This window comes from Protomyctophum bolini, assembly GCF_963924005.1.
Source record: "Protomyctophum bolini genome assembly, chromosome: 12".
In the NCBI taxonomy this organism is placed as follows: Eukaryota; Metazoa; Chordata; class Actinopteri; order Myctophiformes; family Myctophidae; genus Protomyctophum; species Protomyctophum bolini.
Genome location: NC_137873.1, coordinates 19,869,539 through 20,013,717, shown reverse-complemented (window position 1 = coordinate 20,013,717; position 144,179 = coordinate 19,869,539). Strand labels below are relative to the sequence as shown.

At 42.2% G+C, this 144,179-nt stretch overlaps 6 protein-coding genes across 10 annotated transcripts; 1 reads left to right on the top strand and 5 right to left on the bottom strand.

The window, feature by feature from the left end:
• Positions 1 to 25,167: 25,167 nt before the first annotated feature.
• LOC308325494 (uncharacterized protein) lies at positions 25,168 to 43,351 on the bottom strand. 2 transcript variants are annotated; one of them, XM_080778006.1, is made up of 14 exons: positions 43,114 to 43,351; positions 42,132 to 42,187; positions 41,714 to 41,895; positions 40,585 to 40,757; positions 35,929 to 36,051; positions 35,522 to 35,612; positions 33,967 to 34,037; positions 32,825 to 32,966; positions 29,781 to 30,458; positions 28,139 to 28,331; positions 27,678 to 27,988; positions 27,308 to 27,381; positions 27,135 to 27,176; positions 25,168 to 27,045 (listed from the first exon to the last, which is right to left on the bottom strand). In XM_080778006.1, the coding sequence occupies exons 1-13, from the start codon at positions 43,216 to 43,218 to the stop codon at positions 27,141 to 27,143; spliced, it is 2,235 nt and encodes a 744-aa protein (XP_080634132.1). In that variant the 5' UTR covers positions 43,219 to 43,351; the 3' UTR covers positions 25,168 to 27,045; positions 27,135 to 27,140. The 2 variants fall into 2 exon arrangements, with proteins under 2 accessions (XP_080634132.1, XP_080634131.1); XM_080778005.1 differs by having other exon boundaries at positions 25,168 to 26,449.
• A 2,585-nt stretch (positions 43,352 to 45,936) lies between these two features.
• On the top strand, positions 45,937 to 65,171 carry LOC308325598 (arylsulfatase I-like). Of its 3 annotated transcripts, none has more exons than XM_080778137.1 (11): positions 45,937 to 46,563; positions 48,724 to 48,924; positions 49,279 to 49,418; positions 49,995 to 50,144; positions 50,517 to 50,591; positions 57,480 to 57,654; positions 59,128 to 59,364; positions 60,171 to 60,317; positions 60,514 to 60,679; positions 62,595 to 62,731; positions 62,977 to 65,171. In XM_080778137.1, the coding sequence occupies exons 2-11, from the start codon at positions 48,733 to 48,735 to the stop codon at positions 63,406 to 63,408; spliced, it is 1,851 nt and encodes a 616-aa protein (XP_080634263.1). In that variant the 5' UTR covers positions 45,937 to 46,563; positions 48,724 to 48,732; the 3' UTR covers positions 63,409 to 65,171. The 3 variants fall into 3 exon arrangements, with proteins under 3 accessions (XP_080634263.1, XP_080634262.1, XP_080634261.1); XM_080778136.1 differs by having other exon boundaries at positions 62,538 to 62,731; XM_080778135.1 differs by having other exon boundaries at positions 61,971 to 62,731.
• Positions 52,110 to 54,364, bottom strand: LOC308325340 (protein kinase C and casein kinase substrate in neurons protein 2-like; the record flags this gene model as incomplete). Its single annotated transcript, XM_080777826.1, has 1 exon — positions 52,110 to 54,364. The coding sequence occupies exon 1, from the start codon at positions 53,883 to 53,885 to the stop codon at positions 52,110 to 52,112; it is 1,776 nt and encodes a 591-aa protein (XP_080633952.1). The 5' UTR covers positions 53,886 to 54,364.
• Positions 54,345 to 55,286, bottom strand: LOC308325339 (protein kinase C and casein kinase substrate in neurons protein 2-like; the record flags this gene model as incomplete). The annotated part of the gene is made up of 1 exon (XM_080777825.1): positions 54,345 to 55,286. The coding sequence occupies one exon, from the start codon at positions 55,284 to 55,286 to the stop codon at positions 54,345 to 54,347; it is 942 nt and encodes a 313-aa protein (XP_080633951.1).
• An 11,302-nt stretch (positions 65,172 to 76,473) lies between the features above and the next one.
• On the bottom strand, positions 76,474 to 114,697 carry epc1b (enhancer of polycomb homolog 1 b). Of its 2 annotated transcripts, XM_080777323.1 has the most exons (15): positions 114,409 to 114,697; positions 112,974 to 113,081; positions 92,813 to 92,972; positions 88,635 to 88,780; positions 87,249 to 87,461; positions 86,258 to 86,406; positions 85,998 to 86,133; positions 85,059 to 85,217; positions 84,420 to 84,509; positions 83,783 to 83,931; positions 82,962 to 83,407; positions 80,474 to 80,592; positions 79,677 to 79,818; positions 78,693 to 79,050; positions 76,474 to 78,427 (listed from the first exon to the last, which is right to left on the bottom strand). In XM_080777323.1, exons 3-15 carry the CDS (start codon positions 92,910 to 92,912, stop codon positions 78,355 to 78,357), a joined length of 2,280 nt encoding a protein of 759 aa, XP_080633449.1. In that variant the 5' UTR covers positions 92,913 to 92,972; positions 112,974 to 113,081; positions 114,409 to 114,697; the 3' UTR covers positions 76,474 to 78,354. The 2 variants fall into 2 exon arrangements, with proteins under 2 accessions (XP_080633449.1, XP_080633448.1); XM_080777322.1 differs by lacking the exons at positions 112,974 to 113,081; positions 114,409 to 114,697 and adding an exon at positions 111,483 to 111,913.
• A 2,648-nt stretch (positions 114,698 to 117,345) lies between these two features.
• On the bottom strand, positions 117,346 to 142,158 carry LOC308325731 (integrin beta-1-like). The gene is made up of 16 exons (XM_080778392.1): positions 141,825 to 142,158; positions 127,808 to 127,874; positions 126,793 to 126,878; positions 125,223 to 125,445; positions 124,593 to 124,763; positions 124,071 to 124,309; positions 123,603 to 123,758; positions 123,328 to 123,423; positions 123,135 to 123,224; positions 122,605 to 122,748; positions 122,288 to 122,490; positions 121,222 to 121,460; positions 120,904 to 121,126; positions 120,184 to 120,419; positions 119,623 to 119,789; positions 117,346 to 117,476 (listed from the first exon to the last, which is right to left on the bottom strand). Exons 2-16 carry the CDS (start codon positions 127,872 to 127,874, stop codon positions 117,411 to 117,413), a joined length of 2,406 nt encoding a protein of 801 aa, XP_080634518.1. The 5' UTR covers positions 141,825 to 142,158; the 3' UTR covers positions 117,346 to 117,410.
• Positions 142,159 to 144,179: the final 2,021 nt, after the last annotated feature.

Below are 144,179 nucleotides of genomic sequence, written 5' to 3'. Positions count from 1 at the left end.
GGGCTATAGCCCATGGTCCAAAATGATGAGAAACGAGGCTAACTTTTTTTTTCAAAATTTCAAAAAACATGGGCTATAACCCATCGTTTTTTTTTTTTTTCGTTTTTTTTCAAATCCTCCAAAATGATGAAAAACGGCATGCTATAGTATGCCGTACGATATGGGCTATAGCCCATGGTCCAAAATGATGAGAAACGAGGCTAACTTTTTTTTCCAAAATTTCAAAAAACATGGGCTATAACCCATCGTTTTTTTATCTTTTCATTTTTTTCAAATCCTCCAAAATGATGAAAAACGGCGTACTATAGTATGCCGTACGATATGGGCTATAGCCCATGGTCCAAAATGATGAGAAACGAGGCTAACTTTTTTTTTCAAAATTTCAAAAAACATGAACTATAACCCATCGTTTTTTTATTTTTTCATTTTTTTCAAATCCTCCAAAATGATGAAAAACGGCGTGCTATAGTATGCCGTACGATATGGGCTATAGCCCATGGTCCAAAATGATGAGAAACGAGGCTAACTTTTTTTTTCAAAATTTCAAAAAACATGGGCTATAACCCATAGTTTTTTCATTTTTTCATTTTTTTCAAATCCTCCAAAATGATGAAAAACGGCGTGCTATAGTATGCCGTACGATATGGGCTATAGCCCATGGTCCAAAATGATGAGAAACGAGGCTAACTTTTTTTTTCAAAATTTCAAAAAACATGGGCTATAACCCATCGTTTTTTTATTTTTTCATTTTTTTCAAATCCTCCAAAATGATGAAAAATGGCGTGCTATAGTATGCCGTACGATATGGGCTATAGCCCATGGTCCAAAATGATGAGAAACGAGGCTAACTTTCTTTTTCAAAATTTCAAAAAACATGGGCTATAACCCATCGTTTTTTTATTTTTTCATTTTTTTCAAATCCTCCAAAATGATGAAAAACGGCGTGCTATAGTATGCCGTACGATATGGGCTATAGCCCATGGTCCAAAATGATGAGAAACGAGGCTAACTTTTTTTTTCAAAATTTCAAAAAACATGGGCTATAACCCATCGTTTTTTTATTTTTTCATTTTTTTCAAATCCTCCAAAATGATGAAAAACGGCGTGCTATAGTATGCCGTACGATATGGGCTATAGCCCATGGTCCAAAATGATGAGAAACGAGGCTAACTTTTTTTTTCTAAATTTCAAAAAACATGGGCTATAACCCATCGTTTTTTTATTTTTTCATTTTTTTCAAATCCTCCAAAATGATGAAAAACGGCGTGCTATAGTATGCCGTACGATATGGGCTATAGCCCATGGTCCAAAATGATGAGAAACGAGGCTAACTTTTTTTTTTCCAAAATTTTAAAAAACATGGGCTATAACCCATCATTTTTTTATTTTTTCATTTTTTTCAAATCCTCCAAAATGATGAAAAACGGCGTGCTATAGTATGCCGTACGATATGGGCTATAGCCCATGGTCTAAAATGATGAGAAACGAGGCTAACTTTTCTTTTTCAAAATTTCAAAAAACATGGGCTATAACCCATCGTTTTTTTATTTTTTCATTTTTTTCAAATCCTCCAAAATGAGGAAAAACGGCGTGCTATAGTATGCCGTACGATATGGGCTATAGCCCATGGTCCAAAATGATGAGAAACGAGGCTAACTTTTTTTTTCAAAATTTCAAAAAACATGGGCTATAACCCATCGTTTTTTTATTTTTTCATTTTTTTCAAATCCTCCAAAATGATGAAAAACGGCGTGCTATAGTATGCCGTACGATATGGGCTATAGCCCATGGTCATGTTAGAAAGTAGTGGAAGTAGCAGATCTAGGAGCTCAAAACTGTTTTGATATCGTAGATCTGATACTTTCACTATTCATGTATTTTTTTATTGTAATTTAAATAATTTATGAATACTTGTGACGGGCCTAATGTACCTCAATGTACCAGCTTGAGCGGTACATTTGCATGGGGATTCCAGACAACATAGCGCGCCCACTATCGTTGACCGGGCGGGGAGACCCCCCAGGCATCTCGACCCTATCCCCGGCGTTCGGAGGTCACTCCCCTGGCGTTCCCAAGGAGCATTCCAGACATCAAGGGCAGCCGGCATAATTTTCCTTAATAAATAATGCCTATAAATAAATAAACAAAAAAACAACAAAAAACAAGTGTTAGAAATGACTACACCTGTACATGCCCACCGGCCTACTTGAGAACGATGCAACTAGGGAACCTAAGACAATCTTGTCTTTCCTCTGATTGTAAAACTGTCTGCTCAACAGGCTTCTCTCTCCTGTTCTCTCCAGAACATTCTGTGCTCTGCAGCATTTAATTAGCAGAGTCACCGGGGCTGGTGATTCTCCAAAGAGCAGTCTATTAATTGAGAGACCTCATTGGTCAATTGGTTCATTGGCTTGTTCAGAGCATTGCACAGCTCTCTCAAAGACATACAAGTAGATGAATGTGAATACAGAATAAATATAAACCCCTACATTGTACCCTGTATAGTAAAATAGTTTTAGACAAATCATATTTAGTTCATTATTTAAAGCTCTTCAGTAGAAGTTTGGTTACTTTGTTAACCTGGTTTATATCCTAAATCCATTTGCAATCCTTATTTTATTGACTTGGCTATTTTCACCTGGGTTACATACAAATCAGGCACACGTGAAAACAAGAGGGCATAGCACTGCCAGACATTTTGTTGTTCCACAAATAAAAACCCATTACATTTTCCAATAGAGATTTACAAAAATATTCATATTATTTTAAGCCAGGAACCAAGCAAACATGGTAAATCATGACAATAAAACACTTGAGTGTCAAAATCTATTCAAAAACTGGGTATTTATAAATGGCTGAAATATAATATATTTCTCGTTTCTTAGATGAAATAATACCAATTCCAACTTGTACCACACGAAAAGAAAGACATGAATATATTTAAAATATTTATTTTAACTCTTTAACAAACAAATGGAACAAACACCAAAAACAAAAAAGGCCATTAAATTAGTTACGGTAGATTAATGTGGCATCATTAGAACGTAGGCATCATAGATGCTGTGGTTGTTGGGGTCGTAGATGGTGTGGGTGTAGGGGTCGTAGGAGTTGTAGATGGTGTGGTTGTAGGGGTCGTAGGGGTCGTAGATGGTGTGGTTGTAGGCGTCGTAGATGGTGTGGTTGTAGGCGTCGTAGGAGTCGTAGATGGTGTGGTTGTAGGCGTCGTAGATGGTGTGGTTGTAGGAGTTGTAGATGGTGTGGTTGTAGGCGTCGTAGATGGTGTGGTTGTAGGGGTCGTAGATGGTGTGGTTTTAGGAGTTGTAGATGGTGTGGTTGTAGGCGTCGTAGATGGTGTGGTTATAGGCGTCGTAGATGGTGTGGTTGTAGGCGTCGTAGATGGTGTGGTTGTAGGCGTCGTAGATGGTGTGGTTGTAGGCGTCGTAGATGGTGTGGTTGTAGGCGTCGTAGATGGTGTGGTTGTAGGCGTCGTAGGAGTCGTAGATGGTGTGGTTGTAGGCGTCGTAGATGGTGTGGTTGTAGGCGTCGTAGATGGTGTAGTTGTAGGGGTCGTAGATGGTGTGGTTGTAGGCGTCGTAGATGGTGTGGTTGTAGGCGTCGTAGGAGTTGTGGATGGTGTGGTTGTAGGAGTTGTAGATGGTGTGGTTGTAGGCGTCGTAGATGGTGTGGTTGTAGGAGTTGTAGATGGTGTGGTTGTAGGCGTCGTAGATGGTGTGGTTGTAGGCGTCGTAGATGGTGTGGTTGTAGGGGTCGTAGATGGTGTGGTTGTAGGCGTCGTAGATGGTGTGGTTGTAGGCATCGTAGATGGTGTGGTTGTAGGCGTCGTAGATGGTGTGGTTGTAGGCGTCGTAGATGGTGTGGTTGTAGGCGTCGTAGATGGTGTGGTTGTAGGCGTCGTAGATTGTGGGGTTGTAGGCGTCGTAGATGGTGTGGTTGTAGGCGTCGTAGATGGTGTGGTTGTAGGGGTCGTAGATGGTGTGGTTGTAGGCGTCGTAGATGGTGTGGTTGTAGGCGTCGTAGATGGTGTGGTTGTAGGCGTCGTAGATGGTGTGGTTGTAGGCGTCGTAGATGGTGTGGTTGTAGGCGTCGTAGATGGTGTGGTTGTAGGAGTCGTAGATGGTGTGGTTGTAGGGGTCGTAGATGGTGTGGTTGTAGGCGTCGTAGATGGTGTGGTTGTAGGAGTTGTAGATGGTGTGGTTGTAGGCATCGTAGATGGTGTGGTTGTAGGCGTCGTAGATGGTGTGGTTGTAGGCGTCGTAGATGGTGTGGTTGTAGGCGTCGTAGATGGTGTGGTTGTAGGCGTCGTAGATGGTGTGGTTGTAGGAGTTGTAGATGGTGTGGTTGTAGGAGTTGTAGATGGTGTGGTTGTAGGCATCGTAGATGGTGTGGTTGTAGGCGTCGTAGATGGTGTGGTTGTAGGCGTCGTAGATGGTGTGGTTGTAGGAGTTGTAGATGGTGTGGTTGTAGGCGTCGTAGATGGTGTGGTTGTAGGAGTTGTAGATGATGTGGTTGTAGGCGTCATAGGAGTTGTAGATGGTGTGGTTGTAGGGGTCGTAGATGGTGTGGTTGTAGGAGTTGTAGATGGTGTGGTTGTAGGCGTTGTAGATGGTGTGGTTGTAGGCGTCGTAGATGGTGTGGTTGTAGGCGTTGTAGATGGTGTGGTTGTAGGCGTCGTAGGAGTTGTAGATGGTGTGGTTGTAGGAGTTGTAGATGGTGTGGTTGTAGGCGTCGTGGATGGTGTGGTTGTAGGCGTCGTAGATGGTGTGGTTGTAGGCGTCGTAGATGGTGTGGTTGTAGGAGTTGTAGATGGTGTGGTTGTAGGCATCGTAGATGGTGTGGTTGTAGGCGTCGTAGATGGTGTGGTTGTAGGCGTCGTAGATGGTGTAGTTGTAGGGGTCGTAGATGGTGTGGTTGTAGGCGTCGTAGATGGTGTGGTTGTAGGCGTCGTAGGAGTTGTAGATGGTGTGGTTGTAGGAGTTGTAGATGGTGTGGTTGTAGGCGTCGTAGATGGTGTGGTTGTAGGAGTTGTAGATGGTGTGGTTGTAGGCGTCGTAGATGGTGTGGTTGTAGGCGTCGTAGATGGTGTGGTTGTAGGGGTCGTAGATGGTGTGGTTGTAGGCGTCGTAGATGGTGTGGTTGTAGGCGTCGTAGATGGTGTGGTTGTAGGCGTCGTAGATGGTGTGGTTGTAGGCGTCGTAGATGGTGTGGTTGTAGGCGTCGTAGATGGTGTGGTTGTAGGCGTCGTAGATGGTGTGGTTGTAGGCGTCGTAGATTGTGGGGTTGTAGGCGTCGTAGATGGTGTGGTTGTAGGCGTCGTAGATGGTGTGGTTGTAGGGGTCGTAGATGGTGTGGTTGTAGGCGTCGTAGATGGTGTGGTTGTAGGAGTTGTAGATGGTGTGGTTGTAGGAGTCGTAGATGGTGTGGTTGTAGGCGTCGTAGATGGTGTGGTTGTAGGCGTCGTAGATGGTGTGGTTGTAGGAGTTGTAGATGGTGTGGTTGTAGGAGTTGTAGATGGTGTGGTTGTAGGCATCGTAGATGGTGTGGTTGTAGGCGTCGTAGATGGTGTGGTTGTAGGCGTCGTAGATGGTGTGGTTGTAGGAGTTGTAGATGGTGTGGTTGTAGGCGTCGTAGATGGTGTGGTTGTAGGAGTTGTAGATGATGTGGTTGTAGGCGTCATAGGAGTTGTAGATGGTGTGGTTGTAGGGGTCGTAGATGGTGTGGTTGTAGGAGTTGTAGATGGTGTGGTTGTAGGCGTTGTAGATGGTGTGGTTGTAGGCGTCGTAGATGGTGTGGTTGTAGGCGTTGTAGATGGTGTGGTTGTAGGCGTCGTAGGAGTTGTAGATGGTGTGGTTGTAGGAGTTGTAGATGGTGTGGTTGTAGGCGTCGTAGATGGTGTGGTTGTAGGCGTCGTAGATGGTGTGGTTGTAGGCGTCGTAGATGGTGTGGTTGTAGGAGTTGTAGATGGTGTGGTTGTAGGCATCGTAGATGGTGTGGTTGTAGGCGTCGTAGATGGTGTGGTTGTAGGCGTCGTAGATGGTGTGGTTGTAGGCGTCGTAGATGGTGTGGTTGTAGGCGTCGTAGATGGTGTGGTTGTAGGAGTTGTAGATGATGTGGTTGTAGGCGTCATAGGAGTTGTAGATGGTGTGGTTGTAGGGGTCGTAGATGGTGTGGTTGTAGGAGTTGTAGATGGTGTGGTTGTAGGCGTTGTAGATGGTGTGGTTGTAGGCGTCGTAGATGGTGTGGTTGTAGGCGTTGTAGATGGTGTGGTTGTAGGCGTCGTAGGAGTTGTAGATGGTGTGGTTGTAGGAGTTGTAGATGGTGTGGTTGTAGGCGTCGTAGATGGTGTGGTTGTAGGCGTCGTAGATGGTGTGGTTGTAGGCGTCGTAGATGGTGTGGTTGTAGGCGTCGTAGATGGTGTGGTTGTAGGAGTTGTAGATGGTGTGGTTGTAGGGGTCGTAGATGGTGTGGTTGTAGGAGTTGTAGATGGTGTGGTTGTAGGGGTCGTAGATGGTGTGGTTGTAGGCGTTGTAGATGGTGTGGTTGTAGGCGTCGTAGATGGTGTGGTTGTAGGAGTTGTAGATGGTGTGGTTGTAGGAGTTGTAGATGGTGTGGTTGTAGGCGTCGTAGGAGTTGTAGATGGTGTGGTTGTAGGAGTTGTAGATGGTGTGGTTGTAGGCGTCGTAGATGGTGTGGTTGTAGGCGTCGTAGATGGTGTGGTTGTAGGGGTCGTAGATGGTGTGGTTGTAGGCGTCGTAGATGGTGTGGTTGTAGGCGTCGTAGATGGTGTGGTTGTAGGCGTCGTAGATGGTGTGGTTGTAGGCGTCGTAGATGGTGTGGTTGTAGGCGTCGTAGATGGTGTGGTTGTAGGCGTCGTAGATGGTGTGGTTGTAGGCGTCGTAGATTGTGGGGTTGTAGGCGTCGTAGATGGTGTGGTTGTAGGCGTCGTAGATGGTGTGGTTGTAGGGGTCGTAGATGGTGTGGTTGTAGGCGTCGTAGATGGTGTGGTTGTAGGAGTTGTAGATGGTGTGGTTGTAGGAGTTGTAGATGGTGTGGTTGTAGGCATCGTAGATGGTGTGGTTGTAGGCGTCGTAGATGGTGTGGTTGTAGGCGTCGTAGATGGTGTGGTTGTAGGAGTTGTAGATGGTGTGGTTGTAGGAGTTGTAGATGGTGTGGTTGTAGGCATCGTAGATGGTGTGGTTGTAGGCGTCGTAGATGGTGTGGTTGTAGGCGTCGTAGATGGTGTGGTTGTAGGAGTTGTAGATGGTGTGGTTGTAGGAGTCGTAGATGGTGTGGTTGTAGGCATCGTAGATGGTGTGGTTGTAGGCGTCGTAGATGGTGTGGTTGTAGGCGTCGTAGATGGTGTGGTTGTAGGAGTTGTAGATGGTGTGGTTGTAGGCGTCGTAGATGGTGTGGTTGTAGGAGTTGTAGATGATGTGGTTGTAGGCGTCATAGGAGTTGTAGATGGTGTGGTTGTAGGGGTCGTAGATGGTGTGGTTGTAGGAGTTGTAGATGGTGTGGTTGTAGGCGTCGTAGATGGTGTGGTTGTAGGCGTCGTAGATGGTGTGGTTGTAGGCGTTGTAGATGGTGTGGTTGTAGGCGTCGTAGGAGTTGTAGATGGTGTGGTTGTAGGAGTTGTAGATGGTGTGGTTGTAGGCGTCGTAGATGGTGTGGTTGTAGGCGTCGTAGATGGTGTGGTTGTAGGCGTCGTAGATGGTGTGGTTGTAGGAGTTGTAGATGGTGTGGTTGTAGGCATCGTAGATGGTGTGGTTGTAGGCGTCGTAGATGGTGTGGTTGTAGGCGTCGTAGATGGTGTGGTTGTAGGCGTCGTAGATGGTGTGGTTGTAGGCGTCGTAGATGGTGTGGTTGTAGGAGTTGTAGATGATGTGGTTGTAGGCGTCATAGGAGTTGTAGATGGTGTGGTTGTAGGGGTCGTAGATGGTGTGGTTGTAGGAGTTGTAGATGGTGTGGTTGTAGGCGTTGTAGATGGTGTGGTTGTAGGCGTCGTAGATGGTGTGGTTGTAGGCGTTGTAGATGGTGTGGTTGTAGGCGTCGTAGGAGTTGTAGATGGTGTGGTTGTAGGAGTTGTAGATGGTGTGGTTGTAGGCGTCGTAGATGGTGTGGTTGTAGGCGTCGTAGATGGTGTGGTTGTAGGCGTCGTAGATGGTGTGGTTGTAGGCGTCGTAGATGGTGTGGTTGTAGGAGTTGTAGATGGTGTGGTTGTAGGGGTCGTAGATGGTGTGGTTGTAGGAGTTGTAGATGGTGTGGTTGTAGGGGTCGTAGATGGTGTGGTTGTAGGCGTTGTAGATGGTGTGGTTGTAGGCGTCGTAGATGGTGTGGTTGTAGGAGTTGTAGATGGTGTGGTAGTTGAACTTGCAGTCGTTGGCGTCGTGGAGACGGTAGTTGAACTTGCAGTCGTTGGCGTCGTGGAGACGGTAGTTGAACTTGCAGTCGTTGGCGTCGTGGAGACTGTAGTTGAACTTGTAGTCGTGCCCCAAAAGTTCCACGTGTTTACTTGTCTGGCAACACGATGCAACCTTGAATTGCCTTGCAAGGACTCAAAGTAGCAAGATTCCACTATATTTGAGAATTCTCCTTTAGTTCCAAGAAAGCCCAGTTTAAAGTTGAGACTGCCATACTGTGAGAGAAAAAACAAGAATGAGATCAATATAGTAGCCTAATAAATGAATAGCCTACCACAAAATAATTGAAAGATATGCCAGCTGGAAAACCTAGAAAAAGAAAGACGTTCTATTCAGGTACTTTTCTCCTTTATATAAAGGAGGTGTAAAGAAGATGACACAATCCTCACATTCCTGGTCCAGCAATTCCAGCTTGGAGTTTGTCAGGCACTGGGAGGCAAATTGGAGTAAAAAATAAAGCGTAATGATGGTTTCAGGTAGGCACGGAAACAATCAGGTGTACATTGCTACCTTACACTTCCTGGATAAATTTTATCAGACATGCCCCCTTCCGAATAGAACCCCAAATGTAACGTCAAACTCCATTTTAACCATATTACTATTAGATCCATTGAAATGCATGAGGGGGCCCGTGTTTTTTATTATTATTTATTCACTTTTTTCTCTCCAAGAAATGTATACAATAAATGGACAAAGACTGGAAAAAAAACACAGCCATCACACATTAGAATGACATTATCATTCACGAGAACCAAGCACACGTTTTCAATTTCTTTAAATGTTTCAACATTTTAGGTTACAATGGGTGTATTGTCCGATAGAATGAATATACTGAAACTTTATAAACTCCCTGCCCACATGTGCTAGGACAAGGGTCAAATTGATCTGAATTATTCATTCCGTTTATATTCCTTTTTGCATGTATGTATTATTAATTATTCTACAATGTTGCATTGCATGTTATTTTTACCCTTATGCACTAGAGGTGCACGATTCTAAAATTATGACCAATCTCATTATTATTTTCAGGGTCATATCTGCCGATACTGATTCTGACCGATTCCGATATCATACAGAGGACCACAATGGAAACAAGCCCAGGCCCATAGGGCTTGGCTCAAAGCCTGTTAATAAAGTATTCAATCAATCAATAAATAGCCCATACACCATTTCCAAGTGACTGTTTTCAGAATGAGTACAAAGCCATTGACGGTTACATTATTATTGCGTCATCAATATCGGTGAAAATAATCTGGATTGAGACCGGTACGATACCGATATGGCATTTTTATGGCCCGATGACCGATTATATCCAGCATCTCTATTATGCAGTGCACCAGTACACAGTATTTAAGAATAAAGAAGAGTTTTCTCTTTACCTTCTTCGGGATGGAAATCTTTACAATCCAAGCATCAGCAGTCTTCCGGTGTGTTACAAAATATCCTTGGTCAGCATGCAACATAGCCTCAGGTGCTGCAAACACATGGTGGATTGAAGAACGTATAAGTTGCAATACCCAGAGTAAACACACCGAAATGTACTACGATTTGTTAACATGCTAATCACTAGCACACTGGAAACAATTTGGATTGGGGGTGTTAAACTTCAACATTTGCATTCTATTCTCAGAGTTACCCTGAATTTGTCTTAATACCTCTGGGGTTCTGTGGTACTACATACAAGCATCTGCAGTGTATAGGCCCTTTTAAAATCTGTACAACAAGGTCTGTGAACATTTGATGGGAACCAACTTAAATATTCCAGAGGATCCATAGCCTCTTTACTGCCCAAAAAAAACATTCCATCACATACAGTGCATCTTATGGAGAAGAAAGGTGAATAGTGACTGCTTTAGAAATATAAATTGTTTGTCTATCCTAAAATTACAACGAAACATAACTAGTTTTTGCCACCCTTACCAAGCACTTGAACCTTCTTCAGTACACTTCCAACAGGTAATTTCACAGTGATTTCTCTTCTCCCACAGGTAACCTGAGGCAGCACACGTAGTCCAGAGTCTGGAGAGCTGATGGGACTCTTACAAATGGCTGTTCTCGTCACATTCTTCTTCAGCAGGCGATCAAAGAACTGTAGATCCACTGCATTATATTTTACTCCATCTAGAGTCTATGAAGAGATGCAATACCACCCTTTTGTTATGACTCTTGTTGGATGAAGTTTCATTAATTCAATTCATAGCAGGAACATTTTTAGCAGAGATTGGTTGGAGAATTGGTTTCACATGTTTACCCATTGTGTGAAGTTGCAGCCAGTGTAGGGAAACTTCAACAGCAACCAAGGCCCATTAGTCAATGAGTCAGTGTGATTGTGACAGCGGGCAGGCAGACAGGTCAGTCGCTTTAGCTGCTTCCCAACTGTGGAGATATTTAATTTGCTTAACCCTATAGAACACCAATGTTGTGAAGATTGTCACACCATCAATAACGTTGGGTATATTTTACCCAATATAATACATTTATTTATTTTAGTAGGCACACTTTATCTACAATGAATTGAGAAAATATGAAAGTTTCACTTTTTGAATTATATTACGGAAGAAAATTAATAGAATATTCTAATTCATTGAGATGGACCTGTATTGTTGAAATAACAAACTTAATTAATGTTGGTGATGTCACTAAAGGGCCAGTTCATTATTGTTATAGAGGGGTGGGTTTGATTGCGACTGGGGGACAGAGCTATTTTAATAATTAATCATCCATTTATTCACAAACTAAACATGGCCAGCAATAAAGCACAGGATATTCACTAAAACTATCTTGTGAAACTATAAAAAAAGTACAGACTTGTGAAAGTTGACAGCAGTATTTCAGAAATGACAAAACTGCCATTTCTACTGCCATTCTACTGCCATCTAGTGTTCACTCCCCTCTTGCACTCTCTCTGACTCTCCCTGTCACACACACACACACACACACACACACACACACACACACACACACACACACACACCTCTCCAGACTTTCAGGGTGACATGTCAGATGCATGTCCGCACTTTTCACGGTGACTCTGAAAAGGGGTGACCTCTCCAGTTACCCCTGAAGGTACCCAAGGACGAAAATTACATAATTACATTTATTTGGGTGAAATTCACCCAATGTTAAGTGTTAAAAACAGTCATCTCTAAAACTGGACACCACCATGAAAACAAATGAAGGCATCCCAGTGGAGGGGGAGCATAAAAAATAAAATAAATAGTGAAAATTCATCTACGTACAAGCTTACAAACGAAACGCATGAGCTTGTAGATCTGCTCTTTTCTCTTTTTTAAGGGGTCTCTGGAGATGTAATACAGAGTCAAAAGTAAAATATTTGTCTTTGAAACATAGGCTAGTGGAATTCAAGAAGAAGAAAAGCATGGTACACAGATACAAAAAATATATATTGAGTAAATGTCTATATCCACTGTTAACCATAGTATGTGCCCCTGAGAACACAAATAGTTTACAGCCAATTTTAGTATAAACCTACATTAAATCAATATCAGTATGTCTGCTTTCCAATTGCTACAAACTCTGACAAACAAGAAGCTGAAGGGTAAAACTCACATAAAGTATCCAGAATTCTTTAACTCACCTTTCCAGCCCATTGCTGAATATCTGGTCTTTGAAAATGTAAAAGTGACTGATTCGTCACCACAGTAATAGTACAATGGCTGGTTCACATGAGATGGTTCACGGTCACCAGTTCTGGAATTGTTTTGATCTGAAATAACAAATTCGACAAGATTAGGCTAAACTCTGACACTGGCAAATGTTACATTAGATTACGGTAATATGCAAACTAATCACTATATTATTTGTAATGGGAAGGAAAAAAATAGGTTGCGTTTGGAGATTCATATTCTTAATCTGCCTGTAGGATATTTTTGCCGCAATTCAGCTTCATTGATTGAAGTATTTATTTACAGTTTGTAGAATTACAGTAGATTTCAAGCACAACTCAATACAAGTGGACGACCCAATAAAGCATTACACTTGTTTAACACTTGTGTTAAATTCATAATACACATTTCTATAGCAGAACAGGAATTCATCATAAATGAGGTAAAAAGGGAAAAGAAACATACAGTGAGGGGAAAAGGTGGGTAGGTGGGGGGATTCATATTTTACAGGGGCCCGTTTCAAATTGCAGCCGTCCGTAGGCCCACTTTGAGAGCGGTTTTGAAGGAGTCAAGGGATTCGCATGTCTTAATGACTGTTGGTAGGGCATTCCACATTTTGGTGGCATAGGAGCGAAAATAATTTTTTGTTTGTGCCAATTGACATTAAGGAAGTATTTAGACAGGTACATGGGTATCTTGGTGGTGTATCGAATCTTGTGGACCAGACCCATTGCAAGATGCTGTACTCTGTCTTGTATTAAACAACATTGAACTCACCAACATTGCAGCTGTTGAATGATCCCCTTTCAATCTGCATCAACTATAGGCCTACTTTGTCAAGAAATTCTGCGCAGGTGAAGTGTTCGAGTTTGGAAGGTCTCGTTTTCAGTAACGACTGTAACACGTCGTCCCCTTCTGCCTGTGCAAATTCAAAAAAGGTGGTACGCAGGACCGTTCAGTGACTTCGATGAGCCCTTCCAAACTCCAACGGGGCCGGTGTACACACACACACACACACACACACACACACACACACACACACACACACACACACACACACACACACACACACACACACACACACACACACACACACACACACACACACACACACACACACACACACACACACACACACACACACACACACACACACACACACACACACACACACACACACACACACACACACACACACACACACACACACACACACACACACACACACACACACACACACACACACACACACACACACACACACACACACACACACACACACACACACACACACACACACACACACACACACACACACACACACACACACACACACACACACACACACACACACACACAAATTTGCCCAAAATAGTGTCTATACACATACATTCATGAATCCACTTGCTGACCGGCTGTCTGTATTGAGAAAGTTTTATAGGGAGATATGTGACTATACAACCTATAAGGCAAGATTAAGTTTCATTATGCTCTATGTAGCATGTGGCTTGTCAAGCTAGGGGCTTTTCATGATTCTGAATCCATTCAAGCATTAGTTTTGCACACAAAAAAAACACTCATTGGGCTAAAAACAGCCATAGCCACCCAAATGTGCCCAAAATGTGTTTTTTCCTAAACTAATGCTTGGAATGGATTCAGAATTATGAAACCCTCTTGTTGGACATGTCAGTCTACTTAAGGCATAATAAAAATGCAAAATCTTTGCATTATAATAGATTGTTAATGGTATGGTCCCACATAAACCCTTGTAAAATGGCTTACAGACAGGAGGTCAGCAAGTGCATTCATGAATATATAGGCTACTATTGTAGCTATAGACAATATTTTAGGCAAATAAATAAAAGATTATAAACCAAATATCCCACTTACCACGCCCGGCTGCCGGACTATAGGCTATAGCTCATAACATGTTAACAAACTGCCCTCTCACTCTGGGCTCTTTGGTGTAGAGCACATTAAAACCTTCTACAGAAACCTAGGTGTTTGTAAGGACGATTTTAAACTAGTTATGGTAAAAACTGATGAGGTACTTAAGAAACTGAGTGCCCTCCAACCCCACAAGGCCACTGGCCATGACAATATTCCCTCCAAATTTCTCAGAGACTCAGCCATCTCTATAGCTCCAATCATCACCCACATAGTAAACCTCTCCATCAAACAGGGACAGGTCCCCCAAGATTTCAAACTGGCCAAAGTAACCCCCTTGCACAAGAAAGGGAGTAAATTAGACCCCGACAACTACCGCCCTATTGCTATTCTAAGCTCCATCTCGAAAGTGATGGAAAAACATTGTCTACAAACAGGTTGAAAAGTATCTTGCCACAAATAAATTAATTTACGAGTTCCAATCTGGCCTTCTCTATTTGAGCGACCACATCATGGATGCTGGCAAATACTGCGGCATGGTCACGCTGGACCTCCAAAAGGCTTTTGACACCGTGAACCACTCCATACTGGTCAACAAGCTAAAAGCAATTGGTTTCGATAGCACATCAGTGAGCTGTATGCAATCCTACCTGGAGGGGAGAGAACAGATGGTGGAGGTGGATGGAACACTGTCCCCTCCCTTCCCAGTGAGCTGTGGCGTTCCACAAGGAAGCATACTAGGGCCTTTACTGTTCCTAATATATGTAAACGACATGACTTCAGCTTGTGACTGCAACTTGTTCCTGTTCGCAGATGACTCGGCACTGCTAGTCTCGGACAGGAACAAACTGCAGGTTGAAAAGGCCCTCAGCTCTGAACTCGGTAAAATCTGCACCTGGCTCACTGATAAACTATCTTTACACCTGGGGAAAACTGAATCCATTCTCTTTGGATCTAATAGTAATCTCAGCAAGGCAAATGGCTTCTTGGTTAGAGTGGGTGACAATGTTATCACACGTGAAGATGAAATTATCTACCTAGGTTCCATCCTGGAGGCTAATCTTTCCGGTGATAAAATGGCCACCAACGTAATCAAAAAAGTGAACCAAAGAACAAGATTCCTTTACAGGATCTCGTCACTGGTCAACAAAAACCCCTTGAAGACCTTAACAGGAGCCCTCATACAAGATTTCTTTGATTATGCATGCACCTCCTGGTACCACAGCACCTCAAAAGGCACTTAAAACTAGGGTCCAGACTTCCCAAAACAAACTGGTCAGGCTCCTTGGCCTCACCCCCCGAACCCACTTCACCCCTGCGCACTTTGACAGGCTTGAATGGCTTAGGGTCGACGACAGAGTACAGCATCTTGCAATGGGTCTGGTCCACAAGATTCGATATTGATTGATTGATTGAAATATTTATTAACAGTTTGCAGAATTACAGTACATTTCAAGCACAAACTCAATACAAAGACTGTTTACTGTGAGTGGACGACCCAATTAAGCATTACACTTGTTTACAACAGGGTCCACCATGTTCAATTCATCAAAACATTTAGAGACGTACAAATAGACACTTCTATATAGTTAAAGAACAGAACAGGAATTCATCATATACACCACCAAGATACCTAGCCGCAATTTGCAACTCTAGATTTTTTTATAATTGGATGACTCTAGAGTTGCAATACCCTCCATTGACTCCCCACTCATCTTTTTTGGTTTGCGATCTGCTTGCACTCGTTTTTGTTAACGCTGCTGCCTCCTCATTATGTGCAAATTCGAAACAGGTGGAACGCAGGGCCGTTCAGTGACATACTGTACGACGACGAGTGCTTCCAAACCCCAGCACTTAAAAAAAGAATCACTTGCAGAGGCTGTCTTGACAGAAAGTAGCTCATAACATCAATCAATCAATGTCTACAGTGGGGTGTTTTTTTTTTAAACAAATTCAAGCTATGTTGGTGAGTTCGTCGTTTAATACAAGCAAGCAGATCGGAAATGTCTACTGGATCAATGCATGGAGGTTATTGCAACTAGATTAATCACATTATAAAATAAATCTAGTATTGCAAATTGCGGCTATGCCTAAAACTAAAAGCCAAGCCTTAGTTGTTTTAAAGAGCTCCATCTCACCTTTGAGATGCTTCCAAGGGGGCACAAACAATGTTTTACTGGTGGGGGTATCGACAGAGTCAGAAGCTTTAAATCCATAACCATCAAACTCTCGATGCCGACCAGCAACACCTCCGTTGGAGCCGTCAGCGTCTTTAGGTGTGCTGAACCGGGCTAGTGTCAAACTAACACAAACCCAAGCCATCAATACAGACGCACTGAACGGAGTGATTGCTCTCCTGCCCATGTTCCTAGCACACAGGACACTGAGGACAGACTAGCAGCGCTGGATGAGACGCTCTCACAAGCACCTAAAATATGGTAAACAATCCTCAGAGTCCACACTAATCACTCTGTCACATTCGCACGTGTGGTCGTCGACTCTGCGCGTCATCTCATTAGCTCCCCCTAGAGGCTCATTTCCAAGACTTTTCAGGCGTCCCAGCACAAATTGAGACTTTATCCCACATTTTCCCACCCGTTTTGTTTAGAGTAGCATTTCCAAGCTGACTTGATTTTAAATTGTAATGCATCTAATATAGAATGACCTGCATGACCACATTGGTAGGCTACCCTTGAGTCGTTTTAAAACCTTGGTGAGCATACAGACCCGAGCAGAGCCCTACAATGTCACTAGTTTTAGGTAGTTTTGAAATTTGTCTTAGATTTTACCTTTGTATAATTCACATGTAGGCCTACCTTTTGTTTTTCTTTGATCTTCTGATGTATTGTGATGTTTTTCTATATATTGTATTACTCGACGACACTAAAAATGAGTTTGATTTAATACTCACTACTCAGTGTAATTTTGAGAATAAATAAAACTTGAATTAATGTAGGCCTACATAGGCCTACATGATGTAAGCCTACATTAATTTAAAATGTAGCTTATGCCAATTATGAAAATTGCTCTCAACATATGCAAGTTAGCATCCAGCAGTTTCTACATGTTGGGCAGTTTTCAACATTTCTAACATAAAACCTTGGTGTACTCCATTTGGTTCCTAACTATCATTTAGCTGGGGACCCCCTGGAACTCCCTCAAGGACCCCTAGGGGTCCCCGGACCCCACTTTGGGAACCATTGAGGCTACTATAATAAATACCCTTATTTTAGCCGTTTTCATTTTTTCACAGAATCAAAGGTTTTCTGGTCTTGATTCACCAGGATCATGGATGGCTTGATTCTATGCTTAAAATCATTTATATAAATATTTTTGTAAATCTCAATGGAAAATATATCTGCAAGCAGCGATAAGACGGGACCAAGCAAGAAAATCCTATATAGTTGTTATTAATCCACCCTGAAAAATGTAATTAAAGGTAGAGTAAAGTAAGGTTAAAACAAAGTTATTTTTTGTTAAAAAGTTAAATCACTATATTCTGATAGTAATCATTGCTATAGAGCAGGGATGCCAACACTTTCTTGACTTGAAAATGAACAAGATCTACCCACCAAAATAAATATTATACAATTGCTGAAATTAGTTAAACACTTCCTGTATCGCTAACTTTACAAGCAATCATTTGAAGATGAGCAAGAGACAACTGGAAAAACACCTTCAGTGGAGCTCAACTGTGGTTGTGCCATCTTCAATATAAAATATACATTACAGGAATCTGTCTTTACTGACGGATGAATGTCATAGACTACATTGACAAAATGATACTGCACTCGTGCATATATATTCAAATACCACTAATCACTATCAAATAGACAGTTCAGCTGATGTTTATAGTCACAGTCCCGCCCCCGACAACAGGCCTGGAAGACAATTGCCCATACATTTTTCCCATAGACAGACGTTTCAAAAAGCAATTATTTAATTAAGTTTTATTTAAGGTACAACACTTTGTTTTTCTTCTATGTAATTATTTGATCGGCCCATAACATTGTGTTTATTGTCATGATTTGTCACAAAAAGAGTTGGCTTTGTCCGAGGGTTAAATGTCTTTAATTACTTTTTGAAACATCTATGGGAAAAATGAATTGGGAATTCTCTTCCAGGCCTGTCGTCATCATACAAGGGGGTAACCTGCGGCGCTCTATACAGTACTGGTTATGGTTGTAGTCGTTTGTGATGGCCGTTGACGTCTGTGGTGACGGCCATCACACCAACGACGTTTGGCTTTGGTCACTGACGTCATCGCCATGGGGGCAGCCATTGTTGATGGCACCGTGGGGACGGCGGTTGTGGTTGTAGTCGTTTGGGCGGCAGCTGTGGTTGTAGGCGTAGGTAATGCTACCGTCACAGGGGCGGCCATCGTGGTCTTAGTCGTGGGGATGGGTGTTGTGGTCGGAGCGTCAGTGGTTATCGGGGTGACTGTAGTGGTTGGAGTTGTTGTGGGAGTAGTCGTTTGTTGTCGTCGGGGCACAGCAGTTGTGGTTGTAGTCGTTGGTACTGCCGTTGTCTCAGAGACAGGTTTGGTGGTTTGAGTTGTAGATGGTGTGGTTGTAGGCATCGTAGGAGTTGTAGATGGTGTAGTTGTAGGCGTTGTAGATGGTGTGGTTATAAGAGTTGTAGGAGTTGTACATGGTGTGGTTATAGGAGTTGTAGGAGTTGTAGATGGTGTGGTTATAGGAGTAGTAGTAGTTGTAGATGGTGTGGTTGTAGGCGTCGTAGGAGTCGTAGATGGTGTGGTTATAGGCGTCGTAGGAGTTGTAGATGGTGTGGTTGTAGGCGTAGTAGGAGTCGTAGATGGTGTGGTTATAGACGTCTTAGGAGTTGTAGATGGTGTGGTTGTAGGCGTCGTAGGAGTTGTAGATGGTGTGGTTGTAGGAGTCGTAGATGGTGTGGTTATAGGCGTCGTAGGAGTCGTAGATGGTGTGGTTGTAGGAGTCGTAGGAGTTGTAGATGGTGTGGTTATAGGCGTCGTAGGAGTTGTAGATGGTGTGGTTATAGGCGTTGTAGGAGTTGTAGATGGTGTGGTTATATGCGTCGTAGATGGTGTGGTTATAGGCGTCGTAGGAGTTGTAGATGGTGTGGTTGTAGGCGTCGTAGGAGTTGTAGATGGTGTGGTTATAGGCGTCGTAGGAGTTGTAGATGGTGTGGTTGTAGGTGTCGTAGATGGTGTGGTTGTAGGCGTCGTAGGGGTCGTAGATGGTGTGGTTATAGGCGTCGTAGGAGTTGTAGATGGTGTGGTTATAGGCGTCGTAGGGGTCGTAGATGGTGTGGTTATAGGCGTCGTAGGGGTCGTAGATGGTGTGGTTATAGGCGTCGTAGGAGTTGTAGATGGTGTGGTTATAGGTGTCGTAGGAGTTATAGATGGCGTGGTCGTTGGCGTCGTGGAGACGGTAGTTGAACTTGCAGTCGTTGGCGTCGTGGATACGGTAGTTGAACTTGCAGTCGTTGGTGTTGTGGAGACGGTAGTTGAACTTGTAGTCGTAATTGTGGTCCTAGTCGTGGGGATGGGTGTTGTGGTCGGAGCATCAGTGGTTGTCAGGGCGACTGTAGTGGTTGAAGTTGTTGTGGGAGTAGTCGTTTGAGTAGTTGTAGTTGTGGGGATGGGTGTTGTGGTCGTCGGAACGTCAGTGGTTGTAGGCCTAGGTGTGGCTGTTGCGGTTGTTTGTTTACAAGTAGGAATGTTTGGAAATCCCCACAGTTCCATGATTCCTGCAGGTGTTGTGGCCGTAGGAGTAGTACTAGTATGTGTATTACTATCTTTAGTAGGAACAAAAGCATGTGGAATTTCATCAAATCCCCAAAGGTCAAATAAAGAACTTGTCATTGGCATAGTTCGATCAAAAGACTCAGAAGGAATTTCTTCGAAGCCCCAAAAGTTCCATGAGTCGCTTTCTACATTTCTGGCAATACGATGTGACCTTGCATTCTTTTGCCAGGACTCAACGGAACAACATTCCACTATCTTTGAGAGTTCTTCAGTAGTTCCACAATAACCCAGTTGAAAGTCGGGACTGCCATACTGTGAACAAAACAGAGGTCACAGGTACATACATACATCAGAGGTAGAAGAAGTACTCATGTCATGTCAAACACAGTCCAGATAGTTGCTTATTTTTAACCTATAATGTTTTCAGATACATATGTCTACAATTCCATGCTGTATTGATGTTGGTACCTGGAGAGATAACAGGCATACGATCAAAATAACAATTCCTCTACATTCGATAATTGTGTTTTGACTACACTTTCCCTGCGATTCACGAGTTGCCAGTTATGTTTTCATCGTTTAATCCACGTTTTTAAATCAGTTTTAACTTTAAGTCATACAGGCAATCCACCAGACAGAATGGGATATGAGGCTCATTTTGATGACATCATCACAAAAAGGTTGCGTGCAAAGGGTTATGGGAAATTGAGTCCCTATTGTTTACAATGGCGAATCTGCCGGAGGAAGAAGCCGTGCGCTGCCTGGTTGTTGTGATCGCCGATATGGAATACTTTTAAAAGTGGATTTTCATGACAAGCAACTCAGCGGTCAGTGCACTGGCTGTTCAAAGCTAACTTTAAACATAGGCAGTCTAAATTGTCGGCATTTAACCTGTTAATGTAGATGTTTAACAATTTATAGTCATGGGATATTAATAAAATATGGGAATACATTTCTTACCAAGAATTTTCTTCACCAATGCGTTTGTAAAGGTGTCTATTAACATATCACACATTGGTTTCTATTCAACCACCCTAGGGGAATTTTTGACAGCTGCTGAAAGTTGGGGTACCATACAACCATTAAGGCAAAATGTTCTAAATTTCATTATGCTTTAAGTAGCATGTGACATGTCAAACTAGGGTGTATACATGATTAGAATCCATTCCAAGCATTAGTTTTGCACAAAAAACACTCCTTGGGCTTAAAAAGGCCATAGCCATCATCACAAATGTGATGAGGTCAGCACATTTTGGCCAGATCAGGGCACATTTGAGCAAGTGTCTATGGCCGAATTTAGCCTGAGTGTTTTTCGTGCGAAACGAATGCTTGGAATGGGTTCAGAATCATGAAAACCCCCTAGTTTGACCCATAGTTTGGCCATAGCCACTTGCCCAAATATTCCCAAATGTGCTGACCTCATTTGTGATGATGCCTATGGCCGTTATGTGTGAAAAATCTACTTTTCATTTCACCATGTCTTTAAAATTGATTAGATTAGACTAGTTTTGTCTACCTACATGCCAATGCATTATTTTGAACAGTTTTTAGGGTCAAGATTGCAAACACTTTAACCTTCCAACAGGTATAATGTCACAGTGATGTCTCTTCTCACCTGAGGCAGAACTTCTGATTCTGAGTCTGGAGAACTGATGGGACTCTTACAAATGGCTGTACTCGTCACATTCTTCTTCAGCAGGCGGTCAAAGAACTGCAGATCCACTGCATTATATTTTACTCCATCTAGAGTCTATGAAGAGATGCAATACACTTTTTACGTTTCATTCAATTCATAGCAGGAACATTTATAATTTAGATTTGATCGCAAGTTGTTTACCCTTTGTGTGAAGCTGCAGCCAGTGTAGACAAACTTCAACAACAACCAAGACCTGTTGTTCAATGAGTCAGTGTGCTTGCGACAGTGTGCAGGCAGACAGGTCAGTCGCATTAGCTGCTTCCCAACTGTAGAGATATTGACATTCAAGTTCCATATAAAATAGATTAGGGTTAGGTCAGACAACGTGCATGGCCGTGTCAAAACAGTAGCCGTTATCAGTGCATAATGCAGCCTACTGAATTTCTCCAAAACGTCACAATATAACATTTCGCACTGGAGACTGCATGTTGCGGTGGTCAGTAGACACGAGCATTGAATGCTCTGATTAAACGTGATTTTGTCCCTTTCAATGCATTAATGGCATTCAAATCTGCTAATAGAGCACTCAAATGCTCCCACTTGGGTTCTGACAGGACAGTTCTGCACTGACCTCCTGACCTCCCACACACACACACACCGAGTGGATGTGCCTGTTATACTCATCCACCACCCCTGTAAAGTAAACATTTAGGTTCTGCCAGCTTTGCACCGACCTCCACACGCTGCAGGGCCATGAGGGGAAATGTCTCTCCACCGAGGAGCCCATCTTCCCAATACACATGGCCCAGCACAAGGTCAAAATCTGGAGCTTTCTGAAGCAAAGTCATTTACATACGGTAATTATCGTTGTTTGGGAATAACTAAAATCACCAAGAAATGACAAATTTCTAATATATTTTAAGCACTTTCCTCACATTTGATCTAAAATCTGAATATGGCATTGGATCCCCCAAACCTTTAGCCAAAAGGATATGTTTTTAATATTTTTCAGCACAGTGGTGACTGCCATCTTTAAATTATCAATTTTGAGGCATTGTTATTAACATTTTTGATCTGACAGATTTGGATTCAGCATCCCTATTACCCCTAAAACCATGAATGCCATAAATGAACACTATTTTACTTCAAGTATAACATTTAGCAAAATATGACCTATACATTGTAGGCCTACTCTAAATTTGGTTGTTGCCATTTTGGAAAATTGTCAAAAGAAATTTCAAGCTGGTGTCTTGACGCTAATAATACTAAACACTACATATCTGTTAATCCCAGTGGTTCTCGAAGTGGTGTCCAGGGACCCCTATAGGTGCTGAGAGGGTCCCCAGCTAAATTATTGATAGTTATGAACCAAAAGGACCCAAAAATAAGTCTAACTTCAAGAAATGGTCACTTGGCTCATGTGTACACTGAGTTATGGGGTGGCGGCTGGCCTAGCCCTACTAAGGCATCCAAACTGGGGGCCCTTGAAACTTAAAAGTTTGAGACTTCAATCACTCGATTAGAACATGAAGGCATAGGTGAATGCGATTCAGTCTTGGTAGGAAACCTAACTCACCTTTCCAATGTATTGCTGAATGCCTGATCTTTGAAAACCTTAAAATGACCGTCCCATTTCCACAGTAATACAATGGCTGGTTGACATCAAGAGATGGTTCACCAGTTCTGAAATTGTTCTGGTGATCTGAAAATACATGCAACAGTATAGAGTGCGTCAAGATTAACAAATGTGATAGGCCTGAGTGCATGAGACATGGATTTTGGGGTTGGTGCATGGCGAGGAAACATAACGTAGTGGGCCATGTTGTGGACATGCTTTCCTGCATTGCTGGGGGTTCCATAGCCCCGCAAGCAGAACCCAAATGTAGTAAAGTTTCTCAAAAGCTCAAAAGCTTTTCATAAAAGCTTTATGTAGGGTTCCGAGAGGGGCTAGGGGTTCCAGTGAGTGAGGTACAATAGCTTGACTCCGCCAGATTTTACTGACTAAAGTTGAATCACAATGCAGTGCATGTGAAACAAAAGTGAAGCAAGCGTCTCTTCCATCTGGCGGAGTCATGAGGTTAGTGAGGTAATTCCATCAGTCTCCTCGCATAGGGGACATTAAATCACATCAGAAATGTTCTGAATGGGTACTGATTAGCCGAAGTAGGCCTAGTCCTTCTGTGGCTCTCCGTCTCACCTTTTGGATTCTTCCAAGATGGCACAAGAAATGTTTTACTGGTCGTGGTAGCGATAGAGTCAAAAGCTTTAAATCCATAACCATTAAACTCTCGATGCCGACCAGCAACACCTCCGTTGGTTCCGTCAGCTTTTAACTTGTCTCTAGGTGTGCTGAACCGGGCTAGTGTCAAACTAACACAAGCCATCAATACAGACGTGAGCTGAGTGATTGCTCTCCAGCCCATGTTCTTACAGAATAGTAGAGGTCGGATACCACAAACGATTCGCCCACGCGAGAACGCCGAGAAGTGAAGAACGGTCGCCCTGGAATTTCAGAAAGTGCAGATACCTCGCCCCAAACCGGCGTAGAACTCGCCCCAAACCGTAGATAACTCTCCCCAAAAGTGTGGATATCTCGCTCAGAAGGGTGGATAGCTCGCCCCATATTTATCATATTTTAGGCCCGGAGTGGAACTCCAAATCAGGCCGAGAGTTATACGCCCTGGCAGGCCACACCGTGCGCGGAATTTTGGGGGCCTTTACAGTAATTTCACATGATAAATGTACCATCTGATGTTATTTATATTATTAACTTCTTCCCTCCATTAACACAAGACACACAACGTAGTTGTGCTGCAGCAACACTGCCTGAATTGAATTGAAATTGACTGTGGCTGGCCTGGCCTGAGCTTAGGAGAGATTTCTTTTTTGCTGGCCTGACCTGATTAAAAAAAAAAAAAATTATATATATATTTTTTTTTGGACAGCCAGGCCACTAGGAGGCAGGCCACCGGGAATCGTCCCGGTGCTCCCGATGGCCAAACCGGGCACATATATAGTTTTAGTTTACTATTTAGTATACCATTTCCATAGATAGCTGTGTTCTGGAAATTCCCCCATCACCTGATGAATGGGTGTAAGGCCTACTCTAAGGTGATGGCTCATCCCCGGCCCATAAAGATGCTTGGGTTCAAGTGGTTAATGTTTTAAAAAAAGAAGAAACTAACCATCACACAAGATTGGCAGTTCCCAGACGCCTAGTTGAAGACACATGCCTGTGTCTGGAGTATGAGATCACGCCGTATATTTATGACACAGGTTACTAACCTTTTGACAAATCACACCTGTGTGAAGTGAGCGGTGCAACTATACATTTGTATTGTAGACAGTGCACAGGGCTTAAAGCAAAAAAAAGCCCAAGACTGAAAGATATTTTTTGCAAATCAGCACTGATCTCATCAAATGACCCCTATGGAAATTTCAGGACTGAGAAGTTTAAGCCCTGAGATCTCTACTGTAGTCAGTGTAGTGTACGCTTCAGAAAAATAGTCTGTATTCCACCACGTCTCATATTTAGAATAGAATTGACAAAAGTTTGACACTCAATAGGCGTTCCTGCATAACTTCCGGGTTGTCACGCGCATACCCTCTATACCTATAAATGTGATGATATAACTGAAACAAATAAAAATCACATCCGTGTGAAGTGAGGGGCATCTTATCATCTTACATCGTGGACGTATAGTATACATATTTTATGACGTAATTATCAGACAAAACAAACATGGACAAAACTAACATTAAACCCTGTCCATTTCAATGGCATTTTTTATGTTTGTCTTAGGTAAAACAAACATTAAACATGTGGCTAGTGCCCCTCAAAAATATAAACAGTTTCATTGAATGAAAACAAATATAAACTGTTTATTGGGGGGAACAACAGTTGAGGTAATTATAAAACAGCAGTGTGATATCACATTGAGAAAATTAAAACATTCAAAGGCCTAACAAGTGTAACATTGTTCCCATGATGTGGATAGTAATTTGTTACCATGGAGTACTGTACTCAAACCACAGTGAGTTAAGTATCTATCTAGACATGTATTGTGAACAGTGTTTAATGAGTGGAATTTTCTCCAAACGGGAGAGAAACACTACCGCTGTGACTAGTGGGTGGGTGTGGGAAATGCTTTTCAAGTAAGTCTTAAAGAGAAGCCCTTTTAGTAACAATGCAATGCATCAGATTTTGTCTCTTCAGGTATGTTGATTTTTACAGATGGTTCATGAGCAAAATATAATAAATGGGGAGCAACAATTTGTTTTAGAATATAAACAATGATTTCAATCACGTTTTTGGTACATTAATCAATCTCAGCTGATAAAAAGAAAGAAAAGAAAAGAAAAAACTACACAATGGTTATATTCCTTATCTTTTCTGTCCAGACGTTTCTACTGAGACTCAATGACAAAATCGGGAGGCTTGTTCTTTGTTCACAAAACTTCCCACTAAAAGGTTTAAAGCTTCAACTGTCCCCAGAAGACAGGAAAACGTTTGAATACCTAAACTCGGTGTGATTCCCCTTTGTCATCAGCGAAAGCATGGTGATCTGTGAACAGTATGCATGACCAGGCAAAAATAAAACAAATATAAAAATGTAAAACAAACAAGACATTTGTAAACAATGTGTCCCATGAAAGCCATTTGGAAGTTCACATTTTTAAGGCTCTTTGACAGAAAAGGCAACAACACGTTCAAGAATTAATACTCACTAGACTCCCCTTATTTTTCACAGCATAAAGCTAAATTATATGCCAAATCCTGAAGCTAAACTACAAAAAAAAAACCTGACTTGACTTAAGGCTTCATTGGAACAAAGCGGCCCTCCTCTCATTACTGTAGCCGTCTCATGAGAATTCACATATCAGATCAAGCTGTGACAAACTGTATCAACAAAATGGCAAAAGGTACCAGAGGACAGTATAAAAACAAACAACGGTCTTAAAAGGCAACTTATGATATTTGACATGAATCCTATCATTCTATTATGATTAGGAGGACATCTGACAGAACACTTCAACACCTCATCAAAACATGTCATTTTACATAGGGTGGCAGAAATGTTCCAGTGGCGTGAGACCTTGACACGGAAAGCAGTGTTATATCAGACATGTCCACCTGTCAAACAAACATAATAGGTTTCATGTTAAATATAGGTAAATTTGCACTTGACATCACTAGAGTGAATCCACACCAAATCACACTGGCCTTTGAAGCATTGTTGCACTCACAGGTGACCACATTCAATCAGTGACATCACAATAGGTGTCAATGACAAAATACCCTGTTGTGTATCTCTGATTGGATGTAGTCACAAGTGCAATACGCTTGAAAGTTTCAACCCATAGAGGGCACTACAGCATTACTTTTCTGACCGATTGGGTGTGTGGATTCATTCAGAACATTATTTGGACAGAAAAAACATGAATTAAAAACAGGGTTAAGGTGTGTGTAGTGTGTGTATGTCGGGTTGGGGGTTGGACTACAGCCTGATTTATACTTGGTCGTATTATCTCGCATGATGTCCCACGCCAAATACTGTCGATCTACAAGCTCAATGTGATGCGTTGTGGGCTTGTAGATTGTAGCCAATATAATAGCTATTCTTGTCACAGGACACTAGTAAGACAGTATAAATTAGACATAACACTACTGAGATGGTCCAGTTAAAAGTAATGGCTTTCAGTTCCCAAAGAAGTCATGCCGCAAATTTCCTGTCAAAAGAAAAATACATTTATATAATACACATTATAAAATGACTTTTAAACTTTATTCCTGATGTTTGGACTAAGTAGCTACTTACTTAAATTCATGAGATGACCTTTTTTTTAGATGATTTCTTCTTCTGCAAATATAAAAACAATAACATTCATGTAAACAATCCAATTAAATTAAGTGTACTGAAAGTAATTTCAGTATTTCAATACAAGTAGGATTCAGTCAGGAATGTATAAATGACTACTGTGTGTTTGTTACCTTAGCAGCAGATGGAGTGTGCGTGTCTGGAACAGATTGTAACTGTGTCACCTCCTCAGTTGGTTTGTTCTTCTCTGTAACAGTAATGTAGTACATGTTTGAGAAAAATGAAACAAACTAAAGTAAAATCACAACATTTAGGATGGCACAGAGTTCCTTGATTTGGAGAGGACTGCCCAGAAATGGGAGTCGGAGAGAAGTTGTCGATGGCCCCATGTTAGATGGATGTTTATCGTTGATGAGTATTTCTATGTATTTGATGTATTAGCATGTGTTGTTCTTGCTTACTGTAAATCGCTCTGGATTAAGAGCATCTGCTAAATTGTAAGTTCCCTCATGAGCAATGGGACGAAGGAAATTAATGTCTTACTCTTTTTCTTGGCAGAGGCCTCAACAATGGATGGAGTGGAGGTCTCCGTCTCCGTCTTGACTTTACCGCTTTTCCCCCGCTTCTTCTTCTTCCCCTCTTTGGGAGATGGAGCAGGGGAGAGTTCAGGAACCTTTTCCGAATTCTTCTTTTTCTTCTTCAGCGGCGGCTGGTTTTCTTTTGCGGACACGTTTTCCTGCTCAGCGGCCATTTTCTTCTTCTTCTTTGGTGTGACATCTTCCTGCTGTGTGGTAGCAGGAGCCTGTCTTTTGGCTCGAGTCGTCACCTCCGTGGTCCCCTGGTTCTGGGTTTTCCTGATTTTGAATTGGTTCAGATTTGTATGGTTCACTTTACTTGTTTTACTAAACTTTTTTTCGGTACAGCAAAACTATGACAACAAGCAACAGATAGATTTGGTAAGTGTATTTAAAACATTAAGAAATAAAGAAGATGATTAAACTGACTTTTTCTTTGCTTTGGGTGTTGGGGTCTCTGTCGGGTCTGGAAGGCTGTTCTTTGTCGGGGTCTGTGTCTGGTCTGGAAGGCTACTGCTACTCAATTTCCTCCTCGACAGCCTTTTCTTCTTACTCACTTTTGTCCTGTGATTAGTCTGTCTTGTTCTAGTTGAGATGGCGACGGCAGATTCATCAGGGGTTTCTGTAGGAGGGAGAGGTGGATACAGAAAGAGGGAGAGATGCACAGGGAAACAGAGATGGGAAATAGAAAGAGTTAAAACCATTATCAAACCATTTGTACAAGCAACCAATGGTAAATGTAGGGTGTATTTTAAGTCACTTTAAAAGGAGCATTCAGTGATTTGGAGAAAAAAATACCCAGTCCGCCCCGGTAACAAGATGTGCACATGCACACGCTCTACAGTGGGGGAGACACACAAAAGACTGGCTAACCCTAGCCAAAAACTAAACCTTTTTACCCCAGGGGTTAACTGGGGACAGGGAGGAACTCCTTATATTGGCAGCACACTCTATAGTAGGGAGGATTATGCAAAACATTTTTATTTATTTATTTTAATTAGAGAATGTATTTTCTTATTTTTTTCCAGCCATGCCCTGCTTCACATTTACGCAGTCACGCACATAAAACCTGGGAGGAGCTGCCCTACTATAACTGAGCAGCTCCACTGGAGCAGCTGGGGGGTTCACATCCCCACCCAGATATTTTTCTGCTATTCCACGGGATCGAACCGGGAACCTTTTACTTACAAATGCCTTTGTTTGTGCCTTTATTTAGGCCACTGCTGCCCAAAACATTTACAGTTCATGTATGTAATTCGGCATCCCTAGAAGAAACACTTATGATAGTTCGGTACATACTTTTACTACATACTAGATACATACAGTAGTCAGGATCCCAGTCCTCTAAAGGGCTTTCTTTCCACTGCACCACAGAACGTTTCTGAGAACTGACAACTGTCCCAATTGTATTTTCACGTGCGCACACATCTGGCAGGTTAAAACTGTGCTAAAGTCGCACTGATTCGTTATGCTAGCCATGTTGAGCATACAGTCATGGTCAGCCAACCATGCTGGTAGGCAGGCATAATGACGTAGCTATTCAATTATTGGTTTCACTAACACGTTGCTACTTTCGGTTGTTTACATCATCGCAATGACTCAATAACTGTACTCAACGACAACATACCTGCTCTGCTCTTAAGTCCAAATTTGCATCTAGTAAGCTTACAAGATCATGATAAAAAAATATATTCTTTTGTATTTGTCCAATAAGATTTCCTTAATTTTTTTTAAAGCAACTCAAACAGGGACAGGTGACAAGTCCTGATCTCGGTGTGTGAACAGCATCATTTGTACGATGGGAATGGCCTATTCCATCACTATCAGCTATTATATATAAAGCGTTATATATAACGCTTTCTTCGAAACGAGGTTTTTTTTCTACTTTATCCACCTAAATCATTTTGAGGTGGGAACACTAAATTATATGATTATATCTGCCATAAACAGAGGGGACATCTCCTTGTTACATTAGGTTTTCTGATTATCTGCATGCCATCAGCATGTTATGTACCACTTTCATTCATGAAAAGTACATGATTCCATAAGTACGACTCCCAACCATTCCCACCTGTGCTGCTGCTTTCCTGTCCATTTCCCTCTGCTGGTGACCTCTTTTTCTTCTTTTTCTTTTTCTGACCATCCTCGGCTGGAGTGATGGGAGGCTCTGCCTTCTCCTCAGTCACCTCCTCCGCCGCCTCCTTTTTCTTCTTCTTCTTGGGTGGAGTCGCAGGGCTCTCCAACTCCGCCTGCCCTTCCTCCTCTGCCACACCTCCCCCTCTCCTCTTCCTGATTTTCTTTTCTGGGAGTGTGGAGGGAGTCGTCTCCTCTTCCTCTTCTTGTTTCCCCTCCACTTCGACAGTCTCTCCCTTTTTCTTCTTCTTTACCTTTTTCTTGTCTGGTGGACTGACCTCACATACCTCCTCCTTCTCTTCCACCTTCTCCTCTTTAGGGTCCTCCACCTGCTTCCCCTCTTCTTCCTCTACAGTCATATTCTTCCGTTTCTTCTTGTCTTTCTTTGCTGTACTCACAGGGGCGAGCGGAGGGTCAATGGGCGTCATAGCAATGGGTGTGTCCTCGACAGCATCCGCGACGACAGGAGCTTCTTCAGTAGACGTATCCAACTTCTTGTTCTTCTTCCTCTTCTTTTTCCCAGGGAGCGGAGTGCTGGTTACTAGTTCCGGATTTAGGAGGATGGTTGAGTCCTGTACGTCTGGTTCCTCTACAGCAGCAGCGGGCGTCTCTTCAACTGGAATTACAAACAACCGATTATTCTACTAATACAGATCGTTTCATTCTGTAGAGTAAACAATGACACCGCTGTCCCAACCATTCTTGTTAATAACAAGCTCTTAAGTAGCTAACTAACTAGACTACAGCAGTTATGTTACGAGCTGGCAAGATATATTGAAAAAAGACCAATATGCGCAGGGACTCTGGGAGGTGAGATCCATGTGAATGTAAATTTATTTAAAAGGACCATACCGGCATCAATACACTGTCTATTCACAGCAGTGGCCAATTTTGTGTTAATAGTTAATACAAATGTTTTTTGTGTTAATTGAGCAGTTGAGACGAATAACGAATAAGTCCATAATTTATTCTGACCCCTCCTCAAAAAGGCCTGTGTCCTGAACCCCATCTATAATTTATACATTATGGATAATTTGTTTCAGTTGATTAAAACTTAGAGTTTAACATAGAGTCCTTGTAGACTGCTGCGTTTTGTCAAAAAAATCAGTCTGCAAGGATCTTAAATCAAGAGTCATAACATAAGTGCATGGTTGTTTAAACTTATTTTTTGGTTTTAAAATGCATTAAACCCCAAGATACCTTAAAAGTAACAATAAAAATAAATAATAAATGCATTATCAGTATTAGTATATTTAACACGTTTCAAGTATATGCAAGTTGATTGTTACACCGTGACTGATCTATTGGCTTTTCCAAAAATCAAACCACAGTAAGCTAGGGTAGGTAACAGGCTAGCTTTAGCACCACATACTAAAAGGTACAGAATCATGTAAATTACAGACTTATACAAGTAATGTTTCGAACCTTAGCTTAAACAGAGCCTCATAAAGCTAAGGAAGTCAGAAAGCTAATATTAGCTAACTTTAGCATGGCTGGCTGTAGCATGGTGATTAACTTAGCAAAAAACGAACTTTTTTAACAATATATATATGCATTCTTTCACCATAAACCTTTACAAAATAAATTAATATTGTAACCTACTTCCTCAAGAACAAATTATTTTGCTCCTGTTTGTCTGTGTGCAAGCATGTGAGATGCACAGTACACTACTTCACAACTGGGGGTCCTGAACAACTGAGGGCGCCCACACAGAAGCCTGAACTAAAATATTAGCTGGGTCCTAGAGAGTTACTATAGGTTCTGTTTTCCTCCCAGAATTTTCCCCAGTGAGGGGTGGGAGAGGCTGGACAGCAGACGGCTGGATTTTGAATTTCTCTAACTATAAACTTTCATGACAGCAGACAGCCTAAGTACAAATATAATTTATGAAAAGCTACTACAGTGAAGTCTGTTCACAGAAGTTGTTGTAGGATATGTGGGGATTATCTGACGAGGTACCATTTGAGGGGGCAAAACCTTACATATACTAAATAATACTAAATTGTTTATAGGGTCAATATAAGTAATATAATATAGCCTTTCCACAGGAGTATCTTTTTACATTTTTCCAAAGCACATTACAAAGTTATCCCCCTCACTGGGGAAAATTCTGTGAGGAAAAACGGGCACGCACCGGGGTGAGTCTTCCTATAGGGAATTTTCTACAACTGTATTATTATATAGTTGGCTACAGCTGAGCATTACACCAGTGAGTGAAAGACCATCAGACACTATTTACTTGACAGACTTTTCCTTGGGTTTCAACTCCCAGAGACTAGTATTCTGTGTATTCTGTGAATAACGTGTGAGTGGAGTTGAGTGGGAGAATTGTGCTTGTCTCCCTCTCTCAAACAGTACTTAGCACACTCCATTGTATAGGCTATTTTATGTGTTGGCACGCTGCACAAACAGATGCATTGTGGACCGGGCATACTTCAAACTCATGGCATCAGCGCACCAGAGTGCAACCAGAGCGGAACTGAACGCCGGTTCTTGAAAATCCGCTCCAGGCTTCATTCCAAATCTACTCGCTCTACTCACAGTTTTATACCATGTTTCCGTAGCCACACTTCCATAAAAATGTAAATTCTTACTTTTATTGCCTTTTAACCACTTTCAAGCTGTCCTCCCTTTTTTGGCAATCTCATAATGGGCAATTTTTCAAAAGATTTTATTTTTAAAGACGACAAACATAATCAAGCTACAAGCTCACAACACTTCATAATGTGTCACATTGTGAGTTTGGCTTGCAGATCAGCAATCTTTGTCCCATGACACCATTGTAATGTATGACAAACTATAATTAAAATAGGGCTAAAAAAAAAAAAAAGTGGTTAAACAACTGCGTCTTATTTCATGCTATTTTAGAAGACTATTTCTGATAATTCGTCACTTCTTTAACAGGAATGTTTTAAAGAGATAAATAAGTCTGGGTCTCATGACAACCCATGATGTTGCTGTTGTGGTGCAGTGCAGTGTTACCCATATCAGCAGTAGAGGGGTCACAGGGGGTCACAGGGTCACAGGGGGTTGTTGAGATCACCGGTTGGTCCTCTGTTTTCTGCTGGAGAGCTAGGTCACCACCTTCATCCTCCTGAGGACTGCCAGTAGCCGACTGGAGAGTCTATAATGGAACACAGTACATCTAAACCAGTGCTTCTCAAAGGTTTACATTTTAGGGACTGCCATCATTCTGAGAGTGTGCAAATTATACCAAATGGGCCCGTGGTACCATTTTAAACACTCAAGACTAAGAGTTATAGACCCGTGAGGGTCAAAGAACCCAGAGACTTTGAGAACCACTGATGTAACCATGCATTTACCAAATATGATAAGGAAGGGTTTCCATAACCCTACATATTGGGTTGGGTGTTAACAAGGCCACGCAGATGTGTTGCAGTGCGATCCGAGTGAGAGACACACACAAAGCGGATATTTTGAACGAAGGCAGACAGCAATTTATGTCAATGTGTTAACATGAGCTCAGACTGATTAATGAGAATATCTTAAAAACCTTCATAGACATTACTTTTTTCATCGTGTGATGTTATTTATATATACCGTTTGCTTGACCACAAATGTTAAGAATGTATTTAGATAGCATGCTGTTTGGACAGATACTAAGTTTGTAGCAGTATAGTAACTAGTTTTCTTTGTACTCTATGTACATGACCATTTACACCGTTTGATCACTAGGGTTCATGCCATTCACTTGGATGAGATCTTGCACTTTGCAAGTCTCTCTGGAAAAAGCATAATTCTGAATGCCAAACATTTACATTGTAAAGCTTTATAAACAGACAAATCAATATCTCCTACTTGCAGGTATAGTCTTGTCAAACTAAATATAGCTCAATTCCAGAAAGTCAAAGGACTCTACTTTACTTAAGCTCATGGATAGAGATCCAAAAGCTTTAATGTCAATGCATGAAATTATAATGCAGGCCATGTTCATCACAATTTATGCTCAACAACAGTACAGCTTGCCTGGGCCTTGTTCTTTTCTTTTTTATTCCAACACTGGATTCTATGACTTCCAGAAAGAAACGATATCTTGTGTTGGAAAGACCGACCATACATACACACAATAAGAGCAACATGAAATTGTAAGCGGATTAAACTACCTCAGTTTCCTTGTCCTCTTCCTCTTTGGAGATTTCACACACAGAGGCTGGAGCAGCAGACTCATCAGGGCCTAGTTTACATAAACAAACAAAAGAGATTTCCAAAATGGCTGTTTGGGGCTTTTTATGTACTGCTTCAATACAAAATGGACGACATTGGCAATCTTTTTTCATCTCCGACTGCCAGACAGATAGTGCACGTCAATTGTCCATACGTCTGTCCACAGTTAATTTCGCAAACTCCTTGGCTGATCAACTCATTTCTTGTGCTCTGCTGTGTAAAACTACTAATAAACTACTTAAATGGTCAAATGATCTGTCCAATATGACTTTGCGTTAGTGTGCACTGATTGAAGCTCTCTTACTGTTCCCCACTCAAGCTGATGAAACAAGCTTTGACAAGTTCAACAAAAAACAAGATATACAACTTAAGAGGCTGCCAAATGGGAAGAGAACAGCAGCTTTGAACATCTGGTTAGGGCGTTGTGCCAAATGGAACAGTCAGCCTCACTGTGTCCTGAAATGGACTCTTCTGTGTGGTGCTACAGAGCTTAGTATATCATTGCTGTTTTCTTTTTCTTCATAAATGAATGCCCTACTACTTGATCTGATCATACGTAGCAGATCTACAAGTTCGAAATATCTGCTACTTTTGCCATTTTTGAATTTGAATCCTGAAAAAGACACAGTTTTGAACATATGAGGTGTCACTGTCCACCCAACAGAGACGATATGCTGGGGAGATAATTGTCTTATGCACTTCACTCAGGGCTACCAGTGTCCTTCCCGACACAAACATTTCTCAATGTAAAGCCCAAACCACACCAATGAGTCGCCATGCAACTCCTTGCAACCAAATGGTTGCGAGTAGACGCATGTAGTTGCAAGGAACCATTGAATTGAACCAATTGAATCACTTGCGTCGTCATACTCCACTATGCGCTGATGTGTAACAGGACGTTGCGACGATCGCCAAAACTGTTTTGTTGCGTCTTGGGCTTAAGAGTAGGGAGACCACCTCCAACCACTGCAGCTGTAATACTGTAGTTATGATGTATATAGGCCTAATGTATAATATAGAGTTTAAACTAAAGCCCAAACCACACCAAAACAGTTTTAGCGTCCGTCGCAGCGGTGTGATATTATGTCCTGTTGCATGTCGATGCAAGTGATTCAATTGGTTCAATTCAATGGTTGCTTGCAACTACATGAGTCTTCACGCAACCGTTTGGTTGCAAGGAGTCGCATGGCCACCCATTGGTGTGGTTTGGGCATAAAATTATTTCTGTATTGAGACTTTAATTGACAGAATGTTATGCTGTCTTTCATTAAGGTGAAAGCATTGACACACATTTATGCGGTACAGATTCTAGACCACACTCTCCTCACAACGTGGCCAGATTGTCACTAGAGGGCTCTGGACAGACAAGCCTCCAGTGTTTTCATCACAACGCCTTGTGAGTATCCACAGTGTGGTGTGAGCTAGTGTTTACAAGATCCCATACACAGCGTTTAAATAGCAAGCCGGGTTCAAAACGCCATTGGCTGTTCGTACCGTCAGTGGGAAGGTCGGTTGGCTCCACTGGCGGCTCAGTGGTCTCCTGAGGTGTCACTTCAGAGGAGGTGGGCAAGGCTGGGACGGCTTCCTGCGAGGGAAAAAGAAGACCCCTCAGGTCAACAGAGGTCAGCAGAGGCTAAATCACCTGGGAGGTCCCAGAATGAACGTTTTCGAAGTGTACAAAGACGCTTGAATGTTTGTTCTCCTGTTGGTGTCCTTGCAGCTCAAAGAGCAGAACTATGACTGATTGTGGCTGTTAAAAATAATCATTAATAATTATTATTTTACAGTGAATATTTCCTGATTCTCCACACTACAATGTTGAGGTGTTGAACGACTTTTGAGCATATAAAAAAGGTTTGACAAGACTACAAGTATCCAGCAAACTATTTCTAATGCTGCACCTCGACAGGAATGTCCTCCTCTTCCTCTAATGATTCACCCCCATTGGTTATGGGGGGAGTTTCCACTTGATTGACAGAGACTTCAGACTGAACCACAGGTACTTCAACGGCTGGCTCTGCGTTCTGAGGAATAATGGAGGAAGGTTTGTCAGTTGGAAAATAAAACTTTCACTGTACATTTGATCCTTGAGCTCTCATACAAAGATATTTGTGCATGCAGCACTTTTACGTTCCTACAATATTTCTGCAAGTAAAATTGTGTGAGAACAAGAGATGACAAATAGTCTCTCCATCTGTTGTATAGATTTGCATTATCTGTTATGTTATAAAAGGAGTGTTGATATATTCTGAAAACAATGTCACCAAAGCACATTCCTGCATGCATAGCTGGCTGCTACACTTCATTATTTCTAGATTCTTACAAGGGAGATCAAAGGACACGGCATCAGTCACCGGGACTTTCACTAAAGCATTACCAACCAATAAATACTACAGCTGATGAAGTAAAGACTACATACCGGGTATGTTGAAAAGTTGAATAGCAAACAATGAAGGCTAGAATTACACAAATGCAGTTCAGATTAACAGCAGATGAACTAGAAGAGATAACCCGCCCCTAAGAATTACTCCGTAGGCTCATATCAAACCTGCATTGACTCTTTTTCTGACAATGCTTTCTGGGCCAGAAGCCTTGGCTGGGTAGGGGACTGAAGTTGGGCTTTGGCCTGATCAGGGGTGGGTTGGCTGCACTGCAGCAGGGAGGCCCACTCGGTGGGCTTCTTGGCTAGAGCCTCACCTTCTGAGTTGTAACTGTCTGTAACTGCTGTAACTTTGTGTCCTATTAGATGCCTTGGCAGGGGCATCTAGAGTGGCTAACTATAAAATATGCAGAAGTAGCCTAATAATTGCGGACAGCTGGCATGACTAACAATGCTTGTATTCTTAACGACTGCTGGTAATCCACAGTGACTAATTCTTTTATATTTTGCAGTTGGTATTCCAGCCCAAATCAGTACTGACTTCAGTCGGACGATTTAAATATACAATGTTTTGTTACATGCGTGTGTGTGTGTGTGTGTGTGTGTGTGTGTGTGTGTGTGTGTGTGTGTGTGTGTGTGTGCGCGTGCAAGAGTATGGGTTGCCTTATAAACTGCAGCTGTATGGGCATTAGATGCGAACCACAGAGGGTTTCACATTAACAGAACCAGACAGAACCAGAAATAACCACCAGCACTGTAGCACAGATTTGAACACTGTCCAGGAGTCGGGATCAACAGAACGCTGCGTGCACAGGCACACACGCACACACGGTTTGTATCAGGAGATTATGAGTCTCTCTCAGGCACACAGGTCTGTTCAAACAGTATTAGAGCCAGCTATCAGCATCTACTGCATCACTGGACAAGTATAAAAGAATAAAAACCGGATTCACATACATTGCCTGAGATAACACACATCAGAGACAGACAGACAGAGATAATACAATCACAACAGAATAGAGGACATGGATAGACTATAGTATACACACACATAGTGAAGGTAGCGGTGTGTTTGTGTCTGCCTTTTTAAAGTACATAAGCCAATGCCCATCTATCTATACACAAATTATTGCAGTGACTGGCTTTAAGCTATGTGTGTAGTGTATGTCAGTGAGTCTGTCAGAGAGTACAGTATAATACTACTCCAACAACAATGGGCAAAGATGCAAAAGTAATTCTCCAAAAGAAATTGCTATCACAAGCACACCGCAAAGGATACATGAACATGTTTATTCAATTGTATTGTTTATTGCGAGAATAAAGGTTGCTCACAACGGCACTTCTAAGTCAGAACATTAACAGTCCATAGTCTACAGAACCATTTAATTAACCATCTAGCTACCAGTACCTACATACATAAAACATAATATATCGATGTACCACTACTACCCATCTACTGTATCTATCCATCTCCAGTTAAATTCCAATACTCTACTTATCTTCGCATCCTTCACTTCCTAGCGCATTGGTCCCTTCCCATCCCTGAATGAGACGAGGATTAGATGCGAAGACAGAGGAATCGATGAGGTTCGACTTGAATGTGGAGTTCCACATGGCTCCAGAATGGCCAGGCCATTCTATAAATGTGCAGAATATCTGCGTCTCCTCTGCATAACCCGAGAAGCACCCGGCCAATCAACTAGAGCAGTTGTTCTCAACCAGTGGGTTGGGATCCCCAAGGGTCAACCATCAAAAGTAATCAACTATACAATAGTCTATAGCTGGTCAAACATTGGGGTTGATTAGGTTCATGATCTACTGCGTTTTACAGAGCAGCCTTGCATGTTAACATTAGGCACGTTGACAAACTGCATTTTCTCTAGACTGTTGAGGGCATGGACAGATTGGGGAGTTGACGAGGCACACACAATGGGTGATTATACAGTGTCTATTGTTTCCTACGTACCCACAAGCAGCTGCTGGTGCAGAACACTACAGACAGCGGTAAAGAAGAATCCTTGAGCAATAAGAGTGCGGAGTAAGGAAGGAGTACTTTCTTTTTCACTTTTTAACAATTTAGCTGCCTTTGATGGAGTATTCCGTCAATTAAAATCTAACCATTGTCTGGCTTTGTCGGAATTCTCTGTCAATTAATGTACTTCATCAATATGAAACTGTTGAGAGCTGAAAATCAACTTTTAACAGTGGCCCGGTTGCTAGGCAACGCCTTGCATAAACCCAGCACCAAGAAATGTGTGCGCACATCCCATAGAGTCCCATTTAAAATAGGATGTTCCCTCTCCGTTTTCTATGAAACTACAAGCACGGTCACATCGCGATGCGGGGCTGACCTTTGATCTACAGTATCTCTATATCTATCTATCTACATACAAACCCATTTAATTATGCATCTACTTACATACTACCTACCTTGTGTGACCCGTTTGGACGCATACTGTACCTCATAATACTCTGATTTAGCAGTTGTCTAGAAACGCAAATCCACAAATCTCTGTGTGTGTATCTGTCTGTCTCTGTATCCCATTCATGCCCAATTGCCCATATATGGAGATCCGTGAAGTCATCAATATGACATCATAGTACTGACATCATAGACTGGCCTTCAAGTACTATGATAACCAGAACAGCAGCACGTATGACGGTTATTGCATAGTTGAGCGGAATGAGTTCCAGATTCAACCCCTAGTAGCGATTAGCCTTCTGTGACTGACTTGACAAAAATCCCCATCTAAGACCTGTGCTACAATTATGAAATGAACTCTTCTAAAAGAGGCAGGAACAGTTTCAGCGGAAATGTGCCAGTAATGGGTTTTGCACTGAAGCGCTTACAGATACTAAGAGCAATAACAATTCTACAGGCCTTTAAACCAACACTGCAGCCTTCATGCCCATGGGTTAAACAAATTATTATAATATAAGTGGATATTGTGATGGTTGTGGTCCCTTAGCACAGTAACGAGACCAAACACATGCTCAGTGGATATACAATCATAGGATGATGGCATTGGTAAAGGTAATGTTATTCAGACATCTATCTAGTGTAGCTATCACATGTATTGCTAATCAGGGGTACACATAACTATTTAACTATTAAGCATGCATGTTCAAAATAAATGTTTGCTGCAGATCAAACGCTCTTGCATACTGCCGCCAGTACCAACATTTACTAGCTCTGGCGTCATGACGTACTTCAAATGTCTATCTACTTCCTGTAAGTAGAATTAATCCAGCTCCACACTGCCCCAACGGTCGGTTGTCGCCAGTCACGAGACTGTCTGCAGGAGACTCCCGACGAAAAGCTCCCGTCGCTTGCAGTCCATATCGCCTTATCGACGCGTCGGAACCCGTTGATGAAGAACCGAACATGTCCGGTAAGTTGCCGATGTCGGGAGCGACGCTATCCATGTTGTAGTGATGAGGGGGGTAAATTACTCCACTGTAGAGTGGACTAGCTTCTAGTCATGTTCAGGGCTGACTACTTACTGGATTAGTGTGAACTAGATACCATATTCTCAATATCAATCTAATAAATAAGTCTCATTTAGTCCCGCACCATCCCGCAATTTTATCGTTTAGTCCCGCTAAACCAGCAATATTTGCATTGAGATCACAAAAAAAAGACATCTCAGCTGCTGAGATGTCTTTTGACTGGACATATATTATAGGTAGGCATATTATGCTATATATATATAATATTATATTATATTGTGTCACGGACACTTCACCGAGAGAGAGAGAGGTGCTGCGTGCTGGTAGTTACTGACCTCTGTGTTGCCAGATTCTGTGAGTGAAACAAGCGAACAGGTCTATGAAAACAATTCCAAAAGAAGCAACCAGTTTCACTACTAGAGCCCTATTACATCAGCTATTTTCTTTAAGGAATCATGAAAGCAAGCCAAAATAAGCAACTACACTGAAGAAATAAGCCCCAAACTATAAAGCAACGGGCAACAGTGAATTAAGCTATGTTACAGGACAACTAGCCCAAAGTCGCTTATAATAAGCAGACCTGGACTGTCTGGACAAGTTTGCTCGGTCTGGAGTAACCTTTAAGGCCTATTCATAGTCCAGTTTTTCGGGGAAGAGGTGACCACCGAAAACGACAACATGACGCCACACCATGTTGGTCAACGCTCACACTTCTCTCTCTGTTTACCTCTTCTTGTTCTGTTGCGTCCTCTTCTTTATCAGAGCTCTCGCTGCCCGGGGATTCTGTCTTAGTTTTGCTCTCAGAATCGTTAGCCTGATCAGGGAGGACCTCAGGATCCTTCCCCATGGATGGAGAGCCTCCATTGGATGACTCAGCAGCAGCACCATTCGTCTGGGACTCTGGAGTTGGGGAAGAAATGCTTGTGTTTTGAGAGTAGCAAGTCATATTAAATGTGTGGTGGCCTGACAGTATCATGTTATGGTTAAAAAGGTGATAAGCCCCTTATATAATAGCAAACATTGTTTCAAAAAAGCATACATTAAAAGGAACAATTACACAACTTGGTTGAATATTTTTGAATACTGACCGCTGTATAATCAAAAACACCTGTTTGATTTGTGCCATATCCAACATTGCAGCCATGTAGACAAACACATGATGTCATTTACAGATAAACAGTACTCTCAATAATGTTGAACAACATTTTGCGTCGAACATTTTTTGTCAACGAAAACAACACTGACAGGCCTATCAGAACACTGGTACATGTCTTGTCTTATTACGAAAAATGTTTGACGAAAAATGTTCGTCGACGAACATTTTTCGTCGATGAACATTTTTCGTAATAAGACAAGACATGTACCAGTGTTCTGATAGGCCTGTCAATAAGACAAGACATCTGATAGGCCCGTCAATAAGACAAGACATCTGACGGTCATTATTGAGAAATAAACCCCTTCATTGCCCATAGAAAGGTAGACGCCCCTTGACGCTCAAATGAATTGCAGCAGCAAATGAGGCGTCTAATTTTCTAAGTCTATGGTCTAATCACCCTGTCGGCCGAGGTCAATTTCTTAATAATGACCTGCTCCCCATTGATTATACCTCGCATAATGGGTAAAGTGGACAAAAAAGTGCAACTCCACTGGAAATTAAACTGTATATATATACAGTTTATATAATATATGTATATATTAAATTGTATAGGTACATGGTGACAGGAAGAATTGAACACACTAAAGAAAAGCAGAACATAAAGTGAATTAACAAGACAGAGAGAGAGACACACCGGAAAACAGGCAGGCAGATAGACAGACAGACAGACAGACAGACAGCTGTGCATACAGACACATACCAACTAGAGGCGTAGTCTCCATCTCTTCTTCACTGGTGGAAGGCTTAATGTCCACCTTTTCTTCTTCTACGTTTGTGGTGTCATCTTTTTCATTGGTGGCAGGGTCTGGTTTGATGCTTTTCTTCAGCGTGATCGAGTCCATATCCATTTCCTGCTTAGTATGTTCAGCTAGAGAGACCAGTCTGTGGATAAACAAATACACACACGACAGATACATGGACAACCATGCACAAATACAAAAAACATATTTGTTATAGGCCCACTTTGTGTGAATTCAATTCAATTTAAATAATTGAAGACAGTGTCTTTGTTTTTTAAGACACCGTCTCAAAATCTTTATTTCTTACATATTGGCTTTGAATTTTTAATAAAGCAAATGCAAGCAAATCATTTTACTGTATGTGAAGGAACAACTTACTTGTTCCAGCCTGTGTATATATCGTGCAGGCTGGGGCTCTCTTCTGGTGTTTCCAACTATATGAGAGAGAGAGAGAGAGAGAGAGAGAGAGAGAGAGAGAGAGAGAGAGAGAGAGAGAGAGAGAGAGAGAAGCTCAGGTTCTAGTGTAGTAGCAGTGGTTCCACCTGTGGGTCGGAACATCCAGAGGGGTTCCCAACTTCCCACATGATATGTATTTATTTTGGGGGGTCCCCAGATGAGGACTTAATACCACAAGAAAGAAACAAAAAAAGAAAAGAAAAAAAGGGTATTACTGTGTCAAAGGTAGGCTAATCAACAACAACCTATATAAAAACTGGTCAAACCTTGGCCAAATTGTCAAATAATACAAGAAAAATAAAAAATAAATAGCCGATCTACAAGATCACAACTTGTTGAACTTGTAGATCTGCTATTTTGCCATTTGTCTGTGGAACCAACCAAGTCAAACTAAATGGAACTCAAGTTCAACCCACGTGCTTGTCAGAGTGGGTCCCCAGTTGAATAATATTATTTGTTGGGGTCCTTCAAATATGATTATTTCGGGGCGATCACGACCTGAAAATGTTGAGAGAACCACTAGACAGTATCGTAAACATAATAATATTATGAACAGAGTTTGCACTGTTGTGAGAGTCCTAAAAGCAACAGCAGGGGCCAGGGGGGCTGTGCCTTTGGTTGCTGCTGCCATGCTGCTGCAACTGTAACATCGTGTTCTTTTCGTCAAGAAAGCCCGTGCATCAACGCACAGGCCCATGAAATACACCCAGCAGTGCCGTATGTAAACATGTATGTGTTATGTAACGCGACGTGGCACACAGATGATGTCTGAGGATAAATAACGCTAATATTGAAATGTCCAATCATAGTTCCCATTCTGGTTTATTGTCAGCCAAGAGAATAGACGCAGTTAAAATGTACTAGAACAAAACAATGTTGCATAACAACGACCAGACAGTCTCACCTGTGAAACGTGTTTCTTCAACATGCTTGCAGCTTTTGAGTGTCCGTTCACCTTCAGGTGCTGATAAATCAAATACAGCAGAGCGTCGTCTGATTGAGAGGCCATCGTCACTGTGTGGGCCGATTGCCACGACCCAAAAGCGTAATATGAGCAATTTATTAACAGTTGACTTAAGTCCAGCTATTCGCTTTTGCCCATGCTGCTCTGACCACGAACGAAATGTATGTTGTCTTGTGCGCGACGACTACGCCCCCTCTCGCTAAGCATCGTGGGAAGATGAGTTGTACACGGCGTGACTACAGCTGTAGATTATTATTATTATTTGTACCAGCACATTATACATTTTTTATTCATTCATTTAGGGGGCATCATAAACTCAAACTTTATAATGTCTCCTTTGGTTCAAAGATGCAATCCCATTATGTGTTGAGCCTATTTAATAGCCACATCATAGATAAATCATAGATGCATGCATATATTTGTTTTATGCCACACCCACACACACACACACACACACACACACACCCACACACACACACACAACTACACTAGGTATACGATGAACTACAAACTACTGAACAGGATAGGATGCACAGTGCACACGTACGCCTATGCCTATAAACAAATAGAAAGATAAAGAAGCTCAGGCATGGGCCGGGGGGGGGGTCCTTTGTGCAGGGCATGTATTAAGACAAGAATCTTCTAGTCATATTAATGGCCTTAAGCCAGTGAATACAAAGCAGCCATACAGGTATAGGTCATTTAAATCACGCTGACGGGTATAGGCTAATGGCCTACTGGAAATAGGCCTATTTGGTTTATTTAATTCAAATAGGCTAAATAACAATTAACTGCATCGGATAGATCTACTGCTGAAGTTTTATTGCAACTGTAGGTCGCATTTACTATGAAAACCTGCACTTCCGTGTGTCACATCACACCTCCACATCATGCCCCGTGACATCACACCTCCATATATGGTCATGCCTCGTGACATCACGTCTCCATATATGGTCACGCCTCGTGACATCACGCCTCGTGACACATCACGCCACCATATATGGCCATCTCCATATGAAGATCACAACACTGACCTTATAACCCTGGATAACCATACATGGAGAAGACTGAATCATCACTTAGATCTGCATATATGGAGCCGGCCAGCAACTCTACATCTGACTCAATCCTCAAACCCTTAGAGAGTATATGGAGCTGACCGGTTCTGACATTCCATATGTTGATCCTCCCCACCCACCCTTCCTGTTCTGACATTCCATGTTGATCTGACCTCATCAAACCCTGTACACACTCAAGACACGCTCCATGGCTGGTACAGAATTAATTCAATAGGTTGATCTGACCCCCCCATGCCAAAGCACCAGCGCTCACCCAGCAGTCTGCCATCACCCAGGCGGATGCGTGCACGCCCCTTTAGGGCGAGGTTGCTTCTCGCCCTCAGGGCGTCTTACTGGTGGTTAAGCTACTTGTTTATTTATTTGTACCAGCCATGCAGGGTGATCAAACATGGTGGCATATAACAAAGGATTATGTAGTAGGCCTATGGATCCATTAATCAAATAATGTGTATGGCTTTGTGCGTGTGTCACAGTGTGTGGCCAAGTCTATGGACATTTTATGATGATATTTCTTGTACAGTATAGCCTAGGGCCAAGTCAAATGGCAAATTACGTGCAGTGTTTTAATTATTTTATCCCGGGTTACTTAAACTGTAGGCTAATACGTCATCATGTTTTGCAGGAGCCTATCATTGAAATCTGCAATGTAGGCTATATTCTATTGTAAAGCTGTCAAATAATTGTAGTGGAGTAAACAACATTTTTAAGTGGTGCAACCACTTCATTAAGGAGCTTTGTGTGTCTCTGGGTGGGGGTGGCTGGCTGGCTGGCTCGGTCTGTCCGAGCACGAAAATAGCGTTTGGTTGGTTCACAACCAAGTGTCACTGTTGCGCAGCCTAACACACACAAACACATATTAACTGTATAGGCTATATGATGATTTCAGGTGTGAAAGTACAGTACAGTTACAGTACAGTAGAGGGACCCCCCCCACGGTAACTGTAATTTCTCAACCTTTCTTTTGGACGCGGGTGGCTCGCTGGAACCGGCCAGGCCCCCTCGGCGTGTTCCTGGGGGTCTGGATGTTCCGGGGACCCCCACACGACCCCCAACTGTCATTTCGCGACCGTTTCGGATGCGGGCAGGCTCGCCGGAACCGGGCCGAAACCCTGGGTGCATTCCTGTGGGCCTGGAAGTTTTTTACCCCCCGGGATGCCCACACGGAGTTGCACCACTTACTTCACACAGGTGTGATTTTTAATTTGAGATTGGATTATGGAAAAAAGTATAAGTAGGCCTATAATCAATCAATCAAATGTATTATTATTATTATACAATAAATCTTCTCTTATGGGGGTCCCTGACATGACAAAATATTTCCAGTTGGGTTCCGCGTATGTGTTGTGGTGGCACAACATGCAAGGAACAACACGTTTGAGATGAGAACCAGTTTGTTTGAGATAAAGTTTGAGAACCAGTGGTAATGTGTTGAGGACCATACACTTGATTTATTTATCCCTTGCATTGATTGATTGATTGGAAATTGTATTTGTATGTAACCGTTTGTAGGTCTACTTGCAGACAACACATGCCGTGCAACATTTAACCCCCGAACGCGCGTGCACGTACGTACGTACGTACAGACACATGCGTTGAAAGAAAACTTGGAGCAGATAAGGGCGGGTCTAAAGACGGGAATGGGATAGGGTCTGGTTACGTTTATCATTATTATTCACTGGGAAGTTATGAGGAGGAGGACGCATTCTCAAGAACAGTCTTTTTTTACATCATGTTTAATATTCTTCAGAAACAGCCGTTCGTCGTAGGCTATATTCAATTACTTTAACTTTTCATCTAGCCTACAGACAGTAGCCTATAATTTAGAGGGGCTGTGGTGTGGAATAGCCTTAAGAACACAGTCACAGAGATAGTTGTATGTAGTGTAGGACACTTGGATGCAGCCGTAGAAAGTGAGTTTGGTTCGGAAGTAAAAGAGAACAGACAATCAGTTTTACAATAAGAACACGAGTGCATGGTCTTTTACCCGCTCTCTACGGCAAGATCACTTGAAAGTAGCATATAGTCGCTAAGCAAATGGTGTGTGTGCGCGTGTGTCACTGTGTGTGTACGTGTGCGGGGGCATTGGGCAATGCTTATACATTTTGAGATTTTGTGTGGAGCCAGAAGCGCAGAGCCAGGGGTTATTAAAATTCTAGCAGCATATGTGCGGGACATGTAGCCTATCGTGCAGACCTTCACACAAACGTCGAGCTCAGACATAGCACAACTTACACGTTTTGAAGAATGATTTGAATGGGAGGAGAGGCGAGAAGAGGACAGGAGTCGGGGAGAAAATCTCGTTCTTACCGAGGTACCGATTAAGCATTTAAAAGAGTAGCCTATTTGTTGAGTCATGTGAAATGCTGATGGCGTGTTTCCTGATGTAGCCTAACCATAGGTCTAAATTAGTCATTAGACCGTCTAATGAACTTGCAGTCTTGACTGAGTCTTGAATGCATGGGATGGGTGCCACGGGTTGCTGCATATTGATGAACATAGTATACTACTAGGCTAAATCAATGGAATACTATGTTCACTACGGTAGACTCATAGTCTGGTTGCATTTGATTAAACAAACTCTTGCTATTACTACCCCAGAAATAAGGCTGCAAAGTGCTGATAGTTACAGTTGTAATAACTGCATATAGGCAAACACAAGAGCTGTGACACTATATAGCAGGGATACTCAAATAGATTTACCTGTGGGCCACATTACAAAAATGGCAAGGGGCCAGGGGCCAGTAGATAAAATTACGACATTAATGATACTTGATAACTTCTCTCTTTCAATTGCTTTATTTTCGCAAAATGTATCAAAGTACAATGTGCATGCACACAATATGTAAATAAATAAATGTGTTACATGTTCTTGCATAAACACAAAGAGCTGTTTCCATAACTGCACAAATTATTGCACATAACATGAGTAGCTGTTATAATAACATAATAACATAACATGAGTAGCTCTTTGCCTGGCTGCCTGCCTGCCTGTCTGTCCGTCTGTCCATGAGTAGTTATTTGTCTGTCTGTCAATGAGTAGCTGTCTTACTGTCTGCCTGTCTATGAGTAGCTGTCTGTCTGCCTGCCTGCCTGTCTGTCCAATTGTCCATGAGTAGCTGTCTGTCTGCCTGTCTATGAGTAGCTGTCTGCCTGCCTGCCTAATTGTCCATGAGTAGCTGTCTGTCTGCCTGTCTATGAGTAGCTGTCTGCCTTCCTGTCTGTCCAATTGTCCATGAGTAGCTGTCTGCCTGTCTATGAGTAGCTGTCTGCCTGCCTGTCTGAGTAGCCGTCTGCCTGCCTGCCTAATTGTCCATGAGTAGCTGTCTGTCTGCCTGTCTATGAGTAGCTGTCTGCCTGCCTGCCTAATTGTCCATGAGTAGCTGTCTGTCTGCCTGTCTATGAGTAGCTGTCTGCCTTCCTGTCTGTCTGTCCAATTGTCCATGAGTAGCTGTCTGTCTGTCTATGAGTAGCTGTCTGCCTGCCTGCCCAATTGTCTATGAGTAGCTGTCTGTCTGTCTATGAGTAGCTGTCTGCCTTCCTGCCTGTCCAATTGTCCATGAGTAGCTGTCTGTCTGTCTGTCTGTCTGTCTGTCTGTCTATGAGTAGCTGTCTGCCTTCCTGCCTGTCCAATTGTCCATGAGTAGCTGTCTGCCTGCCTGTCCAATTCTCCATGAGTAGCTGTCTGTCTGCCTGTCTATGAGTAGCTGTCTGACTGCCTGCCTGTCCAATTCTCCATGAGTAGCTGTCTGTCTGTCTGCCTGTCTATGAGTAGCTGTCTGCCTGCCTGCCTACCTGCCAGCCAGCAAGTTGGTTAACAATTTCCATTTCCGCAATTTCCGCAATTTTCATTTACGCATTTCCACAATTTCCATTTCCACCATTTCCGCAGTTACAATTTCCGCAATTTCCATTTCCAACTATTAATGGCAGCTGGGTTTCATCATTCAAATAAAATAGAATTCTGTCCGTTTAGCTATAAAATTATGTCAGGGAATAGGGATACAGAGTATATGTCTTTCATTTGCATTGCATCTCCCCCCCCCCCCAAGCTTTTATTTTCGTTCGAGTAATAGTACAACTCTAATAGTATTACTTATAATAATGTAATTAAAGATAACTTCATTCAGATTTATTTATTTTTATTTCATTTTCCAGATTTCGTTTTCTTCTTTTTATTTTATTTTCGTTGGTGGGCCAGTCATAATGGTCCCGCGGGCCTGATGTGGCCCGCGGGCCTGAGGTTGAGTGTCACTGCTATATAGTGTATATAGACTGTGTCCCAAAGCCCATGCACAATGCAATGGAAAAAATCAGTACTTGTTAGTTTAATGGCATATTAACTTAAAATACAATGGACAACATGTTTGATGGGTTTATGTAGCATATCCACTTTAACACCTAATTTTAATATGGTACCCAAAGGTTTATTAAAACACACTACCGGTATTTGTTTTCTATTCTCTCCCTCCAGGGAGAAAAGATGTGTACCTCTACCACTCTGTCTGTGCTCAGTGGCCTGCTTAGTCTAGGCTGTGTGTGTGTGGACTGGACAACAGCCAGCCTGGTGGAACACCATTATGACAGCAACCACCTTGAGAGCACGCAAAGCGACGAGGCGTCACTGGAGCGGAAGAGGCAGCCACACATTATATTCATCCTCACAGATGACCAGGTGTGTGTGTGTGTGTGTGTGTGTGTGTGAGTGAGTGAGTGAGTGAGTGAAAATGTGTGAGTTCAGTTGTGAATTATCGCACTGGTTGTCTCTGAATGTCACGCCACCTGCACTATTTTCTGTTCACCCGCCAACAACTGTTGAAAATGATAAATAGTCATAGACCACAATGTCATGAACCATTTAAACCAGAGGAAAATAGCCAAAGCCTGCCTGTGTGTGTGTGTGTGTGTGTTCCACATGAAACCCAGTTTTTGCTTAACCAACTTCTCTTAGTTTACACAATTATGAAGGTATTTTCAGTGGTAACTATAGTGGCCAATTAAAGATAATACCACCCACTCCCCAAAACAGGGCTACAATGACATTGGCTACCACAACCCGTCCATTAAGACTCCCACACTGGATAAACTGGCTGCAGAGGGGGTGAAGCTAGAGAACTACTACGTACAGCCCATCTGCACTCCGTCACGCAGCCAGCTCATCACCGGCAGGTAAAACTCAATGACATCCATTTGTTATTCAGTAGAACAAGATGGATTATTGTGTCTCAGCCTCTGTGTTATACTATAATAATTCCCTCCACAAATAAGCCAGAGAACATCTGTCGATGTTCTTCTCTGAAGCTATTGATATGGTAAAATTATTCAGACATTATGCTTGAGTTAAATAATTACTCTAGTGAACTCTAGTGAAAGTCACCCTCTAATAAAACGACTTGAATCAGTTTTCGAGTATCAGCTTGAAAACTGTACTACTGCTTTATATTAATAAAATAATAATAAAATAATCCTCATGTGCTTTAACTATTCGTGATTTACTCGCGTTCAGCTGCCATTTACCCACCCATGCCCTCACATTGGTGATGAGTACATGCTAGAGCAAGTAGGCACATGGATTCACACAAACATGGACCTGTAGTATTGGATAAAAAAGGTCTGACATGTGTAACATGTATGTTCATAGCTCCCCTCAAAAATATATAATATCACAAGTGCAACAGAGATTATTTTCGTTGACAGTGTGAAATATGGATTGGCCTACAAAATCATCCACTCTCTCTTGTATAGATACCAGATCCACACAGGACTCCAGCATTCTATAATCCGCCCTCGCCAACCGAGCTGTCTGCCCCTACACATGGACACCCTGCCTCAGAGGCTGCAGCAGGCTGGCTATGCTACGCACATGGTGGGCAAGTGGCACCTGGGATTCTACAGGTTGGTTATGAATTAAACGGCTTTAACCCCTTAGACACTCTATACTTGGGAAACGGGGAAATGAACCTGAGTTGACTTGGTACATGGTCTTCGCTTGCTTCCTTCTACACCAAATGTCTTTGGTAGATATATCAGATCTACTAGCTCACAATGCGTCAACATTGTGCATTTTGTAGATCTGATATTTCTGGCCGAATAGGCTGTGCTATAGGGTTCAAGTGGTTAAAAAGGCCATACACTGGCAAGTAATTTGTTGCCAATCTTTGTTGTAGTTCAATGTTTTGATTACGTCTGGTTCAAAGTAAAGAAATTCATTATTCATTTATTTTATTTTGATAAATATTAAGCTCATCTTCTCTCTCTGCTCTCCAGGAAGGCATGCCTGCCTACCAGAAGGGGGTTTGACAGTTTCTTTGGTTCTTTGACAGGAAGTGTTGATTACTACAGGTAACTAAGCACCAATATTATTGAGAAAGCCTAGTTTCTACAGTATACTGCTCAGGGTTCTGATACAGCATAGAGCCCATATTGTATGAGGTAATTTGCACACATACTGTATTAATGAATGCAGATAGTTCAGTATCCACTCTACAACTGACCGGATCGGCAAACTGCAAAGCTAAATGACCCAAAAATTTGCTTCAAGTGAAACGACTTTATGAAAGAAGAAAATTTACATTCAGTGATAAAAAGGAAATTAACAACACTCATGAGAATTACAATTGACATAATCTATAGGACAGGACAAGTGATTTGTATATATTATTAGAATATAAGGATTAAGTTGTTCATTTGACCACCACTGATGTCTATTAGCAATATAAAAATCACCCTTGTGTGAAGTGAGCAACACCTTTTATCACAATAATCATGTACGATGATAAAGTCATCAAGTGTCATCAAAGCCTCGTAAGAAGTCCATAGATTTGGCTGCCACTATGCCATAGTTTACTTTGGCACCCAATACGTCATAGTGTACTGTGACAGTCACCCACTTTATAATCCGTAAAAAGTCCATAGACTTGGCTTCCACATGACGTCACAGGGGCACGCACAAAAAAAATACACACAAGTGTATATTTCAACTAGGTGAAAGAAGTGTGGAGATATAGAGCGTACCAAAGGTTACACAATTAATAAAAGAACAGGGCAGGGTGCCAACCTTGGGGATCTGACATGTCATGTCTGCAGAATGTTCTGCATCTAGTTTTCTATTTGCATAATTTGACTTTTGTCGTTGTAGGAAAAACTACCTCTTACAAACTAAGCCATGCCCCATTGACTTCCATCATAAAACTTAACTTACCGTAAGTATTTGAAAAAGTATAAAACATGTAAAAAAAAAAATGTGGAGGCATACTAAGTTAACCTAACTAGTAGCTATACTGGCAGTGTGCACAATACATTTGCTGCTGCAAACAGGCAGGCAAGCATGCACATAAACCCTCCTAAAGATGGCTCACCTTGCAGTAAAAAAGGAATAGAAGGATATTGACAATAACATAACTGGGCTGCCAAGAGATCGAGCCCACTTATAAAGCAATAAAACATGTAAATGGAATAAAAGATAAACAAGACAGCATCTGACAACGATATGGCATCCCTGTGAATAGTCTGGCGTCAGTCTTGCACAAACATGGAGCGATGATGGGACAGTGGATCAGTCATTGAATTCAACACACATTTCCAAAATCCGAAAAATATTCCTTGGCCTACTGGCAGCATGCATTTGAGTTCTAAATTGAGAGAGTCGATTTCCCCTTTGTACTTGGCAGGATTACAGATCCACTTCTGTCATTGACTTCTCCGTTTTGCCTCGTTGAAGTCGTCGCTTGCTTTGAGGTCGTCCTGTTTCTGTTGCCTCATAGTCATACAGGTCTCTCTCTGTATGACTCAAATTGGCCTATCCTCAAAAGTGTTGTTCTCACCATTGGTGGACAAAGGGTTTCCACCTGTGTCTTCGTCTCACCAATCATCCAGATCCAGGTCATCTTCTGAATCTGATTCATTGGCTAACTCATCATCATCATCTTCTTTGAAGCTGAGCAGCATGTACAGTCCATCCTGAATGTTCTGTCTCTCATAGTCATTCAACAACACCGGGGATGTGGGACCATCCTCAAATGGGTTTCTGTCACATTTGTTGGTGGACAAAGGGTTTCCACCCATGTCTGACCATTCAACATCATCATCCTGGTCCTCGTCCTCTTCAGAATCATCATCAGATTCATTGGCAATCTTGGTGAACTCACCATCGCCACCTGGTTTGAAGCTAAGCGGCTTGTACTGTTGTTCCTGTCTCTCAGAGTCAGACAATATCGCCGGGGACACGGGCCCATCCTCAAATGGGTTGCTACCACCATTGTTGGTGGACAAAGGCTTTCCCATGTTCTTGTCTGGACGATCATTACCATCACCCTGATCCTGGACACCTGCCTTGGTAAACTCATTGCCTTCTTTGAAGCTGAGGTCATACAGGGCTCTAACGGGCACCAATAATCCCGGGGATGGGGGTTCATCCTCTAATGGGTTGCTGGCACCATTGTTGGACAAAGGGTTCAATGCTGTGTCCACCTCTGACCAATACAGAGTCTTCTCCATGGTGCTGGCAGGTTTCACTTGCTGCTTCTCCCGGGCATTCATCACCTTCTCCAAGGGGTTCGAGCCCACCAGTGCTGTTTTAGTTGGTACAGTCGGGCTGAGGGTGCTGCTGGTTTTGGTTGACTGCACTGGTTCAATCTGACTGTCACCAGTCAGTGTGACACCATCTGACAGCTTCTTTGTCTCTTGAGTGCTCAGTTTATGATCTATCGGCCAGTCCACAAACTGGGGCCAGTTCATGGGCATGCCCGGTCCGTGATTGGACTGGAACCACTTAAGGTCTTCTTTGGCATCAGCTGCTGAGACTGTGTCTTCCAGGGTGTGGTAGATAGTCTGGAATTTGTGATTGGTGGAGAGGTCGAGGTGTTGCTTGACCTCCAGTAGTAGCTCTCTGAAGAAGCAGATGCGCTTGTCTTCAAACTGCTGCCACTGCTCAAACACCTGCTCCATGACCTCCACGTACTGAGGGGTGGACTTGTCCAACTCCCCCAGGGCCTTCTCATAATGTTCCTTAGTCTTCTGAACATCCTGCTGACATTTATCCACCTTGTCCCGGAGTTTCGTCTGGTAGTCTGGGTTGTTGCTCTCCAACTTATTGCTGTTGTCTCGGGTGCTCAATAGAATCTCTTTTTTACAGGCTGAGTGGTATGCCTTCTTCATCATTGCTACTCCTTCGAGTTTCTTGGCCCAGGGCTGTTGTGCGTTGCGGAAGCCTTCGTCGGCCTCCCGGGTCTTCTTGTATCCACCAGTCATATGTTTGTGGAACGTGTCTTGTTGCCAGTTCTTCAGCTTCTCATAGGACTCTCCCACCAACCCTGACTGCACCTCCAAGTGGAGATTACTCACATTCTCTGCCTCTGTGCACAGGCTGACCCACGCTTTCTCCAACGTGCCGCACTGTGGACTTTTGTTTATGCGTTGCCTCCAGCGTTTGGCCCACTCTGTGAGTTGATCCGCGTGCAATTTCTCTATGCGTGCACGCTCTTGCAGGCAGCTCATCAGGTCACTACACAGGCGGTTAGCATCATCCACACGCCTCACTGCCCTTTTGTAGTTACCTACCTCCCAGAAGCTGTCGCAGGATAAAGATATCATAGGCTTTGGGGGATTTTCACTCCTTGAGTCGTTATTCGATTGCATATGGAAAGACTTATCTTTCTTAATCTGTTGTCCCTGTTAGCTTCTTCCCTGCTCAGCAGTAGTATGGGACTGACAGGAGGGGCACACCTGTCTGTCTCTAGATAATTGTTCTTTTACTTCGTCAATGAACACTATAGCTGCTGCATGTACAACCTTTATATTGGCAACGACGTCACCAGTAGTTTGGACCTTGCATTGTGATTGTAAGAGAATGTAAATCTAATCTCCTTCTATTCTAAAAAGTAGAAGTTATTTGTCTGTTGTCACGCCTTACGTCACAGTACTGATATCACTGTCATCATAATCTGGTCTCAAACTACCACGTGGTAATCTGTACCATTATATGGTAACAGACACATACGTGTGCCATACATCACAGTGCTGATGGAGCCCACCGGTATTGTTTCATTTGGTACGGTCAGGCTGCTGCTGGACATGAACCGGTTGATTTGATCCAGTTCAGCGGTCTGACTTTTTCTTCGGGACCGGGGTTTTAGGTCTGCCCGGCAAGTCCTCAAACCGGGGCCAGTTCATGGACATGCCTGGTCCATGATTGCTCCGGAAACACTTCAAGTCTTCCTTGGCATCGGCAGCTAAGATTGTGTTTTCCAACGTGCGGTAGATTTCCTGGAAGTTGCGAATGGCGGAAATATCGATGTGCTTTTTGACCTCCAGTAGCAGCTCTCTGAAGAAGCAGATGCGTTTATCTTCAAACTGCTGCCACTGCTCAAACACTTTCTCCATTTCCTGCTTGTATTGAGGGGTGGACCTGTCCAAATCCTCCAGGGCCCTCACATAACGTTCCTTAGTCTTCTGAACCTCCTGCTGATATCTCTCCATCTTCTCCTGGAGTTTCTTCTGGGATTCGGGGTTGCTGCTGTTTTCTCGGTTCCACACCTCACACTCGTCTTTAACGGCCGCGTGGTATGCTTTCTTTGTTATATCCACTACTTTGAAGATCCTTGCCCAGGGTTGTTGTGCTTGGTGGAAGCCTTCAGTTGCATCCTGGATCTGCTTGAATGTACCTGCATTCCAGTGAAACGTGTCTTTCTGAAACTTCTTCACCTTCTCGTACAGCTCTCCCGTCAGCGACGTCTTAACCTCCATGTGGAGGTCGCTCACCTTCTCAGCCTCCGTGCACAGGCCAAGCCACGCTCGCTCCAATAAGCCGGCCTGTGGACCTTTGTCTATGACTTGTCTCCAGCGTTTGGCCCACTCTGTGAGATGCTCTGCGTAGGCTTTCTCGACACGCCCGCGCTCCTGCAGGCAAGTCATCAGGTCGGTGCAGAGACGGTTTGCATCATCCACACGTTTCACTGTCCTATTGTACATACCCAACTCCCAGAAGCTGTCACTGGAGGGAGGTAATACCTGCTTGGAGAGATCAGGGGGGGCTGGCATTGTTGCTGCCCTATGTCTTAATGTAGAGGGGTGTCCCGTTCAATTAACACTAGCTGCTCCATCAGCAGCTTTTATATTGGCAGCGACGTCACAGTTTGTTCCGAGCTCGCATTGTGATTGGCTGAGACACTTTGTCAATCTATCTATACTTCTTATGTCACAACAATGAAAGGAGAATTTACGTCATATGTGGACAAGCTAATCGGCCTTTCTAAACACAGTGCAACTGTTTTAATTCAGCTCGGGGCTTATATAAATATATATATACACACACACACACACACACACACACACACACACACTGGTATATATATATACATACATACATTCATATTACATGATCATGGTGAAAAGATGAGTTAAACATTGTATCCTGGTTAAAAGATAATAACATAAGTTGACAAATAACTTTTTTATTGGATGATGTACGACGACCAGAGTTGGAACCTTTATTTAAGTGTCCAACTCTGGTACAGAAAGTTTAAATCCAGTTTGGACTCAGCAGTTCATGGCTTGACCAATGGGACCGAGGTAGTTTGTGCCGTAGGACAATATAATAAAGGACAATTGGATTTGCTACCGCAATGATGCGTTGAAATACCGTACCGATCATTATTGCATCGAGTCAATGACTAACCCATTTTGGTGTTTTAAACATTATGTTATACTTTAGCTATTGAAAAATAGCAGATCTACAAGCTCATAGCGCGGCATCGAGTGCCATGCTATGAGCACGTAGATCTGCTATTTTTTTAAATTGTGAAAATGTGGCGCAAATTTCGAATATACCGGTATATTCTTTCAGAGCGAACATTTTAACTCAAATATTTGCTTCTGGAGGGTCCCTGGAAGAACATATTTTCAGATGGGGGTCGGAGGCCAATTACATATATTTTGAAACGACTGACATTCAGAAAACTATTAGGATTTAGAAGACATTTGTAGAATGGTCCTCAGGTCTAAATGGATTAATAATGAATAGCCAGAGGAGGAGCAGGAGTATGCACTGGGTGAGCAAACCTCATAGAAATAAATGGACGGGTATTTCCGGTCCATACTCTAGTCTATGGCATGGACATCATAACTGACTGACATCACAGACTGGCCTTGAACCACATCTGCATTTACTGTATGGACATGCCCGATAGCAGCAAAAAACGGTCGTCAGGCAACTATTTGATGTATATCAGCTATTTGAAAATAGCCGAGCTACAAGCTCACAGCACGTCATAATGCGATGAGACCTTGTAGAGCTTGCTATTTTCAAAAGAATCTTGAGGGGAAAAAATTATAATTAAATGATTGTCCCTGCCCTGGCACAAGATACGGTATGTTCAGATGGGGGTCCCGTTGACAAAATGCATATTAATCTGGGGGTCCTTGACACGATAATGTTTGAGAACCACTGGTTTAAACAACATTTGGAAGAAAGCCCAAAATAAGAAACTACATTTTAGAAACGAGCCCATAAAAACGAAACCACCAATATATACGAGCAACTTTACAGAAAAACAAGCCCAAAGTCACTTGTAATAAGCAGACATGGCAACTCTGTGCTGGACTACACGCTGACCACACGCTGCTATGCCGTGAGCTGGACCAAAGACCTAGAACAAAAGCACTTTAAACATAGACCTGGACCACACGCTACTGGGCCATGCGCCGCTCTGATCAGTGCCTTCAGAAAGCGGCCGGTTTGCATTTCAGTCATTTCTCTCAAGGTAGTGTGTGTACACTACCTTGTACATGACTGATAGACTATAGACTGGCCTCCAAGTACTCTGTTAAGTCCAAGTGCTCTGTGTAGGAACGGCAACTGCACTAGTGTTTCCAAATATAGATCTCACAGTGCACATAGTTTACCTTACCTGCATCCTAGCAACAGTGGCCACAAACTGTGAGGCTAGTCTGTAATCACCACTCTGTCCGCATCTCTCACTCCCTTTTATTCACACTCTAACAAACTATTCTGTCTATCCCCCTGGTTCCACTGACGTACAAATGGAACCAGATGGATCAGTATAGGGGTCCATTTGGTTTCATTTGTACACTCTCAGATAAATTAACAGAGTACATTGAGGTCCTATAGAGATTCAAAACTGGTACCAAATGGCGATCAATTGCCTAGCCCTTGCATATCCACCCAGGAGTCCGTCCTTATTATTGTAAAAAGAATCACTGATCCTCCCCCAGCTATGGATCCTGTGATGGCCCAGGGCTGTGCGGATATGATCTCCATGCGGACGAGGCTGTGGCTTGGGGTCAGGAGGGGAGGTACTCCACCCTGCTCTACACACAGAGGGTCCGCAAAATTCTGGAAAGTCATGAGCCCACAGCCAAGCCCCTCTTCCTGCTGCTATCCCTTCAGGTATGGTAGTGCCTCATACAACTACGACTACAGGTCAAATGTGCTTTCCGACGTCGGACGAAAGCCTCAATTCCAGACAGGCTTTATAAAGGAGCATGTATTTCGCTGAACACTATAGACAGAGGGCATAGCAGCGGCTGCCTTTTTATGGTGCCGCAGATAGATTGTTTCCCAATGAATCATGTCCAAAATGTGTAAAGAATTATTTGTATAATTAATGAATAGGTGCGGTGCACAAACAGCACAACTAGACTATATAATATATAATTACCAGACATTAATATTTATAGTGTAACCCCAAAAAGTTTGCCTATTTATTATTCCCCCTGTGATGTCATGTGGGTCAACATCATCATCAGACAGCAACATCATCATACTGTAGCCTACTTAGCAACCACAATTGCAAATTCCTTTTCTTTTGCGTTTTTCAAATATCCTTTGGACATGGAATCAAAATGGCCACCAATGCTATGCCCTATTTTTTAGTGCCACTCCTATATGCAGGAGTTAATGTCACTTCACACAGGTGTGATATTTTTGTATTGTAATTCTCATAGGCAAATTAGATCGTGTCATATAAGAACTGTGTTCCAAAGAACAAATCACCCCAGAGATTCAGGTATGTGACTCTGTCGTTTATGTTTGCAGGACAAAATCTATATTTTCTTTTCACTGTCAGTTGATGTTTCATATAATATTATGAATACTGCAACGCCGCAAATACTATTTTCTACTAAAGCTACTACTATCACTCATACTATCAACGATTGTAATTTGTAATAGAACTACAATACAATAGTGCTGTCGCCTCACAGCTAGAAGGTCCTGGGTTCGATTCCCGCTGATTCCCGTCATCAGTGCCCATGTGGGCACTGGCGGCGTGTTCCCTCCTCCGCGTCATCAGTGCCCATACCCGAGGCGGGGGTTGGCGAAAGGGCCTTTCTGTGTGGAGTTTGCATGTTCTCCCCGTGTCCCCTAGGGTAGATACCCTCACAAAAACATGCAGTAATCGTGGTCTCTAAAACTACCTCCCCCTGGCCAGCCAGGGCGCCTGATGGAGGGGAAAGGAACTGGTTGGAATAACGTGTTCCCTCCATACACTACGTCCAACCAGGGAAACTCCTCCCTGCCAGGTGAAAAGAAGCAGCTTGGACATGTCATGAATAGAAGGAAGCATGAGGTCAGTCCGTTGCTCTCCCCAGGTTGGCAGAGGAAGTGTAGCGCCCAGGATTACATTAGTTAATTGACACTGGGTGAAAGAATGGGCTGCAAAATCGTGGGATAAAAATGTGCGGAAAAAAAGCAGCACATTTCAACCCTGATATACAGTATATACCTATAACTGTATATAATATCATCCCAGAACTGGATAAGCACAGTTGAAGATGGATGGAATGGATACTGTAGTATATACTGTATATGGACCACAGGTAAACTGTAACATTTAAAGAAGTAAATCTTTTATCTTCTCAGGCAGTCCACACCCCTCTGCAGCCTCCCAAATCCTACATCTACCCGTACCGCGACATGACCAACATCGCCAGGCGCAAGTTCGCTGCTATGGTTTCCACAGTGGACGAGGCAGTCCACAACGTGACGTACGCCCTCAGAAAGTACGGATACTACCGGAACAGTGTCATCATCTACTCCACGGATAACGGGGCCCAGCCGTTCACAGGCGGGAGCAACTGGCCCCTGCGCGGCCGTAAAGTACTGTTATACTATTCTAATTTTCTTGCACATTTGAAACTGTGCGCATCCTAAAAAGTGTTGTATTTCCTTTCTTTTGTGTCTTTAAAATCCTACTTACCCTCCTGAGCTCTGAACCGTAGACCTCGCCCACTCAGTAGTCTGCCTAGCAGGCTACCACTTGAGCCTCTGAAGAATTGTGTACAGCGCTGTAATGTTGGTGGTCTTGCCACCGGGATCTCTGCTGTTTATTTTCATCAATCTCCAACTCGCTTTTACATATTTGTCACATTTGACATTTGTCCATTAAACACTGGGGAACATTAGCCAAAAATATCTAGTCTTGTATAGCCAGACAACTATTCCACAATCTGCAAATGCTTTATACCTCCCAAAATCCGAGCAAGGAAGCTGCATTTCCGTTCACAAAAATATATTTTAAAATATCTTTACATTTTATTATTTTATTTTGTTTCTGCTAAGCAGCAAGATATATGCTTAGATGATTTTTATTTAAATTGGGATAAATTTGCACGACTCTAAAGACGAAACCGAAGTGGGGAGGACCGCTATATTTTTTACTCATGATCAGAGCTTCCATGCTCCAGGCTGTATAACGGAAGCATTTGAAAATTGCGAGAGGCAACAGTCTGACTGAAAATTGCAGATCTACAACATTCCATGCATCACATAATTTTGACCCGAAGCAAAAAAGGTTTCTTGTAGGCTTTAGTCTTTCGCCTTCCTACTGTCTGTCTCAAAGACAACGCTATTTGTTTAATATAACAATAACTTAAGTTGACATGTAAATCTATCTCTGTTCCCAGGGGACCTATTGGGAGGGGGGAGTACGCGGGGTGGCATTCGTGCACAGCCCCTTGCTGAGGCGGCGGAGAAGGATCTCCAAAGCCCTGCTCCACATTACCGACTGGTTCCCCACACTGGTGGGACTGGCTGGAGGAAACATCAGCCAGGTTGGTTGCACCTGTGGCAGGGTTTCTTCTAGGCAATGTCTATGGTGTTACTATGAATACTGCTTATACTGTACGTACACTGTACATACTGTACAGTGATGCATTTATTTAACATAAACTTTGACTGTTTTTGTATTCTAGAATGAATGGTCACCTATGTCCCATTTTCATTGTTTTCTTTTTTTTTGTGGTGCAGAGTGAGGGTCTTGATGGTTATGATGTTTGGGACACCCTCAGCGAGGGCAAGGAGTCACCCCGCCTGGAGATACTACACAACATAGACCCCCTAAACAGACCCCCTGCTCCAGCCACGGCCCAGGGTGGCACCAAGACACCTCCCGGAAAGAAGAAAGTAGCTCCAGGTGAACACTGACACCAAGGGAATACAGTCGTGAAAAGTGTTTGAATAGGATATTGCTTATTTTACCTTTATTTGCTGTTATAGTGTTAGGTGCTCAGAGAAATAGACCTTACGTTTGAGCTAGGGATGCTGCAATCTAGATGATTCACTTCCGATCCGGATAGCGATATGGCATGATCCGATACCGGCGATACGGCAGCCTCCATAGAGCGCCGAAGTCCTGACGTCACTCGCTCATCTCCTCGATTCCCCTGGTTCACGGAAGTCTATGGAGAATAACATGGGCTCATCTTAAAATCGTTTCATATAAGCATTGTGGTCCAAAAATAAACAAGCTGTCGCTGCGCGTTATTGTCAGTATCGTTTGCGACAGTCAGTCACTCATATATGATACATTCTGCTTCTAGCGAAAATGTAAATAATTCAGTAGCAGTACCATTAGCGTTTTCTCTCAGTCAGTTGATTCTACATATATATCCATATGAGTGAAGCGGCCAAGATAATGTTTATTTTTCAAACACAGTACTTATATGAGGCGATCTAAAATCCCCCTATGGTGATTACAATGTAAATAAAAAGTACATGAACCCGTGGATTTGCGCCCTCTACCGATATTGACGTCAGACTTCGGCGCTCTACACCGATCCGATACCGATCCAGCACATATTTAAGTCTCTCCATCTATGGTTTGTATTGCTTGCTGGCTAGCTGCCTGTGACTATAGAAAACACTGTTGTGATCACGTGGCCTCTACATGCCGAATCTGCGGGATAGAAGTGCGGGAGCGGACTACTGGAGAATGGATTGCTTGGATTGGAGCGTTACAGTAGATCGGTCATTTTCACTGCAATCCGATTCGATCTACCTGTTTTGGCTGATATCGGGCCGATATCCGATCTGAAGATCGGATCACAGCATCCCTAGTGTGAGCAGAAGTCTGAATTATGATGTCAAGACCATCAGGAAGAGGTATGCAGCTATGGAAGACAGGGAGGTGGAAAAATATGGGGTTTCAAAAGCAAGTCAGGGGAAAGAAAGGAAGAGGGAAGACGGAAGTTAAGAAGGAATGAAGTAAAATAGAAAGGAAGGATGAATTAAGAAGGGGTGAATAAGTGTCAGGTGGGAGGAATATAAAAAAAGCATTGCTCAGTGTGAGGTGAGGACAAGATGAAGGGATGAACAGTCTAGAGATTAATCAAACAGCGGGAAAGATTTCTTATATATTCCTTATGTTAAACAAATCTAAGATAAATGAATGCTAAATGTAGTTGGTGTTTCCTTCGTCTTGACAGTTACATCTAAGAAAGCCCTGGGTCCGGCCCCCAAAAAGCCCAAGAAGGTCAAGAAGCCCCAACACAAAAAGGGGCCAAAGTTGGGATCAGAATTGAAGGCCACTAAGAAGTCACAGTCACATTCCCAACCCCGTCCCAAACCAAAGCTTAAGCCTATCCCCAAATCTAAGCCACTCTCCAAGATTAAGCCTCTGCCCAAATCCAAGCCACTCCCCAAAATTAAGCCCCTCCCAAAATCCAAGCCACTCCCCAAACTTAAGCCCCTATCCAATTCCAAGCCACTCCCCAGACTTAAGCCCCTATCCAAATCCAAGCCACTCCCCAAACTTAAGCCCCTATCCAAATCCAAACTTAAACCTAAAACCAAGTCTCAAGACTACTCTGAGAGCCAACCCCTCTCCAAGTACGAGACACTTTTAAAGCCACAGCCCATTCAGGCCCAGTCCTCAAGCCAAAACCTGTCACTGTCGGAACCAGCATGGGAAAAACCCCAGCCCCAAAATACACTACATTTAAAGTCACAGAGCAGCCAGACTCAATCTCAGTACCAGAACATGTCTTTGTCAGGACCGCCACAACCCAAACCCCACCGCCCATCGCAACTCAAACCCCAGCTCCTTCTAGATCTCCAACCCAAAACCCAGGCTGACCTCCAGTCATCCGGGTCAGTGTGGGACACGTCCGTCCAGGCTGCCATCAGAGTTGGGGACTGGAAGCTGCTTACTGGAGACCCAGGTCATGGAGACTGGGTGCCTCCTCAGGTATCGATTGAAGTTTCTATTGACAAAAATGCACAATACATTACATTTGTTTGACAAAGAATTTCACCCAGGTTTTACACCGATGTGACAATGAAGATGGAAGTTACTGAAAAGTACATAAAAACAAACTATTGTTTAGACACTGCTGAAAACGTGTTCAGGCCTCTTTTAGAAGGGAAAAGAGGTTTTAAACCACAGTTTAGGTTAAATCAACATACAAATAATATTCCATTTCTGGTCCCCAGGTACTTACCACTCTCCCAGGCCGCTGGTGGAACCTAGAACGAGCCTCGTCGTCCTCCTCGTCCAAAACGGCTGCCATCAAAAACATCTGGTTGTTCAACATCACTGAAGACCCGTACGAGCGGTGGGACCTGGCGGACCAGAGGCCAGACGTGGTCCAAGTCCTGCTGGACCGGCTGGTCTACTATAACCAGACTGCCGTGCCGGTTCACTTTCCGCCCGACGACCCACGAGCCAATCCCGACAGGCACGGCGGGGCCTGGGTGCCCTGGGTGGAGGAGGGGGAGGACGACAAGCAGGAGGAGATGCACAAAGGAGTCTATAAGAAAGGCAAGAACAGGAAGAAGAAGAAGAGAAAGAAGAAATGTAAGCTGTGTAAGCTGAGGTCGTTTTTCATGAAGCTGAACACTAGGATGATGTCCAATCGGATTTAGTTTTCCTAACACTAGGATGATGTCCAATCGGATTTAGTTTTCCTAACAATAGTGACCAAAGCAAGCAAGGCGAGAGCTCATGTAAATCCAACTTGGTATAAAGAATGTTCTGAGAGCAGGTCGGTGACATCTTGTTCTGTGAAAATTCAGGTTCCGTTGAATACATTTTTTATGTCAACGATTCTGTCCAATAGAATGTGAGACACGGGGGGTGACGATGCCAGGACTCTGTGAGATTATGTCACAGACTCCAGGGCAGAATAAAATGGTTTGGTGTGCACCTACATGAAAATGTGAAATACCTTTAAGCCAATTAAAAATTTCCAGAGTGGCTCATTCAACTCTGTTAGTAAGGACCAGTGGTGGACAATGTACTCATCCCCAGTACTTGAGTAAAAGTATAGATACCCCTGGTCAAATATTACTCATCTACAAGTGAAAGTTGCTCATGCAGTACAAATTACAAAGTGCATTACTGCATTTTATTCTTAATATCAATGCATTGCTGTATTGACCTGTCAGGTGGAATCCTCATATGAATAAAAACAGTTATTTTTACAGGAATCAAATTAAAAAGTAACTTAAATAGCAGATCTACACTTCGTGCTGCAAGGGGCCTATTTTTTAGGCGCCTTTTCTCCAATTTAGTCGTCGTGCGAAATTGCGAATTGATTCATCCTGGTACTTTTGATGCTTTTGTGTGACACAAAAACGTCTCAAGCAGGACATTAATTTACGAAAAGAATACAAAAACATCTGCCCGACAGCAACAATATACTCAAAAACCGTCCTTATGTACAGTACTTAAGTAGCCTACTGTAAATGTACTTTGTTACTGTCCACCACTGGTGAGTCCTAATACTGCCATCTGGGATGTTGAGGTACCATCTGAAACTCTATCCACTCTGTGGCTTCATAGTTATTTCATTGATTGTTTTTTTTTACTCTTAAGTGAATGACTGAGGTCTTGCCACTAAGACTGTCTATATATGTGACACTTTACATGTTTTAAATTAATGTTAATGCTGTAAATCATTTGAATACATGTGTAATGTTTCAGTGTTTCTATATGCAGCACCATACAAAAGTATGTAAATTGTAAAAGGAAAAAAAAGAAAAAAGTGTCGGAATTTCTGAGAAATCTTAGAATGTTTGGATTTAGAAATACCCGTTTTAATGTAACTGTATTGTAAAATGATTCTAACGATGTGTTAACCGCATGAACCCTAAAGCATATTCTGGGGCGAACATTCGGCAAAAAAATGCATGGCAGATCTACAAGCCCAAGATTGTATTTTTGCATTCTTTGTTTAGACGGAAAAGAGCAGCTGACCAAATATAGAGCCATGCAGGGGGACACCTTTAAACTAAGTATAGGGTTTAATGCCCATTAGAATATATTTTTTAATTTCTGAGGAGTAGTGCATGTTTCCAATGTCTTCTGAAATAAGCAGGTTAAATGTTGACCTCAGTTGTATATTGCTACAATTGAAATGTGCCTTTTGACAACTTTGAATGTGTCTTCAGTTGACCATACATTATTCTTGAACTTACTTCCTTCTCTTCCATCCCATTCCTGTTACTGTTATGTGTACTGCTTAAAGATATTACACTTGGGATTTGTTATTAGTTGATTGAGTCATGATGATAGCACCAATTAGTATTTTACCTACTGTATTGTCTGCTACAGCACTTTCCAAATTATGTAGCTGTTTGATAGCGTTGACGTCAATTGAAATATTAAAACATTTCATTCGTTTTCATTGTTGTCTTGTTCAAACTGTGGTTAAAACAAAAATTACAGTATCATGTCAGTAGCTTATGTTAGTATCATGGTCAGTATAGTGTCAGTTGCTTATCATGTTAGTATCATGGTCAGTATCATGTCAATCAAAGACAAAAATAATCCATCCTTGGTGCTGAGCCAAACTGATAAAGAATCCATCCTTGGTGCTGAGCCAAACTGTAGTATCATAAAGAATCCATCCTTGGTGCTGAGCCAAACTGTAGTATCATAAAGAATCCACCCTTGGTGCTGAGACAAACTGATAAAGAATCCATCCTTGGTGCTGAGACAAACTGATAAAGAATCCATCCTTGGTGCTGAGACAAACTGATAAAGAATCCATCCTTGGTGCTGAGACAAACTGATAAAGAATCCATCCTTGGTGCTGAGCCAAACTGTAGTATCATAAAGAATTCATCCTTGGTGCTGAGCCAAACTGTAGCATCATAAAGAATCCATCCTTGGTGCTGAGACAAACTGATAAAGAATCCATCCTTGGTGCTGAGCCAAACTGTAGTATCATTAAGAATCCATCCTTGGTGCGGAGCCAAACTGCAAAAGCAGCAAATCATAAAGCAAAAGAAAAGCTCACAACTCACTTTAGATCAGTGGTTCCCAAAGTGGGGTCCGGGTACCCCCAGGGGTCCTTGAGGGAGTTCCTTCCAGGGGGTCCCGACTACCCAGCTATAACTCAGATAGTGTAGTGTCAATTAACATAAGGGTCCGTAGCCTAATTCATGTCTGGGGTCCTTGAAATTATATGGGTTGAGAATCACTGCTAGAGCCGTAAAAATGTGGGTCCCTGGCATGTCTCTTCAAATGGGGGTCCGTGGGCTAATTAGTGTCAATTTGGAGGTCGTTGACATGAAAGTTTGGGAACCCCTGCTTTAGATGCTCCAACAAAACAGCACTAAAGCAACAACATTTCGACATTGCGGTCTTCTTTTTCCCCTGTAGAGAAATGTTTATTTTGTAGTATCATGTTATCATGGTCATTATCAGATGGACTGGACATGCTCCATTGAGGCACTAGATGGCGCCATATATCAAGGCTCCTATCCAACTGACAGTAAATGTGAATTCATGAAGATGTTTTATTTTTTTAAATAGACTGCATAGTGCATACAACCATGTAAATGTATTCACTATTCACACGCCCGCACACCCGCCCACCCACACAAACACATTTTCCTTGTCATTCGTTCAACCACTTTCAACTGTACTTCCCACACACATAATGGCCCTGTTTAACTGCCTGTTAAGTGTTGTCTTATATGAATCCTCTGGGATTATATTGTTACATCTAATCTATCAAGCAGGTTGGTGAGAGATAGTTTAGATTCGAAGTTGATTGTGCTACACCAAAAATACCAGTTTACAAGCTCTCAACAAGTCACAGCACACAACCAAGTATAATAGTGTCATCAGTATTTAGCTAAATGGTGTGACACACATGGCACAACAAACCAAAAGAAAATGTATTTCCATTTATGTATTTACTGTACAATCACCACCCCACATGTCCTTGAGTTGACCTCTGAACTGCAGTCTACTCGCACACATTTGTCTTGCATAAGAGACACCCCAAGTCCTTGTGAAAAACAAATAAGCCATCATGTGTATTAATTCATACTTGAGCAGTTTCCCCCAAATGCAGATTTAGAATGATTTACAGTGTTACTATAGTGTTGAATGTTTAATGGACCACAATGGAAACAAACCTTTGGATTTTTTGTGCCATCAAATTTTTGTTGTGTTGTTAATCCATTGTACTGCGGAGGTGAGCTTGTTGTGAGTTGTGAGTCGTGACTGGATCGCTGTGGTTCTACAAACCAGCTTGGAGAGTCTGGTTTGGACGAGTCCTTCACCCCGGGCCCCAACCACTCACAGCCTAGAGTCCTTCACCCCGGGCCCCAACCACTCACAGCCTAGAGTCCTTTACCCCGGGCCCCAACCACTCACAGCCTAGAGTCCTTCACCCCGGGCCCCAACCACTCACAGCCTAGAGTCCTTCACCCCGGGCCCCAACCACTCACAGCCTAGAGTCCTTCACCCCGGGCCACAACCACTCACAGCCTAGAGTCCTTCACCCCGGCCCCCAACCACTCACAGCCTAGAGTCCTTCACCCCGGCCCCAACCACTCACAGCCTAGAGTCCTTCACCCCGGCCCCCAACCACTCACAGCCTAGAGTCCTTCACCCCGGCCCCCAACCACTCGCAGCCTCTAGAGTCCTTCACCCCGGGCCCCAACCACTCACAGCCTAGAGTCCTTCACCCCGGGCCCCAACCACTCACAGCCTAGAGTCCTTCACCCGGCCCCCAACCACTCACAGCCTAGAGTCCTTCACCCCGGCCCCCAACCACTCACAGCCTAGAGTCCTTCACCCCGGGCCCCAACCACTCACAGCCTAGAGTCCTTCACCCCGGCCCCAACCACTCACAGCCTAGAGTCCTTCACCCCGGCCCCCCAACCACTCACAGCCTAGAGTCCTTCACCCCGGCCCCCCAACCACTCGCAGCCTCTAGAGTCCTTCACCCCGGCCCCCCAACCACTCACAGCCTAGAGTCCTTGAATGTCTACACTTTGTGTGAACTCCAGTCAAATTTTGAGTTGCTCGATTTAATTTAGATATTCATGTTATCAGACACGCCCCCCTCCAATTTCACCCCATTTATCCTCAAACTCCATTTGAACCGTGTTAGACTACCGGTAATTGAAAACACAACTTGCTGGTTCTGGTGAGTGACAGCTAGGGTCCTAATGTGTAGGGCAGGCCTGTGTTTTGGGCTGAAATACCCCTTCAGGTTGTCAAACACCTCTTACTTACCACTGATATTCCTCTGAGCAAGGCACTTCATCCCAACTCCATGGCTGTGTGTGGACAGCAGCAGGGCATCTGTTGGACAGGAACACTGATGTCTTCATGACATGGAGACAAGCTGCAAAAGCCTTTGAAGAGCTCCCATGGTGATTCTGTAGCAGTGAACAAAAGACAAGTACAAGCTTATAGATCAATAAATGATCTCTCACACACACACACACACACACACACACACACACACACACACACACCTTGTTACCAATAATCCTGCCTTCATTTACTTCCCCTCCAGGGAACAGGGGGTATAAGCCCTACACGTACTCCTTGTGTTGAGAACCAACGTGTGTGGGTGGCTATGAAATTAAGATTCCCTTGGACAATTCACCACAACTTTGCTTTTGCTGGGTGTTTATTTTTGCTGACACAATGGAAAACTGTAATTGTTTTAAGTCCCGTGCCAAAGGGGCTCCAATATAAAGTATGTTTTTCTTTCTCTGGTGATTTGAACAAAAAATAAAACAAAAGAGGGCTAAAATGTACACAGTACACGTGACGTGACCATGTACTGAATTGAAAGATACTTCTTGTAAGCTACTGTACTGGTTCTTTGTGAATGTGAAAATGTTATCCAAGATTGTCGCTGATGGAACTGACAAAGCTTTCCAATATCCGTCACCTGTGATCAGTTAAATATAGTATGTACTATTGTAGACATTCTGTGTTCACATTTCAGTAAATTCATTGTTTTTGTAGGATACTTTTTGTCGAAGATATCCTTATGCCCTAAACATTAAAGTAGTAGACAGTTAAGTCATTTTTGGGGTGAAATACTCCTTTAACACTGGTGCGTTTGATACCTTCTCTGCAGTTTGTTGTTGCTACAGTATAGCTTGTCAATAACCAACTTGTTTCCGTTACCATCCTGCTCCGTCATTGTCCCGTTACCACCATGCTCTGTCATTGTCCTGTTCCCACCATGCTCTGTCATTGTCCTGTTACCACCATGCTCTGTCATTGTCCCGTTACCACCATGCTCTGTCATTGTCCCGTTACCACCATGCTCTGTCATTGTCCTGTTACCACCATGCTCTGTCATTGTCCCGTTACCACCATGCTCTGTCATTGTCCCGTTACCACCATGCTCTGACCACTCTGGTACATTGTCCCAATAAGCTGTTCAATTATTCCAAATGCCTCACAAGATGCTACAGACACAGATCCAGCCTTCATCGTTGTCTTTTGATACCAGCCATCTCTTTCCCCAACTTCCCCGTCTCCTGTCTCATGCCTCCCCGGACCTGGGACGTCTGGGCACCTCAATGTGACACTGGCTACTCTTTCCCAATATGTGAAAAAGTTAAGAATAAAAATATGCTTTGGAAGACTGTTTGAAATAATGCAAAGTATACATAATTTGAACATGCAGGACACACACACACACACACACACACACACACCTCTTTCCCTCTCTGAGAGCCTTCATCTGAGAGAGAAGAGGATCGCCTTTGTATTTCTGTCTGCTCATAAGAATCCTCTTCTGCTATCTCTCACACAACACACACACACACACACACACACACACACACACACACACACACACACACACACACACACACACACACACACACCAGTGGCTTTAATAGAGCAGTGTGTGCATACTTTTATTCTTTACTTTTTCACATTCAGTATGTGTGTCTGTCAGTCTGTGTGCACATGTAAATGCATGCATATGTGGATGAAGTGATTTTCTCTTTCAAACGTGTGTGCGCGTGCGTCGGGCGTGTACAAATCTTTCCAAGAGGCCTCTTACAAGGCAGCTGCACACTCTGACCTCTGCGTCGTAAAGGGAGAGACAGAAAGACTCTGTTGTGTGGTAACAGGACCGCTGTGTGTCTGTCTGAACGTAGATGGTTGCTAGGCGTCTGTCTGACTGTCTGTCTCACTGTGGAATTGATTAATAGTCACAGTCAGATGTATTGACAGGTGCACTGCACACTGTCTCATTCAGTGGTGGAAAGTAACTAAGTACATTTAAATGGTAAATGGTGCATTTATATAGCGCCTTTATCCAAGGCGCATTACATTCACACATTCATACACCGATTGCGGCGGAAGCCATGCAAGGTACCAACCAGCACATCGGGAGAAATTTGGGGTTCAGTGTCTTGCCCAAGGACACTTCGACATGTAGACAGGAGGAGCCGGGATTCGAACCACTGACCCATGGATCATTGGACGACCTGCTCTACCTCCTGAGCCACAGTCGCCATGTCCATGCAACGTGTTGTGTACTTTTTAAATACCTACGACATAGATCATCTACTTTTAAAAAGTTTGACACATTTTTTTAAATAATTTGTCCTCGAAATGGAAAGGCCATTCATAATAAGTACTTTTCCATTCCTTTCATTCAGGTTGTGTTGGCTGAAGCCCATAGGTACAATGGATGGATTCGAACATTTTAACATGAAGGTTATTAATCAATTGAATTTAATTGAAAGGCAGTTGTTTGGAGTGTTACGTGGCATATGTATATATTACTTGCTTGTTCATGTTCATTGACCAAGACATATGTGGGAGCACCAGATTCGACTGTTATCAGTAGGCTACACTGACACTACACTACACTTCGGTATGATTAAAGTTTAAATTGAGAGCTCTGCTTAAACAGTAGTTTTTAGTTTTGAAGAAAACTCTAATACACAACCAAGCCATCTCACAATCACCAACACCACCATGGCAAACTTTAACATCTTGTTCCCTTCAGGAGTTTAGACACCACGTCTTAAAAGTGCTCCAGGTTTTACTTTAATAATTTCAGCTGAAATGAAGCAGATAGCTACAGCGTGAGCCGTGACACAGGCCGGAATGAGAGTGGTGGTTTGGAAAGAAACATCCCGTACATACTGACAACTCTGTGCATCTTGATGTGTACACATTATCATGAGGTCTTTGATTTGATTCCAGATCGCAAGCGTATTTCCCCTCTTGTTCTTATCTCATTAACCCACTAAAACCACCTTATACTTTGGCTAAAACATGTCAGATGTACAAAGCCATGGCGCATCACTTTGTTTGAATAGTCTTGACATTTTTTGAAAATCTTTGAAAAATATTTTTTAAACATTTTGTTTACTACAAACTTTGCTTTTGGGGGTCCCTACTCCCTGGCCAATATTACCCAAATTTTCAGAAAAAGGATTTAAAAGAGATTTTCTAGAATCGGTCTTACAATTTAGGCATTTAGCAGACGCTGTTAATCCAGAGCGATTTACATTAAGCAAGAAAAAAAAGCATGGGAATACATCACATAAAAACATTTATCATGAAACATGCGTAAGCTAAGAAAGTAACAGTGGAATATCTATATAATGAAACTATACATATAAACTACTATGCTATACATATGTACTATGACGTGCTATGACTACATACAATGCAATTATAGTGCTGTCTTCATAACATGCTATAAGTCTGTGTCAAATGCTATCCAAGTCTACAGAAATGGGTAAGGAAAAGGGGTAAGTGCTAGGTCTTAATGGGTTAATAACGCCCTACACGTCCAGCACATGTACAGTACCTGACACATACTGTATGCATGAACACTAAGCCGATGTCCATTTGTTAGCTGTATGTATGTAGGGGACAGATTAGGACCATCTCTGCACGCTATTGTTCTGTCAAATAATTAAATGGTAGAGGTTGGACAAAATTGGATTATTTTGTTTCTCAACAGATTCTGGAAATTAGGTCTACTAGCCAATTACTAAATAAACACATACATAAATCCCCAAAATTAAATCCACTCACTCCAGTTGGTTTGGTCCAGTGCCACAGGCAATGATGTCACCAATCTAATGCTGGGCTGCACCCTCCGAAATATTTGTCCTCCTGCATATGAACAATGAACAAACGATTAATGCTTAAATGTGCAACCAATTTACCAATAAAGATAACTGAAATTAAGCCATGCTTGTATTTGCTCTTCAATAAAATTGAGATCAAACAGCATGCGTTTGCTTATAAAGCTGCAATAAGTAACGGTTATGTCCCATCTAGAATTTGGACCACGGTCTCCCACACAAGAGACCACATTTCTACGACTCTTTCAAGAAGGCATCTGTGCTTGTTCTTAAGAGCTTGAGGCAGGGTTCATCAAGGTGTCTGTAGCAAGTCTTTAATTTAGAAAAAATATATATCGTTTATTTTCCTTGTTTTATTTTGTTCGTGTAATGTGCGATGAAAGCACTCAGTCTCACACAGATTTATTTTAAATGCAACATAGACTTTGGCCATGCTTCATTGATGCATACAGTCTCCAGGTACAGTAGGACACATTAATGCCGAAATAGGCTACTGTCATTTAAAAACAAATTACAGACACTATGGCAAATTAGGAGGACAATAAATCTAGGACTACCATGTCTAAGTTTACCAGTGTTTCTGGTAATATTATTGATTGATAATTGTGTATGTCCATGGCAAAAGATATTTTTGACGAAAATGTCAAGCCGACATCACTACAGGAGTAGTAGTTATATTGTATCAACATAGGCCTACTCTACCATACCGTTGGGTAAAAATAGCATTTTATTAATAATTAAAATAAGTCTGAGAGTAGGCTCAGCTTTAAACAGAAGATATTCTATGTTTGTTGGAAACAAACAAAAGGTGACAAACCTAGACTAGTTAGTATGAGACGATACAGCTGTATTTATAAAGCAAAACAAAGGCAAAGCACAGCATGTTTGGTTGAGGTTAAGGATGACAAACCAATTGTTATATCCTAGCATAAATTGAAAGCATGTACATTTATGGGACTTTATCACAGAAATGTGCACAATTAAACATAGTGAACAATCATGCAGGCTATATTTGGCACACAATACAATAAAAAGGAATGTCTCCGAGGCAATAAATAAGGAAATACCTACAGCAGTGTGGTCTGCTGCTGTCCATGACATTTTCGATTTCCAACAGTTGAGCTAGCACCAGGCTGGGGTCAACTTCCAGCAGGGGACCTGGGGGCTGACAGGGACCCTCAAAGCAAAGGTGTCATGAGGTTCTGTGGGTCCAGTGTGTCCAATGGGAGTTCCCAGAACTCCAAGTGGCGCCCACTGGTGGCAAACATTTTGGTGAGACTAGAGCAGTGGTTCTTGAACATTTTCATGTCACAAAACCCCATTCGAAAATTGGTTGAGAGGGACAAGATTTGTTTTGTTAAATTGTTACAAAACGTTATTTTCTTAATTTTTTTAATATATATATATATATTTTTTATTTTATTTACATCTATACAAGTTGTAGATATGCTTATTTTCAATTATCCGATGTCTGTTCAATCTGAATGGATGGCATTTAAAAATGCACCAGTGCATCAGTCACATGCATGTTAAATAATTATTTAACAGACCATGTTAAAGACCATTAAAATGTTGTGTGCATGTATTGAATAGATTCAGTCAATATATTGAATGAAGTTATTCAATGTTTGGATGACATAGGCTATTCGAGGTTCTGCTTATTCTAACACAGATACAGTGGTGGAAGTATTTTTTACTCAAGTAGCAAGAACACATTGTAGAAATACTGTTAATAGTCCTGAATTAAGAATTTGCCTTAGTACAAAAGCATTGGCATAAAGTAACATTTACAATTGAAGATCAGTGGTTAATGCATGCAATTAACTAAAGCCGTCAAATAACTGTTTACGTACAATATTTGTGTCTAAATAGATGTTGTGGAATAGAAGGATAGTCTTGAAAAATGAAAATACTCAAGTAAAAGTACCTCAAATTGTACTCTAGGTAAATATACTTTACTGTCCACCACTGCATGGATACAAATGTGGAACGCCCTACAAACGGTCATTAAGACATGGAAAGTGTATATTTGTACGTCTCTAAATGTTACAGTATATGAATTGAACATGGTGTGGAGTGTGGACCCTATTGTAAACAAGTGTATAATGCTTTATGGCATCGTCCACAGTTTTGTATTGAGTTGTGCTTGAAATGTACTGTAATTCTCCAATCTGTTAATACATACTTAAATCATCAATCAATCAATACACCTACATTCATCAGGTCACATGCGCTCACCTGCAAAGTACAGGCAGTGTTTCAGTCAATTAAGTCTTTTTAACACTGTGCAAGGTCATGCTGCTAATGCTATATAGCAACACTGCGGCAAAGTTCGTCTTTTGTCAGTGGTCTTTGTGTTCGCTGTCTCAAACTCACCGATTTCATCAGTCTTGTTGATTTAAAAAAAACTTAAAACGTACTTTGCAAGAACAACTGCAGCAGCATTGTATAGCCTACACGTGAAAACTTCAGTCTGAAAGTGTTCTGTTGACTAGTTCGGAGAGTGGTTCCAAAAGTGGTGGGGTCCTCTTTTGGGGGCCGCCAAATCACTATTTTAGTTTTAAAATAGTCTAAGGTTCGTGTAGTCAAGTCTCCAACACAAGATACCGATACCCATCCTACTAACTATTGTTTACCTATTTGTGTGTCATATAGAGAAACTTTTCTCATCTCTATGCATTTAGACCACTAGAAGCAGGCAATGAAGGCCGTAGCGGCGTAGCCAGATTCATTACAGACAACTTGACATGTTCCATGGTTATTAAAACTGAGAATTTCAACATCCCCCTGACACCACGTCGACTCTCACTGGACTTCAGCATCAGTTTTTCACTGGAAGAGGCAATTATATGGCCAAATAACATCTGGTAAGAAGTGGAGCAGAGGCAATATTTCTCTGGGAGCAAACTGTTCCAGTCAATTATTTTCCACCCTTGTACCAAAATTTCCATTTTAGACTAAATTTACATTTAAATAGTGTCCCTTATCCCCCCCCCACCCACATAATTTGTTTACGTGAAAACTATCCCCAACTGGCTGCCTTGGAGAAAGAAAAAAAACATGCGTTGTTTGGTTTGTTCATGATTGGGTTCCTGAAAGTTGAAGAATCAAGCTATTATTTCCCCCCTCTAGGCAACATCATGTTTCAATGCAGCAATTTACTGATGTAAAATGAGTTTCATCTTGCCTTGTTAAGAGATAAGAGTGGAAGGGTTTAGCTGGGATCTCGTTGCAAAAGAGATGTCAGCACTTTCAGCAGTGCCGTTTACAATATCACCTGTATGTGAATACAAAGTAATGACAATTCAGGCTCAACAAAATATTAAATCATGCAAGGAAAAAAGTAAAACAAAGAATATACTCGCACAATATGAATTATGCTCACCTAAATGTACGACTCCTGCCTCAAGATCATATACACATACATAAAAGACAAGGTAAATTTAAAATAGCTTTGACCCAAGCAAAAACAGTATATCATATATGCTTTAAAGAGATACAAAGGCCCCTCTGTGCTTTGTCAGCAGATAAAAACATTTAGAACTGCAAGCATATGAAACTATAGGACGTCATAATTCCCGATATCGGGCAGAGAATTGTGCATCCCCAATTACAACAAATAATTGCTGGCACTGGCTGCCTCTCATTGCATATACTCCAACTGCAAAATGCAAGCATATGTGATATTTGAGTAACCTTTGATTCGCATTTATGTTAAACTAAATAAAATGAAACATACCTGGTTATTAATGGGTGATTTTGTTTTGCCAGGAAGGTTGAACTTCATGGATTCACTCTAGTACACGTCTGCAGAGCATTCCAGCTGCTGGTGGTGCCGTTGTGGTTGAGGTGGAAGGTCATCGTAAAGCAACCGTTTCATGCAATGTATACAGTCCATTACTGAACTACGCATTAGGCAATACATATTAATGAATGGCATAATCTTCCATTGTGCCTCATGTATAGATTGTCCAGAATTTGGGTTGCATAAGTATAATTTATGGCTGAAATGGAACTTACTGTAAATGGCTGTTACGAGTCACGACCCTGGGTCTATATAAATAAATGGGAAGTTGGAAGTCTTACAAAAGGTATAACATACTGTATGGTATATTTACAAACAGAAAAGGTTATGCAACATATATACAATATATGCATAACCTATAGATTAAAGTATAGTTCTTCCTTAGTTAACTTTGATTTCAAATGATGCTTTATACGGTCCATTAATATTAATCTTGCAGCAATATTTTCAAAAGATGCATCATTAGTCCTCATGATAGGATTATTAAGGCCAGGCAATTTTCACTCTGATGGCAGTTATTTGCAGAAATTTACATCATCCTATTATTATTCTTTTGGTTTGAACAGAACGGATAGTTGAATCCTCTGTGAATAAGTAATTGAAGCAATGTTTTGTTACGGTATTATTCAGCATGACTTCCGAGTCCAGTACAAACTGGAGCCACAGCAACACAGGAGTACATCCTTGGAAAAAAGTGCTAAAGACCCCATGCAATCATACTCTCATCCTTAACGGAAGGTAAAAACAGATACAGGACAAGAACAAACCAGACATGCTAGTCAAAAACACATAATGCCCTGGGTTTTTATTTTGTTTAGTGAGAATTCTCCATGATTTGTGTATACTTGTGTGTGGGGGAGGGGGATTCTACTAAATGAAAATAAAAGATAACTTAAGATTAATATACTCCAGCATCAGCAAGGGTGTCAATTAATAACAGATCCACAAGCCAATAACACGTCATGACTACAGAGCATGAATTAAGTCTTAAGTGGTGAATCAGGTAGGCCATTGGAACGGGCGTTCAGATTGTGGTCCAGACAAAGTACAAGTAGCTTTGTTCAATACCCACCTCTTCACAGAAGAGCTCATTTATGTATAAATATATACTTGTATATTTTCCAAAGAAGGCACCCGATAACTTTCAGCCTTCTATAGAAGCAACGACGATAAAAAACAAACTATTTTATCTCATGGTATCCCCCCCTTCCCCATCTTAATTTTCCTTCTTGTACTACTTTATAAACTGGAATGATGAATCGTGTTGAGAAAGTTACAGAATTTCCGTTCCTTAATGGCCTTTCTTTTCCTGCATTTTAGATCAACAAGTAACAAAATAATGAAGAGGAACATGCGGTAAGATCACGGTAAGAAGGGAAGATTCACAAAACCATCGGGAAGAGGGAATTATCTTTTCAGAATAAAATAAAAATAAATAAGATTAGGTCCAATGGTGGTCAGGAGAAAATAAAGCAGCATGATTAATCAACAAAATAAAACAAAAACATAGTGCTTAGATAACGTAGCAGGAGCAATGGCTGGGGGAAAAACAAAAAAAAAAGTATCTCCATTTCTTTGTTACTTGTCTCTGGAATAAATTGTGAACCGTATAACATGATGGGAAGTGATGAACCTACTGACAAAACTCATGGCTACACCACAAAATACCTGTAGAACACTTACTTCCTTCCCACTCAGTATGATCGCCTGTCACCACTTATTCTCACACACACACACACACACACACACACACACACACACAAGTATAAATGCATGTCACCACTGACTGATCCAACACACACACACACAGAACGACCACAAACGAACAGCGCTCACAAATTGCTTTTGAAACCTCATCCTCTACGGGTGGTCATGGCAAAAAAAAAAGAAGAGACAAAGTTCATATCTGGAAAACGGACTACAGGACCACACCACGGTAACCAATGAGTGTACAGTGTACAACAAAAATAAGATGAAAAGAAGAATTAAACTGGGGTTTGGAGGGTGTGTGTGTGAGGGTGTTGTACAATAAATAGACCCAACAGCAGGTTTCTGCACCATGCACGTTGATGACTCACATTAATTTGTGCTTGTTTTGTGGTTACAACTCACCTCACACTTGCACCAGTTGCAGTTTGTCGATTTGTCTTTTTAATTCATTTTCTTTTGTCGTCGTCTTTTTTTTTTCATATATCCCGAGTGCAAAACATCACAAATGAACAATTCTGTATTCAAGTAATGTTATTTACAAGAACAGGGAAAAGGGAAGGGGACAGTAGGGGGTATTACAAATATGCAGTACTGTACATATAATTGCCATATCCATAATTTACAGATGATCTCTCTCATTTAACAGTAACAAATAGGAAAAAGTAAAAAAAAAGAAAAAAAAAAGATTAACAAACAAAAAAGAAAAAACAATGTACGAGACGAGCATTGCAATTAAGTCCCAAGAACAGTAGCCATGGAAACAGCGTGCCGTAGCGCATTCCGCCCGCTGCTTGCATTCACGGCTTATTTCATTTTCTCTCTAGACGATGCATAGCACCTAAAAACAACGGAAGTTAGGTTTTCCTCCCTGCTTCGAGTGTGCCAACACACACACACACACACACACACACACACACAAACAAACATACAAATACACACAAACACGCAAGGACACAGTGCTACGTGACTTCCATGGCCACTGTGTTGTCCGATAGACTGTTTAGTGCTGGCTTGTCTTGATCGTGATTCTCCCTGGGGACAATAATTAACGAGGAAAATGAAAATAAAAATCAATTATTCTCGAGACAGGACTAACGAGCAATTCACTTACAATTCTACTCTTGGCTTTATAATCGCTTGGTGAGGTCCGACAGTATTTTCATTTAGGGGGCAATACAAATGCTGTAGATGATTACAGTGTACTTAACTTTGGTGAGGATGCAAAGTGCTGTAGAATAAGAAAATACACACATGCAAGTAGGGGAGCAATAGGTAAACAAACACACACATAACTCACCTGGGCACCATATCCAGGGGTGGAGCTGAGGCTGTGGAGGCCATTTTCGGCTTCTGACAGTTGGCGGTCACCGTGGTGGCGTTGGCGGCGGCAGCCAGCTTCAGGGCCGAGGAGGAGACGGCGGTGCTCAGCGTGCGCGGGGTGTGTGCGCGCTTCGCTGCGGGCACGCCCAGACGCAGGCTGCTGCTGTTGGTGGGGGGGTTTCCCAGCAGGACCCGAGTGGGGGTTTTGGAGTTGGGGACGTGGTGTGTGGTGGTGCCGTTGTTGTTACTGGCGGTGGTGGTGGGATGGAGGAAACCTGGGGTGGTGTTGGGACATGGGGACGCTGTGCTTGGGAGGTGCAAGCCCTTGTAGACACCTGGTTGAGATTGTGGGGTCAATTGTTTTGGGGGAGGTTGGTGAGAGAGTCAAGAATGAGACTTTAGAAATGAGGAGGCATGGGACAGTGTCATGAGTTTTGAAACTGTTGGGCCCCTGGGGACTTCTATGTGCGGTACCGGTAGTTGCTAGATCAGGTGCAAAAAAAGCTACGCCTATTTCTATGAAAACAAATGTCACTGAGACACAGGGTTCCCACACATTTTTACCAATGGATTTCCAAAACCTTTCCAGAATATTTAACCCAATTTCCAGACCTAACAATTCCAGATGTAACAATCATTCAGCGCAATGCACAAATAAAGCAATATAATAACAACGTTACATTAGGCTGCAATCATGCAGCCTGTTCGGTGAAAAACGACTCGTTACATATTTTGTTTTGTGCAAAGTAATACATGTTTTGGAAAATGTTTTTATCAATAGCTAAAATCAATGCATATCCAAATAAAAACACACACACACACACACACACACACAAACACACGGGACTGTCCTCAGTCTCTAGTCGAGCAAAGTGTTTAGAGACCGACATGAGTCTAAGCTGCTAGAACAATAATCTTGACTGTACTAGCAGACAAGCAGCTGCACTAGCTGTGCTGGTACCTGAAGGGGACAGGATACCGTTGATGCCTCCTCCCAGGCCCAGATCCTCCTTGGTCTTGAGGGCCAGAAGTTGATCCGTGGTCACCAGGGCTGACGCTGCAAACTGGGCGCTGGCCTGGTCCAATGTATTCGTGGCCCTACCCTAAAACATGGGAGGGACAGAGACCTTAATAACTCTTTGTATGGCCGGGGAAAACTACTCAACACTAGTTTAGACCACAATGGCCGCCAGGATTGATTCATCTATTTATCGTGCATTGCCACGGTTTCCGCTTGCAACCCTTATTTTGAAGAGCCAAGTTGGAGTTTGGAAGTGCTCGTTGAATATCACTTTAAATGTGCACATAATGCAGGAGGCAGCAGGAGGTTGCTTTACTGATAACGAACGCTTCCAAACTCAGACACTTGGAAAATAAACAAATAATTTCTTGACAGGAAGTAATTTATAAAATGTCTACGGTGGATTTTTATTAAACAAACACTTTACAGATAGAAAGAGGATAATTCAAGCTTTCCCTACAGCTGCAATGTTGGTGATTTTGACGGTGTTTAATATAATTATAGAGGACTTTTCTGTTTGGATGAATGGGCTCTCTGAATGGGAAGTGTCACCTAGGCATCACCTTCCTGGCAAGATGGCAGCCGTGTGAATATCATCAATAGAGAGATGCTTCAGAGAAGGTTGAGATACAGGTGGTGTATGAAGTTGTCTTGAGATTTGGTGCATTGCTCCCAAACAGAGTAGGGGAATGTAAAAACGTTAACGGAGGTGTATGCGTGCGTGCCTTGTGACTGACCTGTGTGCTGTTGGCAGTGTTGCTGCTGGCTGTGTGTTGCTGCTGAATCTGTTCCAGCTGTTGTCTCTGCATCTGTGCCAGCTGATCCTGATGCTGCTGGTATTGTTCTGCTGTGACAACTGGGACACACATTTAACAGCTCTTTAATGATCACACTGAAGACTGGTTAAATCCAGTCTGAGAACCGCTGATGGCCATTTTGAAAAACAGAATGAGCTTGAAAACACTGCTAGAATAGTACGAGTTTGGATGATATTTTAACATTTGATGTTGTTTATAAAGGGGTTCTGTCATAAACGGATAGCCCTTTGTTTTCATTGTACAGCTCCCGGCGTACCTGCCCCAATCACTAGCACACGTTTTTAACAATGAAGTTAATGTAACGAAAAGGCCTTGTGCACTCCTACAAAGACAGGTGTTGTCGGAGCAAATGCGAATCATGAGAAGATTCACACTGCCTTTCACTTCTAGAGCAGTAGTTTTATTAGATGACAACGTTTCAGTCTAAACGACCTTCATCAGGTACAACTACTGCTCCATAAGTGGAAGACAGTGTGCGGGACCCTTTTCTTAACATTGAAGTTAATAAAACTGAATACTCAAGACCGTCACATCACAGATACAGAATGACGCCTCCACTGAAATGGCATCGGCTTCATCAAGTCAATGTAGTGTAAAAAAAAAAAATATATATATATATATGTATGGATGCATGCGTATGCGTGTATATGTATACTATACACACGTAACCAGTTCCTCAGAATAAGAAATGAATAGCCAGAACTTTAATTCTACCGTGTGCTTGTTTTTGTTTCTAAAAGTGATGTACTCCCACTAAATAAAGTATAAACGTGTTTAAAAGTAGTTTGCATTGATTCATCTCAGCAATAGTTTCATACCAATCAATGAGTCACATTAATAAATGCTGATGGCATTATCTCAGCAACCAAAACTGTCAAGGTTACAGTCTAAAATTCCAAAATATGTGTGTATGTGAATCTTGATTCAGCTACAGATTGTTTTTATTAAATCACATGAAACCTAGTTTTCCAAATCTGGGGTGAACATTTGGCAAAAAAAAAATCTACAAGCTCATAATGCGTTGCAGATCTACATGCTCACAATGTATGTCACATGAGCTTGTAGAATGTAGATGTGTTATTGTAGATCTGCTATTTCTGGCGAACAGATTAGGTATAGATGGAAAATAGGAGGGGGGTTAGAATAGGTCCATATGGGATCCATATCAATTAAGTATACAGTGGTTAATAAACATGCCAAGCAAATCGTGAACATTCCCTTCCAATGTGAAGTGTAGTATGTGAATGTAGGGAGTCACATATTCAACCAAGATCAAGTTGTACTTCTGTCTGAACTGCACTCAGGTTTACCACAAGGTTTTGGCACTGCCTTGAACATGGGCTACAAAATCTCCAGGCTGAACATCTCCCTCCTATAAGTAACCTGACACACAGCCTTTCAAAAGCTGCAGGTCACTTGCCAAGTTATAAATCCATCATATGACTAAAAGTCTAAATGCAAAAACAAAAAGTTGGGGTGGGCTATGGTTTCTTTATCTAAATGTAGGCGTATGTTGGTGCAAACTGTAAAGATAATCTCATTCTATACACTACACAATGCAGTCAACACTGACGTGGTGTGTAAGGAGATGAGCCATAGCCAACAGTCCACCCACATAACATTGGCTGTTCCCCTTCTACCGTTTGAGCTTAAATTGCAGCAGTGTTATACATGTCCAACTCAAGTGTGAAATGCGTATGCGACTTGTGGGTTAATTCCCTGGAGTGCAGCCCCACGAGGCCATCTTCAAAATGTGCATGTAGGTAAACTGAGCTAAAATTAACATCTGTGGATGTACTGTATACTGTGCCTAACCAAACACCAACAATACATGGAATACGGTAGAATAAATGTGTTTTTTTTTACCTTTAATTCATGGAGGATAAAAAGAAAACACACCAGCTGGCTGGCAAGGTGGCTATAACAATACGACCATTCACAATAGCAGTGCAGACAAAGAAAGAATAGAAATGTACCATGCTTTAGAAACTCACAACGAAGACACTCAATCGTAGCAGCATTACCAATGGAAAAACATAAAGACCAATGAAAGGAACAAAGGAAAGAAAACGGCTATGCAGGAGAAAGAGGAATTGATCAGACATCTTTTTTCATTCTTGGACTATTATATTACCTCTCTCAAATAGCTTGGCTCTTAGGGGAGAACCTACTTCTAAACTCCAGCCAGCAAAAACTTTGATTAAGCGCTTCAATGCCAATGGTGCGTGTGCTCATGTGCACACGGCTAATGGGATGTGTGCAAATGCACATGGTAGCATGTAAGCCGGAGGTAACCACGATGAACCGCAACGTTTCTGAACGCCAGTATAACTGCACACTGCTCCACTGGCAGTTTTAAACGCGTGTGACGGAGTGCACCCCGTTCGTCTGTCTGGTCCCAACTCACCAGCGACTGGGGCAGGCGGGGCCACCCTTCCCCTTGCGGCAACCCCGCTGGGAGAGGAGGCCGAGAGGCCGGCGCGTCTCAAGCCCCGGCTCAGCCTCCTGAAGAGCGGGTGGGCGTCGTCTAGCCGGTGTAGCGGCAGCGTCCGCGGCCTGAAGTGCCTCCAGCGGCACGCCTTTATGTTCAACAGTATCTGACTGAGGTCCGTAGAGGAGGAAGAGGAGGAAGTGAAGGAGGAGCTTCTGTCCGAGGTATTAGTTTCTGAGGTACTGGCGAGCTTGTCGGCAGCTGGCGAGCGCAGCGTCGTCGTTGTAGTAGTAGCTGTGGTGGTGGTAGGAGGCGTCGAAGGTGTGGGAGGAGAGGAGAGAGGAGACGGCTGGAGCAGCAGGTCCGGATTCAGTCCGTGAAACAGGTCGTCGTAGTCCGTGTGAGCCCGGTCCAGCAGTATTCTGTTGAGAGTAGCATAGTCAGCATTCTGCCAGATTACAACTCGCCAGTAAAGTCAAACGTACACACATATCTAACACACTTCTTTTGATTAAAACCATGGAGAGCGCCAGAGATTTAGAGTTATGAGCCACTTTAGTCGGGACGTAAAAAATCTTGCGCGAAACACAAGATCACAAAATAAAAAACATAAATTAGAAAAATACATCTTGGGCACTGAATGTGAATGTCTGAAGGGGTCTCCATCCCTGATGAGGTCACGTGATGTCACGAGGCATGACCATATATGGAGATGTGGGGTGACAGACTGACCGAAGGGAAATGCACGTTTTCATAGTAAATGCGAATTAGCCAATTAAAAAAAAAAAGGACCAGACCTGCCGCCCCTGCCGATTCGTCGTCGTGCCAAACCCAGGCAGGTCCGTGGAACAGTTAGCGTGGTCAGGCTGTAGCGATAGCGGGCATCAGCCAAACCACCCTCCCAGGGCCCACACCACCTCCAGTTACGAACACACTCCTGGTGAGCCTGGATAGAGAGAGAGTTAAACAATAATATAAATGGAGTTTCTAAATATGAATAGATCCAGGCCTTGATTCCGATTGGCCGAGTTCGGTTGTAAAATAGTTCATAAATACAGACCTAGGACCAAATCATGCATTAGCATCACCGTGCCAACGTTTATTGACAATATTCACCGTTATTATTATTATTACCGTTCGCAACTATCACAAAGGTATGTCTTTAGATGCTTTTTAAACCACTAGGATGGACTGAAGGTGCCGGTGGGAGGATTGGAAACTCCCAACATTGTGTCCTGTGTTTCCAGGAGGTATACAATGCAAAAAAACAAACCATGGTTTTGTTATTTTATTGTGCTCTGTATTGCAGTTTGTTTTGTGGTGACCACAGTGTCTGGCTGAAATGTTTACTGTGCAGCCTTAGCCTTGTTGCATGTATAATGTATTCTACTTTAAGCCGCCGAGGTGCAAATGTTGAGATTAAGGGTTTCTTACAGCATAGTATTGGCAGCCTGCCTTCCTGCGGAAGGCGAAGTTTCCATCTGGGTCATTTTCCTCCTCTGCTTCTGAAGAGCCAGAGTGCAGCTGCAAACAGAGGTCAGGCAACAGGTCAACAGGCAGGTTGTGATAAACAAGAAGATTGATTTAAAGCAATCCTATAGCTAGCGTGTGTCAAAAATGTTGGTGTAACCCTCGATTGCTCCTTAAAATTTGAGAAACAGGGCAGCAGCTCTGTGATTAAAAGCACTGCTTCTACTACAGTGTGATTAATTGCCATGGTAAAAGCCTATCTCCCTGCTAGGCAATTAGAATTCATTGCTTAGGCGCCTGCACATCGTCTAGAACACTGCTGCTTGCCTCCGTACAGGCTCCCTGCCAAATATAGAACGATTTTAAACTTGCGTTATTCGTTTTTAAATGCCTCAATGGGCTGAAGCCCCGCCATTCTTTTTTAAGGATTATAATTTAGAGTAATTTATTTAAATCTGTTGTTGCCACTGTAAGGTCAGAACAGACTTGTGTCTTCCCCATTTTCTAAACAAATGAAACACTTGGAAAATCTCAAAGGTCAGATTAGTGAGAGCAACACGTTTTTTGGTAACGGAAATATTGAAAAGCACCAGGGAGAGGTACCTGTGAGAAGGGCTCGTCGTCGGAGCTGGGGAAGTCGTACTGGTTGAGGTCCTTGGCGTTGAAGACAACGGGGCCCGCATGGCCCCCCGACGACACTGGCAATACTTTCGGCTTCTTCTCGTACTTCCTTTTTTGCCGGGGGACTTCTGTCTTTTCGGGCTGAGAGGGTGGGATAGAGGCCACATTCATTAACATTATCTACCCATATGCTTTGCATCATTTCATACAACAACAAAATGCAGAGAATTGTTCATTTGGTGCTCAAGATAAGACGCAGATATGTTTATGAAGTGGGGGAAGAAAAGAGAGAGAAAGTGCACAAACAAGTTTTGGACCATTATTTCTGAAGCACTCGCATGAAATGAATAAATCAGTGGTTCTCAAGTGGGGTTTGGAGACCAGCAGGGGTCCCAGAGGGGGTTCCAGCAAAATGTGTTAACCCATTCTGGGCAGGAACCCCTTTTGGTGTTTTAAGCATTATGTTATACCTTAGCTATTGAAAAATAGCAGATCTACAAGCTCATAGCACAGCACATAGCATAGCACACTGAAAAATCATGAAAATGTGGCGCAAATCTTTGAATATAGGGTCGTTCAGAGCGAACGTTTTAAACTCAAATCTTTGCTTCTGGGGTCCCTGGAACAACATATTTTCAGATGGGGGTCGGCGGCCAAATACATATAATATTTGGGGTTCTTGACATAATATATTGAGCACCACTGACATAGAAACATAGGTATTTCAGAAAACCGTCAGAATTTAGAAGCCTAAATGGGTTAATATATTATAGCATCAAGATATTTCAAAGGTCAGTATTTGAAAATGACCCACCAAAAAAGCTCACAACCTTTTCGCGATGCGACACGTGAGCTTGGTTTGACAACCACTGAACTAAATGAAGCGTCTCCTCTTTAAGCCAGATTGTCTCCGGGTCTCACCTTGATCTTGTAGTCCTTATGGTCCATGTGGTACTGGTTGGGGAGTGGAAGCAGAGGGATGATCTGAGGTTTAACCAGAGCCCTCTGGGCCAACACCTCCGCTAGCACCTCACCACCAAAGTCCGACATGACGTTTCTGGATGGACAAAAAACAAAAACAAACATGGCAAGTCATGGCAGGAACAACGATGAGTTTTTATTTGTATGAGAGTGTGTGTTTCCCCAGTTTTAATGGGTTACGGTGTGCGCCGTGCGGTTACCTCTTCTCAAAGATCTCCAGTGTGAGGTGGAGCAGCTCTCTCTTGCTCTTCTCTCTCCTCTTGATCATCTCCAGGATGGTGACGGCTCGGCTCAGGTCCCGTCGCAGCTTCAGCATCTTCTCATAAGACCCCTCTTCATTCTTGCGGTTCTGATGGCGGATTTGGAAAATCGGCATTAGAAATTTTTTTTATGAATTAAAATCACAATGAACACCAATAATGGATTACGTGGAGCTTTTCAACACAGCAACACAACCAACAAGCGGTAAGGTGACAATTAATAAAAGGTTGATAAGAGAAACCATACAACTACCAGACATGGGAATGGTAGTAATGAATTGTGGATTTTGTTTTTCTGATGCCGTACTAAAAACCCTACTATTTCAAAAACACAATTCTTTACTTGACCACATGGTGGCACATATGTTCTTTAGAACAAAGTTGACAGTAGTACAGATGGTAGTTTCCATTATGGGGAAAAGTCTTTCGCACAGTTCCTACACATTTTAAAGGTTCAAAATAATTCCCATTTTCTCCTTTTCATAAACAAAAAACAAAAAAACAGACCATTCTCTCTTATGGACCAATTGCTGTCCCTAAGGTTGATCTATTCCCGTAGTTAAAAATCACATCATACTTTGTACCCAGACGGTCCAGACAACTATTTACACAATGTACTTTTTAATTACTCTCAAGCCTTTTTATTTTACTGCGTGTGTGTTGCGCCGCATTGCGTTTGGACGGCGTTTAAAAAAAAAGAACTAATCAAGGAAGTGTAGCACCCTTCCTTGATTAAAAAGGGAACATTCCCTGCAGTGGAGCTTGGGCGTAATACTACCATCAATGTCCCTGCCAATCCTCGTGTCCCGCCTGAAGCAAGCATAGTATGGACTACTATGCTTGCTTCAAGAATTAACCGCCTCGGGGGAAGAGACGCCATTTGTAATTGAACTGAACGTCTGGCCCAGAACCGGCCACATGGGACTCGTACCTTCCTGGTCTGCATCTTCTCCGTGCGTCGGCGAAAGGCCACGTAAGGGTCGCTGGTGCTGGAGCCGTCCCGCCTCTCCTGCTTGCAGTTGGGGATGAGGCCGTAAGAGGAGCCCTTGCAGGTTTTCCTCTTACGGCTCCAGTAATCGAACACCTCCTTGATGAGCTCGTCATCCTCCTTGAGGAGCAGCTTGGCCTCTGGGAGACTCACCGGCTGCGGAGGAGCAAGAACATCCTCAATGTCAGAAACTGAGCCCATAGAATCACGCCATGAAATAAGATGAGAGCACTTCTGCAGTAATTTTTGCAGGGTTTCTTCCAAGTGATTATATTGGCCCCATTTTCTTTCAGAGCACCTGGAATTTTCCTTTGGGATTTAAGTGGAAGTGACAGTCCTACAGCAGTGATTCACAAAGTGTGTGTGTGTGTGTATTGGGGGGGGGATCACAGTTGTGAACCGTAATCAATTTATATTAAAACAATTGTCAAAAGGCGTACTCGATGGAGGTCGTTTGGACCAGGAGGCGTCAGCTATAAAAGCTCAGTAGAATTCATGACACTGTGAGCTTGCAGATCTGCTATCTACTGTCTGCACAGCAGTGCACAAGACACCGGCACGCCAACACTTCGGTGTCGCCGTGTCGGGTTACATTCAGCGGTGCATTCTGACCAGCTGATCGATGTAAATATTATTTCAGAGGAAATGGATGTTTGGTAGTTTGGACTTTGGAGAGATCTCCTGACTAGTAGCAAGTGCAACTAGCAAGTATATGCTGCGTTTTGATGACTTTATGTAATTCACAGTCACACCGTGGCCATGGCGACATACACCAGAAACCCCCGGTATAATTTTTTTTTGCAGATCCACACTGATCTCATAAATGGCCCATATGTCGAACTTTAAGCCCCGACTTCACCATGTAAATTTGGGTCCCAGGGATAAATCATAACAAATGGGGATCTGTGGACTAATGCATTGCATAGCTCTGCTGTTGAAGAGAAACCACCCAAAATGTTCATTTTTCAGGAAATGAAAAATAAAACAATCATGAATGCTCTGCCTCAACGTTTATATATGGTCAATTACTTGCATGAGAGGGGAGAGGTGGTGGTGAGCTGCTTTAGCAGACAGTGTGAGGGTCCAATGGAGTTAACGTTTTTAATACTTTTCATTGGTTAAATATTATTTTTAACAAAGACAGACGTAAAGGGTGTTCAATAGCATTGATTTATGAGGGGGGGAAAAAAAGGGAGTTAGGTGCTTTCCTCACGACAGTGACGATATCAAACTGGGGAATACAAAAGGATGAGAATCTCTGACAGAGGAGAGCACACCACTAACTCCCGTCACATTGTGCAGGGTTTCCTGGTCTCTATGGTAGCCTACCTGCTGCCCGCTGCCTTTCTCTAGCCGGTCCACCATCTCCTCAAACTGCAGGCAGCTGAACTCCATCTTCTTCTTCAGCTTGGCGATGAAGGCCTCGTCGTCCGAGTCCAGATCGTAGTCGGGCTGCTCCGTGTCCAGGCTGAAAGCTGCAGCGGGAGAGAACTCGTTAGTTTTTAATTCAGAAATGGCTTCCTGGGTAGAGTAGCTTGTATACACCATTTGGTGTTGTGCATGCGTTTATAGCAGACTCCTCACTCAAATGTACACTTGCAGTTTGGACAACTCCAAAGCAAGCTCCACATGCCGCAACATTTTATTTAATTGCCATAGTGTCATCCCCTTACCCCTGTGTTGGATCGGTGGTCAGACTGGCATATTCACTGATACGACCAGATATGACAAATAAGGGCCGATACAGATACTTTTCTGATACTGATACAGTATCGGGACATCTATAATGAAGACGGACGCATTCATAAGGGTATGCTCACATTATTTTAAGAAAGTTAACTACCCCCACCCAAAATAAGGAAATTGTCTTTTAGGTAAAATAAAAAATACGAGATTCAATCCCTCACAAGAGCCTGAAGTCACATTCCCAATTCATCAGTCCATTTATCTCAGTAATGGATATTGATTATGCCATTGTGTTCACCCCTTTGCAGCAGTCTTCCCACAACCACAGCCCCATCACGGTTAAATAAGAAAGAAAAACACTCGTCTGAAATTCATATTTGAGGCACACACTGGAACTGTGTCCCTGTGCTGGCCAGCAACTAAAATCAAGTCACTGACTTATCGGCAGAGCCGATTTGACCCCATCTGCCCAATTACTGCTTCCATAAAAAGGAAAGCATTTTTGACCAACATCAAGCTGATTTAGACTGGCTCCCTTTTCATGTTAGGGACATCCAGGTAGGAGTTGAGAACGCCACATCAGTTGCTTTGAATAACAGGATTGTTACATGGGTTTCACCATACACTTACACACATGATGATGAAGATGCATGCAGAATAATACCAACGTAATCGTAATGATCATCATGCACACTGACTCACAAATGCAATCGGGTGAAATTTTTACTTGCACTCATTTTGTTCACAGTATGGAGTCCTGCTTTTAGGCAGAGACCTTCAGAAAAAGAAGACAGAGGCCGCCCGCAGCCGATAGGAGAAATGGAAAGAAAACCAAACATTGGGCTCAACTTTTTAGACTGACCAGGTCTAGACTTGCCAGACTGACCAGGTCTAGACTTGCCAGACTGACCAGGTCTAGACTTGCCAGACTGACCAGGTCTAGACTTGCCCGCAGGTTTTTTCTACTTGCTCCATGCAATCGGGCAAACAATGATGCTTTTTGACTCTATAACCATGTAGTTAACCCATGTCTAACCAATGACTAGTCTAAACCATGTAGTTAACCCATGTCTAACCAATGACTAGTCTAAACCATGTAGTTAACCCATGTAGCCAATTATGCACCCCGTTGTGGGATGGTGTAGTGAAAATTGCTGATAAGTCCATCATCCATGACACACTGCAGACAAAACGATATTCTTTAGTGGTACCATATTTAGGGATTAGTGATTTAAATGTGATTGGCATTGATCCAGGCAGCTGATTTTATAAAATGAATGGAAAAACAACAATATATATTATGTATATAGATCCATCGATTTATCGCATCCTCCTTACCAGTTCTAGGGTTGTCAATCATGATTCAACAAATCCACTATAACCATTTTTTTCACAATCATACAATTAATTTAAAATCAGACTGTAGGAGGAAAAATTGAAATTCAATGAAATTCAAGCTGTTGTATAGTACCCTTCTGGATGTACTGTGGCTCTTTTTGCAGTGTGCATTCTGCACATCAAACAGCAGGTGCCATTCAAGTTCTTGATAGCAGTTTGAGGAATGGGAATCAAATCTGTGACAGTAAAATCTGCCTACAAGACATTTTGATGGATACTTTTTCAATGTTGAGCCATTTTAATAAATACCCCAAACATAGGCTACTACTTACCTACACTCTTTCATTTCACACCTATAAATCCACCCCGCACACACCCAATAAAGCCAACGCGTTGACACTTCATTAGGCACACGCAACAAAGTGTCCTTATTTACCCTCATGCATTGCACACGCAACAAAGTGTCCTTATTTACCCTCATGCATTGCACACGCAACAAAGTGTCCTTATTTACCCTCATGCATTGCACACGCAACAAAGTGTCCTTATTTACCCTCATGCATTGCACACGCAACAAAGTGTCCTTATTTACCCTCATGCATTGCACACGCAACAAAGTGTCCTTATTTACCCTCATGCATTGCACACGCAACAAAGTGTCCTTATTTACCCTCATGCATTGCACACGCAACAAAGTGTCCTTATTTACCCTCATGCATTGCACACGCAACAAAGTGTCCTTATTTACCCTCATGCATTGCACACGCAACAAAGTGTCCTTATTTACCCTCATGCATTGCACACGCAACAAAGTGTCCTTATTTACCCTCATGCATTTCTAAATCATTCTCTCATTGGAGAGAATGTTCAATTAGTCTGCCAAGGGAAATTTGCCAACTTGCCAAGAGTACAACTTCCAGAAAGAGACACACACACACACACACACACACACACACACACACACACACACGAAGATTGACATATCCGTTCAGACAAAGACACAGATAACACAATACACACAAACCCAGTCTCACACAGCCACAAGGGAGTGCCATAAATAAACACACCCACACACGTCAGAGAGAACGGCAGCAGCACACACATCATCCAGGCTAGGGAGTTGACAGCGTGTAAGTGAGATGAATTCAAATCAACCTGACCTGGAGTGACTCAGCAAATCAGTGTCAACACTGAAGGCACGTTGTCAGACAGGGTTACACAGAGGGTCACCTCAGCTCTCACTCAGGCAACCATTGGCTACGTTTACATGGACAGTTAAATCCCCTTTTCATTCAGAATAAAAGTTAAATCCTATTAAAAGTTCTCATGTAAACACCTACAAAAACTTAAATCGGAATGAAAATGGTCAATCTGATTTAAACTTAGATCTGATGTAACTGACCGGTTTATTCCATTTTTAAATCCTATTGAAACAATTGTGGACTCATGTAAAAACTCATTCGGATTGAAGTTCATTCTGGTCTTTCTGTGCATGCTTGTTTCCATGTAATTGGTATGGCTATATTATGCTCTTGTTTTGCGATTAATTATATTAAGAAATTATATTCTAAACCTCTCATAGGCTACAGGATAAATCAAATATAAAGTAATATGGCATAAAAGTGTTTTTCTATTATTATTTTGTTTTACTGAAATGTAGTGTAGTAAAAGTAAAACAATTGGAAAGTAAAGTAGAAATACCTCAAAATTGTACTTTAGTACTAAAGTAAATGTACTTTCCACCACTGGACGTAAACATATCCGCCCGCCCCCTATCCAATCAGAAGTCTTCCCAGCCCCAAACCTGATGTGGAATGAAATAATGGGATTTAAAAGTATTGTCCATGTAAACACTCATTCGGAATGACCTTTCCCATGTAAACACGCAGCAAAAAACATTACTTCTGAATTAATTCATTCTGAAGTTTTCATTCTGAATGAAAAGGCCCTCATGTAACCGCAGCCACCGACACTGGAACTTCAAACAATTGCACAATAACCGCCTCATTTCATCTAGCTCTAATGCTGTCGCAACGGCAGCAAGATCAGTAAGGCCATGGACCAGAGCTAGATAATTCCGAGCACAATAATTAGTAATAATAGTAATAATGAATAATTGCCTCAACAACATGCATGTTGCAATATTCTTGTTGCAAACTCAGCCAACATTGTCCATAGCTATACTTTGGACTGAATACTTTATACTGTGCCTAAATATTAATTTTTTTCTAAATTGTTTTTCAACTGGACACATTTGATAGATAATATGCATCATTATTTTTTAAAGGAAATGTCCCTGCTTCCCATCTTAAAGGAGCAACACAGTCAGGTTTGAAAGTCTAGTTCTGACCTGACCACAAAATAAATAAATTGTTGTCCTGATCCGGGACTTTAGGTCATGACAAACAGTCATGGCTAAATAGAATGACCACACCCAAGAAACGAGAAAAACGAATCAGCTCTGAACAAGGTGCACAACTCACGCTGTATGTGAATAAGCTGCTTTGGCATCTTGAAGTCCCCGGGGTACAGGGACTCGTAGTAGGAGATGTTGCTATCCGCCTCGGGGACAGGGATCACCATATTGTCCCGCTTCTCTCCGTACACCTGCTGGGCAGAGATGGCCCGTTGGAGATGGTGCTCCTATGGACAGAGAGAGAGAGAGAAAAGAGGATTTAATCTTCAAACTCCTCCTAAAAACACTGTTGAGGACATTTTTCAGAAATAATTTGTCCTAACAAACATTAAATTCAAATGGAGAATTTACGTCCTACTGTATGTAGACGAGCAAATCGGCTATTTTCGTCCTACACAAAGGAGTGTAGGAATGGAGAATTTACGTCATATGTCTGAGCAAATAGACAAGTTCATAATGATGTACGATGATAGAGCGCCCCTCACTTCACGGGTGTGATTTTTTTATTTATAAACTAAAATCGCAAAACTCCTTTTTGGCCTCTGCCACTTGGATCCCTGCTCCCTTCACGGTTCTATAGTTCAATTCTAGAGTGTTGCTCGCCAATGACAGTACTTTTATTATAAAGTGAAATAAAAATGTGCGATGCAAAGAACCCAAAAACCGATCTCTACCACACAGAATGGGAGGAATTCTCGCCACAATTTCCATTTCAAAGGGATTTTTAAAGCTCTCTCAGGTAATTTCTTTCAGCATTGGGATATTTTTGGGGGTGGGTATAAATCTCGTTGAGCAGGTCATTTAAAAGTCAAAAAAGCGTGGGGTAAAACAAGGGTGGTTTACACAAGACAGCTAAAATGTAAGAATGTGAAAGAAAAGTGAGCATGACTGTCACATGGCATAAAAGAAATACACCTCTACATAGTACATACAGACTAAGCAGGGTTGACTGCTATACGGGACCTTCTGGGAACAGTTTTAGGGTCGAGTGAAGGGCACATGAACATGCCAGTGTACACAGACGTAGGCATACCTGTCCAAGGAAGAAATACGACGTCTCCTCTATGGTGTAGTAGACAAAGTGGGGAGCCTTAACAATTAAAATCATCCAGGCGCACACTGGAATAACATACAACTGTTCTGCCTGGGATTGAACAACCAAGTGATTCAGCTCATGTACAAGATAATGTTGGGAGTGTTGAGGACTAGCTATGGCAAATGTAATTCAATATTAAGAGTCAGAAATCTGATTTACAAGAGCAGCCACAAGTTTCTGTAATAAATGTGTGTTGTACTAAAAACACAATATGCACTACCACAATGAGTTGCACAGTAGAACACTATGTGACATGACATCACTTTACAATGAAGACCGGTGCACTGCTGTTAATCATTAGGTCATATAATCATATTGCTTATTATGAATAAAATACAAGAGCGCTGTGCAATGAGTGACCGCGCGTCTGACGCCGCCGGTGTGGGATAGGTCCATTGAAAATAATGGAGGCAGCTGTTTTGACGAGCGCCGTTTGCAGCTCGTGTGTGTTGGGCTACACACAACTTTTAAATGGCTGTAAAAATGTCAGAGATAAGTGAAGGTTTAAACTGTGCATATCAACTTTAGTCTGTTTACAAGCATCTTTTACTTTAGAGTGCCGCTTTGTGTGGCATCAGTGTTTTCAAAGTAAACTACATTTAATTTACTTAACAGTATTTTGGTTCTGTGACGTCAAAGTTACAGTACCAATATACCACCGGCCCTTGTTACACATCCCTAGTATAGAGCACCGTTTCCCAAACACTGGGTCACAGACCCATTTGTATGGCTCAATGTACCAAAAATGTACAAAAAATAATAATTTCCAAAATAATTTCACAACGGGGAAAAATAAAAATAGCCGATCTGTAGATCTGGACTAGTTTGGGTCCCAGGGAGATATCAAATGTCTCTTTTGGGTATCAAGCTTAAGTTTGGGAACAACTGCTGCTATAGAGGACACAATGGATGCAATGAAGTTAGTTATGTTTCCCTCTGGCCATTTTCCTGGGTCAATCTCCGGCTCTTCCTGGATTCGCGTCAAGGGCCTTGAGCCAGACACTGGAGCATTATGATCCCAATGAGGGTGCAACCCTAACCCATGCACTGTTACCTCCACTGTCCGTGTGTGAATGGGACAATTTGATATAGGGTGAAAAATAAGAGGAAAGTGAACATTATTTTCTGCCCGAATTCCCCCAAGGGGATAAATGCGCTTCAGGAATGCAACATTTAGCAGAGTCAAATAGGATCCATTTACAGTTTATGGTTCAAGAAAAGGTAGAACCAGACTGTCTTTTCTCCCCACTCTACTGTACAATCCAATAAGACAAATGCTTTAAAACGTGATGCAAATTCAACTACAGTATTTGTCTAAAAGCACAAGTCAAAAGGGCAACTTTGAGAGTAAGCAGGAAAACAAATCACCCTAACCTTGACCCAGACTGTCACTCCCACACACCTGATGAGTCTCTGGAACAATCTGCACAACATACTGATGCTCATACAAAGTATGTTCACAAACAACCTGGATGTGCCAACAGTCTGGTCTCTGATTGACACCAAAAACAGGCACCTGGTAGACATTGTCCCACTGTGGAATATAGCAGAAACGCCATAGTGGATTAAGTGAAATATAAATAAATGAAATCCTATAGCTGTAAGCCAGTTTTTGTTAGACTGCATTCATTGCCCTGTGACATGTCAGTAGAGATGGGTCGAAATAAATCATGACAATTTTCTGAAAGATGAGGCACATTTTAACGATTTTTCAAAAATAGCAGACCTAAAAGCTCGTAGCGCACCACTCGGTGGCACGCTATGAGCTTGTAGATCTGCCATTTTTCAATAGCTAAATTATAACATAATGTTTAAAACACCAAAAGGGGTTCCCGCCCAAAAGATAACTTGTCCATAACATTTTACATGAAATGGAAATTTCAGCTTTGGCACACTGGCAGTCAGTATACAACAATAAAACGATGCATAAAATACACAATGCATTTTAAACTACCGGTATATGAAACGCATTCTCATAATGCAGCAACAGTGATCATGGGCTGAGGGGATTAGGTGGTGGAACCATTTAAACATTATTTAAAATGTCCACTGCAGTTGGTGCAAACAGTGTCTTTTAACCCTTCTTCATGTGTTGTGGAAATAAAGAAAATAAGAGATAGGTTGCCAAGTATCATTAATTTGTCATTTTATCAACTGGCCCATTGCCATTTTTGTAATGTGGCCCACAGGTTCAGTTATTGGAGTATCCCTGCCGTATGTCATTACACTGGTAAAAACCCATTCTATACCCAAGTGTAGTGTCTGCCTACCACAGTAGTGACACACACACACACACACACACACACACACACACACACACACACACACACTATAGTAGTTACGCTCAGCAAAGCCACTACTGCCATAATGCTGTATCCCACAAGCTACTAGGTTGCAAGCTATATACAACCGTTCAGAGATTGCACATTATACCATGGATGGTGCACATCAGACCCCATTTTGCAACGAACTAGCTCCTCCACAGATCAAAGACTTCAAACAACCATCCTCGTTTGATGGTGGGGTAGTTGGAGCAGAGCTAAGCTAACCAGCAGAGCTAAGCTAACCACCTTTACACATTTAGTAGACTCAATTTCCTTTAAAAATCACAGACTAGGTATAAATGCAGTGACACTGATTTCAGACATATTTTCATCAGAGATGTACTAGATTCAAAACGGAATGGAGCACATTGGATAATGTAATTTACTTCCCCAAAACACAACAATCACAGCAGACAGTGGCACTCTTGCCTCAGGTTGGCCGTCTAGCTTATTTTCCAATAACTAGTGTTATTCCACCCTGCCAACCAAGTATTTGCACGTGTGTATTAGGCATGTGGAAAATAATCGATACGTATCGATACATCGATTATGACGTGCGCGATGCGAGTGAATCGGTTCATTCACTGTGTGTCGGTAAAATTGACGGGTGAAATCTCGATGCATCGTTCGCGGAGTGCTTGCACCGGTAAAATCCGTGGTTGCACTGTTTTTTCATGGTAAATTTCACCCTATCCTGTGTTTCCGAGGCGCATTGAACGTACCATCAGAAAAGGAAGGAAAAAAAAGGTCTCTCGCAGCCAGCTCCGCACAGTGTGCGGCTGTGCGCTGCGAGCACGCAGCTACTCTGCACCGTAGAGTAGACACGTTGAGACAACAGACTATAAAGAGCACCCGCGACGAACAGAAGTGAACCCCACGCACAAAGGAAGCACAACCTTTAGCTTTATAAAATAGCTGTCCGTCGATCAGTTGACTTTTCACTGTAGCGCTGGTGCTGCTAATGATCCACACAGCTGTTCTAGCTGATTCTCCGACGCGAATCTGCGTCGCGACTCGCGATCATCAATTTGTAATTAAAGAAAGCTTCTGCAGTCTGCACACACGTGTACAACAACAACAACGCCACAGCTGGGTGTACTGCTTGCGTTTAAAGTCGTTTACAACCCTTCCACAACTTTCCACTGTCCAGCTTTCCCCTGCTATTCTCTGGGATAGAAGCCTTATTTATATTCTGCAGCAAGACGGTGTCGCACGCCTAAAATTGCAGATCCACAAGCTCACAGCGGGGCGTGGATGAGACGCGTTGTGAGCTTGTACATCTGCTATGTATTTATAACGTTAATAATACATGCAGGCCAGGGTCTTCAATGTTTTTTAGGTCAAGCCAAGGACCACTTAGCTGAGAGTGAGAGATCAAGCAGGGACCCCCACTATACATAGGCAATTATATTATAAAACTGTGTTGCAGATTAAACTACTTGTTTGACAGCACTACGAGTGTGAGCTGTCATTTTTGTTTTGTTTATTTGTTTATTTTCTATTTATATGTTGGTAACATTAATTGAGCTATTACACAGGCTATTACATTTTAATCTCTTGAACCCTCTATACTCAAAACCTCAAATTGACCTTTGAGATATAATTATTATACTATAGCCTATGATTATTAGTAATCTAACAATTCCACAATAACCAGCAGAGAGCAGACCCTTTGTTTACTTACATAATTCTATAAGTTGGGTTGTTTGAGATGCAGAGCTATAATACTAACCTACAGTAAAACAATAAATTGCTTTGAATTTAAATGTAATGCATTTTTACATGTTTTGGGAAATTAATAGAGCTTTAATATAAATCCTTTCTATTGTGATGAATCTCCATCAAATCGCATCGTATCGGTAGAGGGGTGAATCGTATCGCATTGATTTGAACTAAATGGTTATCGCATCGCATCGCATCGGGAAGAGGGAGAATCGTATCGCATCGTATCGCCAGGGGATTCCATGTATCTCTAATGTATCGTATCGCTGGCAGTGCATCGAGATGCGTATCGAATCGTGAGATGAGACGAGATTCACATGCCTAGTGTGTATGTGACTGTGTGTGTCTGACTGTGACTGTGTGTGTGTGTGTGTGTGTGTGTGTGTGTGTAAGTAAATGTGCCTGAAAGTAGATAGCCTTCCAGGCATAAGAAATTTGGGGGGGAAAAAACATTATCCAGTAAGGCAGCTAGACAGTCCCATCAATCCCCATGGTAGTCACATTGTGTCAGTTAGTCTGTTAGTCAAACATTCAGAGTGACACTACTTCACCCAGCCAGCTACTGCTAGTTACTAAGACCGTTAGTCACTCATCTGATGGGTCAGTCACTCAGCCAGATAGCCAATGAGTCAGACCCTTGGCTAGTGATTGTGTTAGTCTCTCAGCCAGTCAGTCAGTCCCTAAGCTAGTCAATCAGCTGGTCAGATGTAGTAGTAAACAGATCTCTTGTCTTGGCCCTGTGCTGGGCACGGTGCCACTGGCAGACAGCCTGTCAACACAGCATGCTGCTTCTCTTGTACAGCATGCTCTATGGAGAGAGACATGTTTGAGTGCTCATGTTCTTCCCCTTGGCTGTGTGTGAGTGTGCCTGAAAAGCGTTATGTCAGAGTACACAGACACACACACACGTAGATGTCTTGTGTGTCCAGTACAGCAGCGGTGGCTGCTAGCGTTTGCTCTGTGGCTCGTTGGTACATCCCAGTTCAAGTTGTGGGGAACCTGCGATAAGCAACTACAAGCTGAGCCTGAAGGTAGGACAAGTTAGTGTGTCGACATTCGACAAGCAAGTACGTTTAATACCCTTCTCTTCTACACAGAAACCAAACCACTGCTCAAAAACATCTACATATCTAATGTATTTTATCTCACTGTCCACTTGCATTTACATCGGTAAGTGAGCGATGAATATGCTTCGTCTAAAAGTAGTAATTATCCGACTCATTGGAGGCAATGTGGGGTTCAGGTTCAGGGGTTCAGTTCAGTAACTTAATGGTGTGTGTTGTCTCGACCGGTTGTTCTCTGCCTGGAGCATGAAGGACATGTAGACGGGAGGAGCCGGGATTCAAACCGCCGACCCACAGACACACACACGTTAGTTTGGTTTTAATCACTTTAAACCTTATGAAAATAGCCGATCTACAAGATCAAAAACTGAATTGCACGCGACGCGTTGTGACTTGTGAGCTTGCCATTCTCAAAAAGAGAATGTGTTTAGGGATGCACCGAAAGGGAAATTCTTGGCCGAAACTGAATACCGAATATAGGAAACAGTTGGCCGAAAACCGAATACCGAATAGCCGAATACATCTTTGTTGTAAAGCTATTATGGCAAAAGACATGATTATGGATTTTTATAATCGATTCATCGGGCGATTATTTAAACGATGAATCGGATTATGGCACCTTTTTGCAATTACCTTTAAAAAAATGCTTCACGTTATTGTAGGCATGTTGTAACTAACAATAAAGACAATACAAATGAATACTCCTTCAAAATTAATATTTTACCCCGTTTTTAGTGTATAGCTGACTGTCTTTCTTTCCATTTCTATCTCTGGGACCCCAATTTATTTTTTATTTCTATTGTAAAATCAATGTAAATTTTGAGTCTATTTGGTTCCATTTTTGCACTCTGTTACAGAACCTTAGGGTCCACTTGGTTTACTTTCTAACTATCTAGCTCTAGCTGGAACTCCCACTATGAGAACCACTGTCCTACACGCAGTCTGTGTGGGCACGCACACGCGCGCGCGCGCGCACACGCACACACACACACACACACACACACACACACACACACACACAATAGCACGCTAGCTGATGGGGGGAAAACGTTCTTATTTAGCAGCCATATTAGCATGTTCTCTAGGCTCTAGTATCACATATTGCCAAAGTTAAACAGCACTGAACAACTGTTCATTGTTAAGCAAAACGTTCACGGACGTTCTGCTTCTGCTTTAGCCCTATGTCTACTTCAATGCGCAAATTTGAGGAGCTAACGAGCTAGTGCTACACTGCTAGTGTTCGTCCGTCGTAGCCTGCCTGCAAGCTCAGAGATTCAGACATTGGGGAGCATTTTTGGTCATACGACAAAAGAATAGACAGTGGCGGTGCTCACAAATACCATGTTTTGGGACCTGTTTTGGGCATTTTGCAACCTGTTGATGAGCTCGCAGTTTTCGCGGAGCGCATCGCAGCCACAGAGACGCTCCGTGTGTGTGTGTGTGTGTGTGTGTGTGTGGGAGACTGAAGTTGGGGAGAGAGAGAGGGGTAGATGCCGAGCGCTCTGGTTACGTTCAAGACAATCGCGTGTTGCGTTTATAGCGACCCAGTGTTTTGACTATTCGGTGATATATTTTCGGCCTATTTGAGCCGAAACCGAATAGGCCGAAAATACATTTTTAGCCATTTTCGGCCGAATATTTTCGGTGGCCGAATTTTCGGTGCATCCCTAAATGTGTTGCTTTTCGATGTGTACACATTTTACAGCGGTTATCTATAGAGGTTTCTGAATGTGCCAAGTATCGCAAGACTGTCCAGTTTCCTGTCTGGCAACGAAATCCCATCGAAAAGCAAGTGATTAGAAAACAAGCTGTGATACCGGTATGTCTTCATTCCTGAACAGATTATATAACAAATTATGCAATCGTTCATAAATAGTGTTTGTTCATGAGCTGGTCCAGCTGGTTCTATTCACTGCCATGTATTATTCATCAAACTTCCAGTGCGAGGTTTGCCAACCATGAGCACCATGGCGCATCCCCTGCAGCCATCTAGTACGTCCTTTCCTTCAGAAAGACTTTCCTTGTAATAAAAATGGGAAAATTAGCTAAATGTGGCAAATCTGCAAAAGAAAAAAAAGCTTACCACTAGCTTTTTTCACAAATGTGACAAAATTTGACTGAGGGACTGCCATTAGATTTTTCATGTCATATGAAAGCAGGGAATCATAGCTACAAATTTACATATTGGTTTTTCAGTTTGGCCCACCAGTTTGAGATATGGCTTATAGAGTAATGTCTTGCAGAAAACAGCGAGTTGAGAAAACAGGCTTGAAACGTTCACTTCTGTGGTCTGACATTACACCTAGCTACATGTTTAAGCTTTTATTTCATATTTACATGTCGATGTCAGCTCTGACACTTATTTCAGACATGCTCTAGTATGTGAAGAGTCTGCCTGTGTTATAAACTCATTTTGGGGAAAAATAAATAAAAAGTTTTTCTCTGGTGAAAAGCTGGAATTTGCGCGATGGCAGTCTCTCAGTCAAATCTGGTCACAAATAATGTGTTCAACTTCATAAAGGTGTCCGTCTATCACATAAATTTGTTCCAACCCAACTCCCTTGGGAAACCTTGCGACAGCTGCTGAAAGTTGGGGTACCATTAACAACCAAACTTTTCCAAATTTCATTATGCTTCAAGTAGCATGTGACGTGTCAATCTAGGGGGTTTTCATGATTCGGAATCCATTGCAACCATTCGTTTTGCACAAAAAACACTCCGCCTAAAAATGGCCATAGTGTTTTTCGTGCAAAACTAATGCTTGGAATGGATTATAACTAACACAAAAATCAAAAACTTATGCCAATCCAGTCTAATGATATCGATATAATACCGATACCCTGCCCATACACAAAGGGGCCTAAAGCAATTACAAAAATAATTATTATGATGATCATGACAATTGTAAGTTATGTCGAGTCCAACGTTCTTTCTATCCATCCTGGTATTGGTTCACTATGTTGTCGCCAAGAACGAGCTCAATGTTTACAAAAACAGACCAACCATCACTCTATTCTGAGTCATGTCGGCTAGAGTTGAAATGCCAGAAACATGGCGCCGCTAGCTTTTCAGACACTGCCCACCTCTTGGTGACGTAACCGAGCACTCACGGGTTTCCTCGTCATGAATCCACAGGTCCGCCTGCAGTCCTTCCTCTTACCACTAGGGCCCCGTGCTACAAAGTTTGAAAGCCTCCCTGGCCCCTTGGTTTTAACACACTATATGGATTAAAAATGTTACACTTTCTGTTGCTCAGTTAAATGTTAAACTTTTGTTCAACATCACCGTGGAAAACTGCATGGCCCACGCAGTTTGTCAATTGCATCCAACATGAAACCTGCATTTATAACAGTGAAGGGCCTTTAGTGTTACTCCGCTCTGAATCTCGTCAGCTATCACCTCCCTTCAGGTTTGTTATGTAGCAGCATAGATTAGTAGCGTGTCTGCCTGTCTGGCATTGTGACGTAAAATACTGCCGTAACACTTGCTTTGCAAGACGACGATAAACGATAGCTCATTTTTCACGACAGACATTTTCTATCGTCCAAAGCGGCAGCTACACAGAAGCAATCAATGGTTGTTCACATCGGGGCCATTTTAACATTGGAGCAATGTTGATGAATTAAAAAGAACATCGGCCGGTGACAATGTGATTGCACCAATATACGTCATCAAGACATAAATATGTATACATGCAGAGAACATAATTTCCCCTACTGTGCTGGGACTAGTGCTGGATGATTACATCAAACCATTGTGATCTCAATTCATACACCCATGCAAACTCATTTCTAAATTTGTGCAAGAATCGTGCAGTAGGCCTACTAGTTGGCAGTCCAATTCATTGTAGTTACAAGAGAGACTTTAAGAGGTTTAATCTAGTTTGATGTTGGAGCCACAGTAGTTGGCTCCAGTTGCCACATTTTGAATGTAATGTTCAGCAACTACAGACAAATTTATGGAAAAAATGAGAATCGCATTTTGAATTCTTGTGGAGGAAAATTGAGATTCACATTTGCTTGCGTTGTCCACAGTAATGCTGCACGATTCTTGCTCAGTCTCTCCCACCTCTCGTTCGTTGTCACGCTGCGCAGCCTGTCGCGGTGTCACAATATAGGCCAATATATCCCCATTTAATATATGTCCCTTCGCAATATAAACACTTTCCCTCTATCTGTGAGCAACTCCTCACAAATAAACAGCCACTCAGGCTCTTTTGAATCTCAATTGAAATATATGGCAAGCTGTAAGACTTCGACTATACTATCCACCTCGGGACTAAACAGCATTAAAAAAGAATTTGGACAGAAATGAACTGCGGGCAGTCAGAAATTAAATCATTGCGGGGTGGAGCGGGTCCTTGATAGCAGAACAGCAAGCACATTGAGAGAACAGACCCCACTCTGACCACAAGTGATCTCTCACAAAACACCACCTTGGTCTGCAGTAATAGACCATTGGTTATCAAACTGGGTCACAGACCAATTTTTGTGGATCACGACTCAAGTAAAAAATATTTTCCTATATCTATATATTTAAAAAAATATTTTATAAATTGACATTACATGAAAATAGCTGATCTACAAGTTCGCAATGAGTTGTGCGATTGTAAATCTTCCATTTTCACTAGTTCCCGGGCAAACGCCTAATCTCCCTTTTGGGTCTTGTAACCACTATAGACCACTTCTTTTTTAACACTAGCCAACAAAAACAGGCAGAGATTGCAGCTTAGCTAGCTAGTGGGGAAAAGGACACAGTGGGCTGCAAAGATAGAAACATAGCAAATAGGAATTGCTTGTTCTCCCCAACACGTTGAATACTAAAGTTATTTGCCAAGTTTGTAATGTTCGAACGTCACTCGATATAACTTTTAACCAAACGCGGCTGAAACAGCATGCAGTCCGTGCACGCACAAAGAGCGCATGCACACACGCACATGGATAGATAAAAAAACAACCCTTAGCACCTCGCTTACAAAAGCGTATGCACAGCGTGAATGAAATTAGGAATGACAGACCTGGCTGCATAGTACATATCAATGGTCCATCCATTGTGTGACCTGCTTAATGGGCAAAGTTGAAAAGGCAAAGATCTGTCCCCCCACCACGCAGATGTGTAGTTAAAAAAAAATCACACCTGTGTGAACCAAGTGGTGCAACTCCCCTCTCTAAAAGCTGAATAACTCCTAATCTACGGAGCTCTCCATGGTTTGGTCCATTAGCGTGATTTTCGGAGGTTTTTGCTGATAATCCGGTGGTCTAGATGGAAACATTGGTGCTTTCTAGAGCAAGGATGGCTATATTTTAGCTCGCTAGCATTGACGCTATTTATGTAGCAACAACATCCACACACAGGTGCGGGTGTGTGCGCACACCAGTGGTGCACGCGCACATGCACGGCACTACACACACGGGTGCGGGTGCGTGCGCACACCAGTGGTGCACGCGCACACCACTCGTGCTCATTGACGTACCTACGAGTCTACGACACAAACAGGTACATGGACATTGCGAGCTGGTTGTAGAAGTGGTTGCACCACTTAAAAACGATAGTGATGAATATCATTTATAATGGCTGAAAGGATATTGTGATATAATATTTTGCCATATCGCCCACCCCCATCTCATATCACTTTATTAAACATTTGATAACTTTTCAACGTGCCCCTAAAGTTGTGTGCTACTAGATTTTTCAAATTAGGACACGTGCTACTTGGAAAGAATGCGTCGGGCCCTGCTATTGACCATACATAAACACAACCAGTTCCTTCCATAACAATTTTCCAACAGCGCATTGGGAGATCCAGGTGTTAAAACTACTGGTTCGAGCAACCGACGGAGTAAGCCAGAGTTGCTAGGCAAATTCATTGAGCAAATTACTGAGTGGGTGAGGCCTGGCATTTAGAACTCAAGAGTTCTGTGGCAGTATTTATGAATTTTGTCCTCTGAAATTTCTGAGGATCGGCAGACAAGCCAAAAGCCGGCTTTATTATTCAGACCTTGGGCTTGAGTGTATGCATTGTACAGTATGTAATGTATCCGTGTGTATACTTTTATGTATAACAAAACTGTACCCTTCAATGCTAGCAGACAATAAACTAAACTTCCTGTGGCAACACCACATCTGTAGGACAGGAAATTTACTTTTCAAACACTTCTGTTCCTTGATTATCAAATCAGTCAAATAGAAGGAGGCCATCAAACACACATTCCCTCTGTAAATAAGAACACTGTCCTTGAGTGCAAGTAACTAAATAAATGCACTGTCCATTATGCAGAAGTTCACAATAGGTTTTCCATAATGTCATATTTTGGCAGTAAACTAACACCATCTGGTAAAGTAACTATTCATAATTACTTCACCATCCGTATGACCCAGCAGGGGAACCTGCAGCGTCTGTGACCAAAAGCCTGAAACACCACCGTTATGTCAATCACTCACTAACTGTGTGGTTTGAGCACTAGAGCTGAATAAAGATGTTCCATATCTAATCAGCCTGGAGTAAAGGAGACCATTCACCACACCGACCACTGGAACACGTTATGGAAGTTCAGTGTGGTCAAAGCGGTGGCAGACGAAGGGCTCGGGTGGCGCAGTGTTTAAAGTCCCTGCCCACCACCACAGAGGTTGTGGGTTCAAATCCACCGTTGTGCATCCGGCCTCGTCTGTGAACAAACAATTGGTCCGTGTTCGAGGAAGCCAGGCGGGGAGGGCGATATATTCTTACGGGCTGGGGTGGTGTTTTTTGTTATTGCTTAATGTAAATCGCTCTGGATTAAGAGCGTCTGCTAAATGCCTACATTGTAAATTGCACCCGTCAGCAGGGAGTGTTGTGTGGGAGGAGTAGGACGAATGCTCTACGTCCTCTTGTTGGGCGCTCCTCACTGGCAGGCGAGTCAGTAGGATACAACAGCAGTGACAACATAGAAGTGTGTGGGGAGGAATTAATCTCCCTAAACAAATTTGGGAGAAATAAAAAAAATTGGCTAGTTTGGCTACTCTTTTTTCCTTAAAGAAAGTGGTGGTAGGTGAGATTCCTTTAAATACTCTGGGCAAGGCATGGAACACCACAACATGCATTTGCTGCCCTACAAAAGTCCACCTTTTGCTCAACGGACTGAGCAGGATACAAACACCGTTATGGTTTCACTTCTTTTAGCAACAGCCATGACAAGTTTGCCAACAATGCAGTGGTTTTCTTCAAAGGATTGAAGCTTCAGTGAAACACTAATAGGCTGAGAGAATAGGCCTCATTCCAATGGCTCACTGTGACGACTTCCATGCACATGTGCTGGTACAGAATTCTGCTATCGGATTCCAAGAGAGTCATTCCCCTGGCAAAGGCAGGCTAGTCCATCTCCCCTATTCCCGTTTGCATCAACTACCTCTCAGCCCTGTCCACAATGAGATGAGGGGGAAAACTCATAACCCACAGGCCACAGCCTTGAGTGAAAACACTTCAGCTGCCAAAGTTAATAAAGCGCACCATTTGTTTACATCCCTGGCAATGGCTATTTGCTTGAGAATAAATAGATTGCAATACACGGACGTAATATGAAGCATAAGTGGGATGCCCTGACACGTGAAAGAAATACTCTCCTCCAGACCACAACAGTGTCTGGAAATAGCCTCGTAAATGACCATATACATCACTGTCAAGTCTGCTGAGGAAGCTGGGGCCTGCTTCTCTCTCCTGTCATCTACTGTCCCAGACACTGTAAATGCCACTTGGCATGATGGACAACTGCTCAGGGGGACAGGGATGGCCTGCTAAGCTATTTCAGAGTTAGCTGTGGGAAAAGTGGTGTTGTGAGAGGCAATGTTGGCTTTCTGTGCATAGCATAGGAGGGAAGGCTGGGCAATGTGGTCCACTTTCACCATGGCTGGCAAGTTCATCTAGGCTACAAGTTTGAAAGAGAGGGTCTGAAATGAACACTCTCCAGGGCTGCAGTTGCGATCATGAAACTGTTACATGAACCCAATCCATTATAGCCAATTGTGAGTGAATGTAATTTAAATGCATTATTGCACAAAGATGTCCAAAACCAAATTCAGAAATCTGTTATTTATAGAGCTACTCAACAGTGGAACTCCTCATCTGTTAACTCATTTAGTCTTGACCACAAAAAAAGCAGACCTACCAGCTCGTACCGCGCCACTTGGTGGCACACTATGAGCTTGTAGATCTGCTATTTTTCAATAGCTAAATTATAATATGTTTAACACCAAAAGGGGTTCCCGCCCAAAATGGGTTAAACAAATCAAAAGCACATACTTGCAAATAAATAAATATTGGAAGAGACCACACAATTGGAATGATCAATGTGTTTTTGTACATGTTTAACCTATAAACCGTAGTGCCCGGTACAGTCTGAAATCCTAGTCTGAGTGATAAGTTTACTTCCCTATGAAACAGGGTCTACAAATATGTACATGTTATATTCTATTGAGTATTATATACTCACTACTCAGTCATAATAAATGGGTGAAAATGCTGCCCTATACAACTTTGTTTCACAATGTCAGAGCCAGGCGGACTTTAGACAGGTGACATGACACATTCCACCTCAATGAGGTCACACAGTGAGAGCTGGTGGTCTGCCAAGCCAGCATGTGTGTATGTGTATTTAAGTGCCTGTGTGTGTCGGGCTTGGTCTGCCAGGCATGCAAACACAACAGGTCCCTGTGGGCTCCCACCGAGCCACAGACACCGACCTTGCTCTCTCCCACACAACGTAAACACAAGACAAAGTGTCTGGCCCAACACAAACAGTGTACACGTGCCGAGGGAGTCCCAGCAGCTCTGACTTTCCCCTCTCCAAATACTATGCTTGCTGCTGCCTGTAAATTACAAAACCAAATGCTGTGACCAAACTATGACTTATGGCATCCCAGTGTGTAGACTGCAGTAAATGTCTGCAGTCTTGATACTATGTAGGGCAATGTAGCTTTAACTTTAAAAAAAAAGCAGGTACTAGCTGATAAATTAAATTATCCCATTGTCAGCCAGATAATGTCTGGGAGACCTCATTGTCATCTCACCACTGTACAAAAAGAAACATTTATACATCAAAAGCAGATTGCACATCTGCTATTTTTCACATAGATTCACAAGAATCAGTGTTGTTTGTCGACTAAAATTAAGACGGAAAATGTTCGTAGACTACCTTTTTCCACTGACGAAAACTAAATGGAAACTAAATGAAAACTAAGCTATGATGACTAAAAATAGACACTTTCGTCAAATAGAAACTAGACTAAAATGTTAAGGGATAAGAGATCCAGTATAATACATTTTACACTTTGTTGCATGCTGAAAATAGCCGATCTATAAGCTCACAACGTGTCGCGCTGCAACACATTGTGGGCTTTTAGATCAGCCATTTTCAGCATATGTAAAAACAGTCATTACGATGGCATCAAAGCCCGACAAAATACATTTTAGTCGACTAAATCACTTGTAGATTTAGACGACTAAAATCGTATGATATTTAGTCTAAAACATTCCGGGTGGGCTTGGGCCATGGCTCAGGCAGTGCCGCGGGTTCGACCCCGCCCCCTCCCCATTTCCTATCAGCCTACAGTCTATTCAAAAGTGACAAACTAAAATCTAAATTTGCTGCCAAAAAAACTGCAAAGAATACATGGATTTTACCCAGAAAACAACTTAATGTTATTGCCTTCGCCTCATTAATCGCCCGCAGGAGAATACTTTTACAGTGGAAGGCTGAGTCCCCTCCCTCGGCTAAATCATGGTTGGTTGATGTTATGTCCTTTCTGAAACTTGAAAAAATCAAATTCACGATTCGAGGGTCCTCTGACAAATGTTATGACTATTGGCAACCTTTAATATGGTATGTAAGCAGTTTAGAATCACTTTCACCTGACTGAAGACACGTGGTGTGTGTGGGTGTGTAGATCTCTACCTGGTGCAGCATATACATATAGCATAATCGGAAATCATTACACATGAGTCGAGAAATGAGCCAATTAAGCGCGTTCTCTTTTTATATCTGTGTGTATGTATATATATATATATATATATATATATATATATATATATATATATATATATATATATAGGATTTTTTATTTTTCTTGTGTTTTTTTATTTTTATACTTCGTTTTATTTATGTTTTGTTTTATTTTATTTAACTATTATTATTATTACCCTTAATTTTACCCCCCATTGAAGTTGTTTATTAATCATAACCATATGATCCCTTTCTTTGTATTTTAGTATCTTGTCTACCTATTGGTTTTATACCTGTGTATATACTGTATGTAGTGTGTATTGTTTTGTACTCAACCTATTGGTTTTATACCTGTGTTTATGTGTTTATATGTTGTTTGTATGTCTGGCCTCGTGGGGAAAGATGGTGGGTGGGTGGGGACGACTGGGAAAGGAGTTGTGGGAGAAAATGTAAAAAAACGAAGAGTCATATTCTCTGTCTGTGAAAATGACATGTCATACTCTTTGAATAAAATTTACTTAAAAAAAAAAGAATACATGGATTCAGTGGTTAAAATGACTAAAAGAACCTTGGATTTCTATACACAATCCATAATTATGCATCTGAACATAAAAATTGTAAACGGACATCTCTGAACCCCTCAGCAGCTGACCCTGGCCTACATCTTATGATAATATGACTGTTACATAACCCAGCACTCCAGCAGAGCCTTTGAAGTGGCACACTCCATACAAACAGCGCGTGCACACACACCCCCCTGCTGCCTCCAGAGTTTCACGTGCCGCCGGTCTGCCAGTCCTGCTGTGCCATCTGACACACTGAACCCCTGGTATCTGGCCGCTAACGGCATATGACAGCAGCAAAGCTTCATAATACACCAGATACAACAATCTTATACGTCTCAAATCAAATTAGAGTCTAAAATGTGTTTTATAAGACATAGAATAATTCAATATATAGATGGGGCTATTGGAACAAAATGCCCAGAGCTGAATGGCAGTCAGCCCAATTCATATAGTGTATCACTGAATATCAACATTTATTGGTAGCAGTTAAACCTTTCATTGTCTTTTATAGCACTGGTTGTAGATTTGTGTTTATGTACTGTGTGTAAATCATGATGCAGTGCAAACCTGTGCTATGTTTCACATTTGAGGCCAGTTATCACAAATACATGATACCTTGCATGAATGCTATCTTTTTATATATTTTTTCTCTTATTTTATTATTGCTGATGCAATGCCTGCGGAATGAGAACAAAAATATTTGTTCCCTTATGCACCTGTACAAAAGAAAGTTTAACCTATTAAATCAGGAAGGCAATTTTGGGTATACTATACACATGCACCCGTTGCATACAAGCTTTCGGGATCAGAACCTGCCCTGTAAAATAATAACTGTTCAAAGTGATACCCTACTGATACAATGTGTGCAACGGCACAACAACTGCCTTCACCCAACCCTTACTACTGTACTTGTTACAGTGCAGAATGCAGATGCAGTGACAGGCAAAATAGAGAACCTGGTCAGCCACAGGCAAAACTGACCTGACAATAATACAGCTGGTGACCGGTAGCAACTGCCCTCCATGCTGCGATTCATAAAACAGACCACGGTAGAAACGTGGTTTAATGACAGAACAGGAAATGATGAATAGGTCCCTGTAGTCACCACTGCAATCCTGGAATACCACCTCAGCCCCAGGCTGAACCCATTACCTCTGAGGACTGTCTAGGGAAAATGCACGGATCAATAAATCATTGAACTGAGATGACCTACAGCTGTCAGGGTGAGTGTGGCATTAATGTTGAGTGACACCTAAACAAACTGATGTATACTACATTTAATTTAGTTTGGGTGCCTTATTATAACACTGAAACGACAGCTACACTCAGTGACAGTGTAGGCTCTCACACAACCCTACAAGAAATCAGCCTCAGACCAACCAGGTAAATTGACTGTGCAACTTCAGTGTCATCTGGCTACAATTCAGATTGTGACAGAACAGCAACATTCACACTTTGCAGTAGACAGCCCTTCTAAAAACAGGTCATCCTCCTGGCATCCGACACAGTGCAGGGAACAAGACAATGCAAGCATGCGGCATGCCGTGTAATTTATCATTGTATGTGGCACAGTGTTGACATTTCTCTGCCTGGTCAGGTACTGGTGGTGACAGTGAAATTGAAATCAGTAGCTCCCCCTTGCACTGGCCCATTGCAACTACGCCAACACAGGGGCCCACCCCGAATAAGACAAAATGTCGGAATAGAAAAAGTCACGTGACTCCTTTGTGCTCTGAAAAACATCTCACACACAAGCAACCCGCTAAAACCTGATAATTTTGCCCAATAATGACGCGAGACACGCTCGCGCTGCCAACCCGTATACCAAAACACTGCAAATGTGCCATTTACACACGCAATCGTCGTGTTTCTGATATGAAGACTGGCCGCCATTTTGTGAAAGCTTGCGCAGAAAAAGAGAGGGACACTTCTTATAATGTAAAAAATGATGAAAACGTTTATTTGCAGATTCTGGAACAGTTAAAGCATACCGATTCCTCTTCTTTTTCCATCCCCGTGGGCATCTGCGGCACTGCCCGGTTAATGGATGCATATTCGTGCAGGTCTGGTAAATCCTCGCAGCGGAAGACGGGTAGTGGCTTGGAAGCGTCCAGCGCCCGTGCCCGAAACGACAGTTTACTCATTTTTTTTCACAAATCGAGATGCAGTATAAATCTGTCCGATCTCCTAATATTCACAACGGTCTCGGGTAGAGCTTTCATGGATGTTTCTGTGCTGTTATTCTCAACTCTATCTGATTGTAGCAATATTTAAAAGGGCGTCGCCAACGGAGCCGGGAAGGCCCGGATCTTGGTCGCTCTCTTTCGGACTGTTTTTTTCCGTCGCTCCGCTCCCCACCGCTGGTTCAGTACGCCATGGACAACATGGCGGACATTTAAAACTCTGGAGCTCAGTTCTCTCAGAGCTCGTCCAGCCCCCCGTTCACACGCAGACCATTCACACACGCTCCCGAGCGCTTGCGCGTTCGCGATGATTTTGGAACGGGGGGGGGGGGGGGGGTAATATCTTGCAAAACTGAAACTACACCTCCACTCATGCATAGTGCAATAAAGTAAATAAATACACAAATGATTGAAGGGGAAAAAAACAATATTGGGCAACGGTGTACAAGTTTAGTATTTCTTTAAGAACTTAAACCAATACCAAATTTGGTAAAGTTTACTTTATTAAGGATCCCCAATTGAGTAAGCTTACATTTAATATGACCCTTTAGAAGGTTTAGAAAACAGAGCATTTTGCAAATGGGTTTTCAATCATCCTCAATGTAAATAAATAAAAAATATAATCTATAAATAACGAATTAAATATAATAAGTTTTAATTTATGTTTCAATGCAATCTCATTTTGGATTTAAAAATGCAATACTCCTGGCCACAGATTCATCAAAAATGCCAGAGCAACCTTAGAATTATGGTGTGCTGTGGTTCATATATTTTTTTAATAATCTAAAGTCATTACAAGAGGTCAACAACAACCTTTGATAGCAAAAATGTGAATTAATTTGGTTTCTGTTAAACAGAAATTCACTTTATTTTGTCAATACTGTACATGGGGGGTAAATGTTCATGGGAGGAAAGAGGAAAACACCACATATAATAATTATCTGCAATTCATTAGCCCATATCAGGCTTCACTCAAAGGCAGTAGTATGACTTTAGACTAGCCTTTCTTTGCAATTTAATTACATTCCTAAGTTTCCTACAGCAATATATAATTGGCATAATCTACTAAAGTAAAAAATATATTGCTAATGTGATTTAAAAAAGGGGGGAAAAGCAGAATGTTTATTGCAACCTTTCATAGAAACATGTTTTTCCTGAACAATGCCGCCCTCTTCTGGTATGATAGTCAAAGCACAAAACTTGGTTGCGGCTCCTCCCAGGATAAACACTCTCACATCCACACCTCAAACGCATGTATGAAACCCACAAGTCTGCATATTTCATAAAACATGGTCTTACCTGGTGGTGACATTGGCTTTAACCAGGGTCCAACCAGAAGAATTTAGGAGTTTTCTCATTGCTCTCCTGCCTCTCCATTGCTAAATGATGTGCCTGGCTCATAATGACCTGGCAGAAAAGGTTAGACAGAGGCCAAGATGTTTCATTCAACATTAAGTGATTATTCACACTACTAAGCAAGACAATTTCCTGCATACTGCACTCAACTCTTCTGTAAATAAATAAAAATGCCGTTTTCAACCAGGTAGCCTAATTGAGATTTGTATTTTCACATACCGGTATCTCACATGGATATACATGATATGTATACTGCGAGTTGCGCTGGATTCAACATTTTAAACTTTTTTTAAATATATATATATATATAAATATGTCAACCTGAACCAACCTTGTTAGTTAGTTAACCTGCCCTGTCATTACCCAGCCACCAGACTTTAATTAGTCTAACAGCAATAATTAGTTATATTATCTACAACAATGTAATGAATGTTTGGCCTTAGTTATTTCAGTGCATGATGGGTGGGGTTTAGTGGTTTACCGCACAATGAGTGCCAGAAACTTCAACCAATCACAGGAAATCATTTAAAATCAAATTGAATGTAGTTATGCTCGACAACTTCACCTGATATCATGATATAGTAACCCCCCCCCCCCCCCCCCCCCATATTATGGGAACACATTCACAAGTTCGAATAAATCCTTGCAAACGACTAGCCAAGGTGAATGTCTGAGTCAGGTTAGAAAACAGCCTTAGTAGCAGCAGTATATGTCAGAATGAGACTTCCCTGTCCGTCAGTCTGGGCCATTCTGAGGTTATAAAAGCATTGCTCATCATAGCAGGCATGCTTTTGAGGCCATGTAGGGAGTGGATTGGTGCTACAGAACGGGCTAAGATAATGCAGGGATCAATTAGATTGTGATCTAGTATGCAGGCCAGGGCCAAGCAGTTCCCCTGCAGACCACAGGCGTGCCTGGCACTGTTCAGCCGCACAGCTTTAGACAATGATGGAAACATTGTGTGATGTTTGTCGCCAAAAATGACAACAATCCACACCGTTAGATAATTTTATCAAAATACCTCAACCTCACATTCTATAATAGCCCCCACACCCGCCATCCCTCCACCAAATTTGACGACATTTTAGTAAACTATCTATGCATCTGGGAAAGCTAGCGATTTGTAGTAAAGAAGATACGAATGGTACTTTTCCCTTTTTACTAGATTAATCGACATAAAAACTGCAGTTTTGAGAAGAGACAAGGTTGGGAAGGAACTTGGGTCGAGACCCGCTGTGTTTTAGCTTTGAACTACAGCCAGCTGACCAGCCAGGAATTTGATTGCGTGTATGAAATCATCTGATGCCAAAATCACTAATTCACGGTAGGCCCCCTTTCGTCCCAAAATGTAAGTTACAACAATCAAACATGAAAATACCTTTGCAAGAGGATGGTAAAGGGATACAAAACAATCCAACATTTCTACAGGTCACAAGTTTAAAACGCCAGGCAGAGGAGGACACACGACGTAACGTTTAGCCAGCAGGAGCTAAAAGAGGGTTAGCTTTTCTATACTTAAAACAAATAATAAAAAAAATAAGCCGTCATCAATCCATCGAAAAGTCTTTATGTCTTCATTTTAATCCATCCAATCCAAAAACGTTCGTCCTTCGTCGATTGAAAACGTGAACTTTGGTGTCGATGTAAAAAGCCAGGTTGAAACTAGAGAGGTGGAAACCAAAGTGCTACTGTTGGGGGTTAACAACTTTGGCTGTGAAAGACGGCTTCTCATTGGACCGCTGTGAAAGATGGCTTTTCATTAGACGGCTGTGAAAGACGGCTTTTCATTGGACGGTGGACGGGACCAATCACCTGTGGATACGAGGTTGAGTAAAAAAAAGAATCCCATCGACCCGAGGGACAGACGCGATGTGATTGCCTATTTGGTTGTCAAGGGTGTCAACCGGTGTCAAGTCATTAAGTCAACATAGTCCAAAACTGTAATAACCCCATTTTGCAAATTGATAGAACACGATTCTTCTCTTGAATGTCATAGAAACGCCTCGTCTTTAAATAAACATGCCACCTTCATACAGCTATCGACTTGTAAGTTGTCTTATGTCCACCTCCCGTTTGTTTCCTCTTTAGTCGTTGCCTGACAACCCACTAGCACAGCAGCGTGATTGTCCCTCCGAGATATGGGAAACATGGAGAATTTCCTGAGAGAATGAAAAGATGCTGGAAATATTGCAATAATATTTGTATGTTTAGGCCTATAGGACGTTTCCCAAATAAATCAATCAGGACAGGAGTCTCTTACTTCACTTACTTCAGAGTATCTGGGGTGGAACTACAAGGCCATGGGGCAACTTGTAGACCTGCTCATTAATACAATATTTTAATGCGGGGAAAACTCAATTTTCAACTTTAACAGCTCATAGGGGGTGAGGTAGAGTCGAGGTGAGTATTCAGACTGTGGCAGAACTAAACATCTATGTGGAACTAAACATGAGAAGTCCAGTCTGCTCTGCAGTCCTGAATATTGAGGGAGAAGACACAAGGATGCTTGGAGCGCTGGCAAGGGTAGTGAAGGACAGTTGTCCCGTGTTAGCTGATATACTGTAAGTGTGCAGGAAGGGGTGGATTGTGTTCTGTAGGTAGTCAGACTAATGGGATGTTATGAGCAGTTATGGAAGGAGGTAGGGCCCACGCAGGTGGGGGGACGGGGTTTGAGTGATTCTTGGCAGTTCGAACAGGAGTCATCAGGGTGATGTTAATGTCAAGATTCAGCTCGTTTCTTTCTGCATTGATCTTGTGGTGGTGGGAACATAGACTGTGATGTCAGCCAATTATGTAGCTATGTGATCTTCAACCTGTGTGGCAGAGGGAGGGAAGGAGAAAAACCTAACCAATGGCCTGTTCCTTTAGTTACGAATCATAAATGACACACACACACACACACACACAATCATCTACAATTATTAGACCAATACCAATGAATTAACATCCCAGAATAGTCATTAAACATATATTAACACCTGAAGAATCATCACACAAGAATGCAGTAAACACAATGGGGTTAATTTGTTTTGGGTCTTTATTCAATAAATAATTTCAGAAATAAAGAATTGCAAATGTGAATGTGTTGACGAAATAAAAAGGCACTTAAAAAAACAAGGGTAAAAAGTGGAACCTTGACTGTTCTTTTCCATTACAAAATTAGAAATTCAAGGAAGATCTGATGATTCCCTTAACACTGATCTTTTTTACGGCTAAAATGAAATGTGGTCACCCTTGTCTAAAACAACTTTGATCGAGGCACCAAGTAAGAATGAAGTGATAACGGACATAAAAAAATACAATACAAATAAGCTGGAACAGCCTCACTGAAAACAGCACCCCATCGAAAAACAAGACAAACAAAACAAACAGCTTCTGCAAGCAAAACGAGGCATTTTAAAAACAGAGTTTTAGTTAGCAAATAAGGCAGGTTCACATGTATTTGGCATTGCTAGTATAAAGAATCATGGTCCTGAGTGTCTTTTTAAAATCAAGCGATTCAAACCTGGAGCCAAAAGGTAATGCTACTGTACACTGGTGTCTTTCTCATCTAGAAAGACGACCTAAATAACAACAATGTTCTCTCACCAAAGATACAATTCAATTGATTGTTTGGATGGAATACATCGATACAAAACACATACTATCGCCTTCTGCCCCATTCTGTGATTACATTTATGGCTTTGCACAGACTCGATAGACTAACTGTACACAATTAATTGCTGCCACACGTGGCCAGCTAATCGCTACATCCAAAGAGTTCCATTCTAAAATGCCATATCATCCTCCATTTGAGTCCCCTAAAGAATTAGCATCACAGATAAGCACACATTTTATGACACTGAAGTAATGAACCTTATGAAGGCATCTGCTTACCAACTACAAGCTTGTGCTTAAACATATTTCTTCCCCAAAATGGAAATAAAGCATTTTGGAATAGAACTCACCATTTCCTGTCCCACATTGACTTCCAATTCAACCTTCAACAAAATACAACAATGGCTCGAAGGTTCTTAAAGAAAGGCACAAACTAGGCTTCCGGTTTACCTTGCCAGTCCTGTGGCAGAAAACAAGTTTCAAACATTCTCTCAACATCCACAGAGAAAATAAATGAAGGAAAAATGACAATAAAAAGCCCACATTTATACAGACTGTACAGCTTCCAAATGATGCATAGAAAAAAAAAGTTAGTAAAACATAAGGAAATAGTGGCAAAATGCAATGCTATCATTTGGTGAAACATCAAAACAAAACAGTGAGACCTTTAAAAAAAAACCTGCCCCCCCCCCCCCCCCCATAATGTCCCCCCACCCAGACCTCCTCCCTCCCATCCCCATATTCTTTTGCATACAGTGTTGTCATGACGAAGAGGAAGCTCCATCATTTGCCCTCGTACTTTGGATTGACGACAGTCGTTACGGCACTCTTGTAAATGGGATTCTCACCCTGAAGAGAGAGAGAGCGGGGAAAAGGATAATGAGTTAAATGTGAATATTGAGTAATGTGATTAGATACAGCACACCACAACACTCATCAAACCATAACATAGCTTAATCTGCACGTTTTCAAAAGCAATTCAGCAGGGTGTATTTAGCACTACTGAGTTCACACACAGTCTGACAGAAGTGATTTTTTACAAAGTACAATGTGAATTTAATCTAACATGTCAACTACATGTTACATATAGATGACTTGTTAGCAAATGTATGTCAAATATATAAATACTGCATATATAAATACTGCATGTAGTCAACATGTTACTTAGATGGTATGTAACGTTCCTGGCTGATATTGTACAGTGCAAACAATTGATTATTTGACTGACTAGTAAAGACTACCTACATTGCATTATTTGGATGTAAAATATCACCTCAAGCTGAATATAGATCATTATTGTAATGAAACGCTAGCCTGGAAACCAGACAAATCTGCCACAGGAAAAATATAATCATGGGGAGATTGGTCTGGCACTCCTCAGTTTTAATTACATTTCGCTCACCCCAGAGTTGTGGGTGACCAATCAGAGCTCACTATTCAAAGTGAGACTTTCTTTGCTGTGTTGGAGTCTGTTTGTAACCGTTTGTAGTCCTTTGGAAATAAATCTTTCACACTGAAGTTCCAGACTAACGCAGTGATATTAGTCTGGCCATGCGAGGCTAATGAAACACACCGTTATCAAAAACACAGCACACAGTTATCAAAGCTTTGATTTCAATGTTAATCAAAGTAAAACTTAACCCATTGACGCCTGGTGCAACGTATACGTTGTTCTACCCTTGATGCCGGCGCTCTCTCTGTGTCTCATCAGCTATTGCTATAAATGTAGCAATATAACTATTAAAAAAAAAAACCATCAGAATTTGAAGGTTTTCAGAAACCTTAGGTCAGGCCCTAGAAGGCGTTCCCAGATTCGGCCTCAGGCATCAATGGGTTAATGTCTACCCTCCTCCAAAAAAAACAAACAGACTTTCTCATCCATTACCCAAACTTGTTTTGATTGACTTTATTAGTGTGGGTGTGGACTGGACACTGTAAATCTATGCAAATTCACAGACATTAAACACTCCAGCAGTCGAGTGCATACAGTAGCACACACACAGAGACAATACAAACTTTGTCTTATAGGGCAGCAGCTTTATTCCCATAGCTGGGATTCTGGAATTTATTAATGGGGCTCTTGTAAATGGGATTCCCTTGCTATAGTGGAGAATGTCAAGGAAAGACAAGACAGAAACAGCATAGAAAGAAAAAGACGGTTAATAGGAAAAGACAGAACAAGTTGGAATTTTTTCCTTTTCCTGGGAAGTCTCATTATGATATAAGATCTGTTTTATACAGGTGACCAGATGGAAGAAAAAGATATGAGCTCAAGCTAAAGTTAAGAAGAAATGAGCATGAGAGGGAGAAAAGGATATAAGAAGCAACACGCCTAAGGAATCTACTTGAGTCATATTTCTGAATGTGAGCCACTGTTGAACTGGAATCTGTCTCAGTTTGCTGCATGGCCATCCGTTTGAGCTGCTAGGGAGATCTCATACACAGCAGTGGTGATGGCCTCTGCACTGCCCCCAAACACATGCACACTTCCTTGCCTTTTATGGATATGCAGTGCTGTCATTTTGACAGTGAGGGGCAGTACTGGTAGCCATGGGGAAGGGAACAAGCCACTCCCTCAACAGATGGAGACCAAACAGTACAGTAGGAAAGAGCTGAGGTTGTCTTTCTGTTCATGAGAACAGCAGGGGGACACTGAGCTCATCAGAAACATTCACATCCCCTGAATGCATCTTTTAACACAATTTTACAATTTGTTTAAAACTCCATTTCATTTCTAGACTTCTATTCTTATTGTTTCTTTCCCAGTTATAAATATTTATTGCTGATCATATTGCATTTTTGACTATAGGTATTATATTATATATTATATTCAGAAAATAGTTTGTGTGTGTTTTGGAGACCAACGTTTACAACACAGAATTACAATTGACATAATAATTGTCAATGCATTTTCTGTAATTGCCAGACCTACATGTATGAAGCCTTACCATCCTCAGTCAGTGTTAATGGTTATATACAGGTATCAGTGACTTACTGTGTCCCATTTGGCGTTCATCTTCTCCTTCTCAAACTTGGCAAACTCTCTGCGGTCATGGATGATCATGAGCAGCTTCCAGATCAGCAGCAGGGCTAGACCAATAAGCACAATGCCTGCTACTACACCCGCCACAATGGGGATGATGTCAGGGCCCGCCGGACACTCTGAAAGACACGGAGCGAGCAAACGGCATCATCACACAGGGAACGAACACGCATCATTTGCATCATCATCTACGATGTCTGGAAATGTCACATGTATATACTTGAAATCCACAGACGTAAATACAGATTAGCCACTGTGGTCATACGTCAACACCACCCAGGGCGGTTAGCCATGATTCCAGTGCAAGAAATATGCCTGAGTTTTACGTACGTATGTACCTACCCGAGACTACAATATATGCGGTATATGGTATGCGGCACCGTTGACACGTCCCTTCAATGAGTAGCAACAGCCAATGCGGTATCGTCGAGTATATAACCAAGTTTACAATCTGCTTGCGTCAAACATGCCTATATTCCCCATAATTGCCTCGGCACCGGCAGCGACACTCACCCAGCGTTTCCACCACGAAGACCTCCTTGGTGGTGTCGTTCCGGACGGCGTAGGTGTAGTAGAACCAGCAGTCGTTGGCGTCGCGCTCCTTACAGTGTGTCAGGGGGAAGCTCTGGTCGGTGGGCTGAGGAAGCTTGTCGCGGTCCTTTACCTTGATCAGGTTGAAGTAGCTGCAGTCTCGCTGGCATGTGTCCTTCTTCTCACCAGCCTCAAACGCCCGGCACTGCACACAGTCCCTGTGGAGAGAGAAATATGTACATGTATTTTAGTTTTTTTAATTAGAGTAACAAGATATCAGTAAACCTAGTAAACGGCCTGCGGGAGGGCAGATGTGCCCTGGGGTATCCGTATACGGACATAAAAACAAATCCATCCGTACAGTTTATGCACACAACAGCATTAATAGGCAATGTCTTTAGTGCAGAGGGATGGAGGGGAAAGCAGTGGAACATGTACCAATAATGCTGGATACGGGAACCTGAACATCGTTTTTGTGACACATTGTCAAGCGCAATTGAACCCTTGATCTCCAAATCTCCAGGCGGACCACACAAGGCCACTGAGCTGGTGGTTTATATATTGTGGCCACTCAAAATGTCATTTCCCATTTATATTTTACTGAAAACTGCTTTGTGCATTCTGTAACATAAGAAATATAGCCATTTTAGTGAAATGGAAAAAATCTGTAAAATGTAATCCAATCTGATATGGAAAACTCACTTGTGCTCCGTGCAGACTCCAGGGCAGGTGGGACAGATCTCACAGGTGGTGCCCTGGAACTTGGGGTTGGTGCACTTGCAGACACCACAGTCACAGGTTCCACGGCCATTGCAGATCTGTCCATTGCTGGCCACACAGGTGGACTGGTCTAGGGAACAGTCACAGGCACTTCCGGTGTAGTTGGCATCACAGATGCACACCCTGCAATCACAGCGTCCATGTCCTGAGAGAGGGGAGACACAAGCAGAGTTGAGTAGTGTTGCAAAGCAAACCATGTAAAAAGATTCACATTCACACAAAGCAGTCCAGAAGGCTCACCTCCACAGAGCTTGTTGTTGGAGCGGTCACAGTTGAAGTTGTCACACTCGCAGTACTTTCCACTGTAGATCTCGGCTGGGTTGTCTCGTTTCTTGCACTCACAGGTGCCACAGACACAGTCTCCATTGTTGCTGCAGATATCTGTGCCGTTGTCTTTGCGGCAGTTGGCATCCAGATCCTCCGTCCTCACCTCGTCCTTACTGCACTCGCACAGCCTGCCAATACGCCCCTCGTTACACCTAAAAGAACAATGTCAAATAAAGTTAAAGAGAGCATAGAGCAAATAATCTTAAATATATACAAGGGAATGTAGCCTCACGTTCCCCATTATGAATGGCAGAGGAATCAAAGTCAAATACTACTACTACTATAAGACACATAACATAACAAAAAACCCAGGAGTGTACCAGTTCACATCACTATAGAGCGCCGCAGTCCCGCCCCCTTTCAGAAAAGCGAGTGGCCCAGGAAATGAAACCCCAATGCATTCTTCCATCGGCACTTCTAATATAATTTATTTAAAGACGGTTACGCCGCGGACAAAGCCAACTCGGATCGTGACAAATCATGACAATGAACACAATGTTTTGGGCCGATCAAATAATGTATAAGACGAAAAACAAAACAAATAGTGTTGTCTCCTGACTTTCTTTTCTTCTTTCTAATGATTTGATCGGCCCAAAACATTGGGTTCATTGTCATGATTCGTCACGATTCGAGTTGGCTTTGTCCGCGGCGTAACCGTCTTTAAATAAATTATAAAAAAGAAGTGCCGATGGAAGAATGCATGGTGGTTTCATTTCCTGGGCCACTCGCTTTTCTGAAAGGGGGAGGGACTGCGGCGCTCTATAGACATGAGATTAAGTGAGTTATACTTACCGGTATATTATATGCACAATATAAAACCAATCTACAAAGATAGCTCTAAGGCAGCTTTAACCAGGATTCAGTTGGTCTGTCCATTTCAAAGAATGTGGTCAGGTGGTCCTATCATCTTTCCAGGTCAATGGGGAGTCATGCTTTGATCAGTGCAACATAATAGTGATACGTTTGCCTTCATTCTTACTTGCAAGCTCCACATTCAAAGGTTCCGTTGCCTTCGTGGCATTTCTGACTGTTGGTCTCTCCTCCTTTGGAGCAGTCACAGTCGCAGATGAACTTGAGCACAATCTCCACCTCCTCAGTGAATCCCTGGGGCTTGATCTTAATTATCTCCGGTTTGCCGTGAGACGAACACTTCTGGGACTCCACAGAAATCTCAAAGTGCACCTGAGGAAGATTAAAGTGCCATTACTATCCATTTCTTTACACATTTCAAACAGTGCTACTACGCAATCTTAAGTTCTTCAGATTCTTTCTGTTAAGATAAATTAATAGTAATACCTCATCTCCGATGGAGATGTTTGAGCACTTCCTCCCATTTTCCCCGGTCCCCACCACACCGTTCTTACAGATGGCCTTGTATGTGATGGAGACTCCTTCAGGCAGCCTGCCATGATTCTCTAGGATCACTTCAGATGACAGAGACTAGAACACAGAGGAGACAGGTTAATGCTGCTCACAATTGACGAAATAACTTCACCTTTTGAATTCAACTTTATCTTACAATTGATTTTAATCCAGCAACAAGTTGTTCCACTGTGAGGAAAATCCATTGGTAGTTGCGTATTTATCAATGGACCAGTTCTGCAGAAGGTACTATTTAGCAGCATCCTGTGGTCAGGTTCATGCATTCCCTGCATTTACCATTGACGCTAAGGAGCATAGCGTGTCTAACTAGCCATGCCTTTTGATTTCAGTGTAGAATGCCATCTTGCTATTTTTAACATGTTCTGTAAAGGTCTTTGTAACTTTGTTTAGAAAAGTGCTATACATGTTCCTTGAAGATGTGAACACACTACTGATCAACTCACATTGTAAGCATCTATAATGAGCTTGATGACGTTACTGGAGTTGGAGGACAGAGTTCCCACAGCCGACTTGGGGATGAGATTCTTCAACTCCTGTCAGGGATAGGACATGAATGTTGATCACATCAAATTCTTTGGAATATCACACAAGGCTATAATCATTGGATCACTATGAAGTCTCAAGAGTGGCCTTTACCTTGTAAACGGGCTGGAACTCCTCTGTGACGGCAAAGATTGTCTGGATGTTGTGGTCACTCAGCTTCTGCACCAAGTGTGCAATAGAGGGGTAGTCCTTTTATTTAAAAAATAATTAAATGAAAATAACTAAATCAATATGGGAACAAGCAAATACTCAACGTATACAAATAACACCAGTGGCAACACCGAAATCATGAAGAACTTAAGTGTCCATTCAATATTATGCAATACATTTTTGGTTACAAAAACTATACTCTGGTATGAAACACATACATAGTAGTGGCTCATGGTGTACACGTTGTTCTCCAGGTGACATTTGCCATCGTTGGGCAGGACGATGCCACCCAGCTTGCCGTCTCCAGCGAAGTGGAAACCAGCGTCGGTGGAGAACACCAGCAGGCGAGTCACATTCCTCCAGCCGATTTGTTTCTAACAGGGCAGAGACAGACAGACGCTTCATTTAGAAGTCCGACAAACAGATATTTTCGTTCTTAACCCATTTTGGGATGGGAACCCCTTTTGGTGTTAGCATTATGTCATGCTTTAGCTATTGAAAAATAGCAGATCTACAAGCTCGTAGGTCGAGCTCGAGCTTGTAGGTCTGCTATTTTTGAAAAATCGAAGAACGACTGACAGGATATAGAAGACATCTCAGGTCAAAATGGGTTAAAGGGCCACAGTGTTCCTTAGCTAATGCAGTTCAGCCAACTATACTCCAGTGTGTAACTAAATCCTTCTCACCTCACAGACGGCCACCTGCATAATGGCGTCAAAGCCTCCCTCCGGAGAGTCCAGGTTCCCCGAGATCTGCTGCTGACTGACCAGCTTGTTGAACTCGTCTCCCTCCTTGGTGAGGCTCAGGACGTTCTTGTAGCTGAAGGGACTGGTGCAGTTCTGGTTGCCTGTGCAGGGGTTGAGGAGCCTGGTGGGCGTCGTGCTGATGTACGGCATCACCGTCTTCTCCACAAAGGAGCCGAACCCTGAGGACAACAAGGACTGTGTTTTCAGAGGCTGAGCTACTGTGTTTGCGAGGTACTGTACTGTACCAACGATCCACTATAGGAGACATCTCCCCTGGTGGAATTGATGCTGGGGTGAAAACAGGTTACATAGAAATGCAATCATCAGTCTTTATGTATAGAGAACGTTCATTGTGTATCGGTGATCTCTGGCCGTCACATACTTTGAACTAGGAGACTGTATGATTACATTTCTTGACTAAAACCATGAAACCATTTAAACATGAGTTTGAGTTACTCCTACCGATCCTGAAGTCAGAGGTGATCTCCTGCATTTCCCTCTTGAGGTCGGTTCCCAGGTTCTTGACGTTCTCCAGATCGTCCTTCATGGAGAAGGACAGGTCCATCAAGTAGTACAGGTCGATGGGGTAGTCCTCAGCACGCTTGAACTTCAGTTTGAAGGTCTGAGGCTCACCTGGTGGAACCATATCACAGTATACTATTATTAGTATACTATACCGACATCTCTCCTTTCCACAAGCTCGACTAACTACTACAGCTTCTCTCTTTCGAATAGTTTGCTTAGATTTTGTACTAAAATATCATATTAATGAATTATTATTATAATTTATTTTACAGATTTGTTCTTTTCATTGTTCGTCCCAAAACACCCAGACTTTTGTATTTTGCTTTAATACTCCGGTGTGGAAAAACATGTTAAAAAACGTGCAGAAAGTCTATCATTATCCAACTGATCTCTACGCAGTATGTCTATGACCTGTATAAAGCATTGAGAGATTTAAAGGAGAATTCCATGCTAGAAGGCTTTCTTGCCTTTATTTGTAGTTGTTACGTCCCCAACAAAGAGGTCATTTTGTGCAAAAGTGCATTATTGGCTATTCCCCCTAAATATATATACATCTTTATTCTTTACCAGATCTGAGGGTGAGGGTGAGCTTCTGAGGCTGGATCTGGGTGATCTGTTCAGGGTCTAGTTTCTCGGCCACGTCCTTCTTGCGGTTGGTGACAGGAATGTCCTTGTCAATAACCATGCTGCCGCGTGGGTTCTCGATCATGGTCACGTTGCAGTTCCTTTTTTTCAGGGATGCCAGGTCGTCACATCGGGCTGACTTCGACTCGCCCTGGTTGAGGAAATTCTGTTGTAAGGGAGGAAGAAGAGCAGGAACAAAACAAAAAAAAGTGTTCAAAGTCAGTGGAGATCATTGGTCACCGTCGCATTACAGCCGTCTCAGAATTTAGATGGAAGGAATAACAAATAATGTGTAAAACCGAAGGTTTTAAACCGACAAAGGACACTGGTCATCACATGGTGTGTCAGGAATTTAAACCATCTGATCAAAAAGAGGGAATAACCGTTCCAGGATTTCTTTTTTAAAATCACTTCAGCTGACATTTTTGATTTTACAAAGGGTAACTAGGATTCTTTCACACTTTGAGCCTGCAGGAAAAGCCAAGAAAGAAGGCAGGATAGTTCTCCAATTCACTGACTCTATGACGTTTCCATTCTTTAAACAAATCATTTCCATTCTGTTATTTGAAAATGTAAACAAGGATAGTCACAAATATTCTACAGATGCTACTCCTGGATCCAACATCAATTATATGCAATTCATTATTCTTGGACAACAAGCATAAAGAGAAACAGATGACCAATAAGGTTAATTTAACTTAATTATCTGTATAGATTGAATGCACATGATAGCCCACAAGGCACAGAGAGCCTGAGACAATGCACAGAGTCAAAACGACCTGATTCCCAGGACACCACATGACCTTAAGAATAATTTTTCTCCTCTGCATCAAACATTCATCAACATGCAACACTAGATTTAAGTTCAAATTAAATTAATTACTGTTAGTGTTTCTGTAGAAAAGCAATTCAGTTAAATTATATCCCATGGTATAATGCAGTCATAATGATACAACTTTACCAGTTAAACAATCTTTGCAGATGGATTACCACCAGTCTGCTGAGTAGGGAATAGGGATACAACGATAAAAAACTACAGTTTCACGATTATTAAGCGTAAATGTATTCGACAACACTATGGAATTATAAAAACAACCACATTGGGCTTTGGTAAATTAGAGGTTTTATTGCATTACAGTTTCTGACTTTCAAAACACAAATAATAGAGTATCCAAAAGATACATACAAAATGTAATTAGAATAACTAACACTCTGTGTTGCTGAGCCTCTGTTATATAACTGTGACCTTTTAAATCATGATCAACAACTTATGCCATAAGCAACTCCTTGCAACAAAACGGTCAACCATTGGTGTGGTCAACCACACCAATTCAACTCCTTGCAACTGCCATTATCATTGGTGCAGTTTGGGCTTTAGACAGCACTAATACCACTGCTCTATATATAAAATATACAGTAATAACCACCTCAGAGAACACATCACTCAGACAAAATAACGATCATCACACCAATGATAAAATAGTTAAATGTAAGCTTTAGCAATGTAACTCACCACGTCTGTGCACCATCCACATGTTTCAGAGACCTGGATACATTCCCCACATGACTGTGCATTAGCCTTGATGCAGATACTCCCCTCTGAAATGAATACACAACAACAATGAATGCACCTGTGGAAACAGCATTATTAACCACTTGAACCCCTGTGTCTCTCCCTACAGTATTCTGAGGGGAATGTTCGCCAAAAATTGCTTGTCTACAAGTTCGCAACGTGTTATGTTGCAACGTGTTGTGGACTTGTACATTGGCTATTTTTGACAATGAGATTTGGTGCAGAGTGAAAAACAGCCAACCAAGTACAGTTTCAACTCATGTCCGTTTACCAAGTAGGCCTATAGAAGCACTCACTTCACTTAGTCTTTGTTGCTGGCAGTAAAGCATGGTATGGGCTACCTTCCAATTGAAAATAAATGAGTCATGCTTCAGGCAGTATTTCCAAGAAATGATGTGATCTTGTAAAAAAAAAAAAAAGTATCGTCATAAAAAACTATAATTGAGTAAGTGATAGTATGGTACCATAGTTTACAGCATACAGTAGATGGTTAGGAAAAAGCCAAATGGAATAGTGTAATAATGAGTGGTCTGCGCATGCTATAGCCTATAGTATTATAATAATCTGAAGTGCCAGAGTGAATGCTATTAGAAAGTGTTGCATTGCCAACAGGAAAATGTTCCACTCAACAATAAAGTGCTCGAAAATGTGTTGAGAACACAAAGTTCTGATCTCATAGCACAAAAGCAACCGATAAAGTTAATCAATATAGAGCACCGAAGTCTGAATCCACGGGTTCATGTACTTTTTATTTGCATTGTAATCCCCATAGGGCGATTTTGGATTGCCTCATATAAGAACAGTTTGGAAAATAAACGTGTCATCCCGGCCGTTTTCACGGATATGAAGAATCAACTGATTGAGAGAAAACGCCATTGCTACCGAATTAGTTACATTTTCGATACACATTACAGAGACACCTCCCCGACAATAATGCAGAGACTCTGCATCTTACCTTGTTGTGCCCTGCTGTTATGAAGGACTGATAATAATGTCGATATCAAAAGTAACCGGAAATCCATCTGTACAAAGACACAAAAAAAAGCACAATAGGGTTAGTCAAAACAAAATATTCAGTCAAAACCACTCATTCCATTTACAATTAATGCAGAAGTAGAATAAAGATACAATTCCTAGATTGTCAATGCCATTGTTACAAAACAAACAATAAGCAGGACTGCAGTCAAAATTGCAGCATCTCACAGTATTAATAATAGCCCACTACAGACAAACAGCCTCAATAATGGAACTGCGGTCACATGTTTGATGTTAACGTGATTCCTGGATGAGCAGCTTCCTCACTCACAGCAGGTATCAGTAAACAACATGTAAACAGGAACCAGGCCCAGTGTTACTATGCTAATGCGAATGCGTGCGTGTGTGTGACTGTGTCCTGTATATGCATGCGTTTATATTCCTCAGGTTTTTGTAAGGCATCTGTAACATGCATTAACCTCACAGGGTTAGAATGTCTTTAACAGATGTCAAAGTCAGACTCAATTGATTTTATATAAATATTTAAAGACTTTTCACACATCTTTAAAAATGAGTAAGTTCCCCTGCTTTTGAGACCTTTTGGAGACATAGCATACCGAGGTCGAGTTCTACGCTCCCAGGAAATACCCAGAGGAAGACTGTTGCTGTACCAAAGTTGCAACATGTCCAAGGTGCCACTTGATGACTGAGACGAGGACCAGCTCAAACTCTATTTCCAAATATGGAGGAACTATTATGCTATGTCCAGACACCGCTACCACAAACCACAGTACATTATTCTGACGGCTTTTGGAAACAGTCCCAGTGCTGCTCTGAGTCTGCACTCCTAACTAGAACTATAACAAGAGGAGATCTTCATTCGGGTTTCAAAATAAAGTCTGCAAATTATTCCAGATAAACTGAAGATGAGTACATTTACATTAACCAATGAATCCCTATATACACTTTGTCGTACGACAAATAATGGAAATAGCACATCTGAAACTGTTGGTTTTCTACTTCTGAATTATTTTGAAAATATTCACCTTTAAAGCCATGCCCAAAATAGGGACACTGACTACAATAGGTTCGGTTGGAACGTGAAGTTGTCAAAGGATTAGCACTGAGCACAACAGTGAAAAACAATAGTGACTTATTTAAGAAGTGACAGTCTTATGTTGCCTCCTGATCATAGTCACTACTCACTAAGAGTGCATCAGGATGATAAATAATAAGTAAACCTGTCACCCAATTATGTCTATTGTAAATCATATTGCATGCCGCTTTTGTTTCATTCTTGAATCTCGTCTATGGAAATAAGGACGAATGTTTACTGTCTGTTTGGCGTGACAACAGCTTAATGACAGATTTAATGGTGGGCCAACATTCCTATTAAGCTAGGTCTTGTCTTGTGAAGGACACCACGTAACAGAAAACAGAAAGCTGTGTGTGTGTGTGTGTGTGTGGTCCCTTATTTGGTCAGGCAGCTTCATGCCTCTCCCTCCTCCTCTTCATTCCCTGTGATTCCCCTCACCCTCTGTGACACATTTCCGTCGACCGCCTGCCCAAACCTGAGAGTTAGAAGCTTACTGCAGTTCTTTCGCACTGCCCCGGTATGATACACAAACCCAGCCGGGCGGTGTTGACTGAAGCTAAGTCAACAGCTGTGTGGCGACTGGTGACTCGATTCACTCAAAATAGGCTGACCTCTAGTTTGGACGATGATGTTCAACTTCATGACTTCATGACTGCAACTGCATCCATTTGGCTCATAGTTTTTACATGTAATTAAGCACTGCCTTCTGGTACAACTTGATATCATTTTCTAAGCTGTGCTTTGTGAGAACGTTGCAGAGGCATCGGAAATACCAGCACAGCAGTGGGTCAGAGGGTATACGCCTCTATAAATCAACCACATCCTGTGAGAATATATAGGGCCTAAAGGCTATCTCCAAACTGAGCTCTCCTAAGTGTCTCACTGATATGAATCACACCGTCTGTAAGAAGTTGTGTGAGGTAGGAACACTTGATTGCCTTGAGGAGATCAATGCAATATTACAACTAAGTAACAAGTCTGATGCTGGCGTATGTATATTCACACTATATTGAGAAGTGTCACTTGTATCGAGTGAAACGGCTTACGGCACTGAGTTCTAGTAAACAAATAGTCTACAACATCCTGTGAACACACCCCTAGTCAATGATGCTAATCATAATGGTGGTGCAACAGGGCAGCCTGATTACACAAACCGGCGTCAGACATGCTAAATAGCTCTCAAATGGTAAAAGTATGTCATGCCAGGTTAAACTTATGCTAAAAAGAAAGCCTAATCAAGGTTTTATCTTCTATGTACAACATCTAGATTAAAGGGACATTTCACCGCTGGAAGAAACTCCAGTCACTCAATGTATTTGTAGTATATAATAGTTTGAAATTTGCACTCCATGGCCACAAACATTATGTAGTTTGTGTGTTTGACTAGGGTTTGACTGGATTGCTGGATTACTACAATGACCATAATGCTTTGGTGCACTGTGAAGAGAGGGGGGGGCTGCCATACTGAGACAACATGTAGTCCAGGAAGGAAGTGAGACCAGTGTCTGTGACATCACAGACAATTTGAAATACTATAATATCTAAAAACACATATTACCCACATAAAAACCCCAGCAATAGGGGTGAAGTTTAATGGCATCTTAAAATTGACCTATACCCTCAGCGATTCATTGATACTAATGTAAGCAGGTGGGGAGGTCTCATTGCACTAAAAAGTAACATCAAAGAAAGGCAAACAAGAATTCATACATGAATTAATAACCAGCTGCTGCCTCTCCAGAATTGTGCTATGAAATTTAATTATCTGTGTCTATCTGCATTTATGTGTGTGGATACAACGGGATGTGTCCAGGTGACTCTGTAACTGTGAGTGTAGCCTTAGCCTACTACAAATGGAACCAAATTACCCTTTTCTCAAAATAAACTCTGACTCTAGACTGTTTATTATGGGTCCATTTGGTTGTAGCCTACCCCACGCAGACCTCCGCAGGGACCCTCCTTATCCACGGACCCCCACCCAATGGATTAAACAAGGTTGTATCAAGCTCAGTGTCAATTAAGACACTAAAAGTGAAGAAAAAACCTCATTAAACAACAACATTTTCCCAACAAACTAAATCAACACAAAAACTAGACTGAATCAAGTTCAGAATTAAGTGGGACCATTTCCAGAGAATTCAACCCTGATAAACAGCTGTAATGACCGTCTGTGTACCACCACATTCCTTTAGAGACACTTAAAGAGTGTCATCCTGCACACGGAAACAAATTGCAGAGAACTGTCAGAATGAGAGTCGGGTAGAACTGAGGGGATGTCATCATTTATGGTGTAAGAAGTAAAAACAGATGTTTGCGCTCAGATTAATTATTATCATCAGTTTCAGTGCATTATATGGATTAAAAATCCTCTTACTTCGACTATTAGATCACAGTAGGGTCAAACTTCAAATGAGAAGCCTAGGTGATGAATTGTGTTCAGTTAGTTGTGGTAGGGACAAGTCAGTCACCAGTCACAGTTGAATGACCGTAGTAGAAAATCTCAAGTGACCGTTAAGAGGAGATATCACTCACTCAACAGAAACAAACTAAATCTTCTGTGCTGCTTCCACAACTGATAAGCAATTATATGGCAAAAAAAAGTCAGTTCAGCACTGTTCAGCACTGCAGCCATCGTACGGACGCAGAACCTTGACAAGAAAAGTAAAAAATAGAAGTCATGTAACCTAAGTTTAAGTTGTGTATGAAATCCTTTCATATAGTTAGCTACTTTATTTGACAACATATGATTTAACTTTTCCTGTTTGCTCTCAATAATGTAATGGCCGTGATCTTTACCTGTAAAATGCATAACCAATATGTAACCATTGAGAGTACTTGAACCAAACAAGCCACATTTGCCACCCAGAATTCTGATACAAACATCCTATCCTAGCAGGAACAACTGAAAGCATCACTAGTAGCTTTAAATATTTAGAGTGGTTAGAAGCAGCGCCCAGATAATGGACTGCGTGTGCCCAACCTCTTTGCCATCCTGTACCCGAATGTGCAAGTCGCATGTTCTCTAGCCTCGGATACCGCAGGTGTTTTGTTTTCAAATAGAAGAAAAAAAAACACCTGGGCATAGCCTAAACTCCTCTCTCTCTCCTAGATCAACACACACACACACACACACACACACACACACACCCCCTCTATGCCCAGATAGATGTCTCTTTCAGGCTACAGGTACAGTTTCAGAGACCTCAACACTCCCAGTGAGATACATTTCTCTGGGAACTTTCCCAGCCATACAGCTGGAGCTGCCCGTCTTTCCCGTTGGGAAAATCCACTGGCCATTCATGGAAAACCATGAGACAACCTGGCAAGAAGCCATGGTATGGTGTGTGTGTGTGTGTGTGTGTGTGGGGGGGGGGGGGTCATATCAGTTTCAAAAGAAGCTGTGAATCAGGGGGAAACAGTCAGTTAGTTTAATGTTGTGTCTCCAGTCATCTCGATTCTCTGTTACTTTTTCCGCAGCATCTTTCTTTAGTACGTCCACAAGGAGTGTGACACCCTCATGATCGATGACAGTGTGTTGCCAGGTGGTTTGCGGTCTGTGCCGGTGATGATGGCAGTGACCAGCCAGCCCCATTCTAATTATGGGAGGCCCCCGCTGAATAGGTAGAGGGTAGACCCCAACCTGAGAAATATTTAAGCCCCAACTGCATGAGATTGGACTAACACACACTGCCATTCAGAGCCCTCCCTCCATGCAATCGCTCTCCTGACTTTAAGGTCTTGCTCTGTTGAGGATGGGGAGGGGGGTTTAGGTGATGTCAGTCTTGACATTTTAGTGCAAGAGCAACCTTGGCATCTGTGCCTGCTCCACATAGTCAGATAGCAGGCAGATGTCTTGCATATTCTAGGTGTGTTCAGACTACAGACCTCCTAGGTGTAATAGTGAAGCCAAGTTCTCATTTCCATCCACCCATAGGCTGCCTAGCCTAGGACTGTAATGAAGAGGAAAGAAGAGGAAGCAGCACAGCCGGTCTAGATTGTGTCAGCAAAGAGCAAACCCTCTACATTGCGTCTAGGAAATACATTTTGTCCTACCAGCCAGACTGACAGGTCTCCATAATTTACTCGCACTCACCAAAGACAAAATGTTGGCGCTTACTAGTGCAGTGGGTGTTTTTGGGCCCCTAAGTGAGTCACAGACATTTGTCCATTCTAAATAGTACCGGTACATGAGTTTAATTATTGATTAATGGTTCATGTCTCAATGAGTCAGTTATATTTCTCTGATGCCGACCCCTGCCAAGAATTGATGTCAATTACAGTAACAGTGGACTATGAGGTAGTCAGCATGACACATTGGTGGTACTGCTGAGACTAATATTTAGAGTAGTGTGGATCAACTTTGCAGCACCATGGCTTTGTATGGTCACGTCTAACAAGACGACAGCCAGACATGCTCTGCGTTTGTAAGCTCTTACTGTCTGGAATCCAATCTTTCATTTATATTACAGCCACCATTATACACCAAGTTTAGTATTAATCAAAGATTCTCTGCAAGGCAGACACAGTGTGCTAGAAGGGGTTAATAACATAGAAGTGAGTCACTTCTATCAGCAGAGAGTGATCGACGATTGAGCTATTCTATGCCGAATTGAAGTGGACTCGGACCCAGACTTTTTTTTTCTCTCCCTGGAAATATAAACGTCTGGGTTTCAGAGGCTACTTCTATGTTGACCAACTTGCAGATATGAATATGTGCATGCTGTAGTGTGGTACTAAATAATGCATGAAGTGGTTGATAGTACTTCAATTAATACTAAACATAGTCTTGTATTGTATAACATAGTCATGTTCCAATTAGATTTGTACCAGCTGGACAATGTTCCACAAACTTTAACCAAAGATATCAACAGCCATTAACTATACAAATCCTAGCATCCATATTCTGGGCTTGTTATAATAGGTGAACATTTGAAGAAAATAGACGGGAGATTTGGCAAAAAGGAGGGTACCAAGTATAGACTCCTGGGGGATCCCAGTCAACAAAGTATAGCACATACGTGGTGAAAGGGAAACGATTAACTATTGGTAACATAGCTGGAATTAATAGCCATTTCAACACTTTTGATTACATGATAACAATGAGGGTCGGAGTCACGTTGGGTTAATGCAAATTAAAAAGCATACTCCATAGAGTCCATAGTGAACATACATAGGAATGTTGTAAATTGTTGATTTACAGGATCAGACAAAAGGATCGTCAATAATCTCGGAGACAGCTGCCGCTGGGGAGCGCTGGGGGTAATTCAACCCAACAGTGTCTTCTTGTCATGGTCTGCTGCCTGCAGACAGGTCAGACATTTTGATTCAATCTACAGTCTGAAGAAGGCATGCCTTGAGGACCAGTGGCATGCTCTCTGTTATGTAAATTCACCAAGCACATTCCACTGAGAACATAGCTAGTTGCCTTGCAAAGAATTCACCCCTTGTGTGATGTCCCTCCGCCTACAAACTTTAGTGCTAGAGACATTATTTTGGTCTGGTATCTGTGGTGAAACAGAGAGTGCTGGGAAACCATTAGAATGTGGTCTGTCTAAACCTCACAACAGAGGAGGAATGGACCATATTATTCAAATATAAAAACAAACAAAATTCCCTACCTATGTCTTTTCATAAAGTAAAAAAAACATAACGGCAATGCAATTTATATTCCCGTTTTATTATTGATTTCATCTCATGTCAGTTTTATTCTCACGTGTGTATTCTGAATTGGACCACAAGTTAGCGTTGTTATAAATATGGCTGAATGAGGTGTCCTCCAAGCCTAAAAGGACACCTGCATAGTATTAGTAATAGTATTGATAATATAACAACAGTTAAGAGACAGTTTATATTATATGGTTCACAAGACAGAGGTTTAAATAATCCAAGTTAGTCAGCTATTGATGGCGTCTACCGTCTAGGGCGGCTCTGCTGACAAAGAAACGGCCATAACTTCTGCATCTAAAACGGTGTTGGGATTTTCCCTGATTGTAGTGGGCTCTGCCTCCGACACTTGAAAACAGGAGATGAGGCAGAGCATTCATCTCATCACAGACAAGACATGTCACCAATATTTCTGTAGTGTGTGTGTGTGTGTGTGTGTGTGTGTGTACCGAGTATATGCATGGCCATGCATAACGCACGTTTTAGTAACCCCTCTGTGACCCGTTTGTGAAGTCCACAAAGTTTTGAACAGACTAAATGTCCCCCACACCGGGCGCGAATCGGATGCGAATTCTGACTTTTAGTGGCATTTCTCCATCGGGTTTCCTAAAAACGTGGCCGGTGTGCAACCACCTTAACCGTTTGCTCAAGGTGCAGCTAAACAGAGCTGTAGTGTGGCATATCAGCCAGGTAATAATTAACAAAGCTCTGCTTTCGAGTTGGAAAGAGCAGTCAGACCAACACCCAATATTCTTCAACATCTACAATTTACCACCATGTAGTATATAGACAACCAATAATACACACAGGAATGATTAGTCTATTGTAATATGAATGTTGCTTGCTCACGCTGCTCTCTCACATGCATGAGAACACTTCCATTTCGAAAGCAACCACCACAGGGTTGCCACAACAACTTCTCCGTTTCATGTGAGTGGGTGGTTAACCATGCTAAGCCGCACATATATTCAGCCCTAGACAACAAACAACCAATGGCTGTGTTCTAGTAGTTTCACACCCGTTTTATTTGCATACACACATACACTTTTTACAGTCATTTATGCGTTTAAAGACTCTTGAAACCTCATAAAGCTACACTAACTTTTTTGGAGTGAATAATTTTTATTTTGACCAAACTGTATAGCAGAGTAGCCCATCTTATATTACATTTGGAAAAATGTTTGTTCAATGTTCAGTCATGTTCATTGGACAGGACTGATCACCTCAGAGTCATATTAGACTCAACCCTAACCTTTAAAAAACATGTGAAGAAAGTCACTAATACGATTAAATTAAATATTTTTTAAACAAATTAGACCATTCCACACAGTTGGAGCAGCCAGATCGTATCTTCACCGTATGATCCTATCACACATTGAATACCGTTTCACAAACTGGTCTTGCACAGGTGTGACTACTCTCAAACCCATAGAACAGCTCTACAAGAGTGCGCTCAAAGTGTTTGACAGGAAGCCCCACTCATCATTGTAACATAGCTTTGATAACTTTAAAATTCAAACAGGTTGGGGTCATATACAAGACCCTACATGGTCTGTGCCCGCCCCCCCTAAGTGAATTAATTAAACAAAAGCCTGATAGGGGAATCAGTACCAGAGCCACCACTCAAGGAGACTGCGAAGTGCCACACCGGCAAACAACATTCGGCCAAAATGTCCTCTCAGTACAGGGTTGTGTAGCATGAAATGGCCTTCCTCTGCGTATAAGGGATTGTGCTACATTTCCCTCTTTTAAATACAATCTGAAAAAATGGTTGCTTGAAAACCAAAGCTGCAACCATTCATGATTATTTTAGGTGCATTTCCTTTTTTATGCCGTGTTCCCCATGTAATGTTATGTAAATGTATTCCACTGTTTGACCGTCTGTTTTTCCGTTTTGTGTTTTCTGTGAGGACTGCGGATGAAAATTAGCAACTGTGCTATATCGGGTGTATTTACGTCCATTAATATGCATCGTCCTGTCCAAATAAACAATTAAAGTAAAAAAGTGTGCTCCACGGCCACGCCTCAGACAGTGTTCACTGAGACGACCTGCTTTTATGGACCACAATTTTTAGTGTAACAACCATGTCATGTTGTCAACAGAGCTCTGCTACACGACTCTCATCATGTTGATTGGCTAGGACCGCTCATGTGGCAGATATGTTACACAGGCGTGGCGGATACATCACGCATTGCCACACGTCGGACCAGAAGAGAAATTCACCCAAATTAGCTCATAAGCTAATCATTTTGCACTTATCTGTTTGCAGTCAATCGCGGTAATGTCCGTACTCCATTGCTTCACGAGCCGATCTCTCAATGTTCTCAAAGTGAGAAATGGGCGACAGTAACCGAAAATGTATTTTATTTGATCAATACTGTCACTTTCATGTTTTCCAAGGCGACCGTGTCAGCCCAGTGTAATACTGGAATACTTTCATTACCTTGAGCAAGGAAATACTTATTTTTGTTGTTAATTTTGGGTGAATTAATTAATGTATTGAGTAGCTGTGTAATAAGTGGGATAATTTACACGTCGGTGCCTAATCACCCCGAGTAATTCTCAACAATGACCGGCTGGACATAAATTATCCCTTGCATAATTAACACGGTTAGTTGTATTTGGTCTCCCTGCTGATCCTGTGGTACTGACAAAATCTCCCCTGAGCAAGCAGGCATGCTTGGGGTAAAGGTTTCAGCGCTTGCACTGGGAACCTGGGTTCCAATCTCTGGTAGGACATGATGAAAGTTAAAGAGGGCAGCTTTAAATAGTCCACATAAAGGGAACTGGTGTGTTCAAAAGACTGGATTGGTGCCGACCCAAAAGCCACAAAATAGCAAATTAAGTTGTCAGTAGTACTCCATTACTCTCTTCTACATTCCACTCAAGCTGTATTAGCCAGCTTTTGTTTTCTTCTAGTAGGTTTTAACAGTTTAGACTTTTACCAGTCACCAGAAATACTCATTTAACTCCACAAAAGCAAACTATTATTTATTATATATTTTTTTTTTTTATATATTAAAGTTCAGAGCTTTTTCACACCGACAGACACACATTCTACCAATAATAGCCAGTTATACACAGTTATTGAAGGCTCAATTCTGCTGTACATTTTCTCGGTATTTGTGTGAAGGCAATTTGATGAGAAGTAATTTGTCACTTGTATCATTGACGTTGACACGCTAGGAGTCCATCACATTATACATTTGCATTTAGTTTAAGGCAGTAGTCTGGATAAACATAACAGCTGCCTTAAATGGAAATGAAAGAGAATGACAGCCAATCAGAGGTCCAGATTAATCGAGAGTCGAGATACATTATGTGACATGCGCATACTATCTCTGTGGAGAGTGGGGCACCACAAGATCACATCCACCCACATAGCCTTCCTGTCACTATGTTCAGAATACAACCACATCGACCTGAACAACAACTTTGAGAGAAGCATCATTTTTCTCAATTCATTGAACTAAACAAGTCATAAATGTATAGTCAAACCTGAAGCCTATATTTTGTAGTGTATATATTATTAATGTTTAGTTCAAAAAGCAAGCGATTCCTGTATACACTCAAATGGAACATACACTTAATCTCAAAGCCGATGATGAAGCACAGCACAGCTTCCCCAAGTATCATGAGATGTGAATGCGCAGGGAACCATTCAAAACAAGTCCACATTGTTAATGCTGGGCGGTTCCATAAAGATCTGATGGACTCCCTTCCCCCATCTCGCCTTCAAACAACCAGCCTGCCAGCCAGCCCCCACCTGCTGTTGGAAGTCACAGTCCACTTTCTGTCCATTAGCTCCCTGAGCAGCCTGGCAGGACCCTGCATCCATTTCCTTCATTAAAGCAAGCCAAACCCCGGGCCCTCTTTTCCTTAATGGCTTGTGGATGGATCAGGAAGAGGAACTCGCTTTATCTATGAACACAACACGTTAAAAGGAAATCCAACCTAAACACAGGAATGCCCGGCTTTATTATGACTACTTTCATGTGTTGCCATTTTGTCATTTAACCGATATAGAAAAGATTAATTATATATATTGTGCTATATTGTGCTGTCATGTCTCCTTTTCTTGTGTTTTTAAGCCCAATCACCACAAATAAAAACACTGACTTTTTGTTTCATCGCAGATCAGTCTTTACAGTGTTTGTCAACTGCTCAAAAGGATATGCTGCAGGGTCCTAGCCACAGTGGATATTTATAAAGGATATGCTGCAGGGTCCTAGCCACAGTGGATATTTATAAAGGATATGCTGCAGGGTCCTAGCCACAGTGGATATTTATAAAGGATATGCTGCAGGGTCCTAGCCACAGTGGATATTTATAAAGGATATGCTGCAGGGTCCTAGCCACAGTGGATATTTATAAAGGATATGCTGCAGGGTCCTAGCCACAGTGGATATTTTGGAATGAATAAGAAACGACATTTATTAACGTCAAAATAAATAATAGATGTCCAGTGCCTGTGTCATTTTAGTGTGAGTGTTAGGGCAAACACTCACAAATACAGTGTTTACAAACACAGAAGTTGTGAAAAAAACATATGTGGAATGGTTAGTGGAAAATATACCAGTGAAAGATTATATCAAAAATTACTTTCATTTAATTGAAAATGTAAGTATGGATGTCCATGTCCCTGTAAGTAGTAAAGTTTAGCCTTGCTCAACTTGTAAAGATTCTGAATCTGAACAGATGAGAGATAGGATTCATAATGAATTGTAAACGTTTTGTAAAGTTATAAACTTGACATAATATGCTCTTTGCCTGGAACTTGTCTCCCTAATGGGGGCTGCATGGGAGGAGATACCAATCACTAACCATCCTTGGGGAGATGAGATAACGCATTCCCTCCCAACCACCAGCGCCATACTCGTCGCTGCTGTGGTGGAATGTTTTTAACAAGCAACTTAATTCAACACGATACTCACTTAACTTAGTTACTAATAGTATTCTAGGCTTTTTGTATTTGATAACCTAACTCTGCAGTCCTCTTCTTGGCATTACACACAGCTATAGATAGTCCTATATTATTCTTAGTTTCATATCTATCCATCTCAGGCTCCAACACAAGGAACACGAAGGGCGGGGCTATGCATCACCAATATTCCATTGCACCACTCACTCTGGTCCATTACAGCCAGGCTGAGTCATACTGTGTCAGTGTGTGCAAAAGACATACCCTACTATTGACTACAGCAGACAACTTTAGGAGGCAGAGTCTGACCGCCTCTCTCACTGTACCGGTTCCAACACCAAAACAATGTAACTAAGGGAAGTGACTCAGTGAGATTCTGGGACTGACTTGATAAGAGAATCTAGTAAGATGTGACATACCAGGCTTCTTGGACTTGGTATCACTATCTCACACAACATCTCCCCCTGCCAAAGAAGAAAGCTATGTAGTCTAAAGGTACACTGCAAAATCCTCAGTGTCAGTTTACCTCAGAGTGTGTAAACACGGACCCTAAATAAACACTGAGGCTTTTTACTGTATGTGTGATCCACATGTGTTGTTGTATACGATCAAAGAACTACAGTATGTGCCTTGATATAGCGTGGTTTCCATATTATTACAGAGTCGTCTATCTATAAGTACTGACAGTCTACTAATTAAACCGAGTCACTGTGGCCCCCCTGTGACTAACTGAAGATTTGCGGCAAAAACTTGGCAAGCATGAGTGGAGGAGGGAGAATGCGGATTACTGTTTTCACACAGTTCAACAAATCATTCCCAGCAGCTAGTGAGCTGGACGCCTTGCCTGTTGCTTCTCCTTAGCTCAGCTAACAAGGGAGACAGAGGAGGAAAACACACCCTCGGGCTACATGGTTCGAAGTGGGTGAGGTAGGCAGGCAAGACCTATCTTGTCAGGCTTACATTCTGCACAGTGAGCTGGTCTGAATCATGGCTGTGGGCAAGGATCAACAAAGAGCCTCTGGTTAACCATCCTGGTGTCCTACGAGGTGTCCTGGATTTAAGGTTAATCTCAACCACAGTTTATGTGACCCATAATAATCCCTGTTTGGGCAGACAAGTTTATAAAAAGGAGTCTGCTCTAATTGGACGTCTTTCAACTTGATTTTTTATTACAAGCAAGTTTAAGATTTAGGCTACTTTGTACTTTACTGGTTTGATTGATTGAAGTATTTATTAACCGATTAGAGAATTACAGTGCATTTCAAGCACAACTCAATACAAAACTGTTAACTGTGGATGACACCATAAAGCATTACACTTGTTAACAATAGGGTCCACCATGTTCAATTCATCACAACAAATATACTAGAACTAGATTCTGGAAGCTCAGACTTAATGCTCTTAAAGTGAGCCAAGACCTGTGCAGCATTCTCCTTTAGTTCCATGCAGCAACAGCAAAACTCCCAAGATTTTACTTAGCCTGGACAGGCCAACTATAATCTGGTACTAAAGATAAAGTAAAGTCTTATCTGTCTGTGCTAGACAGACCTGTCTCAACTTCCTGCCAATTTAGAATAAACCAGGATATTCTACTAACTAGGCCCACGTGTTTTTTTATGTATACCCCCTAAATATACTGGGAGATTATACCTAAATGGCCAAGGAGGAAAATAAAGTTGTAAGCTATTTCAGGTCTGAGAATGGTTCACCTACAGAAATCCAATTTATACAAATAAAGCATTTATCAAATTCCCCAGGGAAAGTGGCCATTACCCAAATACCTACTGATTCTCTTTACTTAATGCAATTTATAATGCTTGCAGCTTATCCGATTTCGCTGAAAAGTGGAAACTTTAAAAACCCAGTGTTCAAAAGAAAACGTACTAGTACATTCCCAACAACTAAGTTGTATTGATCGTGGATTCGTGATGAACGGAAACAATTTAGAAACAATGCTGAAACTGTTTCATTCCGTGTTAGAAACACTTTTATACTGCCCCTCCGGTCATATAAAGCAGGACGAAGGCCTAGTTTTTCTTCAGAACCAACAAAGGAGGGTTCCGGGGAGAAAACACGCACGTTCTCAGAAAGCATAAACACCAAGACACCACATTAGGAGAAGTTTATACGAAACATTAATCAACAGTCATTGAGGGGAGAACTGACAAAAGTAACTGTCGTGCCTAACGTATATCCACACCCAAAGATGCAGTCATCATCCTCTCTTTGTCGTTCTCGTTGTGTTCCGAATGGCCGTGGAACATGATGGGCTGTTTTATTATGTTATTATTCACTGCCCAGATCAAGCAACTTACCGTAGTGGTGTCCGAAGGGCTGTTTTATCTCTGGATTCACAGTGACATCTGCGGCAACAAAGTATCCGTCTTTAAAAGAAAAGAAACAGCGGGGACGGTAAAACTGTGTTGTTGAGGAGGGGGGGTCCGCTGGTCCTTGGATCTTCTAGTCTTTTCAAAACGGGGAATCTCTCCAAAGTCTCAGGCGTACGTTGTCCAATTAAATCAACGTCTATCCCAATAAAAACCGGATTCTAGAAAAGTAAATGGGCACGGGGTAAAACGAGAAATAGGGGGCAAAGAGCCCTGCTTCACACTGGACACGTTACACAGTAAGTAGTGGGGAAATCTTTTTTCCCTTCAGCAGCTTTAGAACCACCTCTCCTTAGACCCGCCCATACAGGAAGTGATGTATGCAAGCACTGAGGGGGCATTGATTGAACCTGTGAACCCAACCTCAACCCCCATAACATACCCACCCAATACTGGTGTGTTGTTGACCCAGTTCACACACACACACACACACACACACACACACACACACACACACACACACACACACACACACACACACACACACACACACACACACACACACACATACACACACACACACACACACAATTCAACAACATATAAACACAGTCCCAGTCCCACACAAGAGTGTTAGAATCGGATTGTGTGAGAAGGAGAACTCCTAAAGCTATGGACCAGAGTTAGGGGCTGGGTCCCTGCTTTGTCTCTTATGGTCAGTGCCCTGAAAAACCTTCTTCTAACCTATAGAGAAGATCAGGGAGGATCAGCCACATGAGAAATATATAGAAATTGGTCTAAAGTGTCATCTTAAACTGGTTGAGTGGCTCTAAGATTTTAATAATAAGCCTCTCTCTGACTGTACATCAATATACCGTAAATTATTTGCACAATAATACTTTCACTTTAGCACACTTAGGACTAAAGTGTTTCTGATTAAAACCAGGGGTGGATCCTCCTGTGTCCATGGGCCCCTGCCTGCATGGGCCCCAATGTGAACCCCAACGAATCAGGGGGTCACGGTGTGAATGAACACAGGAATGACCCTGGCCTAGCGAGTCGGCGACATATCAATAGTAGCCTACAGGTGTGCCTTTATTTTCCATAATAAACTATTTTCTTATTCTGTTAGCATTATTTGAATTAGCATTATATACTGAAATGTAAAAGTGGTGGTGATTTATCTCAGGCCTGAAAAGTTTGCCCAATCCTGTTCTAGAGTATACAGGTATAGGGGGCCGTGCAGCAACCAGAAAGGACAGCATAATGTCATGTTGTAAGCAGTCAGTTCTTATTGAGACGTACTGTTGGGAGTTGGTAGTGGTACCCTGTCCCTGTGCAGGCCTCAAGTAGTTCGTTGCCTATTTTACCTGTTCATAAAATGTATCTCTACAGTTGGGCCTATGTGATATGTGATATGTGGGCTCCTTTGGTGCGTGAAATTCAGGGTCAGGCTCTGGAACAGGACCCCCCTAACCCAGGCCACTCACTGGCCTGGGCTGGTTCCAACAGGCCCCTCCAGGGATCGGGCTTAAAACAAGGTTTTACTTTACAAATCACTAAAATTTACTTAATCTAGTTGTATAAGAAATTTAATTTGTGTATCTTTACAGAACGACGAAAAGTCTTGAAAGCAAATGAATAACAGCCAATTAATGTTTCACCGGCCTACAATAAGAGACTAACAGCCAGGCCACACACAACAGCTGTTAATACTTATGGCCCCATATGTTATGATATCTATGACATTAAGTCACCATCTAATCTCTTCTCCTTACATCACCACACAGTCATTTGAAATATATTCTATAGGCCTATGATGAGGGGAGGTTTACTGAGCATGTCGTTTGTTGTCAAATGTTGCCAGTGTTTGGGAAGTTACTTTCAAAATGTAAAAGTTGTTACATTAATGTTAATTTATTACTTCCTGTGCCAAATGTTGCTTTATATATTCACTTTCACAAAATCTCCCTCAAATGGACCCTCAAGGACTTGGCATATATTACATGTAAGAGAGTAGGGTAAATGTTATAAGAATGATCCCAAATAATGTTATAGATCAAATAGACTTTTATCTACCAACAGTTCAACATATCAGAAATGATGAACCACAACTCAGCAGCTGCAGCACCCTCTGCCGGCGCAGAGTATACACAGTCACGCACGCACACGCACGCACGCACGCACGCACACACACACACGCACACACGCACACACACACACACACACACACACACACACACACACACACACACACACACACACACACACACACACACACACACACACACACACACACACACACACACACACACACACACACACACACACACACACACACAC

Bases quoted from the DNA above. Each gene is read 5' to 3' on its own strand.
- LOC308325494 (XM_080778006.1), bottom strand. From the start codon at position 43,218: ATGGCCTCTCAATCAGACGACGCTCTGCTGTATTTGATTTATCAGCAC. The intron at 41,896-42,131 runs GTAAGTTGTTCC...GTTTATCCACAG, and splicing joins ATATACACAGGCTGGAACAA to ACTGGTCTCTCTAGCTGAAC. The intron at 27,177-27,307 runs GTAACAAACACA...TTATATTTGCAG, and splicing joins ACACTCCATCTGCTGCTAAG to AAGAAGAAATCATCTAAAAA.
- LOC308325598 (XM_080778135.1), top strand. From the start codon at position 48,733: ATGTGTACCTCTACCACTCTGTCTGTGCTCAGTGGCCTGCTTAGTCTA. The intron at 49,419-49,994 runs GTAAAACTCAAT...TCTCTTGTATAG, and splicing joins AGCCAGCTCATCACCGGCAG to ATACCAGATCCACACAGGAC. The intron at 50,145-50,516 runs GTTGGTTATGAA...TCTGCTCTCCAG, and splicing joins TGGCACCTGGGATTCTACAG to GAAGGCATGCCTGCCTACCA.
- epc1b (XM_080777322.1), bottom strand. From the start codon at position 111,635: ATGAGTAAACTGTCGTTTCGGGCACGGGCGCTGGACGCTTCCAAGCCA. The intron at 88,781-92,812 runs GTGAGTTGTGCA...CTCCCGCTGCAG, and splicing joins GCAGCTTATTCACATACAGC to CTTTCAGCCTGGACACGGAG. The intron at 79,051-79,676 runs GTACCAGCACAG...AATCTCAACCAG, and splicing joins CGGTATCCTGTCCCCTTCAG to GTGTCTACAAGGGCTTGCAC.
- LOC308325731 (XM_080778392.1), bottom strand. From the start codon at position 127,874: ATGGATTTCCGGTTACTTTTGATATCGACATTATTATCAGTCCTTCAT. The intron at 123,225-123,327 runs GTAAAGGCCACT...TATCCCTGACAG, and splicing joins AGTTCCAGCCCGTTTACAAG to GAGTTGAAGAATCTCATCCC. The intron at 121,127-121,221 runs GTGAGCCTTCTG...CCCCTCTCTCAG, and splicing joins CAACAACAAGCTCTGTGGAG to GACATGGACGCTGTGATTGC.